A 144,179-nucleotide genomic window follows, 5' to 3' on the forward strand; every position below is an offset into this window, starting at 1 on the left:
AAAATATCCGTAAATTTGAACATCCCACGGAGCACCATTAAATCCATTATTTAAAAAATGGAAAGAATATGGGACCACAACAAACATGCCAAGCAAGGGCCGCCCACCAAAACTCACGGACCAGGCAAGGAGGGCATTAATCAGAGAGGTAACAAAGAGACCAAACATAACCCTGAAGGAGCTGCAAAGCTCCACAGCGGAGATTGGAGTATCTGTCCATAGGACCACTTTAAGCAGTACACTCCACAGAGCTGGGCTTTACGGAAGAGTGGCCAGAAAAAGGCCATTGCTTAAAGAAAAAAAGAAGCAAACACGTTTGGTGTTCGCCAAAAGTTATGTGGGAGACTCTCCAAACATATGGAAGAAGGTACTCAGGTCAGCTGAGACTAAAATTGAGCTTTTTGGCCATCAAGAAACCGCTATGTCTGGCGCAAACCCTACACCTCTCATCACCCCGAGAAGCGCTAAATACAGGGAAATTCTTGAGGGAAACCTGTTTCAGTCTTCCAGAGATTTGAGACTGGGATGGAGGTTCACCTTCCAGCAGGACAATGACCCTAAGCATACTGCTAAAGCAACACTCGAGTGGTTTAAGGGGAAACATTTAAATGTCTTGGAATGGCCTAGTCAAAGCCCAGACCTCAATCCAATAGAGAATCTGTGGTATGACCTAAAGATTGCTGTACACCAGCGGAACCCATCCAACTTGAAGGAGCTGTAGCAGGTTTGTCTTGAAGAATGGGCAAAAATCCCAGTGGCTAGATGTGCCAAGCTTATAGAGACATACCCCAAGAGACTTGCAGCTGTAAATGCTGCAAACGGTGGCTCTACAAAGTATTGACTTTGCCCCCAAAGTCAATACTTTGTTAGTTATGCACACTCAAGTTTTCTGTTTTTCTGTTTTATTTCCTGTTTGTTTCACAATAGAAAATATTTTGCATCTTCAAAGTGGTAGGCATGTTGTGTAAATCAAATGATACAAACCCCCCAAAAATCCATTTTAATTCCAGGTTGTAAGGCAACAAAATAGGAAAAATGCCAAGGGGGGTGAGTACTTTCGTAAGCCACTGTATATGCTGTTTAATATGACATGTAGCCTATTTGAAATGATAAGCGCTTCTTAAATTCACCTTTTCATGTTTCTTAACCTAATTTTCATTGAAATCATATGGCTTGTTTTCAATACTTCAAAACAGGATGGTAGGTCCAGGTAGTAACAAAAATAGATGTGTTGGTGAAATTGTGATTTTAATGAAAGGAGTTCTGTGAGGACAGATGCTGGGAGATGAGAAGCAGGTACAGGAAGTGAATGTTTATTATAAACAAACATGAAACAAAAGACAGACAGCGTCTGTACAGGGAAAACATAACGCCATTAATGCAGACGCTGTCCGTGTTTTGTTTCATGTCTGTTTATATTAAATATTCACTCCCTGTACCTGCTTCTCGTCTCCCAGCGTCTGTCCTCACAGAATGCTGACACCGGATCACAACTGAGGAACAGACAGATATAGGGGAGGTAATTAAACAGTGATGATGTCCAGGTTAGTCCAATGAAGCGCAGATGCGCGTAACGATGGTGACAGGTGTGCGTAATGATGGGCAGCCTGGCGCCCTCGAGCACCAGGGAGAGGGAGCGGGTGCAGGCATGACAGAGCTACATGAGCGATGAGCGGGATTTCCGACGCTGAACTCCGCTCACATACTCTGGTTGGGGTGCACGACTTCGCTAGTACCTGTGTCTACTGGGGATGATGGCTTCTATGATAGTGGTCATTCCCCTGGAACTATTATTGATGTGGCTGTTCCAGCACTGGGTGCTAGCCACGCGCTTGGATGCATCTCGCCACCTAAACCGGTCGATTCAGGTGTCCCTGGCATACAGTACCAGTCAAAAGCTTGGACACTCCTACTCATTCAAGGGTTTTTCCTTATTTTTACTATTTTATACATTGTAGAATAATAGTGAAGACATCAAAACTATGAAATAACACATATGGAATCATGTATAAACCAAAAAAGTGTTAAACAAATCAAAATATATTTTACATTTGAGATTCTTCAAAGTAGCCACCCTTTGCCTTGATGACAGCTTTGCACACTCTTGGCATTCTCTCAACCAGCTTCACCTGGAATGCTTTTCCAACAGTCTTGAAGGAGTTCCCACATATGCTGAGCACTTGTTGGCTGCTTTTCCTTCACTCTGCGGTCCAACTCATCCCAAACCATCTCAATTGGGTTGAAGTCGGGGGATTGTGGAGGCCAGGTCATCTGATGCAGCACTCCATCACTCTCCTTCTTGGTCAAATAACCCTTACACAGCCTGGAGGTGTGTTGGGTCATTGTCCTGTTGAAAAACAAATGATAGTCCCACTAAGCCCTAACCAGATGGGATGGCGTATCACTGCAGAATGCTGTGGTAGCCAAGCTGGTTAAGTGTGCCTTGAATTCAAAATAAATCACAGACAGTGTCACCAGCAAAGCACCCCCACAACATCACACCACCTCCTCCATGCTTCACGGTGGGAACTACATATACGGATATCATCCGTTCACCTACACTGCGTCTCACAAAGACACAGCGATTGGAACCAAAAATCTCACATTTGGACTCCAGACCAAACTACATATTTCCACCGTTCTAATGTCCATTACTCATGTTTCTTGGCCCAATCAAGTCTCTTCTTCTTATTGGTGTCCTTTAGTAGTGGTTTCTTTGCAGCAATTAGACCATGAAGGCCTGATTCACGCAGTCTCCTCTGAACAGTTGATGTTGATTACAGTTCAACTTGAACTCTGTGAAGCATTTATTTGGGCTGCAATTTCTGAGGCTGGTAACTCTAATGAACTTATCCTCTGCAGCAGAGGTAACTCTGGGTCTTCCTTTCCTGTGGCGGTCCTCATGAGAGCCAGTTTCATCATAACGCTTGATAGTTTTTGCAACTGCACTTGAAGAAACTTTCAAAGTTCTTGACATTGTCCGGATTGACTGACCTTCATGTCTTAAAGTAATGATGGACTGTCATTTCTCTTTGATTATTTGAGCTGTTCTTGCTATAATATGAACTTGGTATTTTACCAAATAGGGCTATACTTCTGTAAGGTACAGGCCGGTGCTGATAGTGGATGTTAACCCCCAGCAACAATCAACAAAGAGCCATTTTAAGCTTAAAGCCAGCAAATCAAATTGTTTGGGGACAGACTTGGTTGAGACAACCGAGCACTGAAGGTGTTCCTTGGTAAAGATTGCCACTCCACCAACTTTGGAAGATTTGTCTTGCCGAAAAAGGTTATAACCATAAAGGTTAACAACAGTGTTCAAAACACTCTTTCTTAACCACGTCTCAGTAATGACCAACACATTTGGATTGGAGCTGTGAACCCACACTTTCAATTTATCAATTTAGGTAATACGCTTCTAGTGTTAACGTGCAGAAAACCCAGGCTTTTACGAGAGCAGACATCAGTGAAACAGATATCAGAGCACAAGTCAGAATTGGGGCTAGCGACAGTAGATGGGCCAGGGTGTCCATGCACATTTCCAGATATCATCAGCAGTAATACAATCAGGGCACGGCGGGGGACAGGGAGAGCTCTTCAGTGTTGATTTTTTTATGACACTTGAATGTGCATCAGATGGCAACAAGATCATATTATACAGCAATTTCATCAGGTCACTACAGACCCCCTGGTTGGATTCCAGGCTGTATCACAACCAGCCGTGATTGGGAGTCCCATAGGTCGGCGCACAATTGGCCCAGCGTCGTCCGGGTTTGGCCGGTGTAGGTCGTCATTGTAAATAAGAATTTGTTCTTAACTGACTTTCCTAGTTAAATAAAGGTAAAATAAAAATAAAAATAAAAAAGATAACATGAATACAAAGCTGGCGAGAGGTGGTTAGAATAGAATGGGAGGCCAAGAGTCTGTGTAACCAATAGAGAGTCAGAGTCCCGAGTGTGGGAACAAACACAGTCTGTCCCATGGTTGGGTAAAACAAGCAAGTTCACAGTCAACAAAGCACGCAGGAGTTATGGAGCAAATAGCACAAAGCACAAGACAAATATATAAAGGCTTGGGACATGCTCTCTCCTGGCCCCTTACACTAAGTCTGAATTTGTCCTGCTAGGTGACCTAAACTGGGACATGCTTAAACCACCAGACCAAGTCCTAAAGCAATGGGACTTTCTAAATCTTTCTCAGATTATTACCAATCCCACAAGGTATGACTCCAAACACCCAGAAAAGGCTACTTTCCTTGATGTTATCCTCACAAATAATCCTGACAGTTATCAGTCTGGTGTTTTCTTTCATGACCTTAGTGATCACTGTTTTACAGCCTGTGTTCATAATGGCTGCTCAGTGAAAGTACCTGTCCTGATTTGTCATAGACGCTTGCTAAAAAACTTAATGAGCAAGCCTTCCTTCATGACCTGGCTTCTGTAAATTGGAATAGAATAAGCTTGATGCCCTCTGTCGAAGACGCTTGGACCTTCTTTTTTGATATTTTCAGTGGTATTGTTAACAAACACAACCCGTAAAGAAAATGAGAATTAAAAACAGATTCAGCCCCTGGTTCGACCGTGATCTGGATGAGGTACTCCACCTCAAGAATTCCATTTGGCGAACGGCTTGGCACACGCATACTCAGGCTGACTGGCTCTCGTTCAGGCAAATGAGAAATAAGTGCACTCAGGCTATACGGGAGGCCAAAATTAATTACTTTAAGGAGCAGTTCTCTCTCTGTGGGTCTAACCCCAAGAAGTTCTCGAAAATGGTTAAAGACCTGGAGAATAAACCCTCCTCCTCACAGCTGCCCATGTCCCTTAATGTTGATGATGTGGTTGTTACTGACAAGGAGCACATGGCTGAGCTCTTTAATCACCACTTCATTAAGTCAGGATTCCTATTTGACTCAGCCATGCCTCATTGCCCGCCCAACATTTCCTCATCTCCCCCCCTCCTAATGCGACTAGCCCCGATGCTCCTCCCTCTTTTTCCCCTGTCCTGCTACAAAGTTTCTCCCTGCAGGCAGTCACTGAGTCTGAGGTGCTAAAGGAGCTCCTTAAACTTGACCCCAAAAAAACATCTGGGTCAGATGGTTTAGATCCTTTCTTCTTTAAGGTTGCAGCCCCTATCATCGCCAAGCCTATCTGACCTTTTTAACCTGTCTCTCCTCTCTGGGGAGGTTCCTATTGCTTAGAAGGCAGCCACGGTGCGTCCTTTATTTCAAGGGAGAGATCAAGCTGATCCTAACTGTTATAGGCCAATTTCTATTTTGCCCTGTTTATCAAAAGTGTTGGACAAACTTGTCAATAATCAACTGACTGGTTTTCTTGATGTCTATAGTATTCTCTCTGGTATGCAATCTGGTTTCCACTCAGGTTATGGATGTGTCACTGCAACCATAAAGGTCCTAAATAATGTCACCATTGCCCTTGATTCAAATCAAATCAAATCAAATCAAATTTTATTGGTCACATGCGCCGAATACAACAGGTGCAGACATTACAGTGAAATGCTTACTTACAGCCCTTAACCAACAGTGCATTTATTTTAAACAAAAAAAGTAAGAATAAAAAAACAACAAAAAAAGTGTTGAGAAAAAAAGAGCAGAAGTAAAATAAAGTGACAGTAGGGAGGCTATATATACAGTAAAATAAAGTGACAGTAGGGAGGCTATATATACAGGGGGGTACCGTTGCAGAGTCAATATGCGGGGGCACCAGCTAGTTGAGGTAGTTGAGGTAATATGTACATGTGGGTAGAGTTAAAGTGACTATGCATAAATACTTAACAGAGTAGCAGCAGCGTAAAAAGGATGGGGTGGGGGGCAGTGCAAATAGTCCGGGTAGCCATGATTAGCTGTTCAGGAGTCTTATGGCTTGGGGGTAGAAGCTGTTGAGAAGTCTTTTGGACCTAGACTTGGCACTCCGGTACCGCTTGCCGTGCGGCAGCAGAGAGAACAGTCTATGACTAGGGTGGCTGGAGTCTTTGACAATTTTGAGGGCCTTCCTCTGACACCGCCTGGTATAGAGGTCCTGGATGGCAGGGAGCTTTGCCCCAGTGATGTACTGGGCCGTACGCACTACCCTCTGTAGTGCCTTGCGGTCAGAGGCCAAGCAGTTGCCATACCAGGCGGTGATGCAACCAGTCAGGATGCTCTCGATGGTGCAGCTGTAGAATTTTTTGAGGATCTGAGGACCCATGCCAAATCTTTTTAGTCTCCTGAGGGGGAATAGGCTTTGTCGTGCCCTCTTCACGACTGTCTTGGTGTGTTTGGACCATGAAAGTTCGTTGGTGATGTGGACACCAAGGAACTTGAAGCTCTCAACCTGTTCCACTACAGCCCCGTCGATGAGAATGGGGGGCGTGCTCAGTCCTCTTTTTTTTCCTGTAGTCCACAATCATCTCCTTTGTCTTGGTCACGTTGAGGGAGAGGTTGTTGTCCTGGCACCACACGGCCAGATCTCTGACCTCCTCCCTATAGGCTGTCTCATCGTTGTCGGTGATCAGGCCTACCACTGTTGTGTCGTCGGCAAACTTAATGATGGTGTTGGAGTCGTGCCTGGCCATGCAGTCATGGGTGAACAGAGAGTACAGGAGGGGACTGAGCACGCACCCCTGAGGGGCCCCCGTGTTGAGGATCAGTGTGGCAGATGTGTTGTTACCTACCCTTACCACCTGGGGGGCGGCCCGTCAGGAAGTCCAGGATCCAGTTGTAGAGGGAGGTGTTTAGTCCCAGGATCCTTAGCTTAGTGATGAGCTTAGAGGGCACTATGGTGTTGAATGCTGAGCTGTAGTCAATGAATAGCATTCTCACGTAGGTGTTCCTCTTGTCCAGGTGGGAAAGGGCAGTGTGGAGTGCGATAGAGATTGCATCATCTGTGGATCTGTTGGGGGCGGTATGCAAATTGGAGTGGGTCTAGGGTTTCTGGGATTATGCTGTTGATGTGAGCCATGACCAGTCTTTCAAAGCACTTCATGGCTACAGACGTCAGTGCTACGGGTCGGTAGTCATTTAGGCAGGTTATCTTAGAGTTCTTGGGCACGGGGACTATGGTGGTCTGCTTGAAACATGTTGGTATTACAGACTCAGTCAGGGACATGTTGAAAATGTCAGTGAAGACACTTGCCAGTTGGTCAGCACATGCTCGGAGTACACGTCCTGGTAATCCGTCTGGCCCTGCGGCCTTGTGAATGTTGACCTGCTTAAAAGTCTTACTCACATCGGCTACGGAGAGCGTGATCACATAGTCATCCGGAACAGCTGGTGCTCTCATGCATGCTTCAGTGTTGCTTGCCTCGAAGCGAGCATAGAAGTGGTTTAGCTCGTCTGGTAGGCTTGTGTCACTGGGCAGCTCGCGGCTGTGCTTCCCCTTTGTAGTCTGTAATAGTTTTCAAGCCCTGCCACATCCGACGAGCGTCAGAGCCAGTGTAGTATGATTCAATCTTAGACCTGTATTGACTCTTTGCCTCTTTGATGGTTCGTCGGAGGTCATAGCGGGATTTCTTATAAGCGTCCGGGTTAGAGTCCCGTTCCTTGAAAGCGGCAGCTCTACCCTTTAGCTCAGTGCGGATGTTTCCTGTAATCCATGGCTTCTTGTTGGGGTATGTACGTACGGTCACTGTGGGGACAACATCATCGATGCACTTATTGATGAAGCCAGTGACTGATGTGGTGTACTCCTCAATGCTGTCTGAAGAATCCCGGAACATGTTCCAGTCTGTGCTAGCAAAACAGTCCTGTAGCTTAGCATCTGCGTCATCTGACCACTTTTTTATTAACCGAATCACTGGTGCTTCCTGCTTCAGTTTTTGCTTATAAGCAGGAATCAGGAGGATAGAGTTATGGTCAGATTTGCCAAATGGAGGGCGAGGGAGAGCTTTGTATGCGTCTCTGTGTGTGGAGTAAAGGTGGTCTAGAGTTTTTTTTCCCTCTGGTTGCACATTTAACATGCTGGTAGAAATTAGGTAGAACGGATTTAAGTTTCCCTGCATTAAAGTCCCCGGCCACTAGGAGCGCTGCATCTGGATGAGCGTTTTCCTGTTGATTAATGGCCTTGTACAACTCATTCAGAGCAATCTTAATGCCAGCATTGGTTTGTGGTGGTAAATAGACAGCTATGAAAAATATAGATGAAAACTCTCTTGGTAAATAGTGTGGTCTACAGCTTATCATAAGATACTCTACCTCAGGCGAGCAAAACCTCGAGACTTCCTTAGTATTTGATTTTGTGCACCAGCTGTTGTTTACAAATATACACAGACCGCCGCCCCTTGTCTTACCAGAGTCAGACGTTCTGTCCTGCCGATGTAGCGTATAGCCTGCTAGCTGAATGTTATCATTGTTGTCGTTCAGCCACGACTCCGTGAAACATAAGATATTACAGTTTTTAATGTCCCGTTGGTAGGATAACCGTAATCTTAACTCGTCCATTTTATTCTCAAAAGATTGAACGTTGGCTAGTAGGATTGATGGGAGAGGCAGTTTACTCGCTCGCCGTCGGATCTTACAAGGCACCCGGATCTGCGTCCGCGATATCTCCGTCTCTTCCTCACGCGAATGACGGGGATCTGGGCCTTGTCGGGTGTCTGTAGGATATCCTTCGCGACCGCCTCGTTGAAGAAAAAATCTTCGTCCAATGCGAGGTGAGTAATCGCTGTCCTGATATCCAGAAGCTCTTTTTGGTTATAAGAGACGATGGCAGAAACATTATGTACAAAATAAATTACAAATAACGCGGAAAAACACACATAATAGTACAATTGGTTAGAGGGCTGTAAAACGGCAGCCATCTTCCCGGCGCTGTTCTTCTCAGATTCTAAGCAATGTTGTGCTGCTATTTTTATTGACTTAGCCAAAGCTTTTGATATGGTAGACCATTCCACTCTTGTGGGCCGGCTAAGGAGTATTGGTGTCTCTGAGGGGTCTTTGGCCTGGTTTGCTAACTACCTCAAACTAACTCAAAGAGTGCAGTGTATAAAGTCAGAACATCTGCTGTCTCAGCCACTGCCTGTCACCAAGGCTCGATCCTAGAACCCATGCTCTTCTCAATTTACATCAACAACATAGCTCAGGCAGTAGGAAGCTCTCATACATTTATATGCAGATGATACAGTCTTATACTCAGCTGGTCCCTTTCCAGATTTTGTGTTAAAAGCTCTACAAAAAAGCTTTCTTAGTGTCCAACAAGCTTTCTCTGCCCTTAACCCTGGTTGGTAGGTGATCAAATACTTATGTCATGCAATAAAATGCAAATTAATTACTTAATCATACAATGTGATTTTCTGGATTTTTGTTTTAGATTCCGTCTCTCACAGTTGAAGTGTATCTATGATAAAAATGACAGACCTCTACATGCTTTGTAAATAGGAAATCCTGCAAAATAGGCAGTGTATCAAATACTTGTTCTCCCCACTGTATATATACTATTTACACACTATTTACAATTACAGTATTTAGAACACCCTCAGTCCTCTACACAATATTGTGCTGCTGATGCCAAGTCCCATAGCAGTCTCTTTCTGCTGTAAAGCAGAGGGTAACAGAACATGTAGTGCAGGTGATGGGAGCTTTGTATTTTGGCAGGTGAACACCACTGGAGGCAGGAGTAGAGGGGACAGAGATAGAGGGGACAGAAGGTGCTGCAGTGGACTTTGTCCCGTAGTCAGCAAGCTCCTGGATGAGCAGCTCTCTGAAGGCTAGCTGTGTAATGGGGGTCTGTCCACAGCTTTTAGCTATTTCCTTCTGGAGGATTAATGCATTTACCACAGCAATGTCGATGAAGTGATAGAACAATGTCTTGTACCATTTCATTGTCTTGTGGAGAACATTGTAGTAGCCTATCAGCGCGTCTGACAGATCCACACCTCCCATGGTCTTGTTGTAATTCTTTACAGCAGCTGGAATGGGGATATTTTTCTTGGTCCATGTCCCATTAGCGTCCTTCACACGCCTGCTGACGTGATCGGCACTGTACGATTTGTGGATAGTGGTGCACATGACCAGCTTTCTAGTGTCCATCCACTTTACAAAGAGCAGGTCATCTTTACGAATCCATCGCATGGCACCCCTATCAGCCCTCTTAGGCATGTCGTTTACTTTTGTTTTGGGAAAACCCACTCTGTTGGGATGAATGGTGCCACAAGACCATACATTCAGCTTCCTCAGGTCTGTAAACACGGTAGGGCTTGTGTAAAAGTTGTCCACAAACAGTTTGTAGCCCGTGCAAAATCCAATAATTCCATAACGGAATCATAACTAAGTCCCTTACCGGTGGCTGAGATGGATTTCCCCTCGAAAACTAAAAAAATTCCAAGTGTAGGCACACACAGAATCGGCCAAAACAAACAGTTTGTAACCCCATTTTGTTGGCTTGTTACGCATATATTGTTTGAGGCCAATTCTAGCCTTTAAGGCTACCATCTTCTCATCTATGGACAGGTTCTGGGCAGGCTGAAAACGGGTCTTGCAGACCTCAACCATGCTGGAGTAGAGAGGTTTGATTTTGCAGAGTCTATCAAAGCTTGCTGTGCTTCTCTTCTTCCCATTGTCGTCGTCAGCTTGTGGGTCACTGATATGAAGCGCCCGCGAGACCTGGTAGAAGACATGACAGTGGTGGGAAAAGGTAGTTGGTAGAGTGTTGATGTTCTCCAGTAGTCTCTCTTCTTCATGTTTTTCAACTTCACAAACCCCATGTAAATGACCAGTGAGATGTAACAGCATTGGTCTTGGATGGAAATGGGCTTCCATGCCTCTTTCTTTCCTGCTTGCTTCTAGCTCCATAATTATTGGTATTAGACACCAGCAAACCAAGAACAGACAAGGAGAAAAACATATGGAAAAGAAGAAGGGGGCTGTACTTTCCAGTCATGTCCAGCTGAGGTCCTCGCTGCCTTTTCGGTCTAAATGTTGGTGGAAGTGGCTCCACGTCATCCTCTAGCACAGTGTGCTAATGGTCCGGTGCCTCTGTGGTTGCCGCTGGTGCACTTACTATCCTCCGCGTCTTGTCTGGCTTCTTCACAGCTCTAGATGGCCGGGCGGGGGTGGGTGTGGAGCCAGAGACAGCAGTAGGGGTCAGACTGAATTAACCAGTTTCTACATTTGAATGAGTGGGGGATGGAGGACTTGAATGTGGTCTCTTTGGACCCAGAGGTCATCTGAGTCAGAGTCTGTACCACTATTGAATTATTTTTTTAATCAGTAAGAAATCAAGTTTACTATGATTTATTGTATTATTACCTTTATTTTAGCAGGGGGTGGACAAAGGAAGCCACCTTGCTGGGAGTCCAAATATCTCTCAATGAACTTAAAAGTGCATTGGATAGCATGAATAAAGGCAAATCACCTGGATGGGATGGTATTCCTCCTAGGTCTATATAAAATGTTGAATCAATTAGGTCCACTATTGCTCAAAATGATTAACACAGACGTTCACAAAGGTTCATTTGGGAGAGATGTCAATACAGCACTAATTTCACTTTTATAAAAAAAAAGGTAAGGATGCCACCTAGTGTTCTCACTATCGCCCCCTATCTTTGATAAACACAGATATTAAACTGTTTTCCAAAATGTTGTCGTCCTGTCTCGAGACTTACTTACCCAAACTGGTCCACACGGACAAAAGCGTGTGGACAAGTTTGGGTAAATGCTTCATCAGAAACAACAGCTCCTTGGTCTGTTTTATCGATGCAGAAAAAACTTTTCATAGACTAGAATGGTCATATCTCTGGTCTGTCTTGGAACATATGGGAATTGGCTGCAATTTCATTAATATGATTAAAATGCTATATGCCAATCCCTCAGCTATCGTTATAACAGGCAATATCTGTTCTGTTCTGAATCACTAGAAGCAGCAGACAACACAATGCAATTTTTCCTTTGCTATTTTTATTATCCTTGGAACCCTTGGCCCTGGCAATTCGTCAATCGAAAGAAATCACCCTAAAATCGACTGATCACTTCATCTCATTACACGCAGAATATATTTTACTATATCTAGACAATGTATCTCAATCACTCTCAAATGCATTCAAGATCGTAGAAAATTCAGCTCCATCTATAGTTATAAAATGTATCTGTAAGTCGCTCTGGATAAGAGCGTCTGCTAAATGACTAAAATGTAAAATGTAAATGTATCTAACTAAATCAGCCCTACTCCATCTCTGCTCATGGAATCCCAATTGATTCCCATTTTAAATATTTTGGATTAGATATATTTCCTTCCTTAGATAAAACCATTGCCAGAAACTTTAACAGACCTCTCAAATCAATTAAATCCGACCTCAGTAGATGGACTAACATCCCAGTTGCTTAAACCTGCAAAATATCTATTGTCAAAATAAATATATTGCCATTTCTGTAGTTCAATGCTTCCCATGTCTCCCCTTTCTGGCTATTGGGATAAAATCCATAAAGCGGTTTAAAAATGTATATGGAAAGGTAATCGATCCCAGATAACATAACAAAAACGTACGAAGAGGGAAAGACGTAGGAGGACTATCTGTACCAGACTTTAAATTGTATTTCCAGGCATTAGCATTTCGCCACATCCTATGGTTTAGACATGATTATTCTGCTTAGTATGGAGAGAAATATGTTGTATCCTATTACCCTTTGCGATCTGGAGGGCAGCCTTTTAAACCCCCCCTTCTATATTTACAATTTAGTCCCTTGGGAAAACCAACTACCGAACCATCCAATTATGGGATTTATGAATAAATTATCTGGGCTTCCGAAAGGACTGATTTCTATAATATATAAACAACTTTCATGAAAGTTGTTTATATATTAATACTCTGTGCTAGCCATTAAAAAGGATGGTCCACAGTTCTAATTGAATCTGAAGCAGATGCTCTTGCTTTTTTGACACCACACTCCAAAAAGCAAGTCCTGTAGGTTTAGTTTTGTCGTATCTTGATTGTGGTCCAGTCATGTGGTCAAGTGTTGCAAAGAAAGACCTAGTTAAGCTGCAGCTGGCCCAGAACAGAGTGCCACATCTTGCTCTTTATAGTAGTTATTTGGCAGATGCTCTTATCCAGAGCGACTTACAGTAGTGAGTGCATAAATGATCATACTTTTTCAAACTGGTCTCCCGTGGGAATGGAACCCACAACGCTGGCGTTTCAAGCCCCATGCTCTACCAACTGAGCCACACAGGACCTGCCAGTCTTGCTTGGTTAAGAGTTGAGGAGAGATTGACAGCATCACTTCTTCTTTTTATAAGAAACATTAATGTGTTGAAAATTCAAAATTGTTTGCATAGTCAACTTACACACAGCTCTGACACACACACTTACACACACTTACCCCACCAGACATGCCCCAGGGGTCTTTTCACAGTCCCCAAATCCAAATTTGAAAAAGCGTACAGTATTATATAGAGCCATTATTGCATGGAACTCCCTTCCATCTCAATTTGCTCAAATGAACAGCAAACCTGGTTTGAACAAACAGATAAAGCATCACCTCACGGCACAACACCTCTCCCCTATTTGACCTAGATAGTTTGTGTGTATGTATTGAGGCTATGTGTGCCATTTCTTAAATTTATGTAGTTCTGTCCTCGAGCTGTTTTTGTCTATTAATGTTCTATATTATGTAATGTTTCATGTTTTGCAACAGCTGATGGGGATCCTAATAAAATAACAAAATACACTAAATTTAATTGGAACAGAATATGGAAAATATGACCTTGGCATTCCGAAAACCGAACCATCAATTTATACATTTTAACCTCTACAGGATTGGTGTCCCGTATACGGGACGGTTGAGCTAACATGCGCTAATGTGATTAGCATGACTGTTGTAAGTAACAGCAATCTTTCCAGCACATAGACATGTCTTATATGGGCAGAAAGCTTAAATTCTTGTTAATCTAACTGCACTGTCCAATTTACAGTAGCTATTACAGTGAAATAATACCATGCTATTGTTTGAACTGGTTTGATACATTCACCTCTGAAGGTAAATACTGTACTTACATTCAGTAATCTTGCTCTGATTTGTCATCCTAAGGGTCCCAGAGATAAAATGTAGCATAGTTTTGTTTGATAAAATCAATTTTTATATTGTAGGAACTGGGTTCTACAGTTTGAACCCCTGCTGTCTCTGGCTCCACACCAACCCCGCCCGGCCATCTAGATGTGTGAAAGTTAGTTTATAAGCTAATGATCCATCATGTATGACATTCCTGGGAGTGTGTAAACTTACATTTTGTATTACCACATCATTTTTGTATGTTCTCTATAGTTATGTACTTGAAAATGTATCAATTGACCTATTCGGCACATTTGGGCAGACTTGAAACAAAATAGTCCAGTATTGCAACGCTTCACTGGATCAATCTGAAACTTTGCACACACTGCTTCCATCTAGTGGCCAAGATTTAAATTGCGCCTAAACTGCAATATTATATTGTGGCCTTTCTCTTGCATTTCAAAGATGATGGAAAAAATAAATAAATAGAAAACGCATATTTTTTTGTTTGTATTATCTTTTACCAGATCTAATGTGTTATATTCTCCTACATTAAGTTCACATTTCCACAAACTTTAAAGTGTTTCCTTTCAAATGATCCTTAAGAGGTTAAGTTTATTCACAAACTGTATTTAACGCCAAGGAAACTGTTCACTGCGTCCCCTAAATCAGGTAGGCACATTCCTTCATATGATGTAGGAGTGCCCTGCAGTTAAATGCTTCTGGGACAAAGTTTTAAAAAACATTTTGAAGTGCATGAATGTAAATATTCAATGCTTTGCATCTACTATGTTACTTAACGATGATTGCTCCTTGAATCTCTCAACAAATCAGAGACAATTACTGTTGGCAGGCAGCACTGCCGCAAAAAAATATGTTGGCTCTTAGATGGTGGTTGGATGGAGACATGTTGACTGGGTAGGGTTGGGGGTGGAGGCCCACTTTTTATTTTTTCCTTTCCTTTACATACTAAATGTACTATTACTTAAAATCTGTAATATGAGCAAAATGAGCATGACTTTGTATTATGTATTTATTAATTATTTTATGTTCTCTTCTTTTTTTTGAGTGGAAGCCCATAGGTACAACAGAAAAATATATGTGTAAAATAATAAATGAAAATGTGATATTAACTGAATATATGAAAATATATGAATTTGAAGATTGTACCTGTATGGATTACCTGGACTATTTTAATGATGACCAAAGAGTACCACCAAGCCCAGACAGAAGGATGGTTATAGACAGGAGCAACCCACTGAATGACACAAGGTTGGAATGGGCTACAAGACCATCGCCAAGCAGCTTGGTGAGAAGGTGACAACAGTTGGTGCGATTATTCGCAAATGGAAGAAACACAAATGAACTGTCAATCTCCCTCGGCCTGGGGCTCCATGCAAGATCTCACCTCGTGGAGTTGCAATGATCATGAGAACGGTGAGGAATCAGCCCAGAACTACACGGGAGGATCTTGTCAATTACCTCAAGGCAGCTGGAACCATAGTCACCAAGAAAACAATTGGTAACACACTACGCCGTGAAGGACTGAAATCCTGCAGTGCCCGCAAGGGCCCCCTGCTCAAGAAAGCACATATACAGGCCCGTCTGAAGTTTGCCAATGAACATCTGAATGATTCAGAGGAGAACTGGGTGAAAGTGCTGTGGTCAGATGAGACCAAAATCGAGCTCTTTGGCATCAACTGAACTCACCGTGTTTGGAGGAGGAGGAATGCTGCCCATGACCCCAAGAACACTTTCGACACCGTCAAACATGGAGGTGGAAACATTATGCTTTGGGAGTGTTTTTCTGCTAAGGGGACAGGACAACTTCACCGCATCAAAGGGACGATAGATGAGGCCATGTACCGTCAAATATTGGGTGAGAACCTCCTTCCCTCAGCTAGGGCATTGAAAATGGGTCGTGGATGGGTATTCCAGCATGACAATGACCCAAAACACATGGCCAAGGCAACAAAGGAGTGGCTCAAGAAGAAGCACATTAAGGTCCTGGAGTGGCCTAGCCAGTTTCCAGACCTTAATCCCATAGAAAATCTGTGGAGGGAGCTGAAGGTTCGAGTTGCCAAACGTCAGCCTCAAAACCTTAATGACTTGCAAAGAGGAGTGGGACAAAATCCCTCCTGAGATGTGTGCAAACCTGGTGGCCAACTACAAGAAATGTCTGACCTCTGTGATTGCCAACAAGGGTTTTGCCACCAAGTACTAAGTCATGTTTTGCAGAGGGGTCAAATACTTATTTCCCTCATTAAAATGCAAATCAATTTATAACATTTTTGAAATGCGTTTTGCTGGATTTTTTTGTTGTTATTCTGTCTCTCACTGTTCAAATAAACCTATAGACTGATCATGTCTTTGTCAGTGGGCAAACTTACAAAATCAGCAGGGGATCAAATACTTTTCTCCCTCACAGTACAAGAAAATGCAGCTGACATTTTATTTTATTTTCTTTAGGGGGTAGATCAGCTTTAATATTGCAGATAGATTGTAACTTCCATCAATGTAATTGTCTGTATCACTTCCAATCCCCCGTATGTTTTTTAATCTCGCAAATATATATATATATACACATACATACATATATACATACATATATACAAATACATATACATTTCTGACATTATTTGTTTGCTTAAGCCAAGGCTTTCATCTGACTCTCTTCAGGGAAGGCCCATCCCTCCTTCCCTACAAATATTGATCACCTTGAGGTTTTTGGCATCTGGAACCTTCCATCGTGAAACAGGAGATTTGTGTTGTGTAAGTGAACTGACTGTATGCAGAGTAGTGCACAAAGTCTGCAATGCTATATGTGAACTGAAAGACAATTACATAAAGTTCCCTGATTCTGCTGCCCAAGCCAACTACAAGGTAGAGTTCTATGAATATGGGAACTTCCTTGGAGTCAATGGCTGTATATATGGATGTCATAATCCCATCAAGTGTCCCTCTACAGCAGATGCTGAGGAGTACAGGAATCGTAAAAACTGGTTCTCAATAAATGTGCAACTCATGACTCAAGGATTTTCCAAAACTCCTCTTTGTGTGCTCAGCTTGAAGGAGGACAACATAGTGGAATCATAATTGGTGACAGTGGGTATGCACAGACCAACTTCTTGTTCACCCCCTATCTTCATGCAATTGGACCAGAGCAACAACGGTACAACCAAGCTCATGATCACACCAGAGGTGTAGTGGAGTGCATGTTTGGTGTATGGAAGAGTAATTTCCAGTGTCTCAGCAACATATTGCGCTTTCAACCAAGAAGATGCTGCATTGTCATAATTGCAACAGCCGTGCTTTAGAATTACCTCAAACAGCAAGGTTGCCCAGATCCTCACATTGAAGATGAGGATGACCCAGATGTTCCCATGGTTGAGGCAGACAATGACAGACATGGACATGCCTGCAGAGATGCTTTTGCAAACAATATCCATGGATTGGTAACAAAAAGGTTTTAATTCACAAATGGAAATATCGGGACCCCGAACTGGTGCTGGTTCGAGAAGAACATTGGTACTGCTGCTGCTTCCTGTTTCTCTCCTCCTCCTTCATAGCCAACTCAACATAAATTATTTGCATCTTCATATCATGCTCTTCTTTTAAATACATTAGTTTGCGCTCATTAAATTCCATGGCCAGTTTGTCACACATGCTAAGCCTCTTTGTCTTTGTCCTCCGGCCCAGGTTAGTGACCCAATCTTCCCTCCTGGCTGCTGCAGATGTAGTTGGCTGACCTTCGTCCTGTCTTATCCCCACCAAGCAATGGTGATCATCTGCCTCTAGAAAAGGATTACACTGCTGCATTAGAGAACTTTATGTCTTCAAGAGTTGAGTTCATTACATCATTTTTATTATGGGAGTGCAAGCGATGACTAACAACATTACATATTCCCTGCAGTCCGGGGATGGCACATGTTGAATGAATGTTTCCTACCAAATGAGGATTGGAACGGTCCCCCATCTGAACTGTCCAAATGGTCATCATCAGGGATACCTTCAAGGGGTTGCTAGCTATCAATGATCCCGGTCAACAAGTCCCCCAGCTCATCTGTCTCTGGTCTTACTGGGGTCCGCCACCAGTCTTGAAACGCTCCCTACAAGAAACAGAATTTGTCTTCTTTAAGTTTAGTTTTATGTTTTTCCACAGGACCTTAGAAAGACCAGACAATATAGAAATTATATGAGTAATTATGTATGATATTGTTTGTGTTACATTTCTGTCACACAAATACACTACATGACCATAAATATGTGGACACTCTTCTGGGAAGGCTTTCCACTAGAAGTTGGAACATTGCTGCAGGGACTTGTTCCATTCAGCCACAAGAGCATTAGGGAGGTCAGGCACTGACGTTGGGCGATTAGGCCTGGCTCGCAGTCGGCGTTCCAGTTCATCCCAAAGATGTTCGATGGGGTTGAGGTCAGGGCTCTGTGCAGGCAAGTCAAGTTCTTCCAAACTAATCTCGACAAACCATTTCTGTATGGACCTCGCTTTATGCACGGGGGCATTGTCATGCAACCACCTACATCCCCTCCAGGACCTGCACTGCACACTACTATGCATCCCAAATAGTGTGTAATGATTTACCTTTGACCAGGGCCCATTGCTCTGGTCAAAGGTAGTGTACGATATGTGACCGAACGGCTCAAATTGGTCTTATGTAGCAAAAAAAGTAGAGACTCAGAGCTACAAAATGGTATATCATACAATACAGTTGAGGAACAATGGGAAAGTAATTTTACTTTGAAAGTTGATAAACTTGTAAACACATTTTTGAGAAAATGGCCTTTGAATCTTTTGGTACTACTACTAGAGCCCTTCTTTGTCTACACCCATTCAGCATCGTTCACACCCTCTTAAGCTTTAGCCCCACCCATCTCTTTAAGGGTTGATCCGACCGTTCTGTACTAACAACAGAAGTCAAGCACCCAAGCTAACTTGCTAGCTACTTCCAGACACAACAGCTCACTGAACATTACTCGCCCTAGTAGAGCTGGTAAGGCTGTTATGTTATCCAGAGCGTTGGTGACTGCAACTGTGCTGTCAGATTGTCAGTTTGTAAATTCAAAACATGTCGCTCTCAGAGCATTCAGAGCGCTCTTGCCGATGAGTAGGGTTGATCCGAACGTTCTGACCTCACAACGGCAGTCAAGCACCCAAGCTAACTGGCTAAGATTGGCTAGCTTGCTAGCTACTTCCAGACACATAATGAGAGAACACCCCACTCTGACCATTTTACTCACCCTAGCAGAGCTGGTTAGGCTGTTTTCATGTTATCCAGAGCGTTGGTGACTGTAACTGTGCTGCTGGCAACAATTTAATTACGCTTTTTTGCCGACACCGGCCATATTCAACGGGTGTTGAGCGTTCGTAAATGTATCAGTTACTCTGCGCTCTGGCACACTCAGACGAGAGTGCTCTGAAATTGGAGTAGATGGCCAGACTGAATTTACGAACATACCCAAAATGGTTACTTGCATAGTGGAGTCTTTTGTTAAGACATGTAGCTAGCTAGCTAGGTAAACAATGAACCATAATCACAACTCATGACGTTACTACCCTTAATGAATCTGCAGGTAGCTAACCAACCAGGTTCAATGTTAGCTAGCAAACATTAGGCTATAGCTAGCCAAGCAAATGGCTCTTTCTGTCAAAATTAGAAACTTGTATTATCTGTAAATGTAGCTAGCTAGACTATCTTACCCGTATACATCATTCATAGCTGGACGCGTCTCCTGTCGGATGCCGTGATTGCCCTTAGTTTGAAGATGTAATCCGGAGACGGGTGTTTTCTCCATCTTCTTAGCTATCATATTCCATTGATTTTTATTTTGATTATTAAAAAAAGGTTACGTTCAAACGGCTCTCCTGTGAAGTAGTGACCCGTGACATACACTGTCTGAGTGTACTGTATGTGTCCATAGACAAATCTGAAATCACACCCTAGTACACTACTTTTTTTTGCCAGAGCCTACTGCACTAAATAGGAAATGTGGTACCTTTTTGGAAAAAGCCTTTTTGGAAAAAGCCCATGTGTCCACACATACCCCAGCGAAGAAGACCAAAAGGTTCACTCTGTAGTGTAGGAATCCCTTGGAGTCTATCCCTCCAGAGACCAGGCCTGCACTGCCCACTCACCAACCATCTATCTCCCCTGCAATCAAGTTAGTGGATTGAACCCATATATCTGTCAGACCTGCTCATGTTGTTCTCAGCCCAAAGAATGGGGGGGATGTATGGAGAAAGAGAAGGAGAGGAGAGGTTAGGGGGAGAACAGGAGGTGATTGAGTAATGTAGTGTGGCGCCCTCCCCTGAATCTCCTGGTCTGAGTGAGAGAGATTGGCTGTCGTCTCAGCCACAGGGAGTACCACCATTCCAATCTATCAGCCCCCAGGAGGACCAGTACCTAACCCTGCCCGCCTTACTCTCACACACACACATACACACACACTGGCTTCGAGGTCCAGAGTTGAGTTTTAGTGGCATAGGGGTTATCCGAGCAGTAGCATTTTGTGATACACATATGCACCAACGCACACTCACTCACGCGCACACACACACACACACACACACACACAAGCATGTCAATCAGATTACAATAATGACCTGGGGTAAGAGTTGTTCCAGAACCATGATGGTTGAATTTGCTGAGAAAATATTACTGGCTCAGCAATCATTGACTGCTCTGTATGTCTGCTGCTCGGTGCAATATCTGAATTATAAACTAGATGGTAATTTTACATGATGTAAAATTGTGGGACTTGCTTTAGCTCATTGTTGTGGTGATGGAAGAAGTGTTCTGATTTTAGATTTGAAAAGCAGAGAAGTAGTTGGGAAAGTGGTCAAAATGTCAGTTGTTTTTAAAAGTTGAGATATAATGGGCTCCTGAGTGGCGCAGTGGTCTAAGGCACTGCATCGCAGTGCTAACTGTGCTACTAGAGATCCTGGTTTGAATCCAGGCTCTGTCGCAGCCGGCCGCGACCGGGAGACTCATGGGCGGCGCACAATTGGCCCAGCGTTGTCCAGGGTAGGGGAGGGAATGGCCGGCAGGGATGTAGCTCAGTTGATAGAGCATGGTGTTTGCAACGCCAGGGTTGTGGGTTCGATTCCCACGGGGGGCCAGTATAAAAAAAATATGTATTCACTAACTGTAAGTCGCTCTGGATAAGAGCGTCTGCTAAATGTAAATGTAATAATGTAGTTGATGCGGTTACTAAAACAGCTGTATCGTTTAAATGGTAGAAGACATTTGTGCTCTGATTTCAGATTTGAATAGCAGTGAAGTAATCCAAGATGTCATACCCTCTAAGTTTTTGTCTAAGTTGTTGGGAACTGCTGAGCCAAACATTCCAGGAGGGAGAAGACCTAGAAACTGGTTAATCATTTTATACTGTGGAAATGTACAGGCTGCGTAAAGGTGGGCGGAGCAAAGTTCCTTTGTGTGAAGGGATTTAAAAAGGCTGTGTGTGTGTTTTGGCGCCAGAGCTCTCTCATTGAATAAAAATGTCTGATCCCTTGCAGACTGGACAATTTGTTTAATTCATTTTTAACTAGAGTCTTACACTCTCTGGGGATCATTCAAAGTTTGAGTATTAGAGATCTCGTGACAACGGCTCAGTTGCTGATTGGTAGTTTGAAACAACATTAATATTTTCCATGACAACGTTATGGAACATGGGGTGCGTGCAAATTTGCCGCAATATAGGATTAGAATTTTAAGAACAACAATAAACAATACCGTTATGACCTGCTGCGGTCATTCCCTTGTGAGAAGGCAATGTCAATGCAAGATCATGTTGTTCAAAGTAGCTAGAGAGATAAATAAATAATGATACGGAAAATATTAGCCTACAAGATTAAATCGAGCTACGTTTGCTTCAATTGCATCCCCTGCTTTGTAACATGTTGTCACGATCGTTGAGCGACGGGTCAGACCAAGGTGCAGCGTGATATGCGTACATGTTTATTAAGACGAATAAACACTTGACAAAATAACGAAAACGTGAAGTCCTAAGGGCTATACACACAACAAGCCTAACAGGAACACAAACAAGATCCCACAACTAAGGTAGGCAACCAGGCTACTTAAGTATGATCCCCAATCAGAGACAACGAGCGACAGATGCCTCTGATTGGGAATCACACCCGGCCAAACATAGAAATATCAACCTAGATCTACAACCTAGAAATACAATAACATAGATCTCAACAGAAACTCACACCCTGACCCAACCAACAAGAGTTCTCTAGATCAGGGCGTGACATATGTTGCCTACGTCAACAACCAGGGTTTCATTAAATAGGCCTAGCCACCAGTGGAGGCTGTTGGGAGGAGCTATAGGAGGACGGGCTCATTGTAATGGCTGGAATGGAATAAATCAAACATATAGAAACCACGTTTGACTCCGTTCCTTTAATGCCATTCCAGCCATTACAATGAGCCTGTCCTCCTATAGCTCCTCCCACCAGCCTCCACTGCTAGCCACTATACTTTTTTACTGCACATTTCATTACTGACACATTTGGCGACGTTCAACTTCAATTAGGTGGGTAAACACTGATCACTGTTCACAGAAAATAAAGTAACACGCCCTATACTTTCAATGCATTTCTGGTGAGATGAGATCACAAAAAAAATGCAATAAACGGGAATCATCTGTTCGCCCGGCTCCCAATGTTTATGTTTACAATTAAATGTATTACGTCAGGATGCCCAATGTTAGAATTTTTCCGATCAAATGTATTAATTAAATTATAATGTTTACCTATCAGTGTAATTTGCATAAACATTGTGATTGGATGATAGCTGTGAGGGTTATTGAATCAGGATCAAATCCTCTGATCTCCTCGACCTCATTAACTATAGAATGTTCGTATTTGAAGATTGCCGAAAGGCCAGTCTCTTTGGAAAATGCAAGGACTGGAATGTAATAGCTGAACAGAGACGGCAACCATGCTAGCTGATTTAAGTCAAAAGTCACAATGTTTACTCATTGTCTCATGCTTAGTTGATGCTGTTACTAAAACAGCTGTATCTCTTGTTCTGGTTTCTAAAACAGCTTTTGTTCCAATTTCAGATTTGAATAGCAGAGAAGTAGAGGAAGATTTCATACACTAACCTTTTGTCTAACTTGTTGGGAAAGTGGTCAAGGTAGATGATTTGTGTAAAAAATTACATTGTTTACAGTGCATAGAATGTTGGAAGTCATGATGTCACAATGGGACCTTTAGTACAGTATGTTGAAGAAACTGCTGCTGCAAGGCCGGGTGTCATCCAACTCTTCTATCGGTTTGGCTACTTTCCAGACCTCAGGCTGCTCTCTCTCTCTCTCTCTCTCTCTCTCTCTCTCTCTCTCTCCCTCGCCTCTCCTCCAGCGGTTGTTCTCTCAGGCTTGTTTTCTTGGCAGTGTCTCCTATATCTTTGGCTGTGACGTTTTGCTGAGTCTGGGTTTCAAAAGTGATTTCTTCCCAGAGTGATCTGTTCTCTGCAGGACAGACAGAGACATATTGGCTGTTGCCCTGACAGTTTTGGATGGGCTTGACACAAAAGCTTTACAATCACTCTAACCCACACTGAGATGTCTGGAACAAATCAAGATGTCCCATGACATGAAGAGAGACTAATCGTTCATTTGCGAGACATTATAGGCTACTGTACAAACACACACACCACACACAGACACAGACACACACACACACACGCACACACACACGCACACGCACACGCACACGCACACGCACACACACACACGCACACACACGTATATAGGCTACTGTTCAATCAAGGTGTCTACACAAAAGACCCTCAAGTGTTCATGTCTCTCTCCTCCAATCATCATCTTCCACAGGCCCTGGGACCACGTCACACTCATTGGCTGTCCACCTCCAATGCATGCTGGTCCTAAACCAGCACTGTGTGCTCCATGACACACAAAAAGAAAGATAAGGAATAGGAAGGGTGGGAGGTGGGATGTGATGTTGGGTGTCAGAAGGAAGAAGTGTTGAGTTCTGCTGACCGTAAATGGAGGAGTTGTTGTGACTTAAAAATTCTTTGATGTTAAGTCTCCTGTTTTGGGGACCTGCATGGTTCTGGTTCTGGTTTCAACCTACATTTCCAACAAGGCATATGTCTGGAATTCTTAAATCGTAACGCAGCAGGAGAGAGTGATTTCGTCGCTGTAGCATATTCAGAGATCGATTTACAGCCAGTAAAAATAATTCATAGATTTGTTTTAGCACTTTCTGTTTGTTATAGATGGCCAAGATTAATATGAGATGAAAGGTGAGATCCTAACGAGTTCAGGAATGACACGATCGTTGAGTACAGGATTGGACCAAGGTGCAGCGTGGTATGCGTACATGTTCATTTATTGAATAAACACCAAAAAAATAAAAAATAAGCAACGTAACGTGAAGTTCTAAAGGCAAACATCAAACAAGCCAAACACACAGAAACAAGATCCCACAACATAGGTAGGCAACATGGCTACCTAAGTATGATCCCCAATCAGAGACAACGATCGACAGCTGCCTCTGATTGGGAACCACACCCGGCCAACATAGAAATACAAAACATAGATATTCACATACATAGATATTCACACCCTGACCAAACCAACTAGCGAACTCTATGTCAGGGTGTGACAGTACACCCCCCCCCCAAAGGTGCGGACTCCGGCCGCAAAACCTAACTTAACAGGGGAGGGTCCGGGTGGGCATCTAGCCTCGGTGGCGGCTCCAGCTCCGGGCGTGACGTCCTCTCCCTTTCTGCCTCCCCGTTGCACCCCTGGTCCGGTCTGGACCTCGGCGCGATGCTTCCCCTCTCAGTCATCCGATGATGCACCAAGCCCTGTCTGGACCCTGGTGTGGGAGGCCCCGACCCTGGAGAGGGGTTGACGTCTGGTTCTGGAGTGGAGCCGCTGAACTGGACCCCGGTGGAGCGGACTGCTCTGGCTCTGGACTGGAGCAGCTGTTCGGGGCTGGACTAGGCACCGGTAGAGCGGACTTCTCTGGCACTGGAGTGGAGCCACTGACCGGAGCTGAACTGGACCCCGGTGGAGCGGACTGCTCTGGCTCTGGACTGGAGCAGCTGACCAGAGCTGGACTGGGCACCGGTGGAGCGGACTGCTCTGGCACTGGAGTGGAGCAGCTGACCGGAGCTGGACTAGGCACCGGTGGAGTGGACTGCTCTGGCACCAGCAGTACCGGACTGGGGACACGCACCACTGGTCTGGTGCGAGGAAAAGGCACGGGCCGCACCGGGCTGGGAACACGCACCACTGGTCTGGCGCGAGGAGCAGGCACGGGCCGTACTGGACTGGATACACGCACCACTGGACTGGTGCGAGGAGCAGGCACGGGCCGTGCCGGACTGGAGACACGCACCACTGGTTTGGTGCGAGGAGCAGGCACGGGCCGTACTGGACTGGATACACGCACCACTGGTTTGGTGCGGGGAGCAGGTACGGGCCATACCAGACTGGATACACGCACCACTGGTTTGATGCGGGGAGCAGGTACGGGCTGTGCCGAGTTGGAGACACGCACCACTGGTTTGGTGCGAGGCGCAGGCACAGGCCGCACCGGGCTGGCGACACGCACCACTGGTTTGGTGCGGGGAGCAGGTACGGGCCGTATGGACTGGATACACGCACCACGGGTTTCGTGCGAGGAGCAGGCACGGGCTTTACCGGTCTATGAAGGTGCACTGGTGGGACAGTGCGTAAAGCTGGCACATAGCCTGGTGCCTACACGCTCCTCAAAGCGAGTGCGGGGAGTTGGCTCTGCTAACCTCTGCTCTAAAGACTGAGCTCTCTGCTGCTGGACGGTTAATTCCTCTCTCAGCTTCTCTTGTTGCCTGGCCAGCTCCTCTCTCCGTGCAACCATTGATTCCTTCTCCCTAAGGGCCTCCTGCAGCGCCTCCTTTTGAAGGGAGCTCTCCTGCTCTATCTTCGCAATCAGCCCCCGTAAGGTGGTTGTCTCTTCTGTCAGAGTGCTAATCTGCAGGTCTCTCCGAGCTTCCTGCTGCTTAGCCAACCACCCCGTGTGCCCCCCCAATTTTTTTAATTGGGGCTGCCTCTCAGGCTTTCTTAGCGGTCGGGACCTTTTGAGTTGCCGTTTTATCTCCCTCGCTGCCTCCGTCTGCTCCCAAGGAAGGCGATCCATCCCTGCCTGGATCTCCTCTCACATCCATGATCCTTTTCCATCTAATATCTCTTCCCATGTCCATGATGTGTGCTCCTTCTATTCACGCTGCTTGGTCCGTTGGTGGTGGGATCTTCTGTCACGATCGTTGAGTACAGGATTGGACCAAGGTGCAGCGTGGTATGCGTACATGTTCGTTTATTGAATAAACACCGAACAAAACAATAAACGCAACGTAACGTGAAGTTCTAAAGGCTAACATCAAACAAGCCAAACACACAGAAACAAGATCCCACAACATAGGTAGGCAACATGGCTGCCTAAGTACGATCCCCAATCAGAGACAACGATCGACAGCTGCCTCTGATTGGGAACCACACCCGGCCAACATAGAAATACAAAACATAGATATTCACATACATAGATATTCACACCCTGACCAAACCAACTAGCGAACTCTATGTCAGGGCGTGACAAGGAAGCGATGGGGGCAGACATTTTGATCAAGAGAGACCTTTAGAAAATATGCACATTTTCTCTAACACTAAATATACAAATATGTATTTTACAGTTATAATGAAGGTGAAATCTTATAGTTAGTCATTTCATAAATGTATTATACTATATTTAGAAAAATATATACATAATTTCAAGCCTTATTCATACAGTTGTGTTGAATAGGAAATACACCATATAAAATATTTCATATTTTCATATTCTTATCACATTTGTTACAGATTGTTTTGTCATTAATCTACACAAAATACTCCATAATGTCAAAGTGAAAATGTTTACAAATTAATACAAATGTAATAACTAAAATATAGTTGTTGCTTAAGTATTCACACCCTTTGTTTAGGAAAGCCTAAATTAGTTCAGGAGTCAAATTTGTCTTACCAAATCACATAATAAATTACATGGGACTCACTCTGTGTGAAATAATATGGATTGACATAATTTTTTTATGACTACCACTTCCTCTGTCCCCCATACATACAACATCTGTAAGGTCCCTCAGTCAAGTATTGAATTTCAAGCACAGATTCAACTAAAAATATCATTCAGATGTTCATTGGCAAACTTCAGATGGGCCTGTATATGTACTTTCTTGAGCAGGGGGACCTTGCGGGCGCTGCAGGATTTCAGTCCTTCACGGCGTAGTGTGTTACCAATCGTTTTTGTCACAATCCGGGTTAGAACTCCGGTCTCAGAAGTGTAGAGCTGGGGGTACTACCCCTTAGCCACAGAGGAGATGTTGTAGGACCCAAATGAAACACCCAAGGCAATACTCCAGGCAAGTAGATTTAATGTTCACAAAACAGGAGGCAAAACAAAACAACTCCACGAGGGGAGAAAAACAAACTAAAGATAACTTCAAAAACTTACTAGGACAGACACGGTGAGACAAAGCAGGAGACACACAGTCAGGACGCAATAACCAAGTGACAAACAAGGGGAAAACACACAGCTAAAATACACAAGGGGGAAACAAGGCACAGGTGACCTGGATAAGCTAATTAGGACACATGAGGAAGAACTAAGGCAAAGGGGAACACAGCTGACCTCTAGAGGCCAGGAGACAAACAGGGGAAGCAGGAAGCTGACAGGACCCCCTCCTCTAGGAACGACTCCTGACGTTCCTTCCAGAACACCCTGGCCCCAGGGTGCGAAAATCTCGGATCAACCCTGGGTCCAGGATGTCCCTGGCTGGAACCCAGGAGCGCTCCTCTGGCCCGTAGCCCTCCCAGTCCACCAGATACTGCAGAGAGTTCTGGACCCTCCGGGAGTCCAGTATCCGGCGGACTGTGTAGGCTGGCTGGCCGTCTATGATCCTGGGAGGTGGCGGGGGTCTGTGGGGGGGGCAAAAGGAGAAGACAAGACAGGTTTAAGGAGTGAAACATGAAAAGTGGGGTTAACTCTAAGGGAGCGAGGCAGAACTAAACGATACGAAACAGGGTTAACCTTTCTAGCAATGCGGAAAGGGCCGATGTATCTCTGGGAAAGCTTCTTGGATTCGACCCGGAGGGGCAAGTTCTTAGTGGCCAACCAAACTCTCTGACCAGCTCGGAAACTAGGGGCCGTCCGGCGGCGGCGATTAGCCTGACTTTGGTATCTCTGGGAGGTCCGAAGGAGGGTACACCTGGCCTTCTTCCAGGTCCGCCTACAGCGTTGGACAAAGCGCTGGGCCGAGGGAACACCAACTTGCGCCTCTTCCTCTGGAAATAATGGAGGGTTGTAACCGAACTGGCATTCGAAGGGGGACAATCCGGTGGCTGAGGACTGGAGGGTGTTGTGGGCATATTCAGCCCAAATGATATAGGTGGCCCAAGACGTGGGATTACTGGCCGCCATACACCGCAGGGTGGTCTCCAGATCCTGATTAATCCGTTCCGTTTGGCCATTAGACTCTGGATGGAATCCTGACGATAGGCTGGCTGTGGCCCCAATAAGCCTGCAGAAGGCCCCCCAAAACCGGGACGAGAATTGGGGACCTCGGTCAGAGACCACGTCCAGGGGAATGCCAAATATCCGGAAGACATGGTTCATGAGGAGCTCAGCAGTCTCCTTAGCCGAGGGCAGTTTGGGCAGGGGAATAAACCGGGCAGCCTTAGAGAAACGGTCTACCACCACAAGGATGACGGTGTTCCGTGGGCGTGTTGAACGCCGTCTTCCATTCGTCTCCTGGCCGGATCCGCACGAGATGGTAAGCATTGCGGAGATCCAGCTTAGTAAAAATGGAAGCCCCTTGAAGCAGCTCAAAAGCAGTGGCCATGAGAGGAAGAGGGTATCGATTCCGAACCGTGATCTTGTTGAGTCCCCGGTAATCAATACAAGGCCTCAGACCCCCGTCTTTCTTTTCAACAAAAAAGAAGCCCGCCCCAGCCGGGGAAGTAGAGGCATAGATGAGGCCGGCTGCCAAGGACTCCTTAATGTAGGTGTCCATAGCTGCGTGCTCGGGGAGGACAAGGAAAAGATCCGACCTCTAGGAGGGCAGCACCCAGGGAGTAGATCAATGGCACAGTCATAAGTGCGATGAGGCGGTAAGGCAGTAGCCCGGGCCTTGCTGAACACTGCCTTGAACCGATGGTAAACACTGGGGACTCGGGAGACGTCAACAGACTCTTGAAACTGGGTACTAGGGGCTGAGGAACTCTGAAGCATGCATGTGAGTTGGCAAGTGGGACCCCAGCTAAGAATGGTGCCAGTAGGCCAGTCGATCTGGGGATTATGTCTGCATAGCCAAGGGTGACCCAGGATAATAGGATACTCGGGAGAGTCAATGAGATAGAAGGTCTCCTCCTGCTGGTGTTGAGAGATGGTAAGTCGCAGGGACTGAGTCGCCTCAGTAACTTTTCCTGGTTCCAGAGGTCTGCCATCTAAGGCTGTAACTGCCTGGGGTTGAGGAAGTAGTTGGGTAGGGATCTTAAGTTCCTTAGCCAAGGTTACATCCATAAAATCACCTGCGGCACCGGAATCGATCATAGCCTGGACCCGATGCTGGTGGCCCTCCCAGGACAGAGTAGCTGGAATAGCTAGGACCGCGTTAGTAGGAGGAGCTCTAATTTTCCCCATCACAACCCTCCTGTAGCTGGGCGGGGACAGGCGTTTCCCAAAGCTCGGGGCAAGTGGAGCGGAAGTGGCCGGCAACCCCGCAGTAGAGGCACCGACGGCTCCCTCATGCGACGTTCCCTTTCGTTGGAAGAAAGCCTGGAACGGCCTAACTGCATGCTCTCCGGGGAATCCTGGGGCAGTTCAGGAGCCGGGGCAGCTCTGAATGACGGAGTCCAAACAGGAGAAACAGAGCTGCTCAGAGGAACTTGGGACTGAGACACCTGACGGCGAGCCGTTCTCCGCTCTCTTAGACGATTGTCCAGGCGGATGGCCAAGGCTATGAGGGACTCGAGATCTTCAGCTGGTTCACGGGTGGCTAACTCATCTTGAAGGGGCTCAGATAACCCTCCCTGAAAGCAGACCCTCAGCGCTTCATCATTCCATCCGCTCCTTGCTGCCATGGTTCGGAACTCAATGGCAAAATCTGCCGTGCTTTCGGGGGCCCTGACGGAGAGACAGTAGGCGCTTGGAAGCCTCCCGCCCACTGACAGGATGATCGAACACCCGCTTGAACTCTTCTACAAATGCAGCGTGGGAGTCACAACAGGCCTCCTGGGACTGCCACACCGCAGAGGCCCAGGCGAGCGCCTTGTCTGAAAGAAGGGTAATGAGGTAGGCAATCTTGGAACGGTCTGTGGGAAAACTTGAGGGTTGGAGCTCGAAGGTGAGGGAGCATTGGGTGAGGAAACCCTGGCAAGAGCTTGGATCCCCAGAAAAGGGCTTGGGAGGTGGTAGTCGGGGCTCCGCCAACCGAGAAGGCCTGTCGTCACTGGGAGGTGACCGGGGGAAGGGGGAGGACCAAGGAGGCGTTCAAAGAGCTGGTGAAGGGAACTCATCATTTCGGCCAGGAGTTGAGAATGTCTAGCCATCAGCTCCTCTTGTCGGCTGAGAACGGCTTCATGGCGCTGGAAAGAAGCCTCATGTCGAATGATCACCGCCAACAGGTCCTGGGAACTGAGTGTTTCTGGGTCCATGATTGACTTGGTTATTCTGTCACAATCCGGGTTAGAACTCCGGTCTCAGAAGTGTAGAGCTGGGGGTACTACCCCTTAGCCACAGAGGAGATGTTGTAGGACCCAAATGAAACACCCAAGGCAATACTCCAGGCAAGTAGATTTAATGTTCACAAAACAGGAGGCAAAACAAAACAACTCCACGAGGGAGAAAAACAAACTAAAGATAACTTCAAAAACTTACTAGGACAGACACGGTGAGACAAAGCAGGAGACACACAGTCAGGACGCAATAACCAAGTGACAAACAAGGGGAAAACACACAGCTAAAATACACAAGGGGAAACAAGGCACAGGTGACCTGGATAAGCTAATTAGGACACATGAGGAAGAACTAAGGCAAAGGGGAACACAGCTGACCTCTAGAGGCCAGGAGACAAACAGGGGAAGCAGGAAGCTGACAGTTTTCTTGGTGACTATGGTCCCAGCTGCCTTGAGATCATTGACAAGATCCTCCCGTGTAGTTCTGGACTGATTCCTCACCGTTCTCATGATCATTGTGTGTAGGTCTACAATCTTGTCCCTGACATCCTTGGAGAGCTCTTTGGTCTTGGCCAATGTGGAGAGTTTGGAATCTGATTGATTGATTGCTTCTGTGGACAGGTGTCTTTTATACAGGTAACAAACTGAGATTAGGAGTACTCCCTTTAAGAGTGTGCTCCTAATCTCAGCTCATTACCTGTATAAAAGACACCTGGGAGCCAGAAATCTTTCTGATTGAGAGGAGGTCAAATACTTATTTCCCTCATTAAAATGCAAATCAATTTATAACATTTTTGACATGCGTTTTTCTGGATTTTTGTTGTTGTTATACTGTCTCTCACTGTTCAAATAAACCTACCATTAAAATTATAGACTGATAATTTCTTTGTCAGTGGGCAAACAAACAAAATCAGCAGGGCAAAATAATAAACTTTTCAGCCTAAATGCAAAGCTTTATGTTTGGGGCCAACCCAACACATCACTGAGTAACTGCTTCCTTATTTTCAAGCATGGTGGTGGCTGCATCATCAACAGTATACATGTCGGCTGCAACAGTAAAATAAATAACTGACACCCTTAACATAGAGCTCCAGTCAGTTTTAGAATGGGTAACTAGCAATAGGCTAATGCTAAATATCTCAAAAACGAAAAGCATAATTTTTTGGGACAAATCACTCGCTCAACACAACCTTAAATGTTTTATCTATTATTGAATAATGTGGCGATTGAGCAAGTTGAGGAGATTAAACTGCTGGGTGGTCTGTCCATGATAGGACGTTGCTCTGCCTTCATCTCAGTCGACCAGACAGGTCCTACAGGCCCTAGTTTTGTCGCAGCTGGACTACTATCCAGCTGTGTGGTCATGTGCAGCAAAGAGGGACACAGGTAAATTGCGGTTGGTCCAGAACAAAGCAGCACGTATTGCACTTAGATGTACACAGAGGACAAGTGGCTGTAACATGCATGTCAATCTCTCCTGGCTCAAAGTTGAGGAGAGATTGACTGCATCACTATTGGTCATGTGTTGAAGGTACCGAACTATCTGTTCAAGCAGTTGGCACACAGTTTGGACTCTCATCGGTACAAAACAAGACATGCAACCAGAGGTCTCTTCACAGTCCCCAGGTCCAGAACAGAGGCTGGGAAACGCACAGTATTAGATAGAGCATTGACTACATGGAACACTCTGCCACCCCAGGTAACTCAAGCTAGCAATAAAACCAGATAAGAAAAAACAGATAAAAGCCCTCCAGAGTGGTGCAGCGGTCTAAGGCACTGCATCGCAGTGCTTGAGGCGTCAATACAGACCCGGGTTTGATCCCAGGCTGTGTCACAGCCGGCCATGACCGGGAGACCCATGAGGCGGCGCACAATTAGCCCAGCATCGTCCGGGTTAGGGGAGGGTTTGGCCGGCTGGGATGTCCTCGTCCCATCGCACTCTAGCGACTCCTTGTGCCGGGCCAGGCGCCTGCAAGCTGACTTCGGTTGCCAGTTGTATGGTGTTTCTTCCGACACATTGGTGCGACTGGCATCCGGGTTAAATGAGCAGTGCGGCTTGGCAGGGTTGTGTTTCGGAGGATGCATGGCTCTTAACCTTTGCCTCTCCCGAGTCAGTATGGGAGTTGCAGCAATGGGACAAGACTGTAACTATCAATTGGGGAGAAAAAAGGGGTAAAATAACAAAAAAAACTGCACATAGGGGACTCTGAAGAGACACAGCCATTTTATATATCTTGTATTGTAATTTGCACTGTATTATGTATTAGACCTAGATGTTGTGTGTACTGTATGTACTGATATGTAGGCTATGTGTGATGTTTTAAATGTATGTAGTTCAGTCTTTGGCTAATAATGTTCTGTACTATGTACACTGCTCAAAAAAATAAAGGGAACACTTAAACAACACAATGTAACTCCAAGTCAATCACACTTCTGTGAAATCAAAATGTCCACTTAGGAAGCAACACTGATTAACAATAAATGTCACATGCTGTTGTGCAAATGGAATAGACAACAGGTGGAAATTATAGGCAATTAGCAAGACACCCCCAATAAAGAAGTGGTTCTGCAGGTGGTGACCACAGACCACTTCTCAGTTCCTATGCTTCCTGGCTGATGTTTTGGTCACTTTTGAATGCTGGCGGTGCTTTCACTCTAGTGGTAGCATGAGACGGAGTCTACAACCCACACAAGTGGCTCAGGTAGTGCAGCTCATCCAGGATGGCACATCAATGCAAGCTGTGGCAAGAAGGTTTGCTGTGTCTGTCAGCGTAGTGTCCAGAGCATGGAGGGGCTACCAGGAGACAGGCCAGTACATCAGGAGACGTGGAGGAGGCCGTAGGAGGGCAACAACCCAGCAGCAGGACTGCTACCTCCGCCTTTGTGCAAGGAGGAGCAGGAGGAGCACTGCCAGAGCCCTGCAAAATGACCTCCAGCAGGCCACAAATTTGCATGTGTCTGCTCAAACGGTCAGAAACAGACTCCATGAGGGTGGTATGAGGGCCTGACGTCCACAGGTGGGGGTTGTGCTTACAGCCCAACACCGTGCAGGACGTTTGGCATTTGCCAGAGAACACCAAGATTGGCAAATTCGCCACTGGCGCCCTGTGCTCTTCACAGATGAAAGCAGGTTCACACTGAGCACATGTGACAGACGTGACAGAGTCTGGAGACGCCGTGGAGAACGTTCTGCTGCCTGCAACATCCTCCAGGATAACCGGTTTGGCGGTGGGTCAGTCATGGTGTGGGGTGGCATTTCTTTGGGGGGCCGCACAGCCCTCCATGTGCTCGCCAGAGGTAGCCTGACTGCCATTAGGTACCGAGATGAGATCCTCAGACCCCTTGTGAGACCATATGCTGGTGCGGTTGGCCCTGGGTTCCTCCTAATGCAAGACAATGCTAGACCTCATGTGGCTGGAGTGTGTCAGCAGTTCCTGCAAGAGGAAAGCATTGATGCTATGGACTGGCCCGCCCGTTCCCCAGACCTGAATCCAATTGAGCACATCTGGGACATCATGTCTCGCTCCATCCACCAAATCCACGTTGCACCACAGACTGTCCAGGAGTTGGCGGATGCTTTAGTCCAGGTCTGGGAGGAGATCCCTCAGGAGACCATCCGCCAACTCTTCAGGAGCATGCCCAGGCATTGTAGGGAGGTCATACAGGCACGTGGAGGCCACACACACTACTGAGCCTCATTTCGACTTGTTTTAAGGACATTACATCAAAGTTGGATCAGCCTGTAGTGTGGTTTTCCACTTTAATTTTGAGGGTGACTCCAAATCCAGACCTCCATGGGTTGATAAATTTGATTTCCATTGATAATTTTTGTGTGATTTTGTTGTCAGCACATTCAACTATGTAAAGAAAAAAGTATTTAATAAGATTATTTCATTCATTCAGATCTAGGATGTGTTGTTTAAGTGTTCCCTTTATTTTTTTGAGCAGTTTATTATGTCATATGGATCCCAGGAAGAGTAGCTGCTTCTTTTGCAGCGGATAATGGGGATCCTAATAAATACCAAATACCCAAAAAGTATGGGAAGGCATGAGTTTTTGAGGATAAAAATAAACGTGATGGAGCTAAGCACAGGCAAAATCCTAGAGGAACACCTGCTTCAGTCTGCTTTACACCAGACACAGGGAGAGGAATTCACCTTTCAGCAGGACAATAACCTACAACACAAGACAGTTCCGAAGTTACAGTTTTGACTTAAATCTGCTTGAAAATCTATGGCAAGACTTGAAAATTGCTGGCTATTTAATTTTTTATACATTTTTAAAGCCCCCCCATGCAGTCTTTTAATTGTATTTTTAATTCAACAGTTTATGTTTAATAAATCACAGTGTTTATTTTTTAAATATAACTCCAAAATATATTTTTTATAATTTATTTCCCTAAGCCTCCTTGGGCCACTGAAATGCTCAGTCCAACTGTGTGGATGTGGGGATACATATTTGAATATATTTACATACATCCCTGATTGGCTGATAGAATTGTCTAGATCCCACCCCCTTACCCCTTCAAAACAAACAACAACAAAAGGCACATGGTATGGGTAATTTTCCAGTACATACTGTATGTTATGAAATAATAAGGGCAAAACAGAATAAGTATGATTGACATTTTGTAATCCAGATGCATGCCTGGATAGTAACTATAATCAACACGCTATGTAATTATCTATTTTTTATTTTTTATTTTTATTTTTATTTAACCTTTATTTAACCAGGTAAGCCAGTTGAGAACAAGTTCTCATTTACAACTGCGACCTGGCCAAGATAAAGCAAATCAGTGCGATAAAAACAACAACACAGAGTTACATATGGGGTAACCAAAACATAAAGTCAAAAATACAACAGAAAATATATATACAGTGTGTGCGAATGTAGTAAGTTATGGAGGTAAGGCAATAAATAGGCCATATTGCAAAATAGTTACAATTTCATATTAACACTGGAATGATACAGTGGGGAGAACAAGTATTTGATACACTGCCGATTTTGCAGGTTTTCCTACTTACAAAACATGTAGAGGTCTGTAATTTTCATCATAGGTACACTTCAACTATGAGAGACGGAATCTAAAACAAAAATCCAGAAAATCACATTGTATGATTTTTAAGTAATTAATTTGCATTTTATTGCATGACATAAGTATTTGATACATCAGAAAAGCAGAACTTAATATTTGGTACAGAAACCTTTGTTTGCAATTACAGAGATCATACGTTTCCTGTAGGTCTTGACCAGGTTTGCACACACTGCAGCAGGGATTTTGGCCCACTCCTCCATACAGACCTTCTCCAGATCCTTCAGGTTTCGGGGCTGTCGCTGGGCAATATGGACTTTCAGCTCCCTCCAAAGATTTTCTATTAGGTTCAGGTCTGGAGACTGGCTAGGCCACTCCAGGACCTTGAGGTGCTTCTTACGGAGCCACTCCTTAGTTGCCCTGGCTGTGTGTTTCGGGTCGATGTCATGCTGGAAGACCCAGCCACGACCCATCTTCAATGCTCTTACTGAGGGAAGGAGGTTGTTGGCCAAGATCTCGCGATACATGGCCCCATCCATCCTCCCCTCAATACGGTGCAGTCGTCCTGTCCCCTTTGCAGAAAAGCATCCCCAAAGAATGATGTTTCCACCTCCATGCTTCACGGTTGGGATGGTGTTCTTGGGGTTGTACTCATCCTTCTTCTTCGTCCAAACACGGCGAGTGGAGTTTAGACCAAAAAGCTCTATTTTTGTCTCATCAGACCACATGACCTTCTTCCATTCCTCCTCTGGATCATCCAGATGGTCATTGGCAAATTTCAGACGCGCCTGGACATGCGCTGGCTTGAGCAGGGGGACCTTGCGTGCGCTGCAGGATTTTAATCCATGACGGCGTAGTGTGTTACTAATGGTTTTCTTTGAGACTGTGGTCCCAGCTCTCTTCAGGTCATTGACCAGGTCCTGCCGTGTAGTTCTGGGCTGATCCCTCACCTTCCTCATGATCATTGATGCCCCACGAGGTGAGATCTTGCATGGAGCCCCAGACCGAGGGTGATTGACCGCCATCTTGAACTTCTTCCATTTTCTAATAATTGCGCCAACAGTTGTTGCCTTCTCACCAAGCTGCTTGCCTATTGTCCTGTAGCCCATCCTAGCCTTGTGCAGGTCTACAATTTTATCCCTGATGTCCTTACACAGCTCTCTGGTCTTGGCCAATGTGGAGAGGTTGGAGTCTGTTTGATTGAGTGTGTGGACAGGTGTCTTTTATACAGGTAACGAGTTCAAACAGGTGCAGTTAATACAGGTAATGAGTGGAGAACAGGAGGGCTTCTTAAAGAAAAACTAACAGGTCTGTGAGAGCCGGAATTCTTACTGGTTGGTAGGTGATCAAATACTTATGTCATGCAATAAAATGCTAATGAATTACTTAAAAATCATAAAATATGATTTTCTGGATTTTTGTTTTAGATTCCGAGCAAGAGGCCACGGCTTGCGTTAGCTAGCGAGCCGGGGCTAGCAGATGGATCTTCGTGGTCGACGTCGTAACGGGAAGCCTGTTGAAACCACATCAGACGATTTCGTCGGCAGACCAGTCGTGATGGATCGACGGGGCTCCGTGTCAACACTAGTAAATAGCCGGGAGATGGGCCTGGCTCGAGGCTAGCTCAAGGCTAACTGGTGCTTGCTAAGGGGCAATGGTAATTAGCCAACGACAACAGCCATTCGGTTGCAGCTAGCTAGTTGCGATGATCCGGTGCTAGGGTCCGGTGATTCCAGCAGAAAATCCGATATGCTCTGGGTCGATAGCACGCTGTGCAGACTGGCCGACAAATTGTCCAGGCTAGAGCTAGAGCTGGCTGGTGGGTAGTGCAGGCCACAGACAATGGTTTAGACCGCTAATGGTGGCTAATAGCAAGTAGCTAGCTATCTGGCTACAACAGCCATTTACATAAAGAGGAGTGACTGTGTACTATGAGCAAGAACGAAACTGTATATAAACTGAGAACTAAGGGTTGGAGAGTAGTTGCAGACCAGCTCGGCTTTATTGCTTGTGTAATAAAGTCTATCTTGATTCTACAAAACTCTGAAGGCCAAAAAGATCATCAAGGACATCAACCTCCCGATCCACTGCCTGTTCACCCCTCTATCATCTAGAAGGCGAGGTCAGTACAGGTGCATCAAAGCTGGGACCAAGAGACTGAAAAACAGCTTCTATCTCAAGGCCATCAGACTGTTAAATAGCCATCACTAGCACATTAGAGGCTGCTTCTGCCTATTGAAATCACTGGCCACTTTAAGAAATGGAACACTAGTCACTTTAATAATGTTTACATATCTTACATTACTCATCTCATATGTACAGTGGGGGGAAAAAGTATTTAGTCAGCCACCAATTGTGCAAGTTCTCCCACTTAAAAAGATGAGAGAGGCCTGTAATTTTCATCATAGGTACACGTCAACTAAGACAGACAAACTGAGGAAAAAAAATCCAGAAATTCACATTAAATGATTTTTAATGAATTTATTTGCAAATTATGGTTGAAAATAAGTATTTGGTCACCTACAAACAAGCAAGATTTCTGTCTCTCACAGACCTGTAACTTATTTTTTAAGAGGCTCCTATGTCCTCCACTCGTTACCTGTATTAATGGCACCTGTTTGAACTTGTTATCAGTATAAAAGACACCTGTCCACAACCTCAAACAGTCACACTCCAAACTCCACTATGGCCAAGACCAAAGAGCTGTCAAAGGACACCAGAAACAACATTGTAGACCTGCACCAGGCTGGGAAGACTGAATCTGCAATATGTAAGCAGCTTGGTTTGAAGAAATCAACTGTGGGAACAATTATTAGGAAATGGAAGACATACAAGACCACTGATAATCTCCCTCGATCTGGGGCTCCACGCAAGATCTCACCCCGTGGGGTCAAAATGGAGGTCCATTCACGGGGGTCCTAGTGAATGACCTGCAGAGAGCTGGGACCAAAGTAACAAAGCCTACCATCAGTAACACACTATGGCGCCAGGGACTCAAATCCTGCAGTGCCAGACGTGTCCCCCTGCTTAAGCCAGTACATGTCCAGGCCCGTCTGAAGTTTGCTAGAGTGCATTTGGATGATCCAGAAGAGGATTGGGAGAATGTCATATGGTCAGATGAAACTCAACTCGTCGTGTTTGGAGGACAAAGAATGCTGAGTTCCATCCAAAGAACACCATACCTACTGTGAAGCATGGGGGTGGAAACATCATGCTTTGGGGCTGTTTTTCTGCAAAGGGACCAGGACGACTGATCCGTGTAAAGGAAAGAATGAATGGGGCCATGTATCGTGAGATTTTGAGTGAAAACCTCCTTCCATCAGCAAGGGCATTGAAGATGAAACGTGGCTGGGTCTTTTAGCATGACAATGATCCCAAACACACCACCCGGGCAACAAAGGAGTGGCTTCGTAAGAAGCATTTCAAGGTCCTGGAGTGGCCTAGCCAGTCTCCAGATCTCAACCCCATAGAAAATCTTTGGAGGGAGTTGAAAGTCCGTGTTGCCCAGCGACAGCCCCAAAACATCACTGCTCTAGAGGAGATCTGCATGGAGGAATGGGCCAAAATACCAGCAACAGTGTGTGAAAACCTTGTGAAGACTTACAGAAAACGTTTGACCTGTGTCATTGCCAACAAAGGGTATATAACAAAGTATTGAGAAACTTTTGTTATTGACCAAATACTTATTTTCCACCATAATTTGCAAATAAATTCATTAAAAATCCTACAATGTGATTATCTGGAATTTTGTTTCTCATTTTGTCTGTCATAGTTGACGTGTACCTATGATGAAAATTACAGGCCTCTCTCATCTTTTTAAGTGGGAGAACTTGCACAATTGGTGGCTGACAAAATACTTTTTTCCCCCACTGTATGTGTAGTTGTATTGTGTTTTAAATGATCAAATAAATGTCACGATCGTTGAAAGGAGTGGACCAATGCGCAGCGTGATATGCGAACATACTTTTATTTATATTCACCCACACGAACAAAACAACAAAACGATACGTGAAGTCCTTGATTTACAACACAAAACCAACACGGAACAAGATCCCACAATACACTGTGGAAAAAAGGCTGCCTAAGTATGGTTCCCAATCAGAGACAACAAGCAACAGCTGACACTCGTTGCCTCTGATTGAGAACCCCCCCGGCCAACACAGAAACACATGAGCTAGATAAAGAACCTAGAACACAAACACATAGAAACTACACACCCTGGCTCAACATAACAGAGTCCCAGAACCAGGGCGTGACAATAAATAAATATATATACAGTACCAGTCAAAGGTTTGGACACACCTACTCGTTTTTCTTTATTTTTACTATTTTATACATTTTAGAATAATAGTGAAGACATCAACTATGAAATAACACACATGGAATCATGTAGTAGCCACAAAAGTGCTAAACAATTAAAAATATATTTTATATGTGAGATTCTTTAAATATCCACCCTTTGCCATGATGACAGCTTTGCACACTCTTGGCATTCTCTCAACCAGCTTCACCTGGAATGCTTATCCATCAGTCTTGAAGGAGTTCCCACATATGCTGAGCACTTGTTGGCTGCTTTTCCTTCACTGTGCCGTCCGACTCATCCCAATCCATCTCAATTGGGTTGAGGTCGGGGGATTGTGGAGGTCAGGTCATCTGATGCAGCCCTCCATCACTCTCCTTCCTGGTAAAATAGCCCTTACACAGCCTGGAGGTGTGTTAGGTCATTGTCCTGTTGAAAAACAAATAATAGTCACACCAATGTAAAAAAATTTAACAATAAAGAAAAACCCTTGAATGAGTATGTGTCCAAACTTTTGACTGGTACTGTATCTTTCAGTCTAATATGGCTATTCACTTACTTTTGTAGCTCTTCATCAGAGGCAAGCTTTTTGTAAGTAGTTAGGCCCAACTGTCCTCTCCAAATTTAGCAGAAATGTAGCCCGAAAGGATTTGAGAAATATGATTGGTTGATGATAGGCCTATGACATTGGCTTGTCTTGTGCTGCGCAGAATATCATAAATCAACAATTGGAGAAGTGTTTAACATCAACTGTAGGCTTAGGCTACCACATCCTTATGATAGACAGTATATCGTTTCATAAGCGCAACGTGACTGCAAGAGACAGATCGGAATGTCTGACTGAAATACGTGACAAATCAACATTTTTTTCTAAACACTTTTTTGGTTACTACATGATTCCATATGTGTTATTTCATATTTCTGATGTCTTCACTATTATTCTGCAATGTAGAAAATAGTAAAAATAAAGAAAAATCCTTGAATGAGTAGGTGTGTCCAAACGTTTGACTGGTACTGTAACCATGAATGCTTTTCTATTCCAAATCTCAATCAAGCAAATGCAGCCTCCCTTTATCGATGGTCTGATAGTAGGGTTTCAGTTCATCTTGGGCGTCAGGACCCTTTGTAGTGTAGTCTGCTCAGGAATCCATCTGACCTCTACTCTTCATGGCCTATGGAACCACAACCAACATGCATATCAAAGAGTATCTATCCTCTCTCAGTAGCACAAGTTTGAATTTCACATTAAAGAAATGGTGTTGGGTTTACACAGACACTTTTCTAGAGGCTGTCTGTATGGTGACTTTTAAGGGTTCATCAGGGCCCTGGGCTGGGTTTCTACTAAGCTAATACATGGAGTTGTTTAAACCTTTTACTGCATTGGGCTAAATCAAGGTCACACAGATCGTTTCTTGGTAGTCTTAAACAAATCTACTTTGAAACAAATGTACAGTGCCTTGTATTCATCCACTTTGGTGTTTTTCCTATTTTGTTGTATTAAAACCTGTAATTTAAATGGATTTTATTTGGATTTCATGTAATCGACATACACAAAATACTCCAAATTGGTGAAGTGAAATGAAAAAAATAACTTGTTTCAAAATATTCAAATAAATAAATAATGGAAAAGTGGTACATGCACATGTATTCACCCCCTTTGCTATGAAGCCCCTAAATAAGATCTGGTGCAACCAATTACCTTCAGAAGTCACATAATTAGTTAAATAAAGTCCACCTGTGTGCAATCTAAGTGTCACATGATATGTCACATGATCTCAGTATATATATACACCTGTTCGAAAACCCCAGAGTCTGCAACATCACTAAGCAAGGGGCACCACCAAGCAAGCGGCACCATGAAGACCAAGGAGCTCTCCAAACAGGTCAGTGACAAAGTTGTGGCAAAGTACAGATCAGGGTTGGGTTATAAAAACATATCAGAAACTTTGAACATCCCACAGAGCACCATTAAATCCATTATTATAAAATGGAAAGAATATGGCACCACAACAAACCTGCCAAGAGAGGGCCGCCCACCAAAATGCACGGACCAGGCAAGGAGGGCATTAAACAGAGAGGCAACAAAGAGACCAAAGATAACCCTGAAGAAGCTGCAAAGCTCCACAGCGGAGATTGGATTATTTGTCCATAGGACCACTTTAAGCCGTACACTCCACATAGCTGGGCTTTACGGAAGAGTGGCTAGAAAAAAAGCCATTGCTTCAAGAAAAAAATAAGTAAACACGTTTGGTGTTCGCCAAAAGGCATGTGGGAGACTCCCCAAACATATGGAAGAAGGTACTCTGGTCAGATGAGACTAAAATTGAGCTTTTTGGCCATCAAGGAAAGCACTATGTCTGGCGCAAACCCAACATCTCTCATCACCCCGAGAACACCATCCCCACAGCGAAGCATGGTGGTGACAGCATCATGCTGTGGGGATGTTTTTCATCGGCAGGGACTGGGAAACTGATCAGAATTGAAGGAATAATGGATGCCGCTAAATACAGGGAAATTCTTGAGGGAAATCTGTTTCAGTCTTCCAGAGATTTGAGACTGGGACGGAGGTTCACCTTCCAGCAAGACAATGACCCTAAGCATACTGCTAAAGCAACACTCAAGTGGTTTAAGGGGAAACATTTAAATGTCTTGGAATGGCCTAGTCAAAGCCCAGACATCAATGCAATTGAGAATCTGTGGTATGACTTAAAGGTTGCTGTACACCAACGGAACCCATCCAACTTGAAGGAGCTGGAGCAGTTTTGCCTTGAAGAATGGGCAAAAATCCCAGTCGCTAGATTGTGCCAAGCTTATAGTGACATACCCCAAGAGACCTGCAGCTGTAATTGCTGCAAAAGGTGGCTCTACAAAGTATTGACTTCTGGGGGGTGAATAGTTATGCACGGTCAAGTTTTCTGTTTGTTTGTCTTATTTCTTGTTTGTTTCACAATAAAAATTATTTTGCATCTTCAAAGTGGTAGGCATGTTGTGTAAATCAAATGATACAAACCCCCAAAAAATTAATTCCAGGTTGTAAGGCAACAAAATAGGAAAAATGCCAAGGGGGTGAATACTTTCGCAAGCCACTGTATAAACACATGGTTATCGGATAAAAAAAAGAAGACACCTGTACTATGTCAGATATAGAGTTGAAATGTATTACATTTTGAGTTTGCATCCCAATATTACACTATATATACACATTCCAGAAGACTGAAATATAACAAAACGACTAATGTGTGTATTTTGAGCTGTACACAGAGGTGACTTTTCAGAGATGCTCAGTTGGGCAATATTCCTCTCCAGTGATTTCCCAACATCTTGTCAACATGTGCCTCTAAAATGGAGCAGATATCTTATACCAATCTATATTTATAGACGTCCATAACAAGTTATCCCCTAGTGTCCAAAAATCTCTCCAAAATGTCACATTTTGAAACATCTTTATTTTCATGCATACAGTGAAGGAGAAAAGTATTTGATCCCCTGCTGATTTTGTACGTTTGCCCACTGACAAAGAAATGATCAGTCTATACTTTTAATGGTAGGTTTATTTGAACAGTGAGAGACAGAATAACAAAAAAAAAATCCAGAAAAACGCATGTCAAAAATGTTTTACATTGATTTGCATTTTAATGAGGGAAATAAGTATTTGACCCCCTCTCAATCAGAAATAGATTTCTGGCTCCCAGGTGTCTTTTATACAGGTAACGAGCTGAGATTAGGAGCACACTCTTAAAAGGAGTGCTCCTAATTTCAGCTTGTTACCTGTATAAAATACACCTGTCCACAGAAGCAATCAATCAATCAGATTCCAAACTCTCCACCATGGCCAAGACCAAAGAGCTGTCCAAGGATGTCAGGGACAAGATTGTAGACCTACACAAGGCTGGAATGGGCTACAAGACCATCGCCAAGCAGCTTGGTGAGAAGGTGACAACAGTTGGTGCGATTATTCGCAAATGGAAGAAACACAAAAGAACTGTCAATCTCCCTCGGCCTGGGGCTCCATGCAAGATCTCACCTCGTGGAGTTGCAATGATCATGAGAACGGTGAGGAATCAGCCCAGAACTACACGGGAGGATCTTGTCAATGATCTCAAGGCAGCTGGGACCATAGTCACCAAGAAAACAATTGGTAACACACTACGCCGTGAAGGACTGAAATCCTGCAGTGCCCGCAAGGTCCCCATGCTCAAGAAAGCACATATACATGCCAGTCTGAAGTTTGCCAATGAACATCTGAATGATTCAGAGGAGAACTGGGTGAAAGTGTTGTGGTCAGATGAGACCAGAACCGAGCTCTTTGGCATCAACTCAACTCGCCGTGTTTGGAGGAGGAGGAATGCTGCCTATGACCCCAAGAACACCATCCCCACCATCAAAAATGGCGGTGGAACATTATGCTTTGGGGGTGTGTTTCTGCTAAGGGGACAGGACAACTTCACCGCATCAAAGGGACGATGGAAAGGGCCATGTACCGTCAAATGTTGCGTGGATGGGTATTTCAACATGACAATGACCCAAAACACACAGCCAAGGCAACAAAAGAGTGGCTCAAGAAGAAGCACATTAAGGTCCTGGAGTGGCCTACCCAGTCTCCAGACCTTAATCCCATAGAAAATCTGTGGAGGGAGCTGAAGGTTCGAGTTGCCAAACGTCAGCCTCAAAACCTTAATGAATTGGAGAAGATCTGCAAAGAGGAGTGGGACAAAATCCCTCCTGAGATGTGTGCAAACCTGGTGGCCAACTACAAGAAACATCTGAACTCTGTGATTGCCAACAAGGGTTTTGCCACCAAGTACTAAGTCATGTTTTGCAGAGGGGTCAAATACTTATTTCCCTCATTAAAATGCAAATCAATTTATAACATTTTTGACATGCATTTTTCTGGATTCTTTTGTTGTCATTCTGTCTCTCACTATTCAAATAAACTTACCATAAAAATTATAGACTGATCATGTCTTTGTCAGTGGGAAAACATACAAAATCAGCAGGGGATCAAATACTTTTTTCCGTCACTGTATAACTTATCAAATAGCATTTCTATGACCGAATTCACATTCTTTATTGAAGCCAATATATATTTATTTTTTTGTTGAATGTTTGAGATTAGGTCCCTGAATGGTCAAAAACCTTTTCAAATAGAAGTATGTTTACTGCACTATTCACAAAATATTTTACAGGTAGGCCCTCTCTCACTGTCTCTCATCATGTCACAAGCTGACAGGCTCCCAGAGGCAGGGCCCCAGCTCACTCAACTACCCCTCCCCCTCCCCAACAGCCATCAGCCATCAGCCCAGAAGCAGAGATAAGGATCTCGCTCCACTGAACTGACCAATCAGCAATGAGGAGGCTTGGCACTCTGTGACCCCTTGAACACATCAACCTATTTCACCAACAACAAGTTCATCACTCCATCTAGTGGAGAGGTGTCAATGCACAGGTCAGGCAAATCCATTCTCCAAAAACAAATCAAATCAATTTACTTGTAGCAGTTATGAACACAGGCCCACAGCCCATTTGTTCCAGTTTTACTCAAACAGACACTCAACAAATATAGAACAAAAGTCAGGCAAGGGAATACAGATAGCCTGGGTTCATGTCACAGTGGGGGCTGTACAAATACCTCTGGATATTTTTATCAGCATTCAAATGGGAGCTCTGGTCAGGGACACAGCTGTGGTGGGGAGTAGTACTTCACTTCTTGCATCACAGAGGTCATCTTTCCTGAAAGATTAAATACATACAATTGTGTAAATGTCTAGGAGTTATGTGTAGATAAAAAAAAAAAAAAAGCCCTATATAGCCTACAGATACTATAAACAGGGTCCCAGTGGGACCACAATTGCTTTGCAGCATGTTCATGATTTGCGAGTCAGTATACCATTTGAAAAACTATGTAGATATCCTTAATAGTGGTGTGCTTGCATTGGCTGAAAAATAAGCTATACAGCACTAACTCAGCCAGCCAGGAGTACCTATAGGTGAGGATGGGGAAGAGTGACAGATCAATTGTTTCATCCAGGAGAGAGGTTTTATTCGAGCAGGGGTTCAACATCATTCCTGAAGTAAAATATAAAAAAGGAATTATTCAAAAAGCTCAAAAAAATCCATATATCCAGCCTAGGTCTACAAAATATGTGCAGGGTAACATCCATGAATGTGTGGTAGTGTCACGATCGTCGAAGGATGAGGACCAAGGTGCAGCGTTATTTGCAAACATACTTTATTATCAATAGTGATAACACGAACAAAAACAACAAACGATACATGCAGTCCTATGGTACAAACCAAAAGGAACAAGATCCCACAACTACTGTGGGAAAACAGCCTGTTTAAATGTGGTTCCCAATCAGAGACAACCAGCAACAGCTGACACTCGTTGCCTCTGATTGAGAACCACTCTGGCCAACATAGAAATGAAACAACTAGAAACTACAACACAGAACACAAACACATAGAATCTACACACCCTGGCTCAACATATAGAGTCCCCAGAGCCAGGGTGTGACAGGTAGCCTTAGCCAGCCCTAAGACAGATAGGCCTAACATTATCACATTTTTACATTTACATTTTAGTCATTTTAGCAGACGCTCCTATCCAGAGCGACTTACAGTTAGTGAGTGCATACATTTTTTTTCATACTGGCCCCCCATGGGAACAACATGTTTTCAATAAAAGATGATCAAACTGTTTATGCTATTGAACAATTCACGTTGAATAGGCCAAAATAAATGTGTTCTTTAGTGATTTACTTTGTTGTTTATGTCGCTTATGAAAGTGGATATGGAATGGAAATTAGTCGATAAAAGATTCCCTGACTTGTGGGTGCTAGACTAAATAGAAAAACAAGACACTCAACTTTGACTCAAAATAAGATTACTTCCTGTAGCTTAGAATGTAACCATTTTCCATTGACTTTTGCCTGAATCTTCATTGCGCAAGAGCGAATTACAGGAAGTAATGGAATTGCTAGCTGAGTCTCTTGGTAGTCGCTTTAGTATCTCTGATTCAAGTTTCTCTGGTGATAAAGTTATGCATTTTCCGTGACCAAAATAAATGTCATAAACAGAACTGACAGGATTCCATATTCTACATGTCAGACACAGTGTTATATAATATATTTCAATCTGAACGTTTTGTTCGCATTATAATGTGTCTTATGTTACCGTTCCTTCACTTTCTTTAGGCTAAGCTTCTAGCTACAGATTCAGAGATTCAGAGTGTTTAATATCTATCCAGCAGAATAAGGCATATAAGCCACGCGCAACACTGTGTTGTCTGAGAGGCAAGCGCTAAATCACTGCATAGGGAGGGATACGTATACATGCTATGTAGTAATATTTCAACCAAATAGGACATCTTATACATCGTTGGAAAGGTCAAAGGCTGTAGAAACCGAAAGTGCATAGGTGCTGTGCAGAATATTTGCACATTTTCCCAGAAATCGATTTACGCTTAGCCTAAATGTTATTAGCCATTTTGGACTGTGTGAATGAGGACATATTTTCCAGTATATCTGAAAGGATTATCAAAAGTTCGTCATGGATTAATTACATAACAACGTCAGCTTCAATAAAAGGTAAGTCTTGATGTGTTTTAACCAATGGCTTCTTGGTGGTTTATTGGAAAAATGTGTTGTTGTGATCAAACCAGATGTGCATGGGTTTCAATGGCTGACATGTAAGCATGGAAAATATATAATATGATTTTTTTTTTTTTGTGAATTGGAAAAGGAGTTCTCAGAGTTGAGGTTCTCAGTTAATAATTAATAATAATAATAATTGGTCATTTAGCAGACGCTCTTATCCAGAGCGACTTACAGGAGCAATTAGGGTTAAGTGCCTTGCTCAAGGGCACATCGACAGATTTTTCACCTAGTCGGCTCGGGGATTAGAACCAGCGACCTTTCGGTTACTGGCACAACGCTCTTAACCACTAAGCTACCTGCCGCCCAGTTATGGTGAGCTTTTGACATGTAGGTGTCAGGGAGTCTGGGGAGTAGTGGGCAGCTGGTGATTTATGGCCCTGCTGACAGCTGGTGGGTTATGACCTTGTGTTGGAGAGGAGAGAGGCTGATAAAGATTTCAACTGATGATTTTGTTGGCTGAGGGCCCATTTGACATAGAAACACCGGATTTTCAGTGTGATTGTTGAAATAATGTTGATTAATCCACCCATGAGGCCACTAGAGGGTGCTTTTAGTCATTGACTGAAGGATTAAGATGGTCATACTAAGGATCATTTAGCTATTTGATTTTGAATTTTAGGACCCCTGTAAGTATAATATATATATATATATACAGTGGGGAGAACAAGTATTTGATACACTGCCGATTTTGCAGGTTTTCCTACTTACAAAGCATGTAGAGGTCTGAAATTTTATCATAGGTACACTTCAACTGTGAGAGCAAAAACCCAGAAAATCACATTGTATGATTTTTAAGTAATTAATTTGCATTTTATTGCATGACATAAGTATTTGATACATCAGAAAAGCAGAACTTAATATTTGGTACAGAAACCTTTGTTTGCAATTACAGAGATCATACGTTTCCTGTAGGTCTTGACCAGGTTTGCACACACTGCAGCAGGGATTTTGGCCCACTACTCCATAGAGACCTTCTCCAGATCCTTCAGGTTTCAGGGCTGTTGCTGGGCAATACGGGCTTTCAGCTCCCTCCAAAGGTTTTCTATTGGGTTCAGGTCTGGAGACTGGCTAGGCCACTCCAGGACCTTGAGATGCTTCTTACGGAGCCACTCCTTAGTTGCCCTGGCTGTGTGTTTCGGGTCGTTGTCATGCTGGAAGACCCAGTCACGACCCATCTTCAATGCTCTTACTGAGGGAAGGAGGTTGTTGGCCAAGATCTCGCGATACATGGCCCCATCCATCCTCCGCTCAATACAGTGCAGTCGTCCTGTCCCCTTTGCAGAAATGCATCCCCAAAGAATGATGTTTCCACCTCCATGCTTCACGGTTGGGATGGTGTTCTTGGGGTTGTACTCATCCTTCTTCTTCCTCCAAACACGGCGAGTGGAGTTTAGACCAAAAAGCTCTATTTTTGTCTCATCAGACCACATGACCTTCTCCCATTCCTCCTCTGGATCATCCAGATGGTCATTGGCAAACTTCAGACAGGCCTGGACATGCGCTGGCTTGAGCAGATGGACCTTGCGTGCGCTGCAGGATTTTAATCCATGACGGCGTAGTGTGTTAGTAATGGTTTTCTTTGAGACTGTGGTCCCAGCTCTCTTCAGGTCATTGACCAGGTCCTGCCGTGTAGTTCTGGGCTGATCCCTCACCTTCCTCATGATCATTGATGCCCCACAAGGTGAGATCTTGCATTGAGCCCCAGACCGAGGGTGATTGACCGTCATCTTGAACTTCTTCCATTTTCTAATAATTGTGCCAACAGTTGTTGCCTTCTCACCAAGCTGCTTGCCTATTGTCCTGTAGCCCATCCCAGCCTTGTGCAGGTTTTTTTCCAACAATTGTTTACAGACAGATTATTTCACTTATAATTCACTGTATCACAATTCCAGTGGGTCAGAAATTTACATACACTAAGTTGCCTGTGCCTTTAGACAGCTTGGAAAATTCCAGAAAATTATGTCATGGCTTTAGAAGCTTCTGATTGGCTAATTGACATCATTTGAGTCAATTGGAGGTGTACCTGTGGATGTATTTCAAGGCCTACCTTCAAACTCAGTGCCTCTTTGCTTGACATCATGGGAAAATCAAAATAAATCAGCCAAGACCTCAGAAAAAAATATTGTAGACCTCCACAAGTCTGGTTCATCCTTGGGAGCAATTTCCAAACGTCTGAAGGTACCACGTTCATCTGTACAAACAATAGTACGCAAGTATAAACACCATGGGACCATGAAGCTGTCATACCACTCAGGAAGGAGACGCGTTCTGTCTCCTAGAGTTGAATGTACTTTGGTGCGAAAAGTGCAATTCAATCCCAGAAAACAGCAAAGGACCTTGTGAAGATATTGTAGGAAACAGGTACAAAAGTATCAATATTCATAGTAAAACGAGTCCTATATCGACATAACCTGAAAGGCCGCTCAGCAAGGAAGAAGCCACTGCTCCAAAACCGCCATACAAAAGCCAGACTACGGTTTCCAACTGCACATGGGGACAAAGATCGTACTTTTTGGAGAAATGTCCTCTGGTCTGATGAAACAAAAATAGAACTGTTTGGCCATAATGACCATCGTTATGTTTGAAGGAGAAAAGGGGGGCTTGCAAGCCGAAGATCACCATCCCAACCTTGAAGCACGGGGGTGGCAGCATCTCACTGTGGGGGTGCTTTACTACAGGAGGGACTGATGCACTTCACAAAATAGATGGCATCATGATTAAGGAAACTTATGTGGATATATTGAAGCAACATCTCAAGACATCAGTCAGGAAGTTAAAGCTTGGTCACAAATGGGTCTATCAAATGGACAATGACCCCAAGCAAAGTCACGGTATTGGAGTGGCCATCACAAAGCCCTGACCTCAATCCTATACAAAATCTGTGGGCAGAACTGAAAAGGCGTGCGCGAACAAGGAGGCCCTCAAACCTGACTCAGTTACACCAGCTCTGTCAGGAGGAATGGGCCAAAATTACTGTGGGAAGCTTGTGGAAGGCTTCCCGAAACGTTTGACCCAAGTTAAACAATTTAAAGGCAATGCTACCAAATACTAATTGAGTGTATGTAAACTTCTGACCCACTGGGAATGTGATAAAAGAAATAAAAGCTGAAATAAATAATTCTCTCTACTATTATTCTGACATTTCACATTCTTAAAATAAAGTGGTGATCCTAACTGACCTAAGACAGGGAATTTTTACTTGGATTAAATGTCAGGAATTGTGACAAACTGAGTTTAAATTTATTTGGCTAAGGTGTATGTAAACCTCCGACTTCAACTGTACGTCTTTGTGAGAGTCTTACCTTTCAAGGGGTGGGGGGGGGTGGGGGGTCATATTAGTTTGTTGCCCAACCTGTTCGGACGCTACAGACGTTTTCGTGAGAAGACCCATTTTCGGGATGTCTCCTGGTCTGACAAACACTGCTGTAGCTCTGCCATCTTTCACCGTAGATGTGGAAGGCCAACATCGGGGGATTTATTTGTTATGTTAATTCGATTTCCACAGGGGTTAGAAAAATAAGAAATGTAATTTTATGGACACTCACATGCTAATCGGATTCTAATACACTCCAAGATTTAAGACTAGCAATGGAACGTTGGTTTTAATCACTACAATTAACATTGTTTTTCACCCTCTCTTTCATGTTATGCTACCTACATGCCGACCACGGGCGGCACCTGGCGAACCTCTGTTCAACATTGATGCTGGCAACGATGAAAAGATACTGGAACTCATCATGGCTCTGGTTCCTTCGCCAGCTCTGCAGGCTATCTCTGAGCTATAGACATCTCACTCCAGCATGGGTCCTGCTTCTCAATCGGTCCCAGCTTCACCCTCAAGATCATGGGCTGAAGATCCTCTGCTGCTTACGAACGTTACATTTGATTCAATATTCTGAGATTGTGGAAGCCTAGATGAGTTCCTGCAGAAATTGATAATTTTGTCATGACTGTCAGCCTCGTGGTCCAATAGCTAGGTTGCATCTCTCTTACTGCATTGCAATCTTCTATATAACACTGACTGTATATATAGCTTCAGGTGGTTGGCTGGGTTCACAGGTAGAATATTGTAATGTACCAAGATGACAGCTCATCTTTCCTCAGCGAGGGCACTGGGCTGTGCATCACATGAGAATACAACTATTCATAGTTCTGAGAAGCTATCTCAGTATGGTCTGATCATGGCAGAGTAGATGGGTAGTTTATTTTTCATATACCAAGATGGCAGGTTCATCTTGTCTCAGTAAGGTCACCGGGTGGTGAGTAACATGAGTAATAGCCTGCTTGCGGTTACTGAGAAGCATCTCAGTAAGGTATGCTGCTATAGCCTACACATAGTTTCACCTTTATGCTACACATAGTATCAATCCTATCATACAGATTGTTGATTTATCTTCAAATCAAATTTTGTTTGTCACATGCGCCGAATACAACAGGTGTAGACCTTACCGTGAAATGCTTAATTACAAGCCCTTAACCAACAATGCAGTTTTAAGAAAATAGAGTTAAGAAAATATTTACTAATTCAACAAAAGCAAAAAATAAATTAAGAAATGACACAATAAAATAACAATAATGAGGCTATATACAAAGGGTACCGGTACCGAGTCAATGTGCGGGGGTACAGGTTAGTCGAGGTAATTTGTACATGTAGGTAGGGGTAAAGTGACTATGCATAGATAATAAACAGCGAGTAGCAAATGCAAATAGTGGGTGGCCATTTGATTAAATGTTCAGCAGTCTTATGGCTTGGGGGTAGAAGCTGTTAAGGAGCCTTTTGGACCTAGACTTGGCGCTCCGGTACCGCTTACTGTGCGGTAGCAGAGAGAACAGTCTATGACTTGGGTGACTGGAGTCTTTGACCATTTTTTGGGCCTTCCTCTGACACGCCTAGTATATAGGTCCTGGATGGCAGGAATCGTGGCCCCAGTGATGTACAGGGCCATACGCACTACCCTCTGTAGCGCCTTATGGTCGGAGACCGAGCAGTTGCCATACCAGGCAGTGAGGCAACCGGTCATAATGCTATCGATGTTGCAGCTGTATAACATTTTGAGGATCTGGGGACACATGCCAAATCTTTTCAGTCTCCTGACGGGGAAAAGGCGTTGTCGTGCCCTCTTCATGACTGTCTTGGTGTGTTTGGACAATGATAGTTTGTTGGTGATGGCTCCACTACAGCCCTGTCAATGTGAATGGGGGCGTTTACGGTCCTCCTTTTCCCGTAGTCCACAATCAGCTCCTTTGTCTTGCTCATGTTGAGGGAGAGGTTGTTGTCCTGGCACTATACTGCCAGGTCTCTGACCTCCTCCCTATAGGCTGTCTCATCGTTGTCGGTGATCAGGCCTACCACTGTAGTGTCGTCAGCAAACTTAATGATGGTGCTGGAGTCATGCTTGGCCATGCAGTCGTGGGTGAACAGGGAATACAGGAGGGGACTACGCACGCACCCCTGAGGGGCCCCCGTGTTGAGGATCAGCGTGGCAGATGTGTTGATGCCTACCCTTACCACCTGGGGGCGGCCCGTCAGGAAGTCCAGGATCCAGTTGCAGAGGGGGTTGTTTAGTCCCAGGGTCCTTAGCTTAGTGATGAGCTTTGTGGGCACTATGGTGTTGAACGCTGAGCTGTAGTCAATGAACAGCATTCAGTGTACTGTGCACGCACGATTTGATGAATGGAAAGACACATCTGCTACAAATACCATAAGTGTAATGACATTCGATTGTACTATAGTGGCGTTTATTCATGGGTGCCAAGGGAAGCCATGCTTCCCCCAAAATGTGAATAATAAAAATAAATTAAAAACGTATTAAATGATGTTTCATAATTTTCCTTCAATTCGCAAGTGGCTGAATCTATCTCACCGGAGAAAGCATCAGAGAGAGCAACACAGCGCCCCTCAGTATAGTTTGACAACCCATTTTGTAAGCTTTTAAATGATATTAAACTCAAATTGAACGACCCTGCTGCACTTTTTGTACATAGTCCCCCCATTTTAGGGGACCAAAAGTATTGGGACAAATTCACTTACATTATATGTGTGTTATAAAGTATTTGGTCCCATATTTCTAGCACGCAATAACTACATCAAGCTTGTGACTCTACATAAAAATCTTAAAGACATTTACATTTACGTCATTTAGCAGACGCTCTTATCCAGAGCGACTTACAGTTAGTGAGTGCATACATTATTTTTTTTATTGTTTAACATTTTTTCATACTCCCCCACCGTGGGAATCGAACCCACAACCCTGGAAACCCGCAAACGCCATGCTCTACCAACTGAGCTACATCCCTTAAAGCATGGGATTCCGATTGGTCAGACCAGCTTTAAATAGACCTTTGCATGGGTACATCCTGTTTGAGTTTCTGCCTATAGGAAGGGAGAAGCAAAATGGAGTCGTGATCTGATTTGCCGAAGGGAGGGCGGTGGAGGGCCTTGTAGGCATCTCGAAAAGGCGAGTAGCAGTGGTCTAGTGTTTTTCCTAAGCGAGTACTACAGTCAATGTGTTGGTAGAACTTCGGTAACGTTTTCCTCAAATTTGCTTTGTTAAAATCCCCAGCTATAATAAATGCGGTCTCAGGATATGTGTTTTCCAGTTTGTATAAAATCCAGTGTAGTTCCTTGAGGGCCATCGTGGTATTGGCTTGAGGGGGAATATACACGGCTGTGACTATAACCGAAGAGAATTCTCTTGGGAGGTAATACGGTCAGCATTTGATTGTGAGGTATTCTAGGTCGGGTGAACAAAAGGACTTGATTTTCTGTATGTTATAACAATCACACCATGAGTAGTTAATCATGAAACATACACTTCTTCCCTGAGAGTTCTTTATTCCTGTCTGCGCGATGAACTGAGAACCCAGCTGGCTGTATGAACGGGGACAGTATATCCCGAGAGAGCCATGATTCTGTGAAACAGAGTATGTTACGGTCCCTGATGTCTCTCTAGAAGGAGATCCTCGTCCTGAGCTCGTCTACCTTATTGTCCAGAGACTGAACATTAGTGAGTAATACACTTGTGAGAGGTGTATGTTTTGCCCGCCTCCTGAGTCAGACTAGAAGTCCACTCCAAAAACCCCTTCTCTGCTGGCGGTGTCTTGGATCAGCCTCTGGGATAATTTCAATTGCCCTGGGGGATATGAACAAAGGATCCAATTCGGGAAAGTTGTATTCCTGGTCGTAATGCTGGTGAGTTACCACCGCTCTGATATCCAAAAGTTATTTCCGGCTGTATGTACAAACAACAAAAAACGTTCTGGGCTAATAATGTAAGAAATAACACATCAAAAAAAACTTGGCAACCCCGTGGGCCAGCAGGGAGCTACAAAGGAAGGAGCAGGGCCTTGGTCAGCTACAGAGGGCTAGAGAGGCCAAGGTGAGTCAGCACCATGGACAGCTCTACAGGCACCAACTGGGGCTGGTGATTCAACACCAATACTACCCAGTCTAGGTGCTGCAACCAATTGGCACCTGGAATGGTCGCACCTGTCCCTCGTCACCACAAATGGGTATAAGTAGAGGTGCAGTCATTTGGGCGCTTGGGCAGACAGGCAGAGGGTACACCTAGACCTCAGAAGAACCAGACTGAGTATGATAAGCACCTCGATCAGACGCCAAAGAAGATACTAGGCTATGTTTGATTCACCTATCTCTCTCTTCCTTTTCTTTGCCCAAAGGAAGAGGACCCATTCCCGGGCAGCACGCAACCTGGCGCAAGTTGAGAGCAAGTATTGAAACCCCAGACTCATCGTTCATTAACACAGGCAGTCCGAGCAGCCTCCACGCCGGACACAGAGTGACCCACCCATTACCTGAGAGGCCTTTCAGTTGTATTTCTCCCCTCCCCACAACCTTTATTAAAGAACATCTTTTGTTTGAGCACCGCAAAACAGTCACCTCTGACTCCCCTGGGCTGCCACAACTTCCCTTCATTCACTTCCAGAAGTTTCCTCGAAAGATGAGTGAACCATCCCTTCACTTCATTTTGTTATAACATCTTTGGTCTAACAGACACTTACGTGACACCCAGAATGCATTGTATAATGTCAACAAAAATGGCGCCACACATAGCTGGCAAATAGCTTAGCATTAGCTCATCATAATCAGCACAACCTTCAAAAAAATATTTTACATATGTGTCCATTACAATTTATGCAAGAAACGGAATGCATGATTTGTCACCAGTACTTGAAAACGTGAATAAAACAGTAAATACATTATGCTCCAAACATACATACGGTATGCTACAGCACAATATACAGAAAATAAGGCACTGTACTTTCATAGGAACGCACACACGTCCAAAGTTATTATTTGTAAGGAAAACAACAATGAAGGCAATGCGAGCGCCAGCCAGAAAATGTGCCAGGGGAAAAAAGTTTGTGCAAGACTGCGCAAATGTCTACATACTTGATCTGGGGAAACACTGGGGAAGTGCTTGTGCTCTCGTCAAACAGAGAAGTTTGTCCGGCTCAGTAAAGCCTCAAACATAAATTGTCCCCAACACTGAAATAGGCTACTTCTATGTAAATTAATTGAGGCGGAAAACACCTCAATTCAAACTGTTGTTAGAAAATACAACTTGTTAGAAAATAAGTATTGGTTTGAGGGCAGAGCGGGTTAACTGTCCTGTTGCGTAACAATCACATTTTGGAACAGTGACTGCATTCTGACATCACACGCGTAAAAAAACTCACGCTGGGGCGACCGTTAGAGATATTTGGAACTCACTCGTGAAAAGGTTAAAATGGTCCATGCACAGTCATGAAGACGACGCGACAGTGCCTCGTTGCCCTCAGGAGGTTGAAAAGGTTTGACATGGGCCCTCAAATCCTCAAAAAGTTATACAGCTGCACCATTGAGAGCATCTTGACTGGCTGCATCACTGCCTGGTATGGGAATAGCACCGCCTTCGATCGCATGGTGCTACAGAGGGTGACTGTGCCCCTCAGAGACTGGTTCCTCTCTAGGTTTCTTCCTAGGTTCCTGCCTTTCTAGGGAGTTTTTCCTAGTCACCGTGCTTCTACATCTGCATTGCTTGCTCTTTTGAGTTTTAGGCTGGGTTTCTGTATAGGCTGGGTTTCTGTATAAGCACATTGTGACATCTGCTAATGTAAAAAGGGCTTTATAAATACATTTGATGGATTTATTGAGGGTGGTGTGGACAGCCCAGTACATCACTGGGGCCGAGCTCTCTACCATCCATAACCTCCATATCAGGCGGTGTGAAAAGAAGGCCCGGAAAATCATTAAAGACTCCAGACACCCAAGCCATAGACTGTTCTCTTTGCTTCCGCACAGAAAGCAATACCGGTGGATCAAGTATTTTTTTTCACTCTCTCTATTCACACTCATGCACACTGACACTCCAACACACACACGCACGCACACACACACTTCACTTGCTCACACACAAATAACATGCACACACACTCACATACAATCATCATATACGCTGCTGCTACTCTGTTTATCACATATCCTGATGCCTAGCCACATTGCCCCAATACATATCTACCTCTATCACTCCAGTATCCTTGCACATTGTAAATATGGTATTGGAACTGACCCTGTATATAGAATACTTCTCGTGTTCTTCTTTATTTCTTTATTTTTTTCTCGTGTTTTTGTTATTTTTTTTACTACATTGATATTGAATGTTGGGTTTAGAGCTTGCAAGAAAGGCATTTCACTGTTCTTGTCACGCCCTGGCTCTGGGGACTATGTTATGTTGAGCCAGGGTGTGTAAGTCTATGTTTGTATATCTATGTTGGCCTGGGTGACTCCCAATCAGAGGCAACGAGTGTCAGCTGGTTGTCTCTGATTGGGAGCCATATTTAACTGTCGGTCTTTTCACTTTGTGTTTGTGGTTTCTTGTTCCGTGTTTGTTGGTTTATGTAACCAGGGACGTCACGTTTCGTTTTTGTTGTTTTGATCGTGTGATCATCTTGATAAAATAAAATGTTCGCATTCAACGCTGCGCCTTGGTCCTCCTCATTGGTAGACGATCGTGACAGAAGAAACCACCATAACAGGACCAAGCAGCGTGAAGAAGAGAGAGGATGGACTTGGGAGCAGTGGAGTAGGAGTCTCGACTGGGCCAAGCCAAGAGAAGAGGAGAGAGGTTGGACTTTGGAGCAGTGGGGTGAGAGTCTGGCGAGAATGATGGAGGCCTGGCCCACGGGGAGGAGAGACCCCCAGAAATTTTTTAGGGGGGGGCTCACGACGTCGGGGCAGCAGGAGGCCGCGATAGAGCGGTCCAGCGGGTTGGCAGAGGAGGCCGCCAGGTTACGGGAGTCACTGGTCACCAGGGGGAAGGAGGTTGTAGAGGCACGGCGAGAGGTACTGGCGTGTGTTGCCAGTCCGGTCCGGCCTGTTCCTGATCCCCACGTAGGGCCAGTGGTGTGTGTTCCCAGTACGGGCCGGCCTGTTCCTGCCACTCCCACCAAGTCTGTGGTGCGCGTCGCCAGCCCAGTCCGGCCCATCCAAGCTCCCCGCACCAAGTCAGTGGTGCGCGTCGTCAGCCCGGTCCGGCTCATTCCTGCTCCCCGCACCAAGTCGGTGGTGCGCGTCACCAGCCCTGTCCGGCCCGTTCCTGCTCTCCGCACCAAGTCTGTGGTGCGCGTCGCCAGCCCAGTCCGGCCCATTCCTGCTCCCCGCACCAAGTCTGTGGTGCGTTTCGTCAGCCCTGTCCGGTCCGTTCCTGCTCTCCGCACCAAGTCGGTGGTGCGCGTCGCCAGCCCAGTCCAGCCCATCCAAGCTCCCCGCACCAAGTCAGTGGTGCGCGTCGTCAGCCCGGTCCGGCTCATTCCTGCTCCCCGCACCAAGTCAGGGGTGCGCCCGTCAGCCCGGTCCGGCCCGTTCCTGCTCCCCGCACCAAGTCAGTGGTGTGCTTCGTCAGCCCAGTCCGGCCTGTCCCTGCTCCACGCACCAAGCCTACGGTGTGCGTCGTCAGCCTGGTAAGGCCCGTTCCTCCTCCACGCACCAAGCCAGGGGTGCGCGTCGTCAGTCCAGCACAACCCGTGCCTGGGTCATGTCCGGAGCCGGATCTGCCGCCGAGGCGGAGTGCCCACCCGGTCCCTCCCCTGTTGTGGTTGTTTGGCGCGGTCGGAGTCCGCGCCTTTGGGGGGGGGTACTGTCACGCCCTGGCTCTGGGGACTATGTTATGTTGAGCCAGGGTGTGTAAGTCTATGTTTGTATATCTATGTTGGCCTGGGTGACTCCCAATCAGAGGCAACAAGTGTCAGCTGGTTGTCTCTGATTGGGAGCCATATTTAACTGTCGGTCTTTTCACTTTGTGTTTGTGGTTTCTTGTTCCGTGTTTGTTGGTTTATGTAACCAGGGACGTCACGTTTCGTTTTTGTTGTTTTGATCGTGTGATCATCTTGATAAAATAAAATGTTCGCATTCAACGCTGCACCTTGGTCCTCCTCATTGGTAGACGATCGTGACAGTTCTTGTGCACATTACATTAAAACTGGAAACTTGAAACACACAGTCTGTGTTTCACAAAGGCGATTCTACAACAAAAAGAGAGGTTGTGTTAGTTCTCCTAACATTGTGAAACCCTTCCAGGCATCTCCATTATGGGGGGGTTGGAATGCAAATTAGGCTTCTTTTAGGCTTCATCAGGCACCAGCACACACTAAAGGACATCTCTAATTGATTTGGAAGTCATCTTAAATATTCATTGTTGACCCCAGGTGCTCCCCTATGTAGCCTACAGTACAGTACAGGCTCTTTCTCTCTATAGCGTCAGGAGATCTGCCCCTTGTTAGTCCCTGTCATCAGAATGGAGTAGAGAGACGCAGTGTAGCCGGTATTAGCTTCAGGCAGGTTTTTATTTATTATTTTATTTATTTATTTATTTTACCTTTATTTAACAGTTAAGAACAAATTCTTATTTACAATGACGGCCTACACCGGCCAAACCCGGACAACGCTGGGCCAATTGTGCACTGGCCTATGGGACTCCCAATAACGGCCGGTTGTGATACAGCCTGGAATCGAACCAGGGGGTCTGTAGTGACGCCTCAAGCACTGAGATGCAGCCACTCGGGAGGTTTGAATGAGGGAGGGACGAAGAAGAGAGGAGAAGAAGTTGAAAAACGTTCTGCACCATTTGAGCTGAAGACGTTTAGGAAGGAGTTTGGAATCAGAAAAAGCTAATGAGGGAGCTTTGGGAATGTAAAAGGATTTGTCATTTTTATGGGATTTCTTTCAAGGAGGTAGTCATTTGCATGTACATTTCGGGGGTGGTTTTTGAACCAATTAAGAACTAGCCCAAGGACTGTTATTTTATTGATACTGTACATTTAACTGTATCAGTATAGATGGGTTGGGGGAGGGACAGGTTAAAGAATGATTTTTAAGCCTTGAGACAATTGAGACATGGATTGTGTGTGTACCATTCAGAGGGTGAATGGGCAAGACAAAAGATTTAAGTGCCTTTGAACGGGGTATGGTAGGTAGTAGGTGCCAGGCGCACCGGTTTGAGTGTGTCAAGAACTGCAATGCTGCTGGGTTTTTCACGCTCAACAGTTTCCCGTGTGTATCAAGAATGGTCCACTACCCAAAGGACATCCAGCTAACTTCACACAACTGTTTTAATATTAGGAAGGTGTTCCTAATGTTTTGTACACTCAGTGTATACATGTATGCACATATGTAATTCAAAGAGTTCGCATCTGTATGTATATTGAATAATATGTTATGTTACCTTCTCATGCATGAGATAATGGTACTGTAGATGAATGCATATGTTGATTTGTAAGCAGCTCTCTTGCACAAACACAAACACACACATCTTCCATGGCGCTGCCTTTGTTCTAGTTTGGAGACATGAAACTTCCCTCTCGACACTAAAACCATGCTTTCTTCACATAGCACAGTCGTAGTAAGTCAATGTTTTCCTCAATAAAGAGTCATAATTATAATTTGTTTCGTTTTTTTGAGGGGAGGGGGCATAAGACTTAGATAGACTGAGATGTCTTATTTAAGATATTTTGAAAAGTTGGGTTTCAGATATTTTCAGAAGATGGGCAGGGACTGCTGTCCTAGCATCAGAGGGAAGCTGGTTCCAACATTGGGTGCCAGGACAGAGACAAGCTTTGACTGGGCTGGGCGGGAGCTGACTTCCCATAGGGGTGGGATGGTCAAGAGACCAGAGGTGGCAGAACGGAGTGCTCGTGTTGGGATGTACAGTGGCTAGCGAAAGTATTCAACCCCTTGGCATTTTTCCTATTTTGTTGCCTTACAACCTGGAATTAAAATTGATTTTTGGAGGGTTTGTATCATTTGATTTACACAACATGCCTACCACTTTGAAGATGTAAAATATTTTTTCTTGTGAAACAAACAAGAAATAAGACAGAAACACAGAAAACTTGAGCGTGCATAACTATTCACCCCCCAGAAGTCAATACTTTGTAGAGCCACCTGTTGCTGCAATTACAGCTGCAAGTCTCTTGGGGTATGTCTCTATAAGCTTGGCACATCTAGCCACTGGGATTTTTGCCCATTCTTCAAGGCAAAACTGCTCCAGCTCCTTCAAGTTGGATGGGTTCCGCTGGTGTACAGCAACCTTTAAGTCATACCACAGATTCTCAATTGGATTGATGTCTGGGCTTTGACTAGGCCATTCCAAGACATTTAAATGTTTCCCCTTAAACCACTCAAGTGTTGCTTTAGCAGTATGCTTAGGGTCATTGTCCTGCTAGAAGGTGAACCTCCGTCCCAGTCTCAACTCTCTGGAAGACTGAAACAGGTTTCCATCAATAATTTCCCTGTATTTAGCGCCATCCATCACTCCATCAATTCTGACCAGTTTCCCAGTCCCTGCCGATGAAAAACATCCCCACAGCATGATGCTGCCACCACCATGCTTCACTGCAGGGATGGTGTTCTCGGGGTGATGAGAGGTGTTGGTTTTGCGCCAGACATAGCGTTTCCCTTGATGGCAAAAAACTTTATTTTAGTCTCATCTGACCAGAGTACCTTCTTCCATATGTTTGGGGAGTCTCCCACATGCCTTTTGGCGAACACCAAACGTGTTTGCTTATTTTTTTCTGTAAGCAATGGCTTTTTTCTGGCCACTCTTCCATAAAGCACCAACTCTGTGGAGTGTACGGCTTAAAGTGGTCCTATGGACAGATACTCCAATCTCCGCTGTGGAGCTTTGCAGCTCCTTCAGGGTTATCTTTGGTCTCTTTGTTGCCTCTCTGATTAATGCCCTCCTTGCCTGGTCCGTGAGTTTTGGTGGGCGGCCCTCTCTTGGCAGGTTTGCTGTGGTGCCATATTCTTTCAATTTTTTTTTAATGGATTTAAATGGTGCTCCGTGGGATGTTCAAAGTTTCAGATATTTTTTTATAACCCAACCCTGAGTTGTACTTCTCCACAACTTTGTCCGTGTCCTGTTTGGAGAGCACCTTGGTCTTCATGGTGCCGCTTGCTTGGTGGTGCCCCTTGCTTAGTGGTGTTGCAGACTCTGGGCATTTCAAAACAGGTTTATATACAGTGAAGGAAAAAAGTTTTTGATGCCCTGCTGATTTTGTATGTTTGCCCACTGACAAAGAAATGATCAGTCTATAATTTTAATGGTAGGTTTATTTGAACAGTGAGAGACAGAATAACAACAACAAAATCCAGAAAAACGCATGTCAGAAATGTTATAAATTGATTTGCATTTTAATGAGGGAAATAAGTATTGAACCCCCTCTCAATCAGAAAGATTTCTGGCTCCCAGGTGTCTTTTATACAGGTAACGAGCTGAGATTAGGAGCACACTCTTAAAGGGAATGCTCCTAATCTCAGTTTGTTACCTGTATAAAAGACACCTGTCCACAGAAAAAATCAATCAATCAGATTCCAAACTCTCCACCATGGCCAAGACCAAAGAGCTCTCCAAGGATGTCAGAGACAAGATTGTAGACCTACACAAGGCTGGAATGGGCTACAAGACCATCGGCCCCATGCAAGATCTCACCTCGTGGAGTTGCAATGATCATGAGAACGGTGAGGAATCAGCCCAGAACTACACGGGAGGATCTTGTCAATGATCTCAAGGCAGCTGGGACCATAGTCACCAAGAAAACAATTGGTAACATACTACGCCGTGAAGGACTGAAATCCTGCAGTGCCCGCAAGGTCCCCCTGCTCAAGAAAGCACATATACAGGCCCGTCTGAAGTTTGCCAATGAACATCTGAATGATTCAGAGGAGAACTGGGTGAAAGTGTTGTGGTCAGATGAGACCAAAATCGAGCTCTTTGGCATCAACTCAAGTCGCCGTGTTTGGAGGAGGAGGAATGCTGCCTATGACCCCAAGAATACCATCCCCACCGTCAAACATGGAGGTGGAAACATTATGCTTTGGGGGTGTTTTTCTGCTAAGGGGACAGGACAACTTCACTGCATCAAAGGGACGATGGACAGGGCCATGTACCGTCAAATCTTGGGTGAGAACCACCTTCCCTCAGCCAGGGCATTGAAAATGGGTCGTGGATGGGTATTCAAACATGACAATGACCCAAAACACATGGCCAAGGCAACAAAGGAGTGGCTCAAGAAGAAGCACATTGTCACGCCCTGGCTCTGGGGACTCTCGTATGTTGAGCCAGGGTGTGAGTTTCTAGTTTTTGTATTTCTATGTTGGCCAGGGTGGCTCCCAATCAGAGACGGCTGAAGCTCGTTGTCTCTGATTGGGAGCCATACTTAGGTAGCTGTAAGGCATTCGTTAGGTGTGGTTTCTTGTTCCTTTTGGTTTGTGTTTGTATCGTAGGACTTCACGTATCGTTTGTTGTTTTGTTCGCTGTGGTGTACTAAATAAAATATGTACGCATCTCACGCTGCGCCTTGGCCCGCATCTTTTCAAGACGATCGTGACAGAAGAAACCACCACGACTAGGTCAAGCAGCGTGATGAGGAGAGAGGTTGGACGTGGGAGCAGATGAGCGAGAGTCTGGCGAGAGCCATGGAGGCCGGGTCCACGGGGGAGAGAGACGCCCAGAACATTTTTAGGGGGGGGCTCACGCCGTGGACGACGAGGCAGCGGGAGGCCGCAATAGAGCGGTTAGCAGAGGAGGCCGCCAGGTTACGGGGGCCACTGGTCACCAGGGGGAAGGAGAGTGTTGAGGCACGGCGAGAGGTACTGGGGTGTGTTGCCAGTCCGGTCCGGCCCGTTCCTGATCCCCGCGTAGGGCCAGTGGTGTGTGTTCCCAGCCCGGTCCGGCTTGTTCCTGTCCCTCGCACCGAGCCTGTGATGCGCGTCGCCAGCCCGGTCCGGCCTGTTCCTGCTCCCCGCACCAAGCCTATGGTGCGCGTCGCCAGCCCGGCCCGGCCTGTTCCCGCTCCCCGCACCAAGCCAATGGTGCGCATCGCCAGCCCGGCCCGGCCTGTTCCTGCTCCCCGCACCAAGCCAATGGTGCGCGTCGCCAGCCCGGCCCGGCCCGGCCTGTTCCTGCTCCCCGCACCAAGCCAATGGTGCGCGTCGTCAGCCCGGTCCGGCCTGTTCCTGCTCCCCGCACCAAGCCAGTGGTGCGCTTCGTCAGCCCGGTTCGGCCCGTCCCTGCTCCCCGCACCAAGCCATTGGTGCGCGTCGTCAGCCCGGTCCGGCCTGTCCCTGCTCCCTGCACCAAGCCTGTGGTGCGCGTCGTCAGTCCGGTACAGCCCATGCCTGTTCCACCGGTGTCTGGTCCGGCACCGGTCAGCTGCTCCACTCCGGAGCTAGAGCAATCCGCTCCACCAGTATTCAGTCCAGCTCCGGCCAGCAGGGCCAGACCGGACCAGGGGCGCTTTGGGAGGTTAGAGAGGGAGTGGGGGTCATGCCCGGAGCCGGATCCGCCGCCGAGGCGGAGTGCCCAACCGGTCCCTCCCCTGTTGTGTTTGGTTGGCGCGGTCGGAGTCCGCGCCTTTGGGGGGGGTACTGTCACGCCCTGGCTCTGGGGACTCTCGTATGTTGAGCCAGGGTGTGAGTTTCTAGTTTTTGTATTTCTATGTTGGCCAGGGTGGCTCCCAATCAGAGACGGCTGAAGCTCGTTGTCTCTGATTTGGAGCCATACTTAGGTAGCCGTAAGGCATTCGTTTGGTGTGGTTTCTTGTTCCTTTTGGTTTGTGTTTGTACCGTAGGACTTCACGTATCGTTTGTTGTTTTGTTCGCTGTGGTGTACTAAATAAAATATGTACGCATCTCACGCTGCGCCTTGGCCCGCATCTTTTCAAGACGATCGTGACACACATTAAGGTCCTGGAGTGGCCGAGCCAGTCTCCAGACCTTAATCCCATAGAAAATCTGTGGAGGGAGCTGAAGGTTCGAGTTGCCAAACATCAGCCTCGAAACCTTAATGACTTGGAGAAGATCTGCAAAGAGGAGTGGGACAAAATCCCTCCTGAGATGTGTGCAAACCTGGTGGCCAACTACAAGAAACGTCTGACCTCTGTGATTGCCAACAAGGGTTTTGCCACCAAGTACTAAGTCATGTTTTGCAGAGGGGTCAAATACTTATTTCCCTCATTAAAATGCAAATCAATTTATAACATTTTTGACATGCGTTTTTCTGTTTTTTTGTTTTGTTATTCTGTCTCTCACTGTTCAAATAAACCTACCATTAAAATTATAGACTGATCATGTCTTTGTCAGTGGGAAAACATACAAAATCAGCAGGGGATCAAATACTTTTTTCCGTCACTGTATACTGAGATCATGTGACAGATTATGTGACACTTAGATTACACACAGGTGGACTTTATTTAACTAAATATTTGACTTCTGAAGGTAATTGGTTGCACCTGATCTTATTTAGGGGCTACATAGCAAAGGGGGTGGATCCATATGCACAAAACAAATTACGAAAAACGCCAAGGGCGATGAATACTTTTGCAAGGCACTGTAGGATTTGACCATAGCCTGAAGGTAGGGAGGGTAGTTACCCTTGCTGCTATTTAGGCAAGCATCATGGTCTTGTAGTGGATTTGAGCTTCAACTGGAAACCAGTGGAGTGTACGGAGGAGCGGGGTGGCATGGGAGAATTTGGGAAGGTTGAACACCAGATGGGCTAAACAGCTAAACAGTTCAGTAGAGATACACTGGAATCCCTGTGGTGGGGAGAGGGCATAGTGAATGACATGACTTTCCATCCCTATCATCTTCATTTCCCTCCTCTCCATCTCTCACCTCTACTGCTTTGAAATGGGCACATAAACAAGGAGTGGGTCTCTCTCTCTCTCTCTCTCTCTCTCTCTCTCTCTCTCTCTCTCTCTCTCTCTCTCTCTCTCTCTCTCTCTCTCTCTCTCTCTCTCTCTCTCTCTCTCTCTCTCTCTCTCTCTCTCTCAACCTCTCTCTCTACCTCTCAACTGCTGTCTGCTGGGCTGTCTGACTGAACATCAGACAGACCCAGATTCACTAAGCTCTCCTCTCCTATCTCAGTCCGGCAGAAGTGATGCATAACATTGCAGCTCTCCAGTATGAGCCCAGCAGAGCACACAGTGCTGCAACCTGGACTCAGGGCTAGACGTACCATAGTAAAAGTAAATCTGTCTCCCTCCATTTAGTATGATATGTTACGTTTCGTATGGTATGTATTCATTTGTGGATGTCCATCATTCATTTTGTATGATATATTATGAATTACAATTGGAAGGATATGTTACGAATTGCAATTCGTACAATATGTTATGATATGTTATGAATTCCAATTTGTTGTAATAATAATAAAATGCCATTTAGCAGACGCTTTTATCCAAAGCGACTTACAGTCATGCGTGCATACATTTTTGTGTATGGGTGGTCCCGGGGATCGAACCCACTACCTTGGCGTTACAAGCGCCGTGCTCTACCAGCTGAGCTAATGTGGCTAATGTTAGCTAGGTGGCTGACGCTAATGTTAGCTAGGTGGCTAATATTAGCTGGGCTAGGGGTTAGGGTTAGGGGTTAAGGTTAGGGTTAAGGTCAGGGTTAGAACTTAAGTTAAAGGGTTAAGGTTAGGGTTTGGTGAAGGGTTAGCTAACATGCTAAGTAGTTGCAAAACAGCTAAAAAGTAGTAAGTACATGCAAAGTTGCTAATTAGCTAAAATGTTAAAGTTATCCATGATGAGATTCGAACAAGCAGCCTTTGGGTTGCTATGGCCATCCACCCTACTCCTTTCGTTTTTTTGCCTTAAGTAACCTTCTGTCTCATGTAATCATACCAAAGGTAACATACGCTACATGACCAAAAGTATGTGGACGCCTGCTCGTCGAACATCTCATTCCAAAATCATGGGCATTTATATGGAGTTGGTCCCCCCTTTGCTGCTAGAACAGCATCCACTCTTCTGGGAAGGCTATACACTAGATGTTGGAACATTGCTGCGGGGACTTGTTTCCATTCAGCCACAAGAGCATTAGTGAAGTCAGGCACTGAAGTTGGGCGATTAGGCCTGGCTCGGAGTCGCCGTTCCAATTCATCCCAAAGGTGTTCGATGGGGTTGAGATCAGGGCACTGTGCAGGCCAGTCAAGTTCTTCCACAACGATCTCAACCTTTCTGTATGGACCTCGCTTTGTGCATGGGGGTATTGTCATGCTGAAACAGGAAAGGGCCTGCCCCAAACTGTTGCCACAAAGTTGGAAGCACAGAATCGTCTAGAATGTCATTGTATGCTGTAGCGTTAAGATTTCCCTTCATTGTAACCAAGGGGCCTAGCCCGAAAAATGAAAAACAGCCCCAAACCATTATTCCTCCTTCACCAAACAGTTGGCACTATGCATTGGGGCAGGTAGCGTTCTCCTGGCATCTGCCAAACCCAGATTTGTCCGTCGGACTGCCAGATGGTGAAGCGTGATTCATCACTCCAGGGAACGCGTTTCCACTGCTCCAGAGTCCAATGGTGGCGAGCTTTACACCACTCCAGCCAACGCTTGGCATTGCGCATGTTGATCTTAGGCTTGTGTGCGACTGCTCGGCCATGGAAAACCATTTTATGAAGCTCCCCACGAACAGTTCTTGTGCTGATGTTGTGTCCAGAGGCAGTTTGGAATTCGGTAGTGAGTGTTGCAACCGAGGACAAACAATTTGCTTCAACACTCGCCGGTCCTGTTCTGTGAGTTTATGTGGCCTACCACTTCATGACTGAGCCGTTGTTGCTCCTAGATGCTTCCACTTCACAATAACAGCATTTACAGTTGACCGGGCAGCTCTAGCAGGGTGTGGCAGAAATAGCCGAATCCACAAATTTGAAGGGGTGTCAACTTACTTAGCCATGTAGTATATCATACTAATTTGAGTGTCCCGGATTTATGTTTATTATGTTATGTCTAGTCTATGACACCAGGCTGAGCACATGACTATATTACACACTATACTACACAAGGGAACAACACAGCACAGAACAACAAAGCACATAAGTCTCCCGAGTGGCGCAGTGGTCTAAGGCACTGCATCGCAGTGCTAGCTGTGCCACTAGAGATCCTGGTTCGAATCCAGGCTCTGTCGTAGCCGGCCGCGACCGGGAGACCCATGGGGCGGCGCACAATTGGCCCAGCATCGTCCAGGGTAGGGGAGGGAATGGCAGGCAGGGATGTAGCTCAGTTGGTAGAGCATGGCGTTTGCAACGGCAGGGTTGTGGGTTCGATTCCCAAGGGGGGCCAGTATGAAAAATTAACTAACTGTAAGTCGCTCTGGATAAGAGCATCTGCTAAATGACTTAAATGTAAATAACACTGCACAGCACTTGACTCACTAGAACAGCATGATTCATAGTGCAACACATCACAGCATTCCCTCTCACTCACTTACAAAACTGCAACCCGCCAGCAGCCATATAGAGTCTCTTATGCACCAACACTTTGATATCTTGAAATTCAATTAGGGTGAATGGCTGAAACTGAGTTATTTTTTTAAACAATCGTTTTTTGGGGGTTGATTTTGTCTAAAGAAAAAGTGTCAACATTTGAAATGTGACATTTTTCATGTTCCACATCCACACTGATTAAGCAGAGCGGAAACATTTCTATAGAGCCTATAGATTCTCTCCATACTGTACTGTACCTTATATAATGGTAAGGCAAAATTCCTTTGTGTTTCACTGACGAATGTTAAACAGTGAACCCAAATGGCCATAAGAGGAAAGACAGCTCTTATACAGTGCAATCTGAAAGTATTCAGACCCCTTTACTTTTTCCACATTTTGTTACGTTACAGCCTTATTCTAAAATGGATTCAATAAAAAAAGTTCCTCAGCAATCTACACACAATACCCAATAATGGCAAAGCGAAAACAGGTTTTTAGAAATTTTTGCAAATGTATTTAAATAAAGTAAAAAAATAAAAACGTATTTACACACAGTACCAGTCAAAAGTTTGAACACACCTACTCATTCTAATGATTTTTCTTTATTTTTGCTATTTTCTACATTGTAGAATAATAGTGAAGACATCAAAACTATGAAATAACACATATGGAATCATGTAGTAACCAAAAAAGTGTTAAACAAATCAAAATATCTTTTATATTTGAGATTCTTCAAAGTAGCCACCCTTTGCGTTGACGACAGCTTTGCACACTCTTGGTATTCTCTCAACCAGCATCACCTGGAATGTTTTTTCTACAGTCTTGAAGGAGCTCCCACATATGCTGAGCACTCGTTGGCTGCTTTTCCTTCACTCTGCAGTCTGACTCATCCCAAACCATCTCAATTGGGTTGAGGTCAGGTGATTGTGGAGGCCAGGTCATCTGATGCAGCACTACATCACTCTCCTTAAGCGCAAACCAGATGGGATGGCGTATCGCTGCAGAATGCTGTGGAAGCCATGCTGGTTAAGTGTGCCTTGAATTCTAAATAAATCACAGACACTGTCACCAGCAAATCACCCCCACACCATCATACCTCCTGCTCTATGCTTCATGTTGGGAACCACACATGTGGAGATCCATTCACCTACTCTGCGTCTCACAACGACACAGCGGTTGGAACCAAAAATCTCAAATTTGGACTCATCAGACAAAGATAGATTTCCACCGGTCTAATGTCCATTGCTTGTGTTTCTGGGCCCAAGCAAGTATCTTATTATTATTGGTGTCCTTTAGTAGTGGTTTCTTTGCAGCAATTCGACCATGAAGGCCTGATTCACGCAGTCTCCTCTGAGCAGTTGATGTTGAGATGGGTCTGTTACTTGAACTCTGTGAAGCATTTATTTGGGCTGCAATCTGAGATGCAGTTAACTCTAATGAACTTATCCTCTGCAGCAGAGATAGCTCTGGGTCTTCCTTTCCTGTGGCGGTCCTCATGAGAGCCAGTTTCATCATAGTGCTTGATGGTTATTGCAACTACACTTGAAGAAACTTTCTAAGTTAATTGAAATGCATTCCAGGTGACTACCTCATGAAGCTGGTTGAGAGAATGCAAACAGTCTGCAAAGCTCAAATATAAAATATATTTTGATTTGTTTAACACTCTTTTGATTACTACATGATTCCATACGTGTTATTACATAGTTTTGATGTCTTCACTATTACTCTACAAAGTAGAAAATAGTAAAAAAATATGAATGACTAGATGTGTCCAAACTTTTGACTGGTACTGTAAGTATTCAGACCCTTTGCTATAACACTCGAAATTGAGCTCAGATGCATCCTATTTCCATTGATCATCCTTGAGATGTTTCTACAACTTGATTGGAGTCCACCTGTGGTACATTCAAGGCACAGATCTGGGGAAGGGAACCAAAAGATGTCTGCAGCATTTAAGGTCCCCAGGAACACAGTGGCCTCAATCATTCTTAAATGGAAGAATTCTGGAACCACCAAGACTCTTCCTAGAGCTGGCCGCCCAGCCAAACTGAGCAATCGTGGGAGAAGGGCCTTGGTCAGAGAGGTGACCAAGAACCCAATGGTCACTCTGACAGAGCTCCAGAGTTCCTCTGTGGAGATGGGAGAACCTTCCAGAAGGACAACCATGTCTGCAGCACTCTACCAATCAGGCCTTTATGGTAGAGTATCCAGACAGAAGCCACTCCTCAGTAAAAAGCACATGACAGCTCGCTTGGAGTTTGCCAAAAGGCACCTAAAGACTCTCAGACCATGAGAAACAAGATTCTCTGCTCTGATGAAACCAAGATTGAACTCTTTGGCCTGAATGCCAAATGTCACATCTGGAGGAAATTTGGCACCATCCCTACGGTGAAGCATGGTGGTGGCGGCATCATGCTGTCGGGATGTTTTTCAGCAGCAAGGACTGGGAGACTATTCAGGATTGAGGCAAAGTTGAACGGAGCAAAGTACATAGAGATCGTTGACGAAAACCTGCTCCAGAGCACTCAGGACCTCAGACTGGGGCGATGGTTTACCTTCCAACAGGACAATAACCCTATGTACACAGCCAAGACAACGCAGGAGTGGCTCCGAGACAAGTCTCTGAACACGATCGAACATCTCTGGAGAGACATGAAAATCGATGTGCAGCAACGCTCCCCATCCAACCAGCTTGAGAGGATCTGCCCGAGAAGAATGGGAGAAACTCCCCAAGTACAGGTGTGCTAAGCTTGTGGCGTCATACCCAAGAAGACTCAATGCTGTAATCGTTGCCAAAGGTACTTCAACAAAGTACTGAGTAAAGGGTCTGAATACTTATGTAAATGTGATATTTCAGTTTTCCTTTGCAAAATATTCTAATAACCTGTTTTTGCTTCATCATTATGGGGTGTTGTTTGTAGATTGATGAGAAGAATACGGCTGTAACGTAACAAAACGTGGAAAAAAGACAAGGCAACTGAATACTTTCCGAAGGCACTGTATATTATCCAATAGACATCATCAGTAGGCCTACTGTGTCAAGAGAGAGTTTCTTTGTTCCAGTCACTGCATTTCTGTCCCACCTGTTTCTGATTCCCAGGACACATCAGACTAAACCAACTCATTTCACACACACACACACACACATCGTAGCTCCCATAATAAACAGAAGACAATCCGCCAGATTCCGATGTAAGATCATTAGACTTGCTTGATTAAGAGTTGATTTAGTGGGGGCTCTCAATTTAGCAGTCAGTGCACATGCAAATAACACTATGGTGCCGTGATGGGGCAGAGGGAACAGAAGGCCCACCGATACTCTGCTGCCTGGTATCCCACGTTCCTAATGAGCCTACCATTCAGAATCGACCCCACTCCACCCCCACCTCCAACCCCCCTCCGGTTCCCCAGTCTACCCTCCGAACACAATCACACAAGATTGTTTATCCCTACAATCTCCCCAGGTTAATGAGTGTTTGCTTCACCAAATATTGCTCATTTCAAAGACATGAAGAAGAGAAGAGAGGAGAAGAGATGAAAGGGGAGGGAGGAGGGAAGGAGTGTTGCAAGAGCATTTAGTCCAATTTAAAACGGCTAAATAGGAAAACAGAAAATGATGTGCACTTTGATAGCCGTCATCCATATCACACATAATAACAGACAGAGGTGGAGTGGGGAGGACAGACCAACACTGAGAGGAAGGAAGGCTTTCTCCCAGACTGTCTACAACAGGCACCACTGTGTAATGTAACGAGTGTCTCTTGGTGACTTCTCATACTGTTGGCCCCTGTACTGAAACGTTCATCCATTGGATCAAACACTATCTAATAACTATAAAAGAAGACCATTCATTCCTACAGAGAACACAACACACCATGTTTGAGGGAGAAATGCAAAGTTGTGTTTTCAATAATCTGTGTGATTTCTCAGCGGCTTCATGGTTCTTCCTCACGCTGTTCAAACGGGATAGGATGTGACCAACTAGCTGAGAAAAGATCACTGGGAAGAAAACAATTCAAGCTATTGGCTCAACCATTTGATCAACTTACCCCAAGGCAAACATTTGGACTATATTTGCCCAAACAGCTACAAGGATGCACTTTCATGCTAGGTTTAGGACCTCATATTGAAGCTTATAGACACCCCAACTGATATATAGAACAATCTTAAAATGATCTACTTTGGTTTAGATACAAGTATATATAATGGCGCCGGAGGAGATGGCTGCCGTTTTACGGGCTCCCAACCAATTGCGCTATTATCTATGTTTTTTCGCATTATTTGTAACTTATTTTGTACATAATGTTTCTGCCACCGTCTCTTACGACCAAAAATAGCTTCTGGACAGCGATTACTCACCTCATACTGGGCGAAGATTTTTTCTTCAACGAGTCGGACACGAATGATTTACTTCAGACACCCGACAAGGCCCAAATCCATGTCATTCGCAGGAGAAAGAGACAGAGATATCAGGGACGTAGGTAGGGGTGCCTCGTAGCAATCCGACGGCGAGTGGGTAATCTGCCTCTTCCATCAGTCCTATTAGCCAACGTACAATCATTGCATAACAAAATTGACGAGCTACGATCACAAATATCCTACCAACGGGACATTAAAAACTGTAATATCTTATGTTTCACAGAGTCATTGCTGAACGACGACATGGATAACATACAGTTGGCGGGGTTTATGCTGCATCGGCAAGATATAACAATGGCCTCCGGTAAGACAAGGGGTTGTGGTCTGTGTTTATTTATAAACAACAGCTGGTGCACAAAATATAATATTAAGGAAGTCTCGAGGTTTTGCTCGCCTGAGGAAGAGTATCTCATGAAAAGTTGTAGACCACACTATTTACCAGGAGAGTTTTCATCTATATTTTTCGCAGCTGTCTATTTACCACCACAAACCGATGCTGGTACTAAGACCACACTCAATGAGCTGTATAAGGCCATAAGCAAACAGGAAAACGCTCATCCAGAGGCAGCGCTCCTAGCGGCCAGGGAATTTAATGCAGGGAAACTTAAATCAGTTTTATCTAAATCTACCAGCATGTTAAATGTGCAACCAGAGGAAAAAATACTCTAGACCACCTTTACTTCACACACAGAGACACGTACAAAGCTCTCCGACGCCCTCCATTTGGTAAATCTGACCATAATTATATCCTCCTGATTCCTGCTTACAAGCAAAAACTAAAGCAGGAAGCACCAGTGACTCAGTCAATAAAGAAGTGGTCAGATGACGCAGATGCTTATCTACAGGACTGTTTTGCTAGCACAGACTGGAACATTTTCTGGGATTCTTCCGATGGCATTGAGAAGTACACCACATAAGTCACTGGCTTCATCAATAAGTGCATCGATGTCGTCGTCCCCACAGTGACCATACGTACATACCCCAACCAGAAGCCATGGATTACAGGCAACATCCGCAATGAGCTAAAGGGTAGAGCTGCCGATTTTAAAGAGTGGGACTCTAACCCGGACGCTTATAAGAAATACCGCTATGCCCTCCGATGTACCATCAAACAGGCAAAGCATCATTGCAGGACTAAGATTGAATTGTAATACACCGGCTCCGACGCTCATCGGATGTGGTAGGGCTTGCAAACTATTACAGACTACAAAGGGAAGCACAGCCGCGAGCTACCCAGTGACACCAGCCTACCAGACAAGCTAAATCACTTCTATGCTTGCTTCGAGACAAGCAGCACTGAAGCATACAAGAGAGCATCAGCTGTTCCGGACGACTGTGCGATCACGCTCTCCGTAGCCGATGTGAGTAAAACCTTTAAACAGGTCAACATTCACAAGGCAGCAGGTTCATTCGGATTACCAGGACACTGACATTTTCAACCTGTCCCTGACTGAGTCTGTAATACCAACATGTTTCAAGCAGACCACAATAGTCCCTGTGCCCAAGAACACTAAGGTAACCTGCCTAAATGACTACAGACCCGTAGCACTCATGTCTGTAGACATGAAGTGCTTTGAAAGGCTGGTCATGGCTCACATCAACACCATTATCCCAGAAACCCCAGACACACACCAATTTGCATACCACCCCAACAGATCCACAGATGATGCAGTCTCTATTGTACTCCAAACTGCCCTTTCCCACCTGAACAAATGGAACACCTACATGAGAATGCTATTCATTGACTACAGCTCAGCGTTCAACACCATAGTGCTCTGAAAGCTCATCAATAAGTTAAGGACCCTGGGACTAAACACCTCCCTCTGCAACTGGATCCTGGACTTCCTGACGGGCCGCCCCCAGGTGGTAAGGGTAGGTAACAACACATCCTCCATGCTGATCCTCAACACAGGGGCCCCTCAGGGGTGCGTCCTCAGTCCCCTCCTGTACTCCCTGTTCACCCATGACTGCATGGCCAGGCACGACTCCAACACCATCATTAAGTTTGCCGACGACACAACAGTGGTAGGCCTGATCACCGACAACGATGAGACAGCCTATAGGGAGGAGGTCAGAGACCTGGCCGTGTGGTGCCAGGACAACAACCTCTCCCTCAACGTGACCAAGACAAAGGAGATGATTGTGGACTACAGAAATGTTTTGATAAAACCTAAACCAAATAAAAACTAGTAAAGTGGATTTGAAAACTAAATAAAACTAAACTGATAGAAATAAACTATAATAACCCAGACACATAAAAACCCTCCCTCCCCTATACTAGCTATGCGCTGCAGTAAGCCACTCATCTGGATAAAGAAGCGTACATTATGTTGAATCTGTTAGTGATAGCACAAATACTGTACCTTGGCCCGGCTGGCAGATGCATCTGCTCAGAAAAAGACACACGACTTGGGCTGAGTGGATAGCTGTCTCCGAACGAATACATACATAGACATGTGTGTGTGGACACATGCGCACGCACACATACGGGCACACACACATACATGTGCACGCTCTAACACACACACACACACACACACACACCAAGCAGGGATGAGAGGACACTCTCTCACAGCTACAATAAAGGTCATAAAGAAGTAATGAAGTACTTCTTGCCATCCCATAATCCCAAGCTGTTGGCATATTTTGTGCTTGATGACACCCATTCATTACCACAAGGCCCTTCGTGCGTGACCATGTGTGTGTGTGTTTACGTGTTTGCTTCCGGCCACGCTACCTTGCAATCGCCTCTGTGATTTCCCAATTACCTCCTGTCTAATTGATGTTGGACATATTAAAGGTAATGAGGCGTTCGCCCATCTGTTGAGTTAGAGTTACAGAGCTGTACAGAGCTGTTCCTATGAGAGGATTATCGTTGAGAGGAGGAGCCAAGACAAAGCTGCAAGGACAGAGCCGGGGAGAGGGAAATACTGGGGAAGCAGAGGGGGGAGAGAGAGAGAGAGAGAGAGAGAGAGAGAGAGAGAGAGAGAGAGAGAGAGAGAGAGAGAGAGGGAAAGACTGATGAAGGATAAAGACAGGGAGGGGGAGAGACAAAGGAGAGAACTCTCACCGCCAAGGCAACTCTCTCTCCCACTCTCTCTCAAGACTCTGTCTTCATCTCCGTGCAATCAAAGACAAGCCTTCATGTCACGTCACTATTTTTTATTCCCATACATCTTGCATCCCTCTTTATGGCACTCATATTTCAACTATATGGCTCTATATACGGTGGGTATATATGACATGATTAACAAGGCTCAACCGGCTCTGTATGTGCAAAAACAATTGTATATATACAGACTTATATACTCCCCAGTGCTGGAGAAATGTTTATTTGAGATGGCAGTTGGTTGGTTGCTGCTGACCAGCCTTAGTGGTTGTGAGTGAGCAGGCGCCAGTGGAGGCTGGTTACAGCTCTTCTCTTCCTTCTTTGTTGTGGCTTCATACGCAGTAACTTATCAAAGGGAGAGACCTCTTGACAGAACCAAAGTCACAGCGTGTGTGTGTGCAAGTGCACGTGTGTATTTGTGTGTCTGTGTGTGTATGTGTATGTGCGTGCGTGCATGCGCATGTTTCCTCTTTGCCTTTATGTGCCTTTGAGTTTGTACTTGTATGGAAGTGTGTGTGTATATAGCCACACATGTCTGTTAGAGTTTAATGTCTCTAGTCTCTTTGTGTGATGCTGTACCATGCCGTGCTCTGTGGTGCGGTGTGCTACAGGGAATGACTCCCTGGCATCTCCTGCCTCCCTCCCTGGTCTCTGTAACTACAATCAGACAATAGCAGAGCAGTGATACCTGCTTCTGCCCCCAATACTTCATACACAACAACACAAGTACTGAGGTACATAATATGCAAACGTCACACTACTTACACATGCTTATGTACATTCTTATACAGTTTACCGTGCAGATAAGACACAATCCACACAGCAACACGGGATGAAAACAATGATGTTTAGAATATTTCATACATGCCCCTCCTCATCTGATGTGCTCCTGCCTGGCTCTTACTGTCATTCACTTTCACACACTGTGACATCAGCTCCAACAGTGTGAGAACAGATCACTCTTCAAACCAGTTAAGCTTACAGTGCCAGATTTCGGGCACTAGATTTACTGGTTATGACTGATAATATGTTTGCATGACTTATTGTATGTGTTTCCAACTTGTTTTATAAGTGAGAACAAAACAAACGAGACATTCCTAAGACGAATAAACGTGTCTCTGGCTCCATACAGGGGTGGGCTGCGTCATTACAATCAAATCAAATCAAATCTTAGTTGTCACATGCGCCGAATGCAACAGGTGTACACCTTACAGTGAAATGCGTACTTACAAGCCCTTAACCAACAATGCAGTTTTAAGAAAGAATACCCAAAAAAATCACAAATAATACAATATAAAATAATACAAAAGTAAAAGTTACAAATAATTAAAGAGCAGCAGTAAAAATAACAATAGCGAGGCTATATACAGGGGGTACCGGTATCGAGTCAATGTGCGGGTACACCGGTTAGTCGAGGTAATTGGGGTAATATGTACATGTAGTTAGAGTTATTAAAGTGACTATGCATAGATAATAACAGAGAGTAGCAGCAGCGTAAAAGAGGGGTGGGGGGGCAATGCAAATAGTCTGGGTAGCCACTTGATTAGATGTTCAGGAGTATTATGGCTTAGGGGTAGAAGCTGTTTAGAAACCTCTTGGACCTAGACTTGGCGCTCCGGTACCGCTTGCCGTGCGGTAGCAGAGAGAACAGTCTATGACTAGGGTGGCTGGAGTCTTTGACAATTTTTAGGGCCTTCCTCTGACACCGCCTGGTATAGAGGTCCTGGATGGCAGGAAGCTTGGCCCCAGTGATGTACTGGGCCGTACGCACTACCCTCTGTAGTGCCTTGCGGTCAGAGGCTGAGCAGTTGCCATACAAGGCAGTGATGCAACCAGTCAGGATGCTCTCGATGGTGCAGCTGTAGAACCTTTTGAGGATCTGAGGACCCATGCCAAATCTTTTAAGTCTCCTAAGGGGGAATAGGTTTTGTCGTGTTCTCTTCACGACTGTCTTGGTGTGTTTGGACCATGTTAGTTTGTTGGTTATGTGGACACCAAGGAACTTGAAGCTCTCAACCTGCTCCACTACAGCCCCGTCGATGAGAATGGGGGCGTGCTCGGTCCTCTTCTTTTTCCTGTAGTCCACAATCATCTCCTTTGTCTTGATCACGTTGAGGGAGAGGTTGTTGTCCTGGCACCACACGGCCAGGTCTCTGACCTCCTCCCTATAGGCTGTCTCGTCGTTGTCGGTGATCAGGCCTACCACTGTTGTGTCATCTGCAAACTTAATGATGGTGTTGGAGTCATGACTGGCCATGCAGTCATGAGTGAACAGGGAGTACAGGAGGGGACTGAGAACACACCCCTGAGGGCCCCCGTGTTGACAATCAGCGTGGCGGATGTGTTGTTCCTTACCATTACCACCTGGGGGCGGCCCGTCAGGAAGTCCAGGATCCAGTTGCAGAGGGAGGTGTTTAGTCCCAGGGTCCTTAAATTAGTGATGAGCTTTGAGGGCACTATGGTGTTGAACGCTGAGCTGTATTCAATGAATAGCATTCTCACATAGGTGTTCCATTTGTCCAGGTGGGAAAGGGCAGTGTGGAGCGCAATAGAGACTGCATCATCTGTGGATCTGTTGGGGCGATATGCAAATTAGAGTGGGTCTATGGTTTCTGGGATAATGGTGTTGATGTGAGCCATGACCAGCCTTTCAAAGCACTTCATGGCTACAGACGTGAGTGCTACGGGTCTGTAGTCAATTAGGCAGGTTAACTTAGTGTTCTTGGGCACAGGGACTATGGTGGTCTGCTTGAAACATGTTGGTATTACAGACTCAGACAGGGAGAGGTTGAAAATGTCAGTGAAGACACTTGCCAGTTGGTCAGCGCATGCTCGGAGTACACGTCCTGGTAATCCGTCTGGCCCTGCGGCCTTGTGAATGTTGACCTGTTTAAAGGTCTTACTCACATCGGCTACGGAGTGCGTGATCACACAGTCATCCAGAACAGCTGATGCTCTCATCCATGTTTCAGTGTTACTTGCCTCGAAGCGAGCATACAAAGTAATTTAGCTCGTCTGGTAGGCTTGTGTCACTGGGCAGCTCGCGGCTGTGCTTCCCTTTGTAATCTGTAATAGTTTGCAAGCCCTGCCACATCCGACGAGCGTCGGAGCCGGTGTAGTATGATTCAATCTTAGTCCTGTATTGACGCTTTGCCTGTTTGATGGTTCGTCGGAGGGCATAGCGGTATTTCTTAGAAGTTTCTGGGTTAAAGTCCCGCTCCTTGAAAGCGGCAGCTCTACCCTTTAGCTCAGTGCGGATGTTGCCTGTAATACATGGCTTCTGGTTGGGGTATGTATGTACGGTCACTGTGGGGACGACGTCATCGATGCACTTATTGATGAAGCCAGTGACTGATATGGTATACTCCTCAATGCCATCGGAAGAATCCCGGAACATATTCCAGTCTGTGCTAGCAAAACAGTCCTGTAGCTTAGCATCTGCTTCATCTGACCACTTTCTTATTGACCAAGTCACTGGTTCTTCCTGCTTTAGTTTTTGCTTGCAAGCAGGAATCAGGAGGATAGAGTTATGGTCAGATTTTCCAAATGGAGGGCGAGGGAGAGCTTTGTACGCGTCTCTGTGTGTGGAGTAAAGGTGGTCTAGAGTTTTTTTCCCTCTGGTTGCACATTTAACATGCTGGTAGAAATGAGGTAAAACGGATTTAAGTTTCCCTGCATTAACGTCCCCGGCCGCTAGGAGCGCCGCCTCTGGATGAGCGTTTGAGTGCAGTCTTAGTGCCAGCATCGGTTTGTGGTGGTAAATAGATCTTGGTAGATAGTGTGGTCTACAGCTTATCATGAGATACTCTACCTCAGGCGAGCAAAACCTTGAGACTTCTTTAGATATCGTGCACCAGCTGTTGTTTACAAATATACATAGACCGCCACCCTTTGTCTTACCAGAGGCTGCTGTTCTATCCTGCCGATACAGTGTATAACCCGCCAGCTGTATGTTATTCATGTCATCATTCAGCCACGACTCGGTGAAACATAAGATATTACTGTTTTTAATGTTCCGTTGGTAGGATATTCGTGCCTGTCGTTCGTCCACTTTATTATCAAGCGATTGTAAGTTGGCCAATAGTATCGATGGCAAAGGCAGATTAGCCACTGGTCGCCGGCTCCTTACCAAGCACCCCGATCTCCTTCCGCGATATCTCCTTTTCTTTCTACTGCGAATGACCGGGGATGAGGGCCCTGTCGGGTGTCTGGAGCAAAACCCTCTCGTCCGACTCATAAAATAAACATTATTTGTCCAGTTCAAGGTGAGTAATCGCTGTTCTGATGTCCAGAAGCTCTTTTCAGTCATAAGAGATGGTAGCAGCAACATTATGTACAAAATAAGTTACAAACACTGCGAAAAAACACACAAAATTAAAACTGCAGCCATCCCCTCCGGCGCCATCATCAATCAATTTTTTCCCATCTTTTCCACGTCACGTCAAATGAACAGTCCGTAGAAAAGCTGCTCTGTAGTTTAACAGTGTTATTACATTAACCGCTGTTACAAGTGCACTACTTTTGAACAGAGCCCTATGCAGTATATAGTGAATAGGATGCCATTTGGGTCTCCAATGTGCTACCCCTCCAGAGCCACCAATCAAAAGCCATTATCCAAACTGGTTCTTAAATGCAGGTTTTAAACACATTATGCCCTTCAGTATTCTAAAGAAGACAAGGCATGTACAAAAAAACAGTATTTCATTAAATAAAATCCATACTATAACTCTACAATGTTCAAAGCTGTTCTGAGGGGTCATTCGTGAGGTCTCTTTTGCATTACCCTGCTTAACAATATCCATGTGTGTGAATGGGTGAGCGAGCGAGGGTGCCTTTGAACTGTAAAGTTAGGTAATGTTGCTTCATATGGATACGTAGATGGGTAGTAAATTGTGCTCCGGGATGTGGGAGGAGACAGGCCAGTTCCCAAATACCACTACTGGAAGCCACGTGGATTAGCCCCTTCACCTCTGAACCCATGGTTAAATGATAGGCAGGGAGAGAGAGGGGGATAAGTGGAGAAAGAGCGAAAGAGGGAGAGAAAGCCAATGACTAAGGGGGAGGAAGAAAGAGATGGGGAGTGATGTGGTTGCCCATTGTACCCCTCCCTGGGCTCTGCTCATCAGAATGAGGTATGGTAAAGTGAGTGGGCCTTGCTCCAGCGCCCCTGGCCCATACTTAACATTTCCTCAGGTGAGAGGGGAGCACGTTCGACAGATGTGGGGGAGCAGGGAGAGAGAGAGAGAGGAGGGCTGGGAGCGAATGTGCAAGCCATTTACTGCATGAGAGACCCCTGTATATCCATCAATCCCCCTCACACAGTGGAGAGAGGAGAGGAAATGGAGGTAGTACATTTACATTTTAGTCATTTAGCAGACACTCTTATCCAGAGCGACTTACAGTTAGTGCATACATTATTTTTTATACTGGCCCCCCGTGGGAATCAAACCCACAACCCTGGCGTTGCAAACACCATGCTCTATCAACTGAGCTACATCCCTGCCGGCCATTCCCTCCCCTACCCTGGACCAATTGTGCGCCGCCCCATGGGTCTCCCGGTCGCGGCCGGCTACGACAGAGCCTGGATTCGAACCAGGATCTCTAGTGGCACAGCTAACACTGCGATGCAGTGCCTTAGACCACTGCGCCACTCGGGAGACAAGTAAAGAATTATGTGGCTTAAATTAAGGCTTTTAACCACAGGGGGAATTGGTGTTTATGTGTTCACAGCGCTAGTGAACTGTAATCATGTTAAGGTACATTATGTTAAGGTTAACAGGCATTTGGAGCAACCGTATTAGGTTCAATTTACTCTAATTATCAGAATAGGAAAGCAATTACTGCCACAGAGATAGATTGAGAGAGGGATGGAGAATGAGAAGAAGAGAGAGGGACAGGGAGGGAGGGATGGATGGAGAGCGAGATGAACAGATTGATGGAGAATAAGCAACAGAAAAACCGCAAGATGGATGAAGGAGAAAGAAAGCATATAAAGGGGTCTCTCTTAGCTAATTAGCCAGTTTGCTAAGGGTCCTGGGAGAAAGAGAAATGTGATAAAGAGCTAGGTGTCATGGCGTACTGAACACAGCAGTGCAGAATGCCTCAAGATAAAAACGTAATAAATCAAATCAAATCAAATTTTATTTGTCACATACACGTGTTTAGCAAATGTTATTGCGGGTGTAGCGAAATGCTTGTGCTTCTAGCTCCGACAGTGCAGTAATATCTAACAAGTAATATCTGACAATTTCACAATAATCTGGATAACAACACAAAACAAATGATAAAGCTAGAGAAATGTATTAACCAATATCACCAATACAATCAACACCCAAACAAGACGGTGAGTAAGCATGGAGAATCAATCCCCAAAAGAAAACGAGACTCCTCGACGGACACAGATGATTTATGCTTTTCACCACCGGGGATGGTAAGTGTAGAAACCGACTTGCTAAAGTTGATAAATGATCAACTGGGCGTACTTCAACTATAAAGGAGTTGAAGGCGAGCCGCGAAATGAGTGATGAAAAAGCTGCAACAATGGAGAAAGAAACAAACAAGCTAAAAGGTACAGTCAATACAATTAAATAATAATAATAATATGCCATTTAGCAGACGCTTTTATCCAAGCGACTTACAGTCATGCGTGCATACATTTTTGTGTATGGGTGGTCCCGGGGATCGAACCCACTACCTTGGCGTTACAAGCGCCGTGCTCTACCAGCTGAGCTACAGACGTTAAAGAACTTAAAAAGGAGAACATGTTTCTGAGAGAAGCCTTAGTTGAAATACAGACCAGATATATGAGAGAAAATATGGTACTTACTGGTATCAAAGAAAAAGAGGGTGAAAATCCTGAAAGTGTGGTGAAATAGTTATTTCTTAAAGCGGTACAGATTCCAGGCGATACTGTAGACAAAATCAAACTTGAACGTGTACACCGTTTCGGAGAGAGAGGACAGAGATGAGCGCCCAATCGTTGCCACATTTGCATTCTTTAAAGATACAATAATGGTTAAAAGCCTGGGTAAAAGACTTGCTGGAACAAAAATAGCCATGAATGATCAGTTCCCGAAGGAAATTGCAGAACGGCGCAAAGTTCTGTACCCAATCTTCAAGGAGAATAGATTAAAAGGGAAACGTGTAGCTCTCGTAGTCTATAAACTGTATATTGATAACCAATTGTTCCGAGACACCAAGACTTCTCCATGGCTATTCTAAATATTACAAAGTTCCCATAGAGGAGTCAAATAATGGAATACCCAATACTATCCATGGTAGGGATTGTAATAAAAAAATATATATGAAAACAATAAAATACAACAATTGATAAAGAAATAAACTACAAATACACTATAACATTCAAGACAGGGAATTTTGTAAAATAATTAGTAGTGGCAGTGCTGGCAACACTAGCTACAGTAACCCATGGGGAGGCGGTCGCACTCGGACAATCAGAGAGGGGGCAAATTATTGTGGCCCTGGTGGCACAAAATTATAATGTGTGTGTTTCAGGGGAAGGGGGTGTATCTGAGCACCATCAGCTAGGACTTGACATTGGTTAATAAAATCTCCCCATTCTTGCTCAATTTTGCATGCCCTCTCAAACAGCTACAACTGTATATGCATTCGCACATCAAGTCCTTTCTTGAGTTGGGCTCGGGGACGGAACAACTGTTGAACATCTGAGCTTGTGGTTGTTTGTGGGGTAAGGGTGATGAGTGTGTTTGTATGTGGTTGTGTGTATGTGTGTGTGTGTCTATTCCACATCTGTTGCTATGGGGTAATGATGTTAGGGACAATATAGGATGAATCACAATAATTGTTTGCTAAAATAATAACGTCTTGCCAACAATGTAATTTTTGCAATGGCAATCCTGGTTATGTAATAATCCTTCGCATTAACTGCCTACATTATTACGCATATTATTCGTTAATTGCAGAAATTAAGATAGGCAAGATTTGATATATATATAGATATATATATATATATATATTGTGACGTCACGAGAGGCTACACAGCTTTCAGCGGGATTGCTCAAGTAGTGCAAGGAGACAAGGTTCAAACAAAACAAGGATTTTATTATAGGTCTTGGGAAATTAACGAAAATATAACAAAATTCTGTTCTCTTGTGGCTCTTTAAGGGTTAACAGTTCAGGGATGTCTCTTCCACATCCAAAATCATAATTCTCACTCGCTCAGATAACTTTTCCCCAGCCTTACTGTAGTCCACGTTGCAGCTAGTGGCCAACCCAGCAAAAAGTCCTTCCAAATGTCTCTCACGTATTTCCACAGGTGCATATATCCAAAGGTGAGTATTTCCCAAAGGTAAGTATCTCCAAATCCTTATATTCCTCATGGAAGTGGACGTGCAGCACTCTTGTCCTCCAGAGAGCCCAGGTTGGAGACTGTGTCTCTTCCCTTCCCAAACCTTCAGCTCATCAGCTCAACCTACTAAACAGCGCCGGAGAAGATGGCTGCCGTTTTACAGCCCTCTAACCAATTGTACTATTATGTGTGTTTTTCCGCGTTATTTGTAATTTATTTTGTACATAATGTTTATGCCATCGTCTCTTATAACCAAAAAGAGCTTCTGGATATCAGGACAGCGATTACTCACCTCGCATTGGACGAAGACTTTTTCTTCAACGAGTCGGACGCGAAGGATATTCTACAGACACCCGGCAAGGCCCAGATCCCCGTCATTCGCCTGAGGAAGAGACGGAGATATCGTGGACGTAGGTCGGGGGTGCCTTGTAAGGATCCGACGGCGAGCGAGTAAACTGCCTCTCCCATCAATACTATTAGCCAACGTTCAATCTTTTGAGAATAAAATTGACGATTTAAGATTACGGTTATCCTACCAACGGGACATTAAAAACTGTAATATCTTATGTTTCACGGAGTCGTGGCTGAACGACAACAATGATACCATTCAGCTAGCAGGCTACACGCTACATCGGCAGGACAGAACGGCTGGCTCCGGTAAGACAAAGGGTGGCGGTCTCTGTATATTTGTAAACAACAGCTGGTGTACAAAATCAAATACTAAGGAAGTCTCGAGGTTTTGCTCGCCTGAGGTAGAGTATCTTATGATAAGCTGTAGACCACACTATTTACCAAGAGAGTTTTCAGCTATATTTTTCATAGCTGTCTATTTACCACCACAAACCAATGCTGGCATTAAGATTGCACTGAATGAGTTGTACAAGGCCATTAATCAACAGGAAAACGCTCATCCAGATGCAGCGCTCCTAGTGGCCGGGGACTTTAATGCAGGGGAAACTTAAATCCGTTCTACCTCATTTCTACCAGCATGTCAAATGTGCAACCAGAGGGAAAAAAACTCTAGACCACCTTTACTCCACACACAGAGACGCATACAAAGCTCTCCCTCGCCCTCCATTTGGCAAATCTGACCATAACTCTATCCTCCTGATTCCTGCTTATAAGCAAAAACTGAAGCAGGAAGCACCAGTGATTCGGTTAATAAAAAAGTGGTCAGATGACGCAGATGCCAAGCTACAGGACTGTTTTGCTAGCACAGACTGGAACATGTTCCGGGATTCTTCAGACAGCATTGAGGAGTACACCACATCAGTCACTGGCTTCATCAATAAGTGCATCGATGATGTCGTCCCCACAGTGACCGTACGTACATACCCCAACCAGAAGCCATGGATTACAGGCAACATCCGCACTGAGCTAAAGGGTAGAGCTGCCGCTTTCAGGAACGGGACTCTAACCCGGAAGCTTATAAGAAATCCCGCTATGACCTCCGACGAACCATCAAACAGGCAAAGAGTCAATACAGGTCTAAGATTGAATCATACTACACTGGCTCTGACGCTCGTCGGATGTGGCAGGGCTTGAAAACTATTACAGACTACAAAGGGAAGCACAGCCGCGAGCTGCCCAGTGACACAAGCCTACCAGACGAGCTAAACCACTTCTATGCTCGCTTCGAGGCAAGCAACACTGAAGCATGCATGAGAGCACCAGCTGTTCCGGACGACTATGTGATCACGCTCTCCGTAGCCGATGTGAGTAAGACTTTTAAGCAAGTCAACATTCACAAGGCCGCTGGGCCAGACGGATTACCAGGGCGTGTACTCCGAGCATGTGCTGACCAACTGGCAAGTGTCTTCACTGACATTTTCAACATGTCCCTGACCGAGTCTGTAATACCAACATGTTTCAAGCAGACCACCATAGTCCCCGTGCCCAAGAACTCTAAGATAACCTGCCTAAATGACTACCGACCCGTGGCACTGACGTCTGTAGCCATGAAGTGCTTTGAAAGACTGGTCATGGCTCACATCAACAGCATAATCCCAGAAACCCTAGACCCACTCCAATTTGCATACCGCCCCAACAGATCCACAGATGATGCAATCTCTATCGCACTCCACACTGCCCTTTCCCACCTGGACAAGAGGAACACCTACGTGAGAATGCTATTCATTGACTACAGCTCAGCATTCAACACCATAGTGCCCTCTAAGCTCATCACTAAGCTAAGGATCCTGGGACTAAACACCTCCCTCTGCAACTGGATCCTGGACTTCCTGACGGGCCGCCCCAGGTGGTAAGGGTAGGTAACAACACATCTGCCACACTGATCCTCAACACGGGGGCCCCTCAGGGGGTGCGTGCTCAGTCCCCTCCTGTACTCTCTGTTCACCCATGACTGCATGGCCAGGCACGACTCCAACACCATCATTAAGTTTGCCGACGACACAACAGTGGTAGGCCTGATCACCGACAACGATGAGACAGCCTATAGGGAGGAGGTCAGAGATCTGGCCGTGTGGTGCCAGGACAACAACCTCTCCCTCAACGTGACCAAGACAAAGGAGATGATTGTGGACTACAGGGAAAAAAAAAGAGGACTGAGCACGCCCCCATTCTCATCGACGGGGCTGTAGTGGAACAGGTTGAGAGCTTCAAGTTCCTTGGTGTCCACATCACCAACGAACTATCATGGTCCAAGCACACCAAGACAGTCGTGAAGAGGGCACGACAAAGCCTATTCCCCCTCAGGAGACTAAAAAGATTTGGCATGGGTCCTCAGATCCTCAAAAAATTCTACAGCTGCACCATCGAGAGCATCCTGACTGGTTGCATCACCGCCTGGTATGGCAACTGCTTGGCCTCTGACCGCAAGGCACTACAGAGGGTAGTGCGTACGGCCCAGTACATCACTGGGGCAAAGCTCCCTGCCATCCAAGACCTCTATACCAGGCGGTGTCAGAGGAAGGCCCTCAAAATTGTCAAAGACTCCAGCCACCCTAGTCATAGACTGTTCTCTCTGCTACCGCACGGCAAGCGGTACCGGAGTGCCAAGTCTAGGTCCAAAAGACTTCTCAACAGCTTCTACCCACAAGCCATAAGACTCCTGAACAGCTAATCATGGCTACCCGGACTATTTGCACTGCCCCCCCCACCCCATCCTTTTTACGCTGCTGCTACTCTGTTAAGTATTTATGCATAGTCACTTTAACTCTACCCACATGTACATATTACCTCAACTACCTCAACTAGCCGGTGCCCCCGCACATTGACTCTGCACCGTTACCCCCCTGTATATATAGCCTCCCTACTGTCACTTTATTTTACTTCTGCTCTTTGTTTTTCTCAACACTTTTTTTTTTTTTTTTGTTGTTTTATTCTTACTTTTTTGTTTAAAATAAACGCACTGTTGGTTAAGGGCTGTAAGTAAGCATTTCACTGTAATGTCTGCACTTGTTGTATTCGGCGCATGTGACCAATAAAATTTGATTTGATTTGATTTGATTTGATCTGTTTCAGCTGCGTGGGAAGATTGGCCATAGAGGGGTGGAGTTCCCGACCATACCAGCAGATGGAGCCATAGCTGTCTGGGTTTGCAGCCATCTCAGGGGGATGTAACGTCCCTCCAGGACACAGCCTCTCGTGACATCACACATCCCCCCTCCTCGGGACCGACGTCCTCGTCGGGTAAAGGCAGCGAAGAAGGCATCACGCCGGGAGAGGGCGTCCGCATTGCCGTGGTGCTTGCCAGCCTGCTCTCTCTTCAACTCCTCCACCTCTAGGACCAGGGACTCAGCCTCCTGTTGTCTCTCCTTGAGTTTCTTACTGAACGCATCAGCCTTGGTTTTAGCAGAGTTTAGCTTCTGTTGAGCAGCTTTCAGTTCCTTCTCTCTCTCTGCCTCCGCATTCTTCATCTTGTTCTCCAACACCTTGTACTTCTCCTCTGCCTTCTTCTGGACCTCCTTACTACTGCGCAGGGTCTCCTCACACTCCTCGATGGTCCTGCGCAGCCTCTCCAGCTCCTCCTGTTGCTTATGGAAGGAGCTCTGTTGGAGTTTAGCCTGGAGGATATCTAACTCTTCTGTCTTCATGTCTAACTGTTGCTTTAACAAACGATACCTCTCAGCGGTCCCCTTCAGACCAGACAGTTCTTTGTCCAGATTCTGTAGCTCCGTCTCTGTGTCGGTCTGGGCACCTGCCATCCCTATCAGAGCCCGGGCGGGAGTGAGTAACTCGGAGGATTGCACCGGAGCCTTCCCAGGATGAGTCTTGCCTCTCCGTTTCCGAGGTACTCGGGTTATCCTCTCCTGAGACTCTCTCCAGAGTGGGTAAAAGGCTGGGCAGTCTCGTCCAATTAGGACAGGGACGGGGAGGGAATCAACCACCCCCGCCGTCGTGTGTATGGTTCCCCGTGTGCTGGTCATTGTAAGTTCAGTAATGGGGTATTCTCTGGTGTCCCCATGGACACAGGAAACTGGGAGGACTTTCCCCGGGGTCAGACACGTTGGGCCCACCAAATCCTTACGCACCAGGGTGGCCCGGCTACCAGAATCCAGTAAGGCCTCCACATCATGGTGATTCACAGTTACCGGGCAGGTGGGGGGTCGATCTGGGCCGCCATCTACGACTCCCAAGAGCGAGGCAAAACGGTGTGTGGGTGCTGAGCTGGAGGACTCCGCAGTGGGCATAGGTTCATCGGCTGGTTTCCCACACTGCCAGGAGATATGTCCCATCTCCCCCACACCGGTAACACTGTCGAGTTTCCCCCCTCCTGGTATACTCTTCTTGGCCCCGCCTGGTTTCTGGCTCCCCCTGGAGCCGGGATAAGTCCTGACGTGGCTGGGTTCGAGACCTTGGGGTCCTTTGGACGGGTTCTTCCCATTTGTGGTGGGGCCGCACTCCTGGGGTCTTTTCGGGAAGCATTCAGCATCTCCGCTGTGGCCTGGTACTTTTCCACAGCTTCCACGGTCAGATCAGCCGTGGTCAAGGCCTGTTGACTGATGAACCGTTTTTGCCTCATAAGGCAGGGCGCGTAGGTAACGATCCACCACAACGGCCTCCACCACCGCTGCTGCTGTATTCCTCTGCGGATCCAGCCATTTCCTTGCGATTCGGACAAGTTCATGCATCTGCGCCCGAGGAGGTTGGTCTGGTTGGAAGGTCCAGCCGTGAAAGCGCTGGGCCATACCAAACTTTGTGAGTCCATATCTGCTGAGGATCTCAGACTTCAGGGCATCATAGTCAGTAACCTGGTCAGGGCCCAGGTCCCGGACAGCATTCAGCGATTCCCCGGTTAGAAAGGGGGCTAACAGACCAACCCACTGTTGCTTGGGCCAGGCTTCCCTAGTGGCCGTGGCCTCAAATGCATGCAGGTATGCCTCAATGTCATCGGTAGCTCCCATCTTAGATATAAAGTCACTTGCCTTTATTGGGCGGGTATTTTGGACAACCCTCTGTCTCTGCAACTGCAATTCCTCTGCCTTCAGAAGGTTGGCTTTCTTTTGCTCCTCCAAGAGAGCCACGTTTGCTTGCATCTGGGCTTGCTGGCCAGCAACAAGGGCTTTCAATATGTCCTCCATTTCAGTCGGCGGGGGAGCCTACGGCCAACTTGGAAAACTGGGTGATCAAACCTTCGGTATCCTCCTCTGACATGCACTATTAACGCTTGAGCGTGCCCGCATCCTCCACCATCTGTGACGTCACGAGAGGCTACACAGCTTTCAGCGGGATTGCTCAAGTAGTGCAAGGAGACAAGGTTCAAACAAAACAAGGATTTTATTATAGGTCTTGGGAAATTAACGAAAATATAACAAAATTCTGTTCTCTTGTGGCTCTTTAAGGGTTAACAGTTCAGGGATGTCTCTTCCACATCCAAAGTCATAATTCTCACTCGCTCAGATAACTTTTCCCCAGCCTTACTGTAGTCCACGTTGCAGCTAGTGGCCAACCCAGCAAAAAGTCCTTCCAAATGTCTCTCACGTATTTCCACAGGTGCATATATCCAAAGGTGAGTATTTCCCAAAGGTAAGTATCTCCAAATCCTTATATTCCTCATGGAAGTGGACGTGCAGCACTCTTGTCCTCCAGAGAGCCCAGGTTGGAGACTGTGTCTCTTCCCTTCCCAAACCTTCAGCTCATCAGCTCCTGATCTGTTTCAGCTGCGTGGGAAGATTGGCCATAGAGGGGTGGAGTTCCCGACCATACCAGCAGATGGAGCCATAGCTGTCTGGGTTTGCAGCCATCTCAGGGGGATGTAACGTCCCTCCAGGACACAGCCTCTCGTGACATCACAATATATACACTGCTCAAAAAAATTAAGGGAACACTTAAACAACACAATGTAACTCCAAGTCAATCACACTTCTGTGAAATCAAACTGTCCACTTAGGAAGCAACACTGATTGATAGGGGTGTAACGATCCATCTACTACATCGATGTATCGATTTATATTCATATGATCCAACTACATCGATCTGTGCTCGGCGAGTTGGCCTTTTGGACAACATATATCGATCTAACATCGTTTTAAAATGTAATAAATCGATTGTATCGATACTAGGAAATAACCCATTGGATTTAAGCACGTCAGACTTTATATGCAGGGGTGCACATAACTGGTACGCAGATACGCAAGCGCGACAAAAATCAGGAATGCGTAATGCCACTTGTGTTACTACGCGCCTTTGCGTACTTGACCGATCTTCTCATCTAACCTTACACATGACATGTTGCTTGTCAACTACTGTCAGGGATGTCCAAAAAGCAACAGACATTAAGCAGCTTCTTTGGCGTTTCGCCACCTACAAAGAAACGCCAACTGGAGCCAGAGCCGAAGAAAATACTTTTTTCGGAAAAGTGGCTCCAAGATGTGCAGTGGCTTGAAGCTAACGATGAGCGCACTGAAATGTGGTGCAAGATTTGCCTCTCAAATCCACATCTAGCAGACAAAACAGGTGCATTTTATAAAGGCTCAAAGAATTTCAACCATCCTTTATTTGACAAACATGAAAAGAGCAAGGAGCACACGAATGTGGCGCAAGCCATTGCTAAAAGCTAGCCGAGAATAAATGTCCAGTCGCCCACTTGCCAGATGGCGAGACAAGCTGAATGAAGAACAGCGGCAAGCTCTGTTTAATATTTTTCTCTTTCCATAAAGCTAAACACGCACGTCCCATGTCTTCCTATTCTGAGGATGTTCCTTTACTGAATGCTTTTTGATGGATCTGAGGACATCACAAAAACTGAGCAGGAAATAGTTTACATTGTGTCTGTGTCCAGCAACGGAGAGTTTACTTCAGACTTTATTGGACTGATTGAATTGGGTGCTGACCGAACCGCACAGGCCATAACAGACCGTCTTGTGAGACTTTTCCAGGACACAGGCTTGGATGACTGGACAACAAAGTTGGTCGCTGTGTGCACAGACGGGGCTGCTGTCAACGTAGGTATCTACAACGGCGTTGTGCCAAAACTCCGGCAACATGCTGCGGTTGGAGACTCCCTTGTGCATATTCTGTGCACCGCACACACACTGGAGAATTGCGCGAAATCAGCTGATCGCAACGTTCCTTACTGTGAGACATTTCATCGCTCTGTGGTCAAGCTGCTGCAGTTTTATTTACAAAAAGAGCAAAAAAAAACTGCTGCACTGAATAAAGCTATGTGAAGAAAATTGGATCTCCTTTGTGGAACTGGGTAAGTTTCATAATACCAGATGGTCTGCATGGAGGCATGAAACACTGTTAAAAATATCAAGACTATTGCCAGCCATTAAAATGCAACTGGTTACCAGGTATTTATTTCAGTCACACTGGTTGAATTTTTGGCTAAAAGGTTACTGAATCGATTTCAAGTCACTGAATCGTTTCGGATCGTATCGTTCTAAATGAACCAATATCGTCCTTGAATCGTATCGACAACCACGAATCGTGATACAAATCGAATCGTTGTTAAAACGAATCGTTACACCCCTACTGATTGACAATAAATGTCACATGCTGTTGTGCAAATGGAATAGACAACAGGTGGAAATTAGAGGCAATTAGCAAGACACCCCCAATAAAGGAGTGGTTCTGCTGGAGGTGACCGCAGACCACTTCTCAGTTCCTATGCTTCCTGGCTGATGTTTTGGTCACTTTTGAATGCTGGCGGTGCTTTCACTCTAGTGGTAGCATGAGACGGAGTCTACAACCCACACAAGTGGCTCAGGTAGTGCAGCTCATCCAGGATGGCACATCAATGCGAGCTGTGGCAAGAAGGTTTGCTGTGTCTGTCAGCGTAGTATCCAGAGCATGGAGGCGCTACCAGGAGACGGGCCAGTACATCAGGAGACGTGGAGGAGGCCGTAGGAGGGCAACAACCCAGCAGCAGGACTGCTACCTCCGCCTTTGTGCAAGGAGGAGCACTGCCAGAGCCAAGCAAAATGACCTCCAGCAGGCCACAAATGTGCATGTGTCTGCTCAAACGGTCAGAAACAGACTCCATGAGGGTGGTATGAGAGCCCGACGTCCACAGGTGGGGGTTGTGCTTACAGCCCAACACCGTGCAGGACGTTTGGCATTTGCCAGAGAACATCAAGATTGGCAAATTCGCCACTGGCGCCCTGTGCTCTTCACAGATGAAAGCAGGTTCACACTGAGCACATGTGACAGACGTGACAGAGTCTGGAGACGCCGTGGAGAACGTTCTGCTGCCTGCAACATCCTCCAGCATGACCGGTTTGGCGGTGGGTCAGTCATGGTGTGGGGTGGCATTTCTTTGGGGGGCCGCACAGCCCTCCATGTGCTCGCCAGAGGTAGCCTGACTGCCATTAGGTACAGAGATGAGATCCTCAGACCCCTTGTGAGACCATATGCTGGTGTGGTTGGCCCTGGGTTCCTCCTAATGCAAGACAAATGCTAGACCTCATGTGGCTGAGAGTGTTAGCAGTTCCTGCAAGAGGAAGGCATTGATGCTATGGACTGGCCCGCCCGTTCCCCAGACCTGAATCCAATTGAGCACATCTGGGACATCATGTCTCGCTCCATCCACCAACGCCACGTTGCACCACAGACTGTCCAGGAGTTGGCGGATGCTTTAGTCCAGGTCTGGGAGGAGATCCCTCAGGAGACCATCCGCCACCTCATCAGGAGCATGCCCAGGCATTGTAGGGAGGTCATACAGGCATGTGGAGGCCACACACACTACTGAGCCTAATTTTGACTTGTTTTAAGGACATTACATCAAAGTTGGATCAGCCTGTGGTGTGGTTTTCCACTTTAATTTTGAGTGTGACTCCAAATCCAGACCTCCATGGGTTGATCAATTTGATTTCCATTGATAATCTTTGTGTGATTTTGTTGTCAGCACATTCAACTATGTAAAGAAAAAAGTATTTAATAAGATTATTTCATTCATTCAGATCTAGGATGTGTTATTTTAGTGTTCCCTTTATTTTTTTGAGCAGTGTATATACAGTGCCTTCGGAAAGTATTCAGACCCCTTGACTTTTTCCACATTTTGTTACGTTACAGCCTTATTTTAAAATGGATACCCCATAATAACAAAGTGAAAACATGTTTGCAAATCTATGAAAAGATAATCAAAAAATACCTTATTTACATAAGTATTCAGACCCTTTGCTATGAGACTCGAAATTGAGCTCAGGTGCATCCTGTTTCCATTGATCATCCTTGAGATGTTTCTACAACTTGATTGGAGTCCACCTGTGGTAAAATCAATTGATTGGACATGATTTGGAAGGGCACGCACCTGTCTATACAAGGTCCCACAGTTGACAGTGCATGTCAGAGCAAAAACCAAGCCATGAGGTCGAAGGAATTGTCCGTAGAGCTCCGAGACAGGATTGTGTCGAGGCCCAGATCTGGGGAAGGGTACCAAAACATTTCTGCAGTATTGAAGGTCCCCAAAAACACAGTGGCCTCCATCAATCTTAAATGGAAGAAGTTTAGAACCACCTTCCTAGAGATGGCCGCCCGGCCAAACTGAGCAATCAGGGGAGAAGGGCCTTGGTCAGGGAGGTGACCAAGAACCCGATGGTCACTCTGACAGAGCTCTAGAGTTCCTCTGTGGAGATGGGAGAACCTTCCAGAAGGACAACCATCTCTGCAGCACTCCACCAATCAGGCCTTTATCGTAGAGTGGTCAGACGGAAGCCACTCCTCAGTTAAAGGCACATGACAGCCCGCTTGGAGTTTGCCAAAAGGCACCTAAAGGACTCTCAGACCATGAGAAACAAGATTCTCTGGTCTGATGAAACCAAGATTGAACTCTTTGGCCTGAATGCCAAGCGTCATGTCTGGAGCAAACCTGGAACCATCCCAACGGTGAAGCATGGCGGTGGCAGCATCATGCGGTGGGGATGTTTTTCAGCGGCATGGACAGGGAGAATAGTCAGGATCGAGGCAAAGATGAACCGAGCAAAGTACAGACAGATCCTTAATGAAAACCTGCTCCAGAGTGCTCAGGACCTCAGACTGGGGCGAAGGTTCACCATCCAACAGGACAACGACCCTAAGCACACAGCCAAGATAACGCAGGAGTGGCTTCGGGACAAGTCTCTGAATATCCTTGAATGGCCCAGCCAGAGTCCGAACTTGAACCCGATCGATCATCTCTGGAGAGACCTGAAAATAGCTATTTTTTATACATTTGCTAACATTTCTAAAAACCTGTTTTGATTTGTAATTATGGGCTATTGTGTGTAGATTGATGAGGGGAAAAACAATTGAATCAATTTTAGAATGAGGCTGTAACGTAGCAAAATGTGGAAAAAGTCAAGGGGTCTGAATACTTTCCGAATGCACTGTACATATCTACCTCAATTTCCTCGTACCTCTGCACATCGACTCGGTACTGGTACCCCATGTACAGTGGGGAGAACAAGTATTTGATACACTGCCGATTTTGCAGGTTTTCCTACTTACAAAGCATGTAGAGGTCTGTAATTTTTATCATAGGTACACTTCAACTGTGAGAGGCGGAATCTAAAACAAATATCCAGAAAATCACATTGTATGATTTTTAAGTAATTAATTTGCATTTTATTGCATGACATAAGTATTTGATCACCTACCAACCAGTAAGAATTCCGGCTCTCACAGACATGTTAGTTTTTCTTTAAGAAGCCCTCCTGTTCTCCACTCATTACCTGTATTAACTGCATCTGTTTGAACTCGTTACCTGTATAAAAGACACCTGTCCACACACTCAATCAAACAGACTCCAACCTCTCCACAATGGCCAAGACCAGAGAGCTGTGTAAGGACATCAGGGATACAATTGTAGACCTGCACAAGGCTGGGATGGGCTACAGGACAATAGGCAAGCAGCTTGGTGAGAAGGCAACAACTGTTGGCGCAATTATTAGAAAATGGAAGAAGTTCAAGATGACGGTCAATCACCCTCGGTCTGGGGCTCCATGCAAGATCTCACCTCGTGGGGCATCAATGATCATGAGGAAGGTGAGGGATCAGCCCAGAACTACATGGCAGGACCTGGTCAATGACCTGAAGAGAGCTGGGACCACAGTCTCAAAGAAAACCATTAGTAACACACTACGCCGTCATGGATAAAAATCCTGCAGCGCACGCAAGGTACCCCTGCTCAAGACAGCGCATATCCAGGCCCGTCTGAAGTTTGCCAATGACCATCTGGATTATCCAGAGGAGGAATGGGAGAAGGTCATGTGGTTTGATGAGACAAAAATAGAGCTTTTTGGTCTAAACTCCACTGGCCGTGTTTGGAGGAAGAAGAAGGATGAGTACAACCCCAAGAACACCATCCCAACCGTGAAGCATGGAGGTGGAAACATCATTCTTTGGGGATGCTTTTCTGCAAAGGGGACAGGACGACTGCACTGTATTGAGGGGAGGATGGATGGGGCCATGTATCGCGAGATCTTGGCCAACAACCTCCTTCCCTCAGTAAGAGCATTGAAGATGGGTCGTGGCTGGGTCTTCCAGCATGACAACGACCCGAAACACACAGCCAGGGCAACTAAGGAGTTTAGTTGTCTCTCACAGTTGAAGTGTACCTATGATAAAAATTACAGACCTCTACATGCTTTGTAAGTAGGAAAACCTGCAAAATCGGCAGTGTATCAAATACTTGTTCTCCCCACTGTATATAGCAAAGCTATCATTGTTCATTGTGTATTCATTCCTTGTGTTACTATTTTTTTTCAATTTTTATAATAATGTTTGCTTCATTATTGTATTCTGCATTGTTGGGAAGGGCCCGTAAGTAAGCATTTGAGTGTTAGTCTACGCCTATTGTTTACGAAGCATGTGACAATAAACATTTTATTTTATTTTATTTAGATAGCTAACCAATAATATGCAGATGGTTAGATAGCTAGCTAGCTAACAACATAGCTAGCAAAGAATAGGACCTGATACAGTTGATCTAAATCAAATCAAATACAATTGTATTGGTCACATACACATATTTAGCAGATGTTATTGCAAGTATAGCAAAATGCTTGTGTTCGTAGCTCAAACAGTGAAGTAGTATCTAACAATTCACACAGATATAAAAGTAAAACAATGGAATTGAGAAATATACAAATATTAGGATGAGCAATGTTGGAGTGGCATTGACTAGATTACAGTAGAATACAGTATACAGTGGCTTGCGAAAGTATTCACCCCCTTGGCATTTTTCCTATTTTGTTGCCTTACAACCTGGAATTAAAATGGATTTTGGGGGGATTTGTATCCTTTGATATACACAACATGCCTACCACTTTGAAGATGCAAATAAGACAGAAAAACAGAACTTGAGCGTGCATAACTATTCACCCCCCAAAAGTCAATACTTTGTAGAGCCACCTTTTGCAGCAATTACAGCTGCAAGTCTCATTGGATATGTCTCTATAAGCTTGGCACATCTAGCCACTGGGATTTTTGCCCATTCTTCAAGGCAAAACTGCTCCAGCTCCTTCAAGTTGCATGGGTTCCGCTGGTGTAGAGCAATCTTTAAGTCATACCATATATTCTCAATTTGATTGATGTCTGGGCTTTGACTAGGCAATTCCAAGACATTTAAATGTTTCCCTTTAAACCACTCGAGTGTTGCTTTAGCAGTATGCTTAGGGTCATTGTCCTGCTGGAAGGTGAACCTCCGTCCCAGTCTCAACTCTCTGGAAGACTGAAACAGGTTTCCCTCAAGAATTTCCCTGTATTTAGCCCCATCCATTATTCCTTCAATTCTGACCAGTTTTGGCGAATACCAAACGTGTTTGCTTATTTTTTTCTTTAAGCAATGGCTTTTTTCTGGCCACTCTTTCGTGAAGCCCAACTCTGTGGAGTGTACGCCTTAAAGTGGTCCTATGGACAGATACTCCAATCTCCGCTGTGGAGCTTTGCAGCTCCTTCAGGGTTATCTTTGGTCTCTTTGTTGCCTCTCTGATTAATGCCCTCCTTGCCTGGTCTGTGAGTTTTGGTGGGCGGCCCTCTCTTGGCAGGTTTGTTGTGGTGCCATATTAATGGATTTAATAGTGCTCTGTGGGATGTTCAAAGTTTCTGATATTTTTTTATAACCCAACCCTGATCAGTGCTTCTCCACAACTTTGTCCCTGACCTGTTTGAAGAGCTCCTTGGTCTTCATGGTGCCGCTTGCTTGGTGGTGCCCCTTGCTTAGTGGTGTTGCAGACTCTGGGGCCTTTCAGAACAGGTGTATACATACTGAGCTCATGTGACAGATTATGTGACACTTAGATTACACACAGGTGGACTTTATTTAACTAAATATGTGACTTCTGAAGGTAATTGGTTGCACCAGATCTTATTTAGGGGCTACATAGCAAAGGGGGTGGATACATATGCACATACCACTTTTTCGTAATTTATTTTTTTGAATTTATTTTTCATTTCACTTCACCAATTTGGACTATTTTCTGTATGTCCATTACATGAAATCGAAATAAAAATACATTTAAATTACAGGTTGTAATGCAACAAAATAGGAAAAACGCCAAAGGGGATGAATACTTTTGCAAGGCACTGTATGCATATGAAATGAGTAAAACAGTATGTAAACATTATTAAAGTGACTAGTGTTCCATTTTTAAAGTGACCAGTAATTCCATGTCTACGTACATAGGGCAGCAGCCTCTAAGGTGCAGGGTTGAGTAACCGGGTGGTAGCCGGCTAGTGATGGCTATTTAACAGTCTGATGGCCTTGAGATAGAAGTTGTTTTTCAGTGTCTCTGTCCCAGCTTTGATTCACCTGTAATGACCTCGCCTTCTGGATGATAGCATGGTGAACAGGCCGTGGCTCGGGTGGTTGATGTCCTTGATGATCCTTTTGGCCTTCCTGTGACATCGGGTGCTGTAGGTGTCCTAGAGGGCAGGCAGTGTGCCCCCGGTGATGTGTTGGGCAGACCGCACCACCCTCTGGAGAGCCCTGTGGTTGCGGGCAGTGCAGTTGCCGTACCAGGCGGTGATACAGCCGACAGGATGATCTCAATTGTGCATCTGTAAAAGTTTGTGAGGGTCATAGGGGCCATGCTGAATTTCTTCAGCCTCCTGAGTTTGAAGAGGAGCTGTTGCGCCTTCTTCTCCATGCTGTCTGTGAGGGTGGACCATTTCAGATTGTCAGTGATGTGTACACCGAGGAACTTGAAGCTTTTCACCTTCTCCACTGCGGTCCCATTGATGTGGATGGGGCGTGTGCCCTCTGCTGTCTCCTGAAGTCCACAATCAGCTCCTTCGTTTTGTTGAGGGAGAGGTTATTTTCCTGGCACCACTCTGCCAGAGCCCTCACCTCCTCCTTGTAGGCTGTCTCGTCATATTTGGTAATCAGGCCTACTACTGTGGTGTCGTCTGCCAACTTGATGATTGAGTTGGAGGCGTGCGTGGCCACGCAGTCATGGGTGAGCAGGGAGTACATGAGGGGGCTGATCACACACCCTTGTTGTGCCCCTGTGTTGAGGATCAGCCTAGTGGAGGTGTTGTTTCCTACCTTCACCACCTGGGGGCGACCCGTCAGGAAGTCCAGTACCCAGTTGCACAGGGCGGGGTTCAGACCCAGGGCCCCGAGCTTAATGGTGAGCTTGGAGGGTATTATGATGTTGAAGGCTAAGCTATAGTTAATTATCAGCATTCTTACATAGGTATTCCTCTTGTCCAGATGGTATAGGGCAGTGTCCAGTGCGATGGCGATTGCATCGTCTGTGGATCTATTGGGGCGGTATGTAAATTGAAGTGGGTCTAGGGTGTCAGGTAAGGTGGAGGTGATATGATCCTTAACTAGCCTCTCAAAGCACTTCATGATGACAGAAGTGAATGTTACAGGGCGATAGTCATTTAGTTTAGTTATCTTTGCTTTCTTGGGTACATGAACAATTATGGACATCTTGAAGCAAGTGGAGACAGCAGACTAGGATAGGAAGAGATTGAATATGTCTGTAAACACTCCAGCCAGCTGGTCTGCGCATGCTCTGAGGACACGGCTAGGGATACCGTCTGGACCGGCAGCCTTGCGAGGGTTAACACACTTAAATGTCTTACTCACATCAGCCACGTAGAACGAAAGGCCACAGTCCTTGGGAGCGGGCCTCGTCGGTGGCACTGTGTTATCCTCAAAGCGGGGAAGGTGTTTAGCTTGTCCGGGTGCAAGACGTCGGTGTCCGCGACGTGGTTGGTTTTCCCTTTGTAGTCCGTGATTATCTATAGACCCTGCCACATACGTCTCGTGTCTGAGCCGTTGAATTCCACTTTGTCTCTGTGCTGACGTTTTGCCTGTTTGATTGCCTTACGGAGGGAATAACTGCACTGTTTGTATACAACTATACTGTATTCCCAGTCACCTTGCCGTGGTTAAATGCGGTGGTTCATGCTTTCAGTTTTGCGCGAATGCTGCCATCTATCGACGGCCTTTTGTTTGGGTAGGTTTTAATAGTCACAGTGGGAACAACATCCCCTATACACTTCCTGATGAACTCAGTCATCGTGTCCGTGTATACGTCAATGTTATTCTCAGAGGCAACCCGGAACATATCCCAGTCCGCGTGATCAAAACAATCTTGAAGCATGGATTCCGATTGGTCAGACCAGCGTTGAATAGACCTTAGCACGGGTACTTCCTGTTTGAGTTTCTGCCTATAGGAAGGGAGGAGCAGAATCTGATTTGCTGAAGGGAGGGCGGGGGAGGGCCTTGTAGCCATCCCAGATTAGAGAGGTCAAGAGTTTTTGAAGCGCGATTACTACAGGCAATGTGTTGATAGAACTTCGGTAGCGTTTTCCTCAAATTTGCTTTGTTAAAATCCCCAGCTACAATAAATGCGGCCTCAGGATATGTATAACATCAGCAACTTGCGAACATAATTTAGATGAATACACTGATACAGTGACTGAGTTTAACAGTCAGTGTTTAGGAGATGTTGGGCCCACTGTGACTATTAAAACCTACCCTAACCAGAAACCGTGGATAGATGGCAGCATTCGCGCAAAACTGAAAGCGCGAACTACCGCATTTAACCATGGCAAGGTGACTGGGAATATGGCAGAATACAAACAGTGTAGCTATTCACTCCGCAAGGCAAACAGAGAGGCAAAACGTCAGTATAGAGACAAAGTGGAGTTGCAATTCAACGGCTCAGACACAAGACGTATGTGGCAGGGTCTACAGACAATCACGGACTACAAAAGGAAAACCAGCCACGTCGCGGACACCGCCGTCTTGTTCCGGAGAAGCTAAACACCTTCTTCGCCCGCTTTGAGGATAAAACAGTGCCACCGACGCGGCCCACTACCAAGGACTGTGGCCTCTCCTTCTCCGTGGCCGACGTGAGTAAGACATTTAAGCGTGTTAACCCTCGCAAGGCTGCCGGCCCAGACGGCATACCTAGCCGTGTCCTCAGAGCATGCACGGACCAGCTGGCTGGAGTGTTTACGGACAAATTAAATCTCTCCCTATCCCAGTCTGCTGTCCCAACATGCTTCAAGTTGGCCACCATTGTTCCTGTACCCAAGAAAGTAAAGGTAACTGAACTAAATGACTATCGCCCAGTAGCACTCACCTCTGTCATCATGAAGTGCTTTGAGAGACTAGTCAAGGATCATATCACGTCTACCTTACCTGTCACCCTAGACCCACTTCAATTTGCTTACCGCCTCAATAGATCCACAGACGATGCAATCGCCATCACACTGCACACTGCCCTATCCTATCTGGACAAGAGGAATACCTATGTAAGAATGCTGTTCATTGACTATAGCTCAGCATTCAACACCATAGTACCCTCCAAGCTCATCATTAAGCTTGAGGCCCTGGGTCTGAACGCCGCCCTGTGCAACTGGGTCCTGGACTTCCTGACGGGCCGACCCCAGGTGGTGAAGGTAGGAAACAACACCTCCACTTCGCTGATCCTCAACACTGGGGCCCCGAAAGGAAGCGTGCTCAGCCCACTCCTGTACTCCCTGTTCACACATGACTGCATGGCCAAGCATGCCTCCAACTCAATCATCAAGTTTGCAGACGACACAACAGTACTAGGCTTGATTACCAACAATGACGAGACAGCCTACAGGGAGGAGGTGAGGGCTCTGGGAGTTCCAGGAAAATAACCTCTCACTCAAAGTCAACAAAACAAAGGTGATGATCGTGGACTTCAGGAAACAGCAGAGGGTGCACCCCCCCTATCCACATCGATGGGACCGCAGTGGAGAAGGTGGAAAGCTTCAAGTTCTTTGGCGTACACATCACTGACAATCTGAAATGGTCCACCCACACAGACAGTGTGGTGAAGAAGGCGCAACAGAGCCTCTTCAACCTCAGGAGGCTGAAGAAATTTCGCCTGTCACCTAAAACCCTCACAAACTTTTGCAGATGCAGAATTGAGAGCATCCTGTCGGGCTGTATCACCGCCTGGTACGGCAACTGCACCGCCCACAACCGCAGGGCTCTCCAGAGGGTTGTGCGGTCTGCACAACGCATCACCGGGGGCAAACTACCTGCCATCCAGGACACCTACAGCACCCGATGTCACAGGAAGGCCAAAAAGATAATCAAGGACAACTACCACAGGAGCCACTGTCTGTTCACCCCGCTATCTTCCAGAAGGCGAGGTCAGTACAGGTGCATCAATGCTGGGACCGAGAGACTGAAAAACTGCTTCTATGTCAAGGCCATCAGACTGTTAAACAGCCATCACTAGCACAGAGAGGTTTATGCCTACATACATACTTGAAAATCACTGGCCACTTTAATAAATGGAACACTAGTAACTTTAATAATGCCACTTTAATAATGTTTACATATCTTGCATTACCCATCTCATATGTACAGTGGGGAAAAAAAGTATTTAGTCAGCCACCAATTGTGCAAGTTCTCCCACTTAAAAAGATGAGAGATACCTGTAATTTTCATCATAGGTACACGTCAACTATGACAGACAAAATGAGAAAATAAATTCCAGAAAGTCAAATTGTAGGATTTTTAATGAATTTATTTGCAAATTATGGTGGAAAATAAGTATTTGGTCAATAACAAAAGTTTCTCAATACTTTGTTATATACCCTTTGTTGGCAATGACAGAGGTCAAACGTTTTCTGTAAGTTTTCACAAGGTTTTCACACACTGTTGCTGGTATTTTGGCCCATTCCTCCATGCAGATCTCCTCTAGAGCAGTGATGTTTTGGGGCTGTCGCTGGGCAACACAGACTTTCAACTTCCTCCAAAGATTTTCTATGGGGTTGAGATCTGGAGACTGGCTAGGCCACTCCAGGACCTTGAAATGCTTCTTACGAAGCCACTCCTTCGTTGCCCGGGCGGTGTGTTTGGGATCATTGTCATGCTGAAAGACACAGCCACGTTTCATCTTCAATGCCCTTGCTGATGGAAGGAGGTTTTCACTAAAAATCTCACGATACGTGGCCCCATTCATTCTTTCCTTTACACAGATCAGTCGTCCTGGTCCCTTTGCAGAAAAACAGCCCCAAAGCATGATGTTTCCACCCCCCATGCTTCACAGTAGGTATGGTGTTCTTTGGATGCAACTCAGCATTCTTTGTCCTCCAAACACGACGAGTTGAGTTTTGACCAAAAAGTTCTATTTTGGTTTCATCTGACCATATGACATTCTCCCAATCCTCTTCTGGATCATCCAAATGCACTCTAGCAAACTTCAGACGGGCCTGGACATGTACTGGCTTAAGCAGGGGGACACGTCTGGCACTGCAGGATTTGAGTCCCTGGCGGCGTAGTGTGTTACTGATGGTAGGCTTTGTTACTTTGGTCCCAGCTCTCTGCAGGTCATTCACTAGGTCCCCCCCGTGTGGTTCTGGGCTTTTTGCTCACCGTTCTTGTGATCATTTTGACCCCACGGGGGTGAGATCTTGCGTGGAGCCCCAGATCGAGGGGAGATTATCAGTGGTCTTGTATGTCTTCCATTTCCTAATAATTGCTCCCACAGTTGATTTCTTCAAACCAAGCTGCTTACCTGTTGCAGATTCAGTCTTCCCAGCCTGGTGCAGGTCTACAATTTTGTTTCTGGTGTCCTTTGACAGCTCTTTGGTCTTGGCCATAGTGGAGTTTGGAGTGTGACTGTTTGAGGTTGTGGACAGGTGTCTTTTATACTGATAACAAGTTCAAACAGGTGCCATTAATACAGGTAACAAGTGGAGGACAGAGGGGCCTCTTAAAGAAGAAGTTACAGGTCTGTGAGAGCCAGAAATCTTGCTTGTTTGTAGGTGACCAAATACTTATTTTCCACCATAATTTGCAAATAAATTCATTAAAAATCCTACAATGTGATTTTCTGTACCTATGATGAAAATTACAGGCCTCTCTCATCTTTTTAAGTGGGAGAACTTGCACAATTGGTGGCTGACTAAATACTTTTTTCCCCCACTGTAGATACTGTATTCTATACTATCTATGGCATCTTAGCCTATGCCACTCTGATAATGACATTGCTCATCCATATATTTATATATTCTTATTCCATTCCTTTACTTAGAGTTGTGTGTATTAGGTATTTGTTGTGGAACAGTTAGATATTATTTGCTAGATATTGCTGCATGTCGGAACTAGAAGCACAAGCATTTCTCTACACTCACAATAACATCTGCTAACCATGTGTCTGTGACCAATCAATTTGATTTGATTTAGATAGGCTAGCCAGCTGCAGCTATGCCCAAGCTATGCTAGTTCGCTGCTGTAAGGTATCCCCAAGCTATGTTAGCTAGCTGCTATCAGCTTGGCTAAACACAAGGTCCGCGCAGGTTTTAGCCTATACATAGAAATGAATTAGCTGACCATCTTGAGATGGCGAGTCAGTCAGGAGGGGAGAAGTCATCAACTTCAAAACATAATTCTCACCATAGCGAAGCTAGTTTAGCTTACCTCGCTGTCACTACTCACTACTGCCCTTGTTTGTTGTGATTGAATGGCAAAGACACACCTAAGAAACACCCACATCAAACCACACCCCCAGGACAACTCTCGTTTGGCTTCAGTCATGGCCACTAGCGCTTCTTAATTAGCAAGCTAAAAAACAAGGCCAAATCAGGATGTTCAGCCCCCCTTTTAGGGACCCATTTTGTACATTCTCCATCCTCTGAAACCCCCAGTAGATCATGCAAGCCCATCACGTCCTGTTGTCCGCCGACAACCGCCACCGTGATGAAAAAGCCCTCCTCTAATCATTCCTTTTGGCGGCAGTGGCCGCGGCACGGTACGGTAGTATGCTATCTATGCAGCTGATGTTATTAATAGCTAAAGAAGCGTTCTTGCGGAGATTAAGGAGTGGGTTTACTGATGGTATTGGTGAGATTGTAATACCATTAAAGTGATATTACGGAGAAGGCTCGATCTGATATGTGTTTAACTCCAGCAAGGTGGCATTGGATGGCGTGTAATTTGTCACAGATATTTTTACTGCCTGCGGGTCCTCTGTTCCTCCACCTCCAGAAATGTGCAGGGAATAAAAAAACACTGCTGATAAGAGAGAGAGAGAGAGAGAGAGAGAGAGAGAGAGAGAGAGAGAGAGAGAGAGAGAGAGAGAGAGAGAGAGAGAGAGAGAGAGAGAGACAGAGAGAGAGAGAGAGACAAACACCCCACCACCATAATGCTGTGAGGGACAAACATTCTACAGATCTTTTCAGATCCTCCTCCTCATGGACTATGAAGACCTGTGGAGGGCTAACTGGCTTCCCACTGGGCACAGACGTCAGTTCAACATCTAGTTTTGATTTACATTTGGTTGAGTTCAGGGGAGGCTGCTGAGGGGAGAATGGCTCATAATAATGGCGGAGCAAATGGAATGGCATCAAACACCTGGAAACCATGTGTTTGATGTATTTGACACCATTCCACTGATCCCGCTCCAGTCATTACCACAAGCCCGTTTTCCCCAATTAAGGTGCCACCAACCTCCCGTGGTTGAGTTGTAAAACTAACGTGAATGAAACATGAAATCAAAATTTTGGGGGGTTGAAAAGTTGGCCTTACGTTGATTAGTTTTTGCAAATCCAATCAGTTTTCCATGTTGATTCAATGTCATCATATTTAATCAATGTTTTTGCCCAGTGGGTTACCAGTGGGTTAGTTTTTGCCCAGTTGGTTACTAGTCTTTATTGGGACTATACTACTTATTGAAGAGAAATTCTATTGAAATTCCTTATAATCTTTTGACTAACTCTGCAATTTACTTGTTTACCCTCACTTGCTGCAGATGTAGCCCTAGGCTTAAATCAGGAGGAGCATGTCTAAATCCAAACCCAAACCCGTGGACCAAGTCTAGTAGGCCTAGGTATGTAAGCAATGGCCAACATTGGCTGGTATGGATCCGTGCATCTCCCCATTGTTGGTTGTGCTTTTCTCACAAAGAAAACTGCCGGTCAAAGAAAGGCGCATTCCTTCACCGAGGGAACATCATTCGACCCTGGTGCTTCAAGACACAATGGTGAGGAGAGAATAGACCATAATCTACACAACAGTACACTACTCCCCTCTAGTGGTAGGTAGTTGTAAACTTTATTTTAACATCCATGGGACAGTGCTGATAGGAGAACAAAGGACTAGCCGTGACCATCACTGAAGATGAACAAAAGACTGTGGAAAAACAGCAACTAGTTAACGATAGTTAAAATTCACCTCAAATAAATAATTCAGTTGGGAGATGTTCAGCTCGATCGTTCAGACTAAATCACTGAATTCATCTGGACAGCCTCTCATTCATTAATTTATTCATTCAACCAAGGGGGTAATTCAACCAAAGAATCACGTCAATTTGACATAGAACCTCAACACCAAATACAAGCAGCCTGGGTAGATGTATGGATATCATTCCCCACAGTGTGTGATGATCATACAATATACCCCTATGGCAGGGATCATCAACTAGATTCAGCCGCAGGGCGATATTTTCTTGAGCGGATGGTCGAGGGGCCGGAACATAATTACAAATCATTTGTAGACTGCAAATTGACCGCAAGAAGCCCAAACAGATATCATATTTGAATGAAACATAATCATTTCAAACCTTGCTTACATTTGTATATGACCACATCTCTCTATTATGCGTGGAAATACTTGGGAACAGATTTCCCAAATTAAAATCACTTGGGGCTTATTTCCTGGTGTTTTTACCATTTCTAAAAAAGCATTTGAAAAAAGCATTTTTTCTGTTGTTGCTCAGAACACTTGGGGGGCCAAATAAAAACACCAGTTGTGGAACCATACCCTATGGTGTACAGGTGACACTAGGTTAGCAGCTTGGAGTAGATATGGATCTGCACACTATGTACCAATCAAATCTATTTTATAAAGCCCTTTTTACATCAGCAAATGTCACAAAGTGCTTATACAGAAACCCAGCCTATACCCATTATTTGTTACATTAGAATAGCTTACTGTTAACACAGTAGACTTATACCATACCAATATTTCCACAGTATATGGTGATGATTATGCAATATAACCCTATGGAGTACCCTGCACAGTACATGTGACACTGTAGATGTGCAGCCTGGAGTAAATATATCTATATAACTTTGCACAGTTTGTAATGATAGATTCTTTGTTACATCAGAATCCCTTCCAGGTGACACTGTAGAGTATTACCTGTGTCTCACCTCTCTGTCTCTACTGTGTTAATACCTGCAGGGGTCAGGAAGGGACTATTACATTTACATTTTAGTCATTTAGCAGACGCTCTTATCCAGAGCGACTTACAGTTAGTGAGTGCATACATAATTTTTTTCATACTGGCCCCTTGTGGGAATCGAACCCACAACCCTGGCGTTGCAAACGCCATGCTCTACCAACTGAGCTACATCCCTGCCGGCCATTCCCTCCCCTACCCTGGACGACGCTGGGCCAATTGTGCACCTCCCCATGGGTCTCCCGGTCGTGGCCGGCTACGACAGAGCCTGGATTTGAACCAGGATCTCTAGTGGCACAGCTAGCACTGCGATGCAGTGCCTTAGACCACTGCGCCACTCGGGAGACTATCACCTGAGACACACACAGCCATGTCCCCTCAACCTGTTCACCTGTAACCTATCAGTTGGCTGAGAGTCACCAGTACCTGTACATCTCCTGGCTCTCCTGTGGTCCTCTGTAGCTCAGCTGGTAGAGCACGGCGCTTGTAACGCCAAGGTGGGGGGTTCAATCCCCGGGACCACCTATACACAAAAATGTATGCACGCATGACTGTAAGTCGATTTGGATAAAAGCGTCTGCTAAATGGCATATTATTATTACACCCAGTCCCAGGCCACCCTGTGAGCAGCAGAGTGAAAACACCACTACTCAACCTGTACTGGTATACCTGATCACAGCCACCATCACTCACTCAGCCCTCAGAGACGCCATCCTTACACACAGCTACCTGAACACCTGGCTGTACCTCAACACACCTGGATCATTTGTTTATTCCTAGAGGCTCCTACTCTCTCGTGCCTAAAGGACACCACAATGGTAGCGCTCACAGGCACTACAACACACGTGGGTTTCATGTGTTTAGATCACTGTAGAAAAACACAATGCTTTGATATTGTTGTTGCTTTGCTGTGTGCATTCTTTTGTGTCTGACTACTTTGATCTCTCATGGTTTGTGTTCAACAAGCTTTTAACATGAGGATGCATTTTTAGCGCAATAATTTCACAGCGAGTAATTTTAAATAGGGGGGGAGGGACCAGAATGTAATAACATATGCATTTGAGAAGATCATTGTGTGTGTTTGTGTGCATGCGTGTGAGGTAGAGAGGGGTAGGGCTATACAAGCAGCTGCATTATTTATCTTATTTTTTATTATTGCTTAAATTGGGATGCTTCACATGTCAAATGTATGATGGTCTTGTTCAACTTGCTTATATTTGTAAGTATGTTTCCCTTTTGATTGCATACAGAGGCGTCATACCTATAGGGGGCACAAGGGCACGTGACCCGTAAGATGTTTTTACATATAAATATAAACATGCAACAATTATGGCTTATGGTAGAGAATTGAACATTCAGGGGGCACACTGACTGGACCAGGCAAAGAGTAACCCCCAACCCCCCAACCCATTCCTGGAGAGCTACCTTCCAGTAGGTTTTCACTCCAACCATAATCCACCACACCTGATTCTAATAATTAGCTGGTTGATAAACTGAACCAGTTTAGTTACAACTGGGGTTGGAGAGAAAACCTACAGGACGGAAGTGGTCCAAGAACAGAGTTGGAGACCCCTGCTCTAGAGCATCTAGACAGTATCTTCAGTGGAGGAGAGAGAGTGTCGAATGACACACACAGCATTTGATTTGATTTTAGCTGCCGGTGATGGGCAGGACTAGCAGGATGTATGTTTGTAAACTAATTTGATCAAGCTATGTAGCCTATTGATTCCTTTCTTGATGAATACATTTAAAAACATGCTTTTTTGTTTCTCTGTAATACTAGCCACCTGGTAATTGTATTAAGTTGGTTTTAGCTAGCCAGCTAGATAGGTTCCCAATCTCCTGACCTCATAACTACCAACCAAGCAATTTCAGGTTATCAATCAAGTTAGAGTAGCTTGTCTAACTATCTTAGCTTGCACACCTGCTGACAAGGTTGCGACACTTTAGAAAATACTATTGTTTTAATTCTTGCGTTATGGTACTATACACTGAGTGTACAAACGTTAGTAACACCTTCCTAATATTGACTTGCACCCTCTTTTGCCTTCAGAACAGCCACAATTTGTCGGGGCATGGACTACAAGGTGTCGAAAGTGTTCCACAGGGATGCTGGCACATGTTGACTCCAATGCTTCCCACGGTTGTGTCAAGTTGGCTGGTTGTCCTTTAGGTGGTGAACCATTCTTGATACATACGGGAAACTGTTGAGCGTGAAAAACCCAGCAGCGGTGCAGTTCTTGACAAACCGGTGCACCTGGCACCTACTACCATACCCCGTTCAAAGGCACTTAAATATTTTGTCTTTCCCATTCACTCTCTGAATGAACACATACACAATCCATGTCTCAATTGTCTCAAGGCTTAAACATCCTCCTTTAACCTGTCTCCTCCCCTTCATCTACACTGATTGAAGTGGATTTAATAAGGGATCATAGCTTTCACCTAGATTCACCTGGTCAGTCTGTCTTGGAAATAGCAGGTGTTCCTAATATTTTGTACACTCAGTGTATACCTGTGTGGCAGTTGTATTAAACTCCTATGGTATAGGCTGTAGATTGCAGGAAAAAAACTGTTTCAGGTGTTTGAAAAATACAAAATTCTCAGACTCCCCTGCCTCCTCACGTCCTTCATGGCCCCTCTAAAATAATGGGTGCATGAAGCCCCTGATTGCATACATGCATAGGGGGGTGGAGGGTGGTGGGGGGGGGTGCTATCTGAGAATAATTGCATTTGTTAATTTATTGCGTGAAATCTTTATGAGGGAATGTGAAGTGAAGGAAACAGCTTTTAATGTATCGCTGTCCCCCTCCACCCTCCCTCAACCCCATTAACACAAACAACACACAACGACGATGTTACAAAAATACCACAAATCACTGAGCGGAAGCTTAAATGATACTCTTAGTGCGCCCTCTCTCTCACAGATACAGCAGTTCTTAGGTAATTCATTTTAAACTCTCATTTTGCTACTGACGTTTTCTGCCTAGCGTTTATAACTAATGACGTTTGTGAAATGGAGGGAGATTTTGGCGTTGGTAAGCTGAATTTGCTTTACAACGCCACCTGAAGTGAAAGTCATCTTCTACTGGGTTTCCATTTGTGCTTGAGCCAAGTTATTTAATAAACCTTCCAATACGCTACACAATGTCATTATAAAGCCATGGTGTCATTGTAAAGTGTTATACATGCTTACAATGCCTTCAGAAAGTATTCATACCCCTTGACTTATTCCATATTTTGTTGTGTTATAGCCTGAATTCAAAATGTGTTCTCACCCATCTACACCCCATATGACAAAGTGAAAACATGTTTTTAGACATATTTGCAAATGTATTGAAAATGAAATACAGAAATATCGAATTAACATATGTATTCACACCCCTGGTCTTTGTGGTTGAATCTGTGCTTAAAATTCACTACTCGATTGAGGGGCCTGTGAATATGGCATTCTATTGCATTCAATGCAGCTTCACTTATACCTTTTAAATGTGTGATTTTGTTACTTGTGTGTTAATTGGGCCCAAAACTGTTTCACTATTCACACCATTCCATATATGTATACATTTACCATCAACTTCATCCTCAACAGTCAGTAGTTTGTCTTGTCAATTTGCGTGTGTTCAGGTGTTGCCCACAACTAGTAATTGGCCACACCTGATCTTAACTGGTTTGTGTCTTGAAAGGTGGTGTATTTGAACAGTGGGAAAGAAATCCTTGGAAAAGGTAGACATGCTATATGCTCTGCATGAAAGGTTTTTGTTGTTTTAATAACCTTTTAGCATGGTCTGTATTTTATAGTTTAATAAAAAAAAATAAAAAAATAAGTATCAGTCCAGTTATTATTTTTTTACCTCTTGATGTGCATGGGGTATGGCCAGCTCCGTCACAGGACCTTACAGATAATTGGAGATGGAGTAGTCACATAACAATCATGTTAACCACTATTATTGAACACAGAATGAGTCCATGCGACTTATGTGATTTGTTAAGTACATTTTTACTCCTGAACTTATTTGTGCTTGCTATAACAAAGGGTTGAATACTTATTGACTCAAGACATTTCAGCTTTTTTTATTTCGAAAATGTTCTACAAACAAAATTCCACTTTGACATTATGGGGTATTGTGTGCAGGTCAGTGACACAGAATCTCAATTTAATCCATTTTAAATTCAGGCTGTAACACAACAAAATGTGGAAAAAGTAAAGGTCATACCCCTTGACTTATTACATACAGTGGGGAAAAAAAGTATTTAGTCAGCCACCAATTGTGCAAGTTCTCCCCCTTAAAAAGATGAGAGAGGCCTGTAATTTTCATCATAGGTACACGTCAACTATGACAGACAAAATTAGAAAAAAAAATCCAGAAAATCACATTGTAGGATTTTTAATGAATTTATTTGCAAATTATGGTGGAAAATAAGTATTTGGTCAATTTGAGTCCCTGGCGGCGTAGTGTGTTACTGATGGTAGGCTTTGTTACTTTGGTCCCAGCTCTCTGCAGGTCATTCACTAGTTCCCCCCGTGTGGTTCTGGGATTTTTGCTCACCGTTCTTGTGATCATTTTGATCCCACGGGGTGAGATCTTGCGTGGAGCCCCAGATCGAGGGAGATTATCAGTGGTCTTGTATGTCTTCCATTTCCTAATAATTGCTCCCTCAGTTGATTTCTTCAAACCAAGCTGCTTACCTATTGCAGATTCAGTCTTCCCAGCCTGGTGCAGGTCTACAATTTTGTTTCTGGTGTCCTTTGACAGCTCTTTGGTCTTGGCCATAGTGGAGTTTGGAGTGTGACTGTTTGAGGTTGTGGACAGGTGTCTTTTATACTGATAACAAGTTCAAACAGGTGCCATTAATACAGGTAACGAGTGGAGGACAGAGGAGCCTCTTAAAGAAGAAGTTACAGGTCTGTGAGAGCCAGAAATCTTGCTTGTTTGTAGGTGACCAAATACTTATTTTCCACCATAATTTGCAAATAAATTCATTAAAAATCCTACAATGTGATTTTCTGGATTTTATTTTCTCATTTTGTCTGTCATAGTTGACGTGTACCTATGATGAAAATTACAGGCCTCTCTCAGCTTTTTAAGTGGGAGAACTTGCACAATTGGTGGCTGACTAAATACTTTTTTTCCCCACTGTATATTGTTGTGTTACAGCCTGAATTCAGAATGGATTAAATATACTTTTTCTCACCCATCTACACACAATAACCCCATAATTACAAAGTGAAAACATGTTTTTAGAATGTGTCCACATACTTTTGGTCATGTAGTGTATCGTACCCCTGCAGATCGACTCAGTACTGGTACACCGTGTATATAACCAAGTTATTATTAATCATTGTGTATTTATTCCTCGTTATTATTTCCTCTGCATTGTTGGGAATCTCCAAAAGTAAACATTTCACTGTTTGTCTACACCTGTTGTTTACGAAGCACACAAACAGGACCAAGCCTGACCTGCTGAGGAGTGACGGACTCCATCCTAGCTGGAGGGGTGCTCTCCTCTTATCTACCAACATAGATAGGGCTCTAACTCCTCTAGCCCCACAGTGAAATAGGGTGCAGGCCAGGCAGCAGGCTGTTAGCCAACCTGCCAGCTTAGTGGAGTCTGCCAATAGCATAGTCAGTGTAGTCAGCTCAGCCATACCCATTGAGACTGTGTCTGTGCCTCGACCTAGGTTGGGCAAAACTAAACATGGCGGTGTTCACCCTAGCAATCTTATTAGGATAAAGACCTCCTCCATTCCTGCCATTATTGAAAGAGATCGTGATACCTCACATCTCAAAATAGGGTTACTTAATGTTAGATCCCTCACTTCAAAGGCAGTCATAGTCAATGAACTAATCACTGATCATAATCTTGATGTGATTGGCCTGACTGAAACATGGCTTAAGCCTGATGAATTTGCTGTGTTAAATGAGGCCTCACCTCCTGGTTACACTAGTGACCATATTCCCGTGCATCCCGCAAGGGCGGAGGTGTTGCTAACATTTACGATAGCAAATTTCAATTTACAAAAAAAAAATGGCGTTTTCATCTTTTGAGCTTCTAGTCATGAAATCTGTGCAGCCTACTCAATCACTTTTTATAGCTACTGTTTACAGGCCTCCTGGGCCATATACAGCGTTCCTCTCTGAGTTTCCTGAATTCCTATCAGACCTTGTAGTCATAGCAGATCATATTCTAATTTTTGGTGATTTTAATATTCACATGGAGAAGTCCACAGACCCACTCCAAAAGTCTTTCGGAGCCATCATCGACTCAGTGGGTTTTGTCCAACATGTCTCTGGACCTACTCACTGCCACAGTCATACTCTGGACCTAGTTTTGTCCCATGGAATAAATGTTGTAGATCTTAATGTTTTTCCACAAAATCCTGGACTATCGGACCACCATTTTATTACGTTTGCAATCGCAACAAATAATCTGCTCAGACCCCAACCAAGGAGCATCAAAAGTCGTGCTATAAATTCTCAGACAACACAAAAATTCCTTGATGCCCTTCCAGACTCCTTCTGCCTACCCAAGGACGTCAGAGGACAAAAATCAGTTAACCACTTAACTGAGGAACTCAATTTAACCTTGCGCAATACCCTAGATGCAGTTGCACCCCTAAAAACGAAAAACATTTGTCATAAGAAACTAGCTCCCTGGTATACAGAAAATACCCGAGCTTTGAAGCAAGCTTCCAGGAAATTGGAACAGAAATGGCGCCACACCAAACTGGAAGTCTTCCGACTAGCTTGGAAAGACAGTACCGTGCAGTACCGAAGAGCCCTCACTGCTGCTCGATCATCCTACTTTTCCAACTTAATCGAGGGAAAATAAGAATAATCCAAAATTTCTTTTTGATACTGTTGCAAAGCTAACTAAAAAGCAGCATTCCCCAAGAGAGGATGGCTTTCACTTCAGCAGTAATAAATTCATGAACTTCTTTGAGGAAAAGATCATGACCATTAGAAAGCAAATTACGGACTCCTCTCTGAATCTGCGTATTCCTCCAGGGCTTAGCTGTCCTGGATCTGCACAGCTCTGCGAGGGCCTGGGATCGGGAGAGACACTTAAGTGTTTTAGTACTATATCTCTTGACACAATGATGAAAATAATCATGGCCTCTAAACCTTCAAGCTGCATACTGGATCCTATTCCTACTAAACTGCTGAAGGAGCTGCTTCCTGTGCTTGGCCCTCCTATGTTGAACATAATAAACAGCTCTCTATCCACCGGATGTGTACCAAACTCACTAAAAGTGGCAGTGATAAAGCCTCTCTTGAAAAAGCCAAACCTTGACCCGGAAAATATAAAAAACTATCGGCCTATATCGAATCTTCCATTCCTCTCAAAAATTTTAGAAAAAGCTGTTGCGCAGCAACTCACTGCCTTTCTGAAGACAAACAATGTATACGAAATGCTTCAGTCTGGTTTTAGACCCCATCATAGCACTGAGACTGCACTTGTGAAGGTGGTAAATGACCTTTTAATGGCGTCAGACCGAGGCTCTGCATCTGTCCTCGTGCTACTAGACCTTAGTGCTGCCTTTGACACCATCGATCACCACATTCTTTTGGAGAGACTGGAAACCCAAATTGGTCTACACGGACAAGTTCTGGCCTGGTTTAGATCTTACCTGTCGGAAAGATATCAGTTTGTCTCTGTGAATGGTCTGTCCTCCGACAAATCAACTGTACATTTCGGTGTTCCTCAAGGTTCCGTTTTAGGACCACTATTGTTTTCACTATATATTTTACCTCTTGGGGATGTTATTCGAAAACATAATGTTAACTTTCACTGCTATGCGGATGACACACAGCTGTACATTTCAATGAAACATGGTGAAGCCCCAAAATTGCCCTCGCTAGAAGCCTGTGTTTCAGACATAAGGAAGTGGATGGCTGAAAACTTTTTACTTTTAAACTCGGACAAAACAGAGATGCTTGTTCTAGGTCCCAAGAAACAAAGAGATCTTCTGTTAAATCTGACAATTCATCTTGATGGTTGTAAAGTCGTCTCAAATAAAACTGTGAAGGACCTCGGCGTTACTCTTGACCCTGATCTCTCTTTTGGCGAACATATCAAGACTGTTTCAAGGACAGCTTTTTTCCATCTACGTAACATTGCAAAAATCAGAAATTTTCTGTCCAAAAATGATGCAGAAAAATTAATCCATGCATTTGTTACTTCTAGGTTAGACTACTGCAATGCTCTATTTTCCGGCTACCCGGATAAAGCACTAAATAAACTTCAGTTAGTGCTAAATACGGCTGCTAGAATCCTGACTAGAACCAAGAAATTTGATCATATTACTCCAGTGCTAGCTTCCCTACACTGGCTTCCTGTTAAGGCAAGGGCTGATTTCAAGGTTTTACTGTTAACCTATAAAGCGTTACATGGGCTTGCTCCTACCTATCTTTCCGAGTTGGTCCTGCCGTACATACCAAAACGTACGCTACGGTCACAAGACGCAGGCCTCCTAATTGTCCCTAGAATTTCTAAGCAAACAGCGGGAGGCAGGGCTTTCTCCTATAGATCTCCATTTTTATGGAACAGTCTGCCTACCCATGTGAGAGACGCAGACTCGGTCTCAACCTTTAAGTCTTTACTGAAGACTTATCTCTTCAGTAGGTCATATGATTGAGTGTAGTCTGGCCCAGGAGTGTGAAGGTGAACGGAAAGGCTCTGGAGCAACGAACAGCCCTTGCTGTCTCTGCCAGGCCGGTTCCCCTCTCCACTGGGGTTCTCTGCCTCTAACCCTGTTGCAGGGGCTGAGTCACTGGCTTGCTGGTGCTCTTTCATGCCGTCCCTGGGAGGGGTGCGTCACTTGAGTGGGTTGAGTTACTGACGTGATCTTCCTGTCTGGGTTGGCGCCCCCCCTTGGTTTGTGCTGTGGTGGAGACCTCTGTGGGCTATACTCGGCCTTGTCTCAGGATTGTAAGTTGGTGGTTGAGGATATCCCTCTAGTGGTGCGGGGGCTGTGCTTTGGCAGAGTGGGTGGGGTTATATCCTTCCTGTTTGGCCCTGTCCGGGGTTTCTTCGGATGGGGCCACAGTGTCTCCGGACCGCTCCTGTCTCAGCCTCCAGTATTTATGCTGCAGTAGTTTATGTGTCGGGGGCTGGGGTTAGTTGGTTATACCTGGAGTACTTCTCCTGTCTTATCCAGTGTCCTGTGTGAATTTAAGTATGCTCTCTCTAATTCTCTCGTTCTCTCTTTCTCTCTGAGAACCTGAGCCCTAGGACCATACGTCAGGACTACCGGGCATGATGACACCTTGCTGTCCCCAGTCCGCCTGGCCTTGCTGCTATTCCAGTTTCAACTGTTCTGCCTGCGGTTACGAAACCCCTACCTGTCCCAGACCTGCTGTTTTCAACTCTTAATGATCGGCTATGAAAAGCCAACTGAGAGACCTGAGCCCTAGGACCATACGTCGGGACTACCGGCCGTGGTGACTCCTTGCTGTCCCCAGTCCGCCTGGCCTTGCTGCTATTCCAGTTTCAACTGTTCTGCCTGCGGTTATGGAACCCCTACCTGTCCCAGACCTGCTGTTTTCAACTCTTAATGATCGGCTATGAAAAGCCAACTGAGATTTATTCCTGATTATTATTTGACCATGCTTGTCACTTATGAAAATTTTTGAACATCTTGGCATGGTTCTGTTATAATCTTCACCCGGCACAGCCAGAAGAGGACTGGCCACCCCTCATAGCCTGGTTCCTCTCTAGGTTTCTTCCTAGGTTTTCGCCTTTCTAGGGAGTTTTTCCTAGCCACCGTGCTTCTACACCTGCATTACTAGCTGTTTGGGGTTTTAGGCTGGGTTTCTGTACAGCACTTCGAGATATTAGCTGATGTAAGAAGGGCTATATAAAATAAAATTGATTGATTGATTGATGTGAAAAATACAATTTGATTTGATATCCTTTGTCGGCAGTTATGGACTGCCCTATTCAATTCAAACCACCGTTTTTCAAAGGGGTTCAAGTTTGAAGACTGATTTTGTGGTCAATTAACAATTTCTTTGTGGATTGTTAAGTGTACTTGGGGTTATTTTATTGCTGGAAGATCCACTTGCGGCCAAGTTTCAGCCTCCTGGCAGGGGCAACCAGGTTAGTGGATAAAAGGTCCTGATTCCATTGACCTTAAACAAAAACGCCACCCAAAAACTATATTTAGGTATTTCATTCATTAGTCCATTGTTGATATAGTCCCAAAAATGTTTTGCATGTCAGCAATCAAGATATATACTGTAGCTTTCAAATTATAGAAATACCGCCAGTATGATGCATTTTGCAAGGGCCCCAGGAACAGTGGAAGCAAAATACCCCCATAACATCAAAGATCCAACATTATATTTTAAAGTAGAGATGAGGTACTTTCTGCATATACATTGTTCTTTCAAAAGGCAAACCCACAGCTGGTGTCTGTGGCCAAAGACCTCTATTTTCGTGTCATTAGACCATAGCACCGGTTCCAATTCAAGTGCCAATGCAGTTTAGCAAAAACCTCTATTTGGAGATTTTTCTGTGGAACCATATCTCAGTCTGGGGACTAAATCAGATTGGTTATTTCAGTTCTTCTCAGAGTACAATGATGTTTTCTCAGCTGATGTGTCTCATTCTGCCATCACAAAGAGGAGGCAATTCCCTTTCTAGTGGGTAGGACAGCCTTCTCCTTCACCTTTTTTTATCTACTTTCTCTCCTTTCAACCATTCATTCTTCCATTCACTCCACCTCTTCAGAGGCCTACATTATATGGCTCTGTTCACAAGTCTCCCATTTAATCCCTCCAACCCAAATATATATGTTTAATTTCACCCCTCCATTCTGTACTATTCTATTCCATTAACCCAGTTTACCTAATAACCTGATTTTCATGTGATCCGTGCCAGGTGGGGGTGTTCTGTCTGACAGGGTGTCCTCAGCACGTGACATTCCATCTACCGCATTAGCCCACTAAAAAAAGAGAATGCCAACCTAAACTACAGTGCATTCGGAAAGTATTCAGACCCCTTGACTTTTTCCGGATTTTTTCCTCATCAATCTACACACAATACCCCATAATGACAAAGCGAAAACAGGTTTTTAGACAATTTTGCTAATTTATTAAAAATAAACAACTGAAATATCACATTTACATAAGTATTCAGACCTTTTAGTCAGTACTTTGTTGAAGCACCTTTGGCAGCGATTACAGCCTAGTGTCTTCTTGGGAATGATGCTACAAGCTTGGCACACCTGTATTTGGGGAGTTTCTCCCAATCTTCTCTGTAGATCCTCTCAAGCTCTGTCAGGTTGGATGGGGAGCATCGCTGCACAGCTATTTTCAGGTCTCTCAAGAGATGTTCGATCGGGTTGAAGTCCAGGCTCTGGCTGGGCCACTCAAGGACATTCAGAGACTTGTCCAGAAGACACTCCTGCGTTGTCTTGGCTTTGTGCTTAGGGTCGTTGTCCTGTTGGAAGGTGAATCTTTGCCCCAGTCTGAGGTCCTGAGCACTCTGGAGCAGGTTTTCATCAAGGATCTCTCTGTACTTTGCTCCGTTCATCATGGCCACTGTGTTCTTGGGGACCTTCAATGCTTCAGACATTTTTTGGTACCCTTTTCCAGATCTGTGCCTCGACACAATCCTGTCTCGGAGCTCTACAGAGAATTCCTTCGACCTCGTGGCTTGGTTTTTGCTCTGACATGCATTGTCAACTGTGGGACCTTATATAGACATGTGTGTTCCTTTCCAAATCATGTCCAATCAATTGAATTTACCACAGGTGGACTCCAATCTTGTTGTAGAAACATCTCAAGGATGATCAATGGAAACAGGATGCACCTGAGCTCAATTTCGAGTCTCATAGCAAAGGGTCTGAATACTTATGTAAATAAGGTATTTCTGTTTTTAATAAATTTGCAACAATTTCTGTAAACCTGTTTTTGTTATGGGTTATTGTGTGTAGATTGCTGAGGATTATTTTGTTTTTAATCAATTTTAGAATAAGGCTGTAATGTAACAACATTTGGAAAAAGTCAAAGGATCTAAATACTTTTCCGAAGGCACTGTACACCTTATGGAACAGCGGGGACTGTGAAGAGACACACACACAGGCAGAGATACACTCGTACATATGCTAACACACGCACTCTACACACCCGTACACATAGATTTGTTATTGTAGATATGTGGTAGTAGAGTAGTGGCCTGAGGGCACACAGTTAATGTGTTGTGAAAGGTGTAATGAAATGTAATGTAATATTTTGTATTGTATATAACTGCCTTAACGTTGCTGGACCCCAGAAAGAGTAGCTGCTGCCTTGGCAGCAGCTAATGTGGATCCTTAATAAATACAAATACAAAAATAAATACAAATTCAAGTTTCACCATCCATTTATTTAAGATCTACAGCATTGCAATGTTCACCATGGAATGGACCTTGGCGAAACGTTGGCACATGAGAATTATTGGAATATGGCAAATATTAGTCCACTACCTGAGACATGAAACAGATAGGTCGGAGGGCATACAGGCTGTCGCCAATTTATTATTGCGCAATTTGCATACATGGTTAATGCAAACACTTCAACCACTTAATTTTTTATGTCTGACTGAATTGCGTCTAGCTGTTTTTTTTTTACAGAAGACAGTTAAATGGAAACACACCGTAGCAGGCAATTGTCACATCTATTTTCTATGCAACATTTCTAAATGTCACTGGAAAAATAAATGGAAAATACTGTGTCTGTTTGTTCCAATACATGTAAATGTTCAAATCAGTTCAGTCCCAAAATCCAGCAAGAAAGTTAAAGGAATCCAGATATTTCAGCCACAAGAAATGAAATAAGGCTTGATTTTACAAGCTCAGTTGTAGGCCTTAGAAATAGCCTTCCAAACGTTGGTCCTTAGAAGCAATAGTCTACATAGGAAACAATATCCCTTAAATAAGTATTTCAGAATGTTTTTACTTGTATGCATTGAGAAAACTAGGCTTTTGGACTATGAATAGTTTCCTAGTTACCTAACGTTTCTGACACCAACATGCAGTCAAGATGGCTTCCCTCTTCACAACAACTTTCTCTTTCACTCACACTAGGAAGTGACTATGGGTGTGGCTAGGCAATGACTGGTGTGGAGTGCTGGTTCTACTGGGCTGCTGGAGAGCAAGGAGAGCAAGTACATGCTGCTACTGGTAGGTACAGTACAGACAATGCACATACTGCTGAACATAGCCAATTAAATTGCTCTAACTGCTATACTCACAATTGTCATCCAACTCAACATTAACAAAACCATAAGGTACATTATTCACTATATCTGCACTATAACATATTCATGACCGTATTATAGACCTTACAAACCCACTTCGCCACACTCCCAATTCATCTAGCTACACATTTGACCTGCTTCCTTTGGGATCCCTCATAGTCCAGTATGATTTCCCTTCAGGTGTCACAGGTCCGGGTTGTGGTGTGGGTCTGGCTGGCCATGGGTCCAGAGAATGGCTGAATAGGTCAATCCGTGAGTAGCAGATTTTGTCGCAGGGGGGGCAGGGATGGTTCATCTTGTGACCAGGGCTTGTTGTCACTGGCACTGGTGTCTGTCCTTTGCAGCGTGCTTTTTTCCTGGCTAGTAGTTCTCTTCTTTTGGCCTTGAAGAGTTGAGTTCCATTAGTGATTTTGGTCCTCCATGAGAATCTGTCAAGGGCATGGATTTCCCAGTTGTTTGGATCCATATGGCATTTCGTATGTGCTTTGAGGTTGTCATTGACACACTTTTTTTTACCTCCAGCGGCATGGGATTCATCCCTGAGCTGGGAGTAGATTACTTGTTTAGGAAGCCTTGAGTTGCTCATCCAACTATCCCAAAACAAGCTACCATATCCATAATGGACTATCATTCTCCAGTGTAGTCCTGCAGAGGAAGGTGTGTTAATGTTTATTAACGATGTGACTAACTACCCCCAGAGTCCATTGCATTAATGAGTAGCGTAGCTAGGACATTTCCCCCATAAGCACCATCACATACTGTCATTCATTACTCAGATGGATAGCGCTGCATGGAGTCTGGCGGTAGCAGTCTATATAGGATACATTACTGTTCACAGCTCAGAGCACAGGAGAATATGCTTATCTGCTGTGTTTCAGTGTTCACATTAAACCACTTCCCTGTTCTCCCATTCTCCTTTGTCTAATCAATGGTTAGCTGTACTTTATCTAAGGGCCTTTACAATAACGTGACAGGACAAAGGCTGGTTACTGGTCTCTGGGCAGTGTAGGAGCTGTATAGTGGTTGTGTTGTGGGTGTGTTATGGTTATGGTTGTGTTGCGGTTGGAGTCAGCTACTCTAGTCTAAAGCCAAGTCTGTTTTTCTTTGTCTTGTTCCCGTCAGCTCTTCTAAGTCATCCTGATTATTTTAAATCGCCGAAGTGGCAGCCAGAGTTTTGGCCCTTGCCTACTCTTCATTTGTAAGTCTCCCTTTCTTTCTGCCTCACACTCTAACATGCCTCCCGCTCACTGCTTCCTCTCTCTGCATTTCCTTTTATTTGTGTACTGTACATCTCTCCCTACTGTATATCGTCTCTCTCTCTCTCCCCCCTCTGCGCTCTCTCACTCCACCTTTCATTTCCCTTCTCTTTTCAACTTTATCGCCATGTACATTTTCCTTCATAGCCTGGCCATCATTGAATTACTGGGCTTTACGTCCACTTCAGTACATTCAGCCCTTTAATTACAACCCGATTGCCTGGGACTGTGTGCGACGCCTTTGAGCAATTTATTACTCTGGAAAATTGAAGTTAAAGCATTTAATATGCAAAACAGCCTATTTACATATATAGGTCCCCCTCCCTCTCTTTCTTCCTTTCCGTTTAGTTTAATGTATAATAATTACAACAATTTCAAATGAGCTATGTAAAAGGAGGTTAGAGAAGACAGTCTTCGAATAAAAAAAATAAAAAAAATAAAAGTATTTCCAATCAAAGAATGCATCCCAGTCCCCGAGAGCAAGGAGAGCTAATCAAATGCAGATCCATTTGTAGAGGAGGTGATGAGTGGTTTGAGACAGCCTGGGCAATGGAATCTCATTTGTTTTTGCTTTTATTCCACTCGAGAGGATCAGTTACCTGGGTTATATATGGCTGGTACCGTACCGTATATGTTCCGCTCCCCTCCAATCCCCATATGTCAGTCAATCCCTTCTCACAGAGAAAAGCCAATCTCTGTGTGTGTGCACAGCCTTTTGTCTAGGGGCAGAAGAGATCCTAGTAAGTAAAGAGCAGAGACACATCGGGGAAGACACATTAACCACAAGGCCACTGAGTTGGTTTGAAGAGATCCTAGGTGTGAATTATGGATTCTCATTGTTACTTAAGGGGAAATGTGATATGTTTATAGTCAATCTAATGTGATGTTTTTTTAGCATTAATCCCATGTATCCATTACCTAGACAAAGAACACTGCTATTTCAATAATGTATATGACAGTCTCCGAGCAGCTGCCCATCCCCGGCTTTTGATAAGACACAATATCATTGCAATAATGAATGGAATGAATATGGGTAGTAATATACATATATCCATACAATATATGACCATAATAACTCTCATAAATATACCACTGTAGACAATGAAATGGGCAATAAATATAGGGTGTTGATCTACAGTGCCTTCAGAAAGCATTCACACCCCTTGACTTTTTCAAAATGTTGTGTTCCAGCCTGAATTTAAAATGGATTAAATTGAGATTGTTTTGTCACTGGCCTGCACACAATACCCCATAATGTCAAAGTGGAATTATGTTTTTCAAAAATTATGTTTTTCAAAGTATTCAACCCCTTTGTTATGGCAAGCCTAATAAGTTCAGGAGTAAAAATGTGCTTAACAAGTCACATAATAAGTTGCATGGTGCAATAATAGTGGTTAACATGATTTTTGAATGACTACCTCATTTCTGTACCCCACACATACAGATAATTGTAAGGTCCCTCAGTCGAGCAGTGCATTTCAAACAAAGATTCAACCACAAAGACCATGGAGGTTTCCAATGCCTTGCAAAGAAGGGTACCTATTGGTAGATGGGTAAACATTTACAAAGCAGACATTGATTATCCCTTTGAGCATGGTGAAATTGTTAATTACACTTTGGATGGTCTATCAATACACCCAGTTACTACAAAGACAGGTAGGCAGGAAACAGTTACTGAGTTTAATGGCTATGATAGGAGAAAACTGAGGATGGATCAACAACATTGTAGTTACTCCACAATACTAACCCAACTGACAGAGTGAAAAGAAGGAAGCCTGTACTGAATAATATTCCAAAACATGCAACAAGGCACTAAAGTAATACTGCAAAAAATGTGGCAAAGCAATTCACTTTTTGTCCTGAATACAAAGTGTTATGTTTGGGGCAAATCCAGTACAGCACATTACCACTCTCCATATCTTCAATATAGTGGTGGCTGCATCATGTTATTGGTATGCTTGTAATCGTTAAGGCCGGGTGAGTTTTTCAGGATAAAAAAGAAACAGAAAAGAGCTAAGCACAGGCAAAATCCTACAGGAAAACCTGGTAAAGTCTGCTTTCCACCAGACACTGGGAAAGTAATACACTTTTCAGCAAGACAATAACCTAAAACACAAGGCCAAATCTACACTGGAGTTGAAGTATCTTACCAAGACAGTGAATGTTCCTGAGTGGCCAAGTTACAGTTTTGATTTAAATCTATTGAAAATAATGGCAAAAGCTGAAAATGGTTGTCTAGCAATGATCAACATCAAGTTTGACAGAGCTTGAAGAATTTTGAAAATAATAAATGGGCAAATGTTGCACTATCAAGGTGTGGAAAGCTGTTAGAGACTTACCCAGAAAGACTCACAGCTATAATCACTGCCAAAGGTGCTTCTACGAAGTGTTGACTAACGGGTGTGAATACTTATGTAAATGAGATATTTCTGTATTTCATTTTCAATACAATTGCTAACATTTCTAAAAACATGTTTTCACTTTGTTATTATGGGGTATTGTGTATAGATGGGTGAGAACAAATATATCAATTTTTAATTCAGACTAACACAACAAAATGTGGAATAAGTCAAGGGGTATGAATACTTTCTGAAGGCACTGTATTTCCTACTACTTTATCTACCACATAAATATTTATTTCCCCATCGGGCCTACGCCCTAAACTAATAAAAAAAGACATGACCTGAGAGAATCTGAATAACCAAGATTTAATACCCAATTTTAGCGAGCGTTGTGTGGCTGGTTTATGGTTCTTCTACAAGGCATTCAGAGGTGACACTTGAGCATACTGTATATGACATAAAAATGTAAAACAGCACTGCAAGTTATTACATGGCCTTAATAACACATAGCTGTGACAGACAGAGGTGATACCAGTTTTTACCAAAATATCCTGGTACTGGGTAAAGTTCATTTTGCCGTTGACCTTGACAAGGGTCCCAGGACCAGTGGAAGCAAAATAGCCCTATAATATCAAAGATCCCCCACCTGTCACACCCTGATCTGTTTCACCTGTCTTGTGATTGTAACAGGACCAGTGGAAGCAAAATAGCCCCATAATATCAAAGATCCCCCACCTGTCACACCCTGATCTGTTTCACCTGTCTTCCAGTTTACCAACCCCCACCAGGTGTCTCCCATTACCTCATGTGTATTTATACCTGCGTTTTCTGTTTGTCTGTTGCCAGTTCATCTTGTCCTGTCAAGTCCTACCAGCGTGTTCCCGTGTTTCCTGTGCTCTTGTTTTTGCTTTTTATAGTCCTCCCTGTCCTGACCCTGATCCTGCCTGCCGTCCTGTACCTGCCTGACTATGATTTGGATTACGACTCTTTGCCTGCCTTGACCTACCGATTGCCTACCCCTTGTACTGTAATAAACTCTGAGACTCGTACTATCCGTCTCCTGTGTCTGCATCTGGGTCTTAGCCTGAGCCGTGATAGTACGAACTGGACATGACTTACCCAGCAGACTTGGACCAGCTCCGCAACGCCGTCTCCTCCCAAGGAGCCACCATTGGAAGACACGAGGGGTTACTACAAAGCCTTATGGAGGGACTACATACCCTGGCAGAACGCCATGACCATGCGTTCAATACATTGCTGGAGTAATTCCGTAGACTCCCAACTAGGCAGCAAGCCACAACAGTAACCACCCAGACTCTCAGCATCCCCACCACCAGCGGCGCTTCTTCCCAGCCTACCCCGGTGTCCCGAGAACCTTGCTTACCTCCTCTGGAGCGCTACTCTGGAGATTCTGGAACCTGCCGGGCGTTTCTCTCTCAGTGCTCCCTTATCTTTGAGCTGCAGCCTACTTTGTTCCCCTCGGACCGCTCGAAGATAGTGTACTTGATAACGCTGATGTCCGGTAGGGCCCTCGCCTGGGCTACGGCGGTGTGGGAGCAACAGTCCACAGTTTGCCTCAGTCTGGAGGAGTTTGTGGCGGAGGTACGAAAAGTGTTGCTCGTAAGCTGCTCCAACTATGTCAAGACTCCTGTAGTGTGGCAGACTACGCAGTGGATTTTCGCACGTTAGCGGTTGAGAGTGCCTGGAACCCGGAAGCTGGGTATCTCCACTCAATCCCTTTCCATCCCGATGGACGTCACAGCGCTGGATGGGAGCTCTATGGGCAGAGTCAATCACAATACGGTTCCTATCAACCTGCGAGTGTCAGGCAACCACAGTGAGGCTATGCAGTTTCAGCTCCTAGAGTCTCCTCATGTACCCATGGTTTTGGGGTTTTCATGGCTCCAGAGGCACAACCCCTAATCGACTGGGCTACGGGTTCCATCATGTGTTGGAGTCCGTTTTGCCATGCCCATTGCCTGAAGTCGGCACAGCCTGCCTTGGGACGCCTTCCTGTGGGCTCGGAAGAAGCCTCGGACATCTCCGCTGTTCCCGCGGAGTACCAAGACTTCTGGGAGGCTTCAGCAAGGCCCGTGCCACATCTCTTCCTCCGCATTGGCCCTAGGACTGTGCAATCGACCTTCTCCCAGGCACCGCACCGCCTCGGCGGCTACTTTATTCCCTGTTGGGTCCGGAGACCAAAGCGATGGAAGGGTACGTTGAGGATTCGCTCGCTGCAGGGATCTATCTGCCTCCCCCACAGGTGCAGGGTTCTTCTTTGTGGAGAACGAGGACATGACCATGCATCCGTGTATCGACTACCGGGGTCTTAATGACAAATCGGTTAAAAACCGTTACCTGCTACCACTCATCTCCTCGGCTTTCGAGCCTCTCCAGGGGGAGGTCATCTTCACCAAGTTGGACCTTCGGAACGCCTACCATCTGGTTCGGATACAGGAAGGAGACGAGTGGAAGACAGCCTTCAACACGGCTAGCGGGCACTACGAGTACCTGGTGATGCCGTTCGGACTGACCAATGCTCCCGCTGTCTTCCAGGCCCTGGTCAATGATGTGCTCTGTGACATGTTGAACCAATTTGTGTTTGTCTATCTCAACGACATCCACATTTATTCCCCGTCAGCTCAAGAGCACGTTCTCCATGTCCAACAGGTTCTCCAACGTCTCCTGGAGAACCAGCTTTTCGTAAAGGCGGAGAAATGTGAGTTCCATTGCTCCACCATCTCCTTCCTAGGATACCTCATCACTGCAGGGAATATTTAGATGGACCCTGACAAGGTGAGAGCGGTGGTGGATTGGCCTCAACCCACAGCCAGACGCAGCTGCAACGTTTCCTGAGGTTTGCTAATTTCTACCGTCGTTTCATCCGGGGTTACAGCACCCTTGCTTCCCTCCTCTCTGCACTCACCTCTCCCAAGGTGCCGTTCATATGGTCTCCAGCAGCTGACCAGGCTTTCTCAGACCTCAAGCAGCGATTCACTTCAGCTCCCATCCTAATCCATCCAGAACCATCCCGTCAGTTTGTGGTGGAGGTCGACGCCTCAGACGTCGGAGTGGGGGCTGTCCTTTCCCAGCGTTCTGCCCAGGACCAGAAGCTGCATCCCTGCACCTTCCTTTCCCATCGTCTTAAGAGGAAATATGACGGGTGAAACCGAGAATTACTCGCAGTCAAGATGGTGTTGGAGGAGTGGAGACACAGGTTAGAAGGGGCGGAACACCCATTATTGGTGTGGACAGAACATAAGAACCTAGAATATCTCCACACCGCCAAGCGCCTCAACTCCAGGCAGGCGAGATGGGCCCTGTTATTCAATCGTTTCCATTTTACTACAGTGGGGGAAAAAAGTATTTAGTCAGCCACCAATTGTGCAAGTTCTCCCACTTAAAAAGATGAGAGAGGCCTGTAATTTTCATCATAGGTACACGTCAACTATGACAGACAAATCTAGAAAATCACATTGTAGGATTTTTAATGAATTTATTTGCAAATGATGGTGGAAAATAAGTATTTGGTCAATAACAAAAGTTTCTCAAAACTTTGTTATATACCCTTTGTTGGCAATGACACAGGTCAAACGTTTTCTGTAAGTCTTCACAAGGTTTTCACACACTGTTGCTGGTATTTTGGCCCATTCCTCCATGCAGATCTCCTCTAGAGCAGTGATGTTTTGGGGCTGTCGTTGGGCAACACAGACTTTCAACTCCCTCCAAAGACTTTCTATGGGGTTGAGATCTGGAGACTGGCTAGGCCACTACAGGACCTTGAAATGCTTCTTACGAAGCCACTCCTTCGTTGCCCGGGCGGTGTGTTTGGGATCATTGTCATGCTGAAAGACCCAGCCACGTTTCATCTTCAATGCCCTTGCTGATGGAAGGAGGTTTTCACTCAAAATCTCACGATACATGGCCCCATTCATTCTTTCCTTTACACGGATCAGTCGTCCTGGTCCCTTTGCAGAAAAACAGCTCCAAAGCATGATGTTTCCACCCCCATGCTTCACAGTAGGTATGGTGTTCTTTGGATGGAACTCAGCATTCTTTGTCCTCCAAACACGACGAGTTGAGTTTTTACCAAAAAGTTATATTTTGGTTTCATCTGACCATATGACATTCTCCCAATCCTCTTCTGGATCATCCAAATGCACTCTAGCAAACTTCAGACGGGCCTGGACATGTACTGGCTTAAGCAGGGTGACACGTCTGGCACTGCAGTATTTGAGTCCCTGGCGGCGTAGTGTGTTACTGATGGTAGGCTTTGTTACTTTGGTCCCAGCTCTCTGCAGGTCATTCACTAGGTCCCCCCGTGTGGTTCTGGGATTTTTGCTCACCGTTCTTGTGATCATTTTGACCCCACGGGGTGAGATCTTGCGTGGAGCCCCAGGTCGAGGGAGATTATCAGTGGTCTTGTATGTCTTCCATTTCCTAATAATTTCTCCCACAGTGGATTTCTTCAAACCAAGCTGCTTACCTATTGCCGATTCAGTCTTCCCAGCCTGGTGCAGGTCTACAATTTTGTTTCTGGTGTCCTTTGACAGCTCTTTGGTCTTGGCCATAGTGGAGTTTGGAGTGTGACTGTTTGAGGTTGTGGGCAGGTGTCTTTTATACTGATAACAAGTTCAAACAGGTGCCATTAATACAGGTAACGAGTGGAGGACAGAGGAGCCTCTTAAAGAAGAAGTTACAGGTCTGTGAGAGCCAGAAATCTTGCTTGTTTGTAGGTGACCAAATACTTATTTTCCACCATAATTTGCAAATAAATTCATAAAAAATCCTACAATGTGATTTTCTGGATTTTTTTCCCTCAATATGTCTGTCATAGTTGACGTGTACCTATGATGAAAATTACAGGCCTCTCTCATCTTTTTAAGTGGGAGAACTTGCACAATTGGTGGCTGACTAAATACTTTTTCCCCCCACTGTATCTCCTACCGCCCAGGGTCCAAGAATGTGAAGCCTGATGCACTCTCACATCTGTACAGCCCTGCGACTACACCATCGAACCCCGAGACCATCCTCCCTACTTACTCTCTAGCGGCTGCATTCATCTGGGGAATAGAGAGTCTGGTCCGCAAGGCGCAGTGTGAATAATGGTCATTTCAATTATTGAACTATTTATATTCTTGGATAAAATAATGTATAAATGTACACCAAGGTAATTCTTTGTCATGTCTCATCTGAGCAGGATCAGATGGTGACAGGGGTCTCAGCAGGGTCAGGCAGCCAGGGAAGACCAGTCTGTAACGGCACAGAGCTGAACTTTTGCAGATACAATACTTTATTCTCTCTGTGCAGTAAACACTGGACAAGCAAGAAGCTTCAAAGATAGAAACTATTTTAAAGCAGTCTGACAAACCTCTAAAGTTGATTTCCAAACTGTATCAAGGGTTGATAGAGGCTTTTACCGATGACACAAAACATGTAAAACAAAAATGTGACGAAGACCTGGGAGACGCTATTGATGATGAATGGATACATATGTTAGAATGCCCAGTCATGTTCATATAATCTCAGACATAAATTACTGCAATTTAAGACCATCCATAGAACGTACTATATGCCAGTGAAACTGAATATCATGCACTCAGAAATGTAATTCTTCTGCTGGAGATGTAAAACACAAAAGTAAAGAGTATGTTCTTTATCACAGCATGTCTACAGATTCTCCCTGTTTTTGTTTGCTTGGAAATGATGATACTAGAGACTTATCAGAGGAAACTGTGTAACCTAGCATTTATAGCGGCTAAGAAATGCATTGCCATTAATTGGAAGGTTGGTTATCCTCCCACAATGGATGGAAGAAATGTAAAGTTATGTATTACCAGATATTAAGGGTATACTGTGCAACTTTCACAAGGTCTGGATGCTTTATATGGAATACTGTATGACAAAAGGAGTCTGTATTGAAAACATGCCCACGTCATGGGAGACACCTATCAAATCAAATCAAATTTTATTGGTCACAGCCGCCGAATACAACAGCTGCAGACATCACAGTGAAATGCTTACTTACAGCCCTTAACCAACAGTGCATTTATTTTTAACAAAAAAAGTAAAAATAAAAAATAAAAAAAAGTGTTGAGAAAAAAAAGAGCAGAAGTAAAATAAAATAACAGTAGGGAGGCTATATATACAGGGGGGTACCGTTGCAGAGTCAATGTGCGGGGGCACCGGCTAGTTGAGGTAGTTGAGGTAATATGTACATGTGGGTAGAGTTAAAGTGACTATGCATAAATAATTAACAGAGTAGCAGCAGCGTAAAAGGATGGGGTGGGGGCAGTGCAAATAGTCCGGGTAGCCATGATTAGCTGTTCAGGAGTCTTATGGCTTGGGGGTAGAAGCTGTTGAGAAGTCTTTTGGACCTAGACTTGGCACTCCGGTACCGCTTGCCGTGCGGTAGCAGAGAGAACAGTCTATGACTAGGGTGGCTGGAGTCTGACAATTTTGAGGGCCTTCCTCTGACACCGCCTGGTATAGAGGTCCTGGATGGCAGGAAGCTTGGCCCCAGTGATGTACTGGGCCATACGCACTACCCTCTGTAGTGCCTTGCGGTCGGAGGCCAAGCAGTTGCCATACCAGGCGGTGATGCAACCAGTCAGGATGCTCTCGATGGTGCAGCTGTAGAATTTTTTGAGGATCTGAGGACCCATGCCAAATATTTTCAGTCTCCTGAGGGGGAATAGGCTTTGTCGTGCCCTCTTCACGACTGTCTTGGTGTGTTTGGACCATGATAGTTCGTTGGTGATGTGGACACCAAGGAACTTGAAGCTCTCAACCTGTTCCACTACAGCCCCGTCGATGAGAATGGGGGCGTGCTCAGTCCTCTTTTTTTTCCTGTAGTCCACAATCATCTCCTTTGTCTTGGTCACGTTGAGGGAGAGGTTGTTGTCCTGGCACCACACGGCCAGGTCTCTGACCTCCTCCCTATAGGCTGTCTCATCGTTGTCGGTGATCAGGCCTACCACTGTTGTGTCGTAGGCAAACTTAATGATGGTGTTGGAGTCGTGCCTGGCCATGCAGTCATGGGTGAACAGAGAGTACAGGAGGGGACTGAGCACGCACCCCTGAGGGGCCCCCGTGTTGAGGATCAGTGTGGCAGATGTGTTGTTACCTACCCTTACCACCTGGGGCGGCCCGTCAGGAAGTCCAGGATCCAGTTGCAGAGGGAGGTGTTTAGTCCCAGGATCCTTAGCTTAGTGATGAGCTTAGAGGGCACTATGGTGTTGAATGCTGAGCTGTAGTCAATGAATAGCATTCTCACGTAGGGTGTTCCTCTTGTCCAGGTGGGAAAGGGCAGTGTGGAGTGCAATAGAGATTGCATCATCTGTGGATCTGTTGGGGCGGTATGCAAATTGGAGTGGGTCTAGGGTTTCTGGGATAATGCTGTTGATGTGAGCCATGACCAGCCTTTCAAAGCACTTCATGGCTACAGACGTGAGTGCTACGGGTCGGTAGTCATTTAGGCAGGTTATTTTAGAGTCCTTGGGCACGGGGACTATGGTGGTCTGCTTGAAACATGTTGGTATTACAGACTCAGTCAGGGACATGTTGAAAATGTCAGTGAAGACACTTGCCAGTTGGTCAGCACATGCTCGGAGTACACGTCCTGGTAATCCGTCTGGCCCTGCGGCCTTGTGAATGTTGACCTGCTTAAAAGTCTTACTCACATCGGCTACGGAGAGCGTGATCACATAGTCATCTGGAACAGCTGGTGCTCTCATGCATGCTTCAGTGTTGCTTGCCTCGAAGCGAGCATAGAAGTGGTTTAGCTCGTCTGGTAGGCTTGTGTCACTGGGCAGCTCACGGCTGTGCTTCCCTTTGTAGTCTGTAATAGTTTTCAAGCCCTGCCACATCCGACGAGCGTCAGAGCCAGTGTAGTACGATTCAATCTTAGTCCTGTATTGACTCTTTGCCTGTTTGATGGTTCGTCGGAGGGCATAGCGGGATTTCTTATAAGCGTCCGGGTTAGAGTCCCGTTCCTTGAAAGCGGCAGCTCTACCCTTTAGCTCAGTGCGGATGTTTCCTGTAATCCATGGCTTCTGGTTGGGGTATGTACGTACGGTCACTGTGGGGACGACATCATCGATGCACTTATTGATGAAGCCAGTGACTGATGTGGTGTACTCCTCAATGCTGTCTGAAGAACCCCGGAACATGTTCCAGTCTGTGCTAGCAAAACAGTCCTGTAGCTTAGCATCTGCGTCATCTGACCACTTTTTTATTAACCGAGTCACTGGTGCTTCCTGCTTTAGTTTTTGCTTATAAGCAGGAATCAGGAGGATAGAGTTATGGTCAGATTTGCCAAATGGAGGGCGAGGGAGAGCTTTGTATGCGTCTCTGTGTGTGGAGTAAAGGTGGTCTAGAGTTTTTTTTCCTCTGGTTGCACATTTAACATGCTGGTAGAAATTAGGTAGAACAGATTTAAGTTTCCCTGCATTAAAGTCCCCGGCCACTAGGAGCGCTTCATCTGGATGAGCGTTTTCCTGTTGATTTATGGCCTTGTACAACTCATTCAGTGCAATCTTAATGCCAGCATTGGTTTGTGGTGGTAAATAGACAGCTATGAAAAATATAGATGAAAACTCTCTTGGTAAATAGTGTGGTCTACAGCTTATCATAAGATACTCTACCTCAGGCGAGCAAAACCTCGAGACTTCCTTAGTATTTGATTTTGTGCACCAGCTGTTGTTTACAAATATACACAGACCGCCACCCCTTGTCTTACCGGAGTCAGCCGTTCTATCCTGCCGATGTAGCGTATAGCCCGCTAGCTGTATGTTATCCATGTCGTCGTTCAGCCACGACTCGGTGAAACATAAGATATTACAGTTTTTAATGTCCCGTTGGTAGGATAACCGTAATTTTAAATCATCCAATTTATTTTCAAATGATTGAACGTTGGCTAATAGGATTGATGGAAGAGGCAGTTTACTCGCTCGCCGTCGGATCCTTACAAGGCACCCCGATCTACGTCCACGATATCTCCGTCTCTTCCTCACGCGAATGACGGGGATTTGGGCCTTGTCGGGTGTCTGTATGATATCCTTCGCGGCCGCCTCATTGAAGAAAAAATCTTTGTCCAATACGAGGTGAGTAATCGCTGTCCTGATATCCAGAAGCTCTTTTTGGTTATAAGAGACGATGGCAGAAACATTATGTACAAAATAAATTACAAATAACTCGGAAAAACACACATAATAGTACAATTGGTTAGAGGGCTGTAAAACGGCAGCCATCTTCTCCGGCGCTGTTCTTCATGCATCAAGGCAATCCCTAGCTGCTGGGCAGCTCAGACCTGGCCATAGGGGTCTGCCATACTGTTGGTTGTCACTCTGGCCTTGGCCTAATACACCTGAAACCAATAATGAATGTTTCACTAAGATCCTAAAGCTGAGTGGGGTGTGTTGGGTTGGGGCGCTACAGGGCCGTGGACCCCTAGGGGCAGGACGGGGTGATCCAGCTATATTATGTGCAAGTAAAAAGAGCTCTACAGTACTATTAGGCCTATGATATGAATTATATGGAGGGTGTACTGTTTCTGTGTGTTAATGTGTAGGTGTATGTGTATTTTTATTTAACTTTTGTTTTCCAAAACTTTTTCTTGACACATAAAAAAAAAAGATGGGAAGGAAGTTGTGTTAGGGAGAGAGTTGAGTTATTAACTAGACTGGTGGGGGTCGGGCATGCAGGCAGCTCGGGCTGGCTGGGCGATCTGGCTGAAATTTGATATAGATGATGTCTTAATAAAGACAATCAAAAGTCTTTGTACTTTATTTGTAAGAGTTGTTCATTTGTTAAGACTACTGGTTAAAGGTGCAACACATTATTGATTATTGAATTATCACATTTACATTACATTTTAGTCATTTAGCAGACGCTCTTATCCAGAGCGACTTACAGGAGCAATTAGGGTTAAGTGCCTTGCTCAAGGGCACAGATCTAGTTCAGTCTTAGCAATCACTTAAAAATATTTAATAACGATCTCTTACCTAGCTTGATGACTGTGGGCATTTTTGTTTACTTTTTGTTGTTCTAAATAGAGACAGCTAGAAGGGCCATGGGTCATATTACAGTGGCTTGCGAAAGTATTCACCCCCCTTGGCATTTTTCCTATTTTGTTGCCTTACATCCTGGAATTCTACATACAGTGGGGAAAAAAAGTATTTAGTCAGCCACCAATTGTGCAAGTTCTCCCACTTAAAAAGATGAGAGAGGCCTGTAATTTTCATCATAGGTACACGTCAACTATGACAGACAAAATGAGGAAAAAAAATCCAGAAAATCACATTGTAGGATTTTTTATGAATTTATTTGCAAATTATGGTGGAAAATAAGTATTTGGTCACCTACAAACAAGCAAGATTTCTGGCTCTCACAGACCTGTAACTTCTTCTTTAAGAGGCTCCTCTGTCCTCCACTCGTTACCTGTATTAATGGCACCTGTTTGAACTTGTTATCAGTATAAAAGACACCTGCCCCCCCCCCCCCAAAAGTCAATACTTTGTAGAGCCACCTTTTGCAGCAATTACAGCTGCAAGTCTCTTGGGGTATGTCTCTATAAGCTTGGCACATCTAGCCACTGGGATTTTTGCCCATTCTTCAAGGCAAAACTGCTCCAGCTCCTTTAAGTTGGATGGGTTCCGCTGGTGTACAGCAATCTTTAAATCATACCACAGATTCTCAATTGGATTGAGGTCTGTGCTTAGACTAGGCCATTCCAAGATATTTAAATGTTTCCCCTTAAACCACTCGAGTGTTGCTTTAGCAGTATGCTTAGGGTGATTGTCCTGCTGGAAGGTGAATCTCCGTCCGGGTCTCAAATCTCTGGAAGACTGAAACAGGTTTCCCTCAAATTTCCCTGTATTTAGCTCCATCCACCATTCCTTCAATTCTGACCAGTTTCCCAGTCCCTGCCGATGAAAAACATCCCCACAGCATGATGCTGCCACCACCATGCTTCACTGTGGGGATGGTGTTCTCGGGGTGATGAGAGGTGGTTGGGCTTGCGCCAGACATAGCGTTTTCCTTGATGGCCAAAAAGCTAAATTTTTGTCTCATCTGACCAGTGTACCTTCTTCCATATGTTTGGGGAGTCTCCCACATGCCTTTTGGCGAACACCAAACGTGTTTTCTTATTTTTCATTAAGCAATGGCTTTTTTCTGGCCACTCTTCCGTAAAGCCCAGCTCTGTAGCGTGTACGGCTTAAAGTGGTCCTATGGACAGATACTCCAATCTCCACTGTGGAGCTTTGCAGCTCCTTCAGGGTTATCTTTGTTGCCTCTCTGATTAATGCCCTCCTTGCCTGGTCCGTGAGTTTTGGTGGGCGGCCCTCTCTTGGCAGGTTCTTTGTGTTGCCATATTCTTTACAGTTTTTAATAATGGATTTAGTGGTGCTCCGTGGGATGTTCAAAGTTTCTGATATGTTTTATAACCCAACCCTGATCTGAACTTCTCCACAAATTTGTCCCTGACCTGTTTGGAGAGCTCCTTGGTCTTCATGGTGCCGCTTGCTTGGTGGTGCCCCTTGCTTAGTGGTGTTGCAGACTCTGGGGCCTTTCAGAACAGGTGTATATATACTGAGATCATGTGACACTTAGATTACACACAGGTCGACTTTATTTCACTAATTATGTGACTTCTGAAGGCAATTGGTTGCACCAGATCTTATTTAGGGGCTTCATAGCAAGGGGGGTGAATACAGGCCTCCTGTAGCTCAGTTGGTTGAGCATGGCGCTTGCAACGCCAAGGTTGTGGGTTCGACTCCCACGGGGGGCCAGTATGAAAAATGTATGCACTCACTAATTGTAAGTCGCTCTGGATAAGAGCGTCTGCTAAATGACTAAAATGTAAATATGCACGCACCACTTTTCCGTTATTTATTTTATTAGAATTTTTTTATACAAGTTCATTTTTTCATTTCACTTCACCAATTTGGACTATTTTGTGTATGTCCATTGCATGAAATCCAAATAAAAATTCATTTAAATTACAGGTTGTAATGCAACAAAATAGGAAAAACGCTAAGGGGGATGAATACTTTTGTGTAAAAATGCAGGAAATGAGCTTTAGATGCCAAGTTAAGTCCCCCCCCCCCCACTTCTAAAACCAAAGTTGCGCCCCTGCGTGTGTGTGTACACGTGTGTGTGTTTGCGTGTGTGGGCTTGCGTGTGTATGTGTGTGTGAGGGAATGCAGTGTAGCGAGGCACAGGCAGGCAGTGTGACAGTGATGAATTATCTAGCTGGTAATAACCCCTCTGATCTGAGCCCCTCTTCCCGCTTCTTGTGGCACTTTTAATTGTACCATGTCTCCACGTCCCCTCGGGCTACTCTCTCCCTGCCCCCTGAACACACACACACACACACACACACGCATGCACACACTCACACCCTACCGCTCCTTCAAATTAGTCTGTGTGTGACTGTACGCCAAGGGCTTATTAATCGAAATGGGAAAAACAGGGACAGAGTGAGTGGAAGGGAGGGAGGTAGAGAGAGAGAGCGAGGTTAAGAAAGCCAACCTGTACAGTGGGGAAAAAAAAGTATTTAGTCAGCCACCAATTGTGCAAGTTCTCCCACTTAAAAAGATGAGAGAGGCCTGTAATTTTCATCATAGGTACATGTCAACTATGACAGACAAAATGAGAAAAATAAATCCAGAAAATCTCATTGTAGGATTTTTAATGAATTTATTAGCAAATTATGGTGGAAAATAAGTATTTGGTCAATAACAAAAGTTTCTCAATACTTTGTTCTATACCCTTTGTTGGCAATGACACAGGTCAAACGTTTTCTGTAAGTCTTCACAAGGTTTTCACACACTGTTGCTGGTATTTTGGCCCATTCCTCCATGCAGATCTCCTCTAGATCAGTGATGTTTTGGGGCTGTCGCTGGGCAACACGGACTTTCAACTCCCTCCAAAGATTTTCTATGGGGTTGAGATCTGGAGACTGGCTAGGCCACTCCAGGACCTTGAAATGCTTCTTACGAAGCCACTCCTTCGTTGCCGGGCGGTGTGTTTGGGATCATTGTCATGCTGAAAGACCCAGCCACGTTTCATCTTCAATGCCCTTGCTGATGGAAGGAGGTTTTCACTCAAAATCTCACGATACATGGCCCCATTCATTCTTTCCTTTACACGGATCAGTCGTCCTGGTCCCTTTGCAGAAAAACAGCCCCAAAGCATGATGTTTCCACCCCCATGCTTCACAGTAGGTATGGTGTTCTTTGGATGCAACTCAGCATTCTTTGTCCTCCAAACACGACGAGTTGAGTTTTTACCAAAAAGTTCTATTTTTGGTTTCATCTGACCATATGACATTCTCCCAATCCTCTTCTGGATCATCCAAATGCACTCTAGCAAACTTCAGACGGGCCTGGACATGTACTGGCTTAAGCAGGTGGACACGTCTTGCACTGCAGGATTTGAGTCCCTGGCGGCGTAGTGTGTTACTGATGGTAGACTTTGTTACTTTGGTCCCAGCTCTCTGCAGGTCATTCACTAGGTCCCCCCGTGTGGTTCTGGGATTTTTGCTCACTGATCATTTTGACCCCACAGGGTGAGATCTTGCGTGGAGCCCCAGATCGAGGGAGATTATCAGTGGTCTTGTATGTCTTCCATTTCCTAATAATTGCTCCCACAGTTGATTTCTTCAAACCAAGCTGCTTACCTATTGCCGATTCAGTCTTCCCAGCCTGGTGCAGGTCTACAATTTTGTTTCTGGTGTCCTTTGACAGCTCTTTGGTCTTGGCCATAGTGGAGTTTGGAGTGTGACTGTTTGAGGTTGTGGACAGGTGTCTTTTATACTGATAACAATTTCAAACAGGTGCCATTAATACAGGTAGAGAGTGGAGGACAGAGGAGCCTCTTAAAGAAGAAGTTGCATTTCTGTGAGAGCCAGAAATCTTGCTTGTTTGTAGGTGACCAAATACTTATTTTCCACCATAATTTGCAAATAAATTCATTAAAAATCCTACAATGTGATTTTCTGGAAAAAAAATTCCCAATTTGTCTGTCATAGTTGATGTGTACCTATGATGAAAATTACAGGCCTCTCTCATCTTTTTAAGTGGGAGAACCTGCACAATTGGTGGCTGACTAAATACTTTTTTCCCCCACTGTATGTCATACCAAAACCCGTATCCAAACCAAAAACTGTGGATAGATAGATGGCAGCAAAACTGAAAGCGTGAACCACCTCATTTAACCACTAAGGTGACTGGGAACATGGATGTGTACAAACAGACCAGCTATGATCTCCGTAAGTCAATCAATGAGGCAAAAATACATTGTAGTGATAAAGTGGAGTAGCAATTCAATGGCTCAGACACGAGACGAATGCGGAAGGGACAATCATGGATTATAAAGGGAAAACAAGCCATGTCGCAAACACCGTCGTCTTACTCCCAGACAAAATTAAAGGATATGTTTTATTTTTTACAACCAAATCTCTATTTTTGGCATGTTACAGAAGGGTCCAGACACCTTTGTGATTTCACTTGTTTTTGATAAACTTACCCCAAACAGTGACTCACTTCCTCAATGTGTGTGTGTGTGTGTGTGTGTGTTTTAATCACATGCTCAGCAGGAAGAGGATGAGCTTGAAGCAAAGTTTGTGTTTCTCTGTCTTTGGCTAAACTTTCCTTAATTCCTTCATTTCCACTGTGTGCAGAGATAACATACAGTGCCTTCGGAAAGTATTCAGACCCCTTGGCTTTTTCCACATTTTGTTATGTTACAGCCTTATTCTGAAATTGATTAAATAAAACAATTTCCAACTGTGGTAAATTCAATTGATTGGACATGATTTGGAAAGGCACACACCTATCTATATAAGGTCCCACAGTTGACAATGCATGTCAGAGCAAAAACCAAGCCATGAGGTTGAAGGAACTGTCCGTAGAGCTCCGAGACAGGATTCTGTCGAGGAACAGATCTGGGGAAGGGTATCAAAACATTTCAGCAGCATTGAAGGTCCCCAAGAACACAGTGGCCTCCATCATTCTTAAATGGAAGAAGTTTGGAAACACCGAGATTCTTCCTAGAGCTGGCCGCCCGGCCAAACTGAGCAATCGTGGGAGATGGGCCTTGGTCAGAGAGGTGACCAAGAACCCGACGGTCACTCTGACAGAGCTCTAGAGTTTCTCCGTGGAGATGGGAGAACCTTCCAGAAAGACAACCATCTCTGCAGCACTCCACCAATTAGGCATTTACGGTAGAGCGGCCAGACGGAAGCCACTCCTCAGTAAAAGGCACATGACAGCCCGCTATGAGTTTGCCAAAAGGCACCTAAAGGACTCTCAGACCACGAGAAACAAGATTCTCTGGTCTGATGAAACCAAGATTGAAGTCTTTGGCCTGAATGCCAAGCGTCACATCTGGAGGAAACCTGGCACGATCCCTACGGTGAAGCATGGTGGTGGCAGCATCATGCTGTGGGGATGTTTTTCAGTGGCAGGGACTGGGAGACTAGTCAGGATCGAGGTAAAGATGAACGCAGCAAAGTACAGAGAAAGTACCTGCTCCAGAGCGCTCAGGACCTCAGACTGGGGCGAAGGTTCACCTTCCAACAGGACAACAACCCTAAGCAAACAGTCAAGACAACGCAGGAGTGGCTTCTGGACAAGTCTCTGAATGTCCTTGAGTGGCCCAGCCAGAGCCCGGACTTGAACCTGATCGGACATCTCTGGAGAGACCTGAAAATAGCTGTGCGGTGACGCTCCCCATCCAACCTGACAGAGCTTGAGAGGATCTGCAGAGAAGAATGGGAGAAACTCCCCAAATACAGGTGTGCCAAGCTTATAGTGTCATACCCAAGAAGACTCAAGGCTGTAATCGCTGCCAAAGGTGCTTCAACAAAGTACTGAGTAAAAGGTCTGAATACTTATGTTTTTTTTGCTAAAACTAGTTTTTTGCTTTGTCATTATGAGGTATTGTGTGTAGATTGATGAGGGAAAAAAACAATTTAATACATTTTAGAATAAGGCTGTAACATAACAACATTTGGAAAAAGTCAATCGGTCTGAGTACTTTCCAAAGGCACTGTACCAGTATGCTTGAAGAGGGTCATTTGATTGAGGACTTTGAAGGTTTCTGTCAAAAACCACAGAGGAGCGAGCCTTGTGTGCAGGTGAATCTTGTAGTAGCCCCTTATTTCTCCTCTGTTGATCTGCAATTAGACTTGGGTGCTTGCAAGTCTGCTCCTCTCCATCTTCTATGCAGCGGTGGACCTTTTCTTGTAGATCACACCATGTCAGTGTATGGACAGGGATGGCCTGATCCTATCAACAAACCTAATCTGAGACCCTTCAAAGACATGGCCCCTGATCAACAAATGGCATTGCAGTCTGAATTAGGCAAAACACATTGATTACCCGGGAAGATAACATTAGCTTATTCCCCTTGTAATGACATGTTTTGATGTACAAGTTTTCATTTCTCACTTCTGGGTCTTTATTGCATGCTGAGCACGACCACCGCAAATGGTTCCCAATGGACCTTAGCCAGGGAACAAGTTCATGGTTCTCTTTCTTCTTGGACAGGGCCAGCAACTTCTTCTACAAGCCTGTGTCGAAGACGAGATTAATAAGAAAATGTGATATGTTATGAATGGTGAGGTTTTTACTGAACTGCCTATGTAATCATTCAGTACAATTTGCATCTGTTATTATTGCAGATAACTATGCTGTGTATGCAGTTATGCCTCTGCAGTCATGATGTAGAATGCCAGTGAAGTAGACCATGTTAGGGTGTGAGATGTAAGATATACAAATTCGACGCAATCTAATACACATGTTGAAAAAATAAATGCTTGTAAGAGGACAATGTAATCCACTCACTTGTGATGCGACTTCATTGGTTGGTTCTGGCTGACTTAGAGCAGTGGTTAATTCACTTGAGGTGTCCTTTGACAGACAAAAACATAAGAAACAAGACAACAATGCCAAATTAGTCTTATATAAAAGAGAAAACAGTGACACAGTTTTGTTAAGCTGTGTTCATATGATTATTTCTGATAACCAGTAAAAAATGACTGAATTACCATTGGCCAGGTGGTAAAGTGTAAAGCAAGGTAGACCCCTGAGGTTGAACATGTTGTGCATGGGTTTGCCTGCTGTGGACTGGAGAGCAGCATTATCCACTCATGTCTGTGCTGCCACCAACATCAGCCTGCACAACATAGATAAAAAGCTAAATGAAAAACAACTGGATCCACCCTAGCCAGGGTCCCACACTATCATGCACTCCACACAGTAGCCTACCCAATAATAGAACCATCGAGTCACTATACAATACAGTGGCTATCCGTATTCCACTGTCAGCCTACCTCTGGCTGATGTTGTTCAATTTAGGGGCGTTTTCACATTTGAAATTTGGTTCCATGGAGCATTTGTGAGAATTACACAAAATATGTTTTGCTTTCACAACACCTGAACATAACCATTTCAGGATGCGATTTGCGAGATGCACATTCTACATTACGTAAGCAAACTTTTAGCTAACGTTTCCCATTTCATCTGTGATGTTATTTTATTAACTAGCTAGCCAGCTAATGTTATAGCCAATCTCTTACCTCGATTTCACTTTCTGGAGGTCCTAGACCGGTCTGGCGACATCCTACTATGGTTGGAACAGCTGTTTTCTTTAAATGTGTTCTTGTACCAATTACTTTTCTTCTTCGTGGTGGTTTACAGAAGTCATCAGAAAATTGCTTGCTGCAAAAATGCTCGTAGATTCGACGCACACCACCAAGTCTGTGGATGGGAGTGTTTATGCGTCTATGTAGAACAACTAGCTAAAGCCTCAGTAGAGCTGGGTCATCCAAAGGAAGTCTGTGAAAAGTTATCAGACTTTATTTTCCTTGCATTGCCGCATGTTGGGATCACACATTTGCGAACCATTTTCATTAATATTCAGCGAATTACCTAACACCTAAAAACTACTTTGGTCCACTGTTTCAGTGTGGCCTGAGTGTTTCCTGATCTCGTGAATGACTGACAACGTAACATTGGCTAGCTATACCTGTGCCGGTAGCACGCCGCCCTACTTACACGCGCGCAGTAGCGAGAGGAATTGGCAACGAGGAAGTACACGCATGCATGTCAATATGCATGCGCATCATATTATCGGTGCGGATAAAGTTGGGAATGACACAATTTCATGTGTACAACATCTAAAGACCTGCATCACTATACTGATAGCTTTGCTGTTTCTAAAATGACATGTGTGTGTTTTTGGAGCCTTTGTTCATGTTTCTCCAGGGACCCCGTACTGCACAACAAGGATGAGGAAGTGATTCGCTGTTTGGGGTAAGTTTATCAAAAGTGAAATCACAAAAAAGGTGTCTGGATCCTTCTATAACATGTAATTTATGTCAACAATAGAGATTTGGTTATAAAACATAACATTTCTCCTTTAACATCTACGCCCACTTCGAGGAAAACAACATGTTTATAGCCGACTACTTTCAAGCGTGTTAACCCTCACAAGGTTGCCAGCCCAGATGGCATCCCAAGCCACGTCCTCAGTGCAGGGGCAGACCAGCTGTCTGGAGTGTTTACGGACATATTCAACCTCTCTCTATCCCAGGTTGTTGTCCCCACTTGCTTCAAGATGTCCACCATTGTTCCTGTACCTAGGCAAGCTAAGGTTACTGAACTAAATTACTATCGCCCTGTAGCACTCACCTATGTCATCATGAAGTGCTTCAAGAGGCTAGTCACAGTCCATAATCACCTCCACCTTACCAGACACCCTAGACCCACTACAATTTAGATACCGCCCCAACAGATCCACGGACGACACAATCGCCGTTGCACTGCACACCGCCCTATCCCGCCTGGACAAGAGGAATACCTATATAAGAATGGTTTTCATCAACTACAGCTCTGATTTCAACACCATAGTGCCATTCAAGCTTGTCACTAAGGTGGTGAAGGTAGGCAACAACACCTAAGCCATGCTGATCCTCAACAAGGGGGCCCCATAGGGGTGTGTGCTCAGCCCCCTCCTGTACTCCCTGTTCACCCATGACTGCGCACGACTCCAACTCAATCGTCAAGTTTGCTGACGACACGACAGTGGTAGGATTGATTACCGACAATGACGAGACTGTACAGGGAGGAGGTTGGAGCCCTGGAGGAGTGGTGCCAGGAAAATAGCCTCTCCCTCAAGAAATTTGGCATGGCCCCTAACACCTTCACAAACTTCTACATAGGAGTGGCACAATTACATATAACCATTTATACCATGGCACTGTTTGAATACTTGTTTCTGATTGGCTTGAAGGGCATTCTAGAATGTGCATTATTTCCCTATAACGGTATAATTCAATGGCTATTAAGTTCATTCTTACATGTTCTATTTTTTAGCTGCTTTTGAAAGCAAAAGTCGAATTGAAAACATTATTGGCATTGTTGAATTCGATTTTCATGATAGCAAGTTAGGATGAGGGTTTGGTTAGCTAAACTAGGAAGTCTGTTTGGTTACCAAGGCAACTACTGTAGCTATCTAGTGAAATTGCTAGCTACTTCAGTGGATGTTGTCACATTTCTACTGGCAAATTAATACATTTATAGCAGCAAATGTGTTCATTTATAGCCATGTGCTCTATGCATTCTCTGGAAAATAATGCAACTCTGTGGAAGGTCAGTTCCACTCCACTAATGCATCGTGGAACACACCTTCCACATGTGCACTATTTTCCGGAGAACGCATAGCCCCTCATTGATTATCCCTTACGTAATTGACGATTATGAATGAAGTCCGTCATGAAAATAAAATAACCTTCCTAACGTAAAAAAAACAAAAACTAACAGCTGACTGAAGACGGGACAGCCTGGCATTAGTTTTTGCGGTAACATAACATGGACTTAACTTGATGGTCCC

Source organism: Coregonus clupeaformis, chromosome 26 (genome assembly GCF_020615455.1).
Source record: "Coregonus clupeaformis isolate EN_2021a chromosome 26, ASM2061545v1, whole genome shotgun sequence".
Classification (NCBI taxonomy): domain Eukaryota; kingdom Metazoa; phylum Chordata; class Actinopteri; order Salmoniformes; family Salmonidae; genus Coregonus; species Coregonus clupeaformis.